Below are 144,179 nucleotides of genomic sequence, written 5' to 3'. Positions count from 1 at the left end.
AGCTGATTAAAAATCATTTGCTTAAAATCTGATCAGAAAATTATAGTTAACTGTATCTAACTATTCAGTGACTGTTAATTGTTTATAAAATTCTGTATCCTTGACCTCTACTGAGTGACAGGGGGCTCATAACTGCTGGTAGGTGTTTTAAGAACATTTACTAAAAAACTGCTGAGTGAATTTTGATAACTATAGTTAATTGTTTTAAAATTCTGTACTTTTTGCGTATAGCTAATGACTGGTGGCTCGTAATTGGTGGCAGCTGTTTAAAAATCATTTTTCTAAAGCCTTCTCAGTCAATTTTGTTGTTGATTGTGTTTTTTAACTTGTTTGACATTAATAAAAGAAAGTTTCGTATGAAAGATGGTCAACGCTGAAGCAGTTATATGGGGACCCCAGTACTTCCATTCCGATGATCCGATCCCAAATCTTCCCAGCCGAATTCCTAGTACAGTCTCAGTCTCAGAAATGCCTTCCCCACAATAACGCTGATGTTTGATGCTAACAGGCTTCTCTTGGACAGGATTACCTTCTTTGCCTGTGCTGGCCTGCTTTTCATGCCATGTTTGCTTCGTCCATTAGGTCTGGTTTTGCTTCCAAGGTAGAAGAAATCCTTAACTTAGTTTACTACGTGGTCCCAATTCTGATGTTAAATTAGTCACTAAACTCATTTCGGACACTGCACATTACTTTCGTCTTTCTTCGTTTCACTCTCAATCTACATTCTGTAATCATTTGACTGTGCCTCAAATTAAACAGATCCCTTAATTCTTTGTCGCTTTCACTAAGTATAACAACGCCATAAGCGAATCTTGCCACTGATATTCTCTCAACCTAAATATTAATCCCACTCTTGAAACTTTCTCTTACTACAGCCATTGCTTCTTCGGTGTATAAATTATCGCCATTAGTGTCTAACTGCGTTAGTGTGTAAGAAGACCTGTAATTTGAATGACTTCCAAATCGACTGTACAAATTCCTAACTATTACACCACATAATTGAATAGAACATCATACCAATTCAGTAACCAGTAAAGCTGAAATTTCTTGCTAGTTGATAACCAAACTAATGTTAGTTATGTATAGCTTGTTTTTAATTTATGTAATCTAGAAAGTGGAAGAGGAATTTTGAAGTGGGCCATGTCCAGTTATTTCTTTTACGTTTCTAACAGCATCCAAGGATGCACAAGCCATCTACAAGATATATAAACACAATTGTGACAAAGAGATACAGTATTCAAGCGCTCTAACGAAACAACTTTCGCTTTCAGAATTCTTAAAAAAAGTGCAAGGGCGTTTCTGTCCGCAGATAGTGCAAGGCACCGTCAGAAAGTGGACCGTCAGCCCATAGAGTAACTATGACACTTGCCGACAACATTTTACTCAAGGAAAATCTGCAAAATTTAACAGCATCTAAGGTTTTCTGTCTACGAGAATTTTTGCAGTGTTCTTTTAAGAAGTCCGTGTGTTGTTTCTTGAAACCATCTGTTACATGGATGATGGATGTTTTTGGTGTCATAAGAAAAGGAAGGAATGTTAGAATTTAACGTCCCGCCAACAGTGAGGTCGCTGAGAAAGGAGCACACGCTTAGGTGCGAAAAGACGGGGAAGGAAATCGGCCGTACCGTTTGCAAAGGATCAGTCCCGGTATTTGTCTGTAGCGATTGTAGAGATTTAGATAAATCCCGAAAAACCTAAACCTGGATGGCGGGACGTGTATTTGAGCTGTCGTTCTTCTGGGTCCAAATCCAGTCCGTTAATAACTGTGCCACCGTGTTCGGTGCTGTCGGACACTTATGGTTTAATAACATGATGCGATAGGAGATACGTACGTACTTTCCCGCTTTGCTGACACAAGTTGCAATCCTCTGTTAACAACATGGTCACTAGGGTGGCTATCTTGACAAACAGGTATGTAGACATGAAGGTAGGGATGTTGAGTGTTAATAAAGCTCGTTTTGTTTAAGAATCTTTAAGAGTTTTCACATAAAATATTCGGAGACATTACGATTCAGAACGAACTCCAGTACATAGGCTACGTCTTGATTGAAAGGGTTGCAAAAGAAACGTAAAAAAAGAATCGGAAGTGTACAAAAAATTATGGTTCGTTCGCTAAGGAGGTGTACCTATTAATCAGCTACTCCGAAGAACGTTACAGAATTCTAGTTCTTCTTATCAGTTTAGGTGGGAGGGCAGGACACATATAAAAATTTAACAGGTTTTGCACATTCAATTCATTGCTTCCCAGAACAGAGGGTAGGGTACTATCAAGACAAATTTGTGCTCTTCTTCTGAATACACAACGGAATCAATCAATCTGTGGCCTACTTTAACTAGTATGTCACAGTCATTACAAACCAGCGAATCCTATCCATAACGAAGATGACCATGCGTTATGGAGCAGGCCTTATTCACAGTCTTGTTAGTTCCATTCCTTTCCCCCAGAGGGACTGGAATGGTGTCAGCTATTTCCTCGTAATAAGGCTTTGCCTGACATAACTCTTTGATTTCTATTCCCGAAGCACTCGTTCACGCCTTGGCATGCAGAAGTTCTTTTAAGAGTGTGAGATGGTAGCATGTAATGTAGTGAAACAGTGCATAACAACATTTCCCTCACAGGTATTCCTGACTGCACTGTCTGGCTACTCAGAAATAACTGACACTTATTTCCAGTGACTCTGGATCCCAAATTGTCTCATTGCCACTCCATAATCCATGAAGACATGTCAATATGATGTTTGGAAACTAGATTAAATACGAATGACTGAAGGAATTTATAAGATAAGTCTGTGAAATGTAATGTGAACAGAATTGTTGTTGTTGTGCTCTTCAGTCCAGAAACTGGTTTGATGCAGCTCTCCACGCTACTCTATCCTGTGCGAGCTTCTTCATCTCCAAGTACCTACTGCAACCTACATTCTTCTGAATCTACTTTTTTTTACCCTCCACGCTTCCCTCCAATACTAAATTGATGATCCCTTGATGCCTCAGAACATGTCCTACCAACCGATCCCTCCTTGTAGTCAAGTTGTGCCCCAAATTTCGCTTCTCCCCAATTTTATTCAGTATCTCCACATTAGTTACGTGATCTATCCATCTAATGCTCAGCATGCTTCATTTACTGCATTTTTATATTTTCTCTTTTCATCAATTAAATTCAATATCTCTTCTGTTACCCAATGAATTCAAGTAGCTCTCGTCCTTTTACCTAGTGTTCTTGTCAATCGTTCCCTAACGCTCTCTCTGAAACTCTCTCCAACCTCTGATTCTTTCAGTTTATCCAGCTCTCATCTCCTTAAACTCCTACCTTTTTGCAGATTCTTCAGTTCCAATCTACAGTTCATAACCAATAAACTGTGGCCAGAATCCACGTCTGCCCCTGCAAATGACTCACAATTTAAAATCTGTTTCCTAAATCTCTGTCTTACCATTATATAACATATTTGAGACCTTTCTGTGCCTCTAGGCCTCTTGCACGTATAGAACCTTCTTTCATGATACTTGAAAGAAGTGTTAGCTATGATTAGGTTATGCTCTCTGCAAAATTATACCAGGCGGCTACCTCTTTCATTCCTTACCTCCATTCCATATTCACCTACTACTTTTCCTTCTCTTCCTATTATCGAATTTCAGTCCCCCAAGACTATTAAATTATCGTCTCCCTTCACTATCGGAATAGTTTGAATGTAGTTAGAAGCAAAAAATAAAAAAATAAAACGTCACGCATGACTCGCCAGTTTTTCGTGCGTCTCAGTATTCGACGTCACATCTCCTGAACTATGTGCTATACAATGACACAATTTTGATGGTACGATCTGTGGTACATGTGGATACAGTTAGTAATAAAGATATGATAAATTAAAATGTAATGCTTCATGCAGCAGTCTTAATCCACGAACAGCGGAAATGTAGTAAGAGACAAACGTTTTTCACTTCATCGTCGGCAAGAAAATATTTCGTATAGATATGAAATTATAATTAAAGTTTGTTGCAAAGTCTGTAAGTGCCCTCATTCTCAAATTCTGGCTGACAAAAGTAACTGGTATTGAGTTGAGATGGGTTCCTCTGGTTTGGCACCCCCACCCCTTTTATAGGTTGGAGGTACTTACCTCCACAGCGAATCTTTCCAGAGATAAAGTGATGTGTGTATCAAGTTTCGTTTTAATCCGACCAGTGGTATAGGAAGAGTATATTGAATATACGTTCGTACACATATACGTGCATCTGTTTTTATAGTAAGTATTGATTGCACCGTCAGGATCTCTCGTAGGTTGTAGAGCGATGGCTCACAAGCGTCGGCAGCTAATGCTGTGTCTGGCTTGTTTTACAGGCGCCTAATGTCTCATAGCGGGGTGTTTATAACACTGTTAGATAAAATATTGCTGGTCGAGAGATCACGTACCGGAGGTCCAGCCGGGACCGAGGAAAGGCTTTGTAAAACGAAAAGAGGGAAGACCTGTCTTATCCGTTGTCCTGTAACGGAGGCACTCCAAAATATTTGGAACCTTCAACGTATTCGTTTTCATGGTTTTTGGTGTGATAACTAATTAGATTTCTCGTCAGATCAGAGACTGAGCAGTCGCAATGATACAGCTGAGAATGGTGTCTCCAAAGTACCAATGCAAGTAAATTAACAAGATGACGCATAAAATTAAAATTAGCACCTACACTCTTCTCACTGGAGAATGAAAGCCGTTTGGCATTCGACGCCAAAGTTTTTCCTCTGTACTCAGTTTCAGATACGTTTTATGGGTAGTGCCCGAGAGACCGGAGCCAGACGAGAAGATCGTGCAGTCGTCCGTGACTATACAGCAATATTCGGAGAACATTAACAGCTTTCTGTTATTTATTGTTTTATAAAGTCTGAAAAAGAGTATGGTGTTAAGACCATCGCCATGTAATGATTTTTGCTACAATTTTTTTTTATCGAATTTCGAAATAACGATTAACACAGTTTTTCTTGCTGCCTACTGATGAAACTTTCGGTGGTCGTTGTGTCATATTATACTCGAGTGTACGCTCACCTCTTTGTGACAGTACCTCAGCAGTAGGTTCTAACATAATGTTCAGTGACCACGATGTTTTATATTTAGTTCCTTTTCGACTATTAAAGATTTGATTCCCAAAATCGTTAGAAGTGAGTACGTTGGTCTCAGTTTATTTTCAAAAGTTAAGGCGAACTGACTAGAAAAAAACACATAAAATGTAGAGTAAAGATCTTAGACATGTCATGTCCTTTTTTTCTGTTATCCCCCATGCACTTTTAGTGTTGATTTTCCCGCAGAAAGTTCTGAATTGTCTGGGCAGTGCGGGCGAACAATGACGAACGAGTTACTTAGGTTCAGCGCTGCCGATCCAAATGTCCACTCCGACTGTTCTGAATTCTGCAGCGTTAGCAAATCGTTTGGCGGTACGATGCAGGTGTCAGAATACATGCTTCTTACACTTCGAAATCTATCGAGAGGCTACCCACGTTCCATCTGAGCTATGATGCGAAAAAATTTCCCTCTCCTGTGCTTGTGATACTTTACACTGACGTGGTGTGAAATAAGTGTGGAATACCTTATTAAGTAAGTTTTTTTGTACGTAGTGTACGACAGCTGCAAATACTGAGCGGATACAGCCTACTGAAACGTTTTATGACTATTCCTCCACGTTCTCCTTTCCGTTTTCTAATCCCCAAGGTCGTTACATTTGTTAGGACAAGTATTTACTTTAATGGCAACTGAAATAGTCTGGAATTAATTTTTATTTCATAAATTCTTCGCTTCAGGGTCTTGTTTTGGAATTATCTGTCTTGATTGTTCCACGTGGCGATTCTGTCATTTCGGTTAATGTGTTTTTCACGGATGTATCGCATTAGAAAATCGAAGATATTTACATCATCATGTCTTATGCTACAGATTAGCGTAATAGTAAGAGTGAAAAATTGGAAAGCAGACGACGTTCTGCCGTCTCTTCCACAGACAGTGGAAACCACTGCCACGAGTGTGAGATACAGTTTTTGATTAATCAAGTCCTTGGTAACATTTCAGTGCAGTTCAACTGTGACAGATTGCTACGTGAGAATATTCACTCTCATGCTCAGCATGTATTATGTCTGATCCCTGAGCATGTCATACGACTAAGTCTTATCATCGTCCATGTCTTCTGTGGATGTACGAAGCCGGCCGAAGTGGCTGTGCGGTTAAAGGCGCTGCAGTCTGGAGCCGCAAGACCGCTACGGTCGCAGGTTCGAATCCTGCCTCGGGCATGGATGTTTGTGATGTCCTTAGGTTAGTTAGGTTTAACTAGTTCTAAGTTCTAGGGGACTAATGACCTCAGCAGTTGAGTCCCATAGTGCTCAGAGCCATTTGAACCATTTGGATGTACGTCGTACAATCTGACAGCCCTGCGTTGTTCTGCGATGTGTATAATATGTTTGAATGTAAACGCAGATGCTAGTAAAGCCTGGAGGTTTGCTTTGTTGTATTTAACCACGAACGGCGCCAGTGCAATTCCCTCAACATTTTTCGTCAATATATCAAACATGGTCAGAACAGTGTTCGATGTAGTTGTGAGTGCATTAGGTAGGCTAAGTGAATGTGAACATGAGCACATTTTTGGTGCTCGAATGGTTTGGGCATTCGTAACCGAAATTTTTGGTGTTTCAAGAGGCGCCGTATCGAAAATTTATACCGCATAAAGGGAAAGCGGAAAACATCAGCCGCTAAGCCATAACGCGGACGAAAGTGTGTGTGTGTGTGTGTGTGTGTGTGTGTGTGTGTGTGTATGTGTGTTGAGTGATGATGAAGAAGGGTCTTTGAAGGTTATTGCGACGAAAATTAAGAGGACGACCGACGCCAAAGTCACTACAGAACTGAATGCCATATTCGCGAACACTGTCAGCAACAAAACATCACGAAGGGAACTCTAAAAGTTCGGAATAGCAGGGCGGGATATAATTCCAAAACCACTCACCAGTGATGCAAATGTCCGTAACAAGTAAATGTGGTGCTAAAGGCATAATACCTGGTGTATAGAGCAAGTGAAGTGTGTCGTTTGGTCGGTTGAGTCTTGTTTCACACTGTTTCCAACTTCTAGTCGAGTTAACATCGCAACGGCAGTTCATGCCCGAGGCTCGGTGGTGGTTTGGACAGACATATCGTGGTATTCCAAGGGCCCAATTGGTACTCTGCGAGATCGTATTACTGCCAGGGATTGTGTGACTACTGTGGCTGATCAGGTCCATCCAGTAGTACGATGTTGGTACCCCAGAGGTGATGTTGCGTTTCAAGAGGACAGGGATCTGTTCACACATCCCGCATCGTCCATGACTAGTTTTGTGAGCACGAGGATGAATTTTCGTATCTCCCCTGGCCACAACAGACATCAGGTCTCAGTATTATTGGGTCTTTGTAGTCTGTTTTGGAGAGAACAGTGCGTGAACGCTAGCCACCTCCATCGTCATTACCTGAAATTGGCACAATTTTCCAGAAAGTATGGTATAACATTTCCTTGCAAACCACGCAGGACCTGTATTTGTCCATTCCGAGACTATTCGAATTTGTTTTGAATGCCAACGGTTTTCTACGCCATAGCTGTCATGGCAATGTGTTGTGTTTATGGTGTTTCCACGTTTTTGTGCGCCCCCTGCATAACAGCAGTAGAGAAAGTTTTGATGTAAGTTTTCTTCACCAAAACAACTGTAAACTATCAAGATCTTTTTATTACAATGTGTTTTTACTTCAACTTGAAAACTGCTCTTCTGCTGATAACATATGTTTCTTCGAATATTAGTGTAGTGGTGCAAGGTTTAAAAACGTAAAAAGTTTTGTAATATAAGGATAAAAGATGATAAAGTGCAATACTATATGATAAAATAAGCACTATTTCAATTGGAACAACAAAGAGTTCTGCAACACTGAATTCGAAGTTTAGTCATGAAGTTAAAATTATCATTTAGAACAAATAAAGTTACGTAACCAGGTTTATGATTATTTGCAACGACTTGTCTGCCATCCTGGTACAAACTGCAGTACCGTAGCACTTGACTAGGACAACCAAAAGAAAATGGCGCTCATTTCCACTTTTATCAGTGGGCTGCGCAATATTAATAGTAAAATCAGGCTTTATGCGTATGATGCAGTTGTCTATGATGAAGTACAATCTGAGAGAATCTGCATAAATTTTAAGTCAGATCTTGATAAGATTCCAACGTGGTGCGCAGATTGGCAACTTGATCTAAATGTTCGGATATATAAGATTTCAACGTTGTGCAGAGATTAACTATGTGCTCTAAATGTACAGAAATGAAAAAGTTTGCTCTTCACAAAACGAAAAAACGTGTTGCCCTATGACTACAGTATCAATGAGTCGCTGTTGGAATCGTCCGACTCATACAAACACCTGGGTGTAACTCTTCTATGGGATATGAAATGGAATGATCACATAGGTTCAGTCGTGGGTAAAGTAGGTCGTGGACCTGGAAGACCCTTGAACACAAACGCAAACTATCCCCAGAAAGTCTATTAACAAAGTTTCAGGAACCAGCTTTAAATGATTACTCTGTGGATGTACTACAACTCCTTACGTATTTTTCGCATGTGGGTAGTGAGGATAAGATTAGAATAATTACTGCACACACAGAGGCATTCAAACAGTCATTTTTTCTTCGCTCCATACGTGAAAAAAAAACAGGAACAACCCGTAATTACAAGTTACAGTGGGACGTACTCTCTGCCATCCACCTCACGGTGGTTTGCAGAGTACAGATGTAGATGTAGATGTTGATTTCGCTCACGTAGCGACGTGACACGGTACTGTGGTGCGTGGCTATCAGTGTCAACCAGACCTGCAGACATACATCGGACACTGTTCTACCCCGGAACACTTTTCTATCACCTACAGCCAGCCCTGTAATATAAGTTTAATGTATTTTCGTACTCATTTTGAAATGTTCGCATTCACCATATGCCTACTGCATTCTTTTTCTGAAGCTACAAAAATTACTCAGGGAAAGTATGTTCTCCAAAAGTGAAAAGCCAAATGTGAAAAACTGTTCCATGGTAAAACATGGTCATCTACATAGGAACAAACATTATAGACAAATTTAAAAGTCTTGCAGTCGAGAAAATCTTGTCAGTACTGTGTGTAATAGTTTATGTTTTCGATTGTTGCTCTTCTACATACCAAGAATCAGTAAGTGATATGAAAAGTGATATCAAAAACTACTTACAAGTGAAAAACAATTTCAAGCAGAACCTGCTGGAAATAGAAACGAATTTCCGTTCTCAAGACAGGGAAAATAGTTAAGACATTAAAGAGACTCAATTACAAATAACACGTGTGTCGTGGTACAAGACTTCCTTCCATTTCGAACTACAAAATGGTGCACGACCGACAAAGTGTGGTTCAATCGTCCATACTTTATGTAACTAATTTTAAAAATATACTAAATTTTACACGCAATAAAATTCTGCAACTAAAGAATTAACAATAGCTTGCATATTGCTTTACAGTGTTACAAAGCACTTAAATATTCTGAACTCATAATACTAACAAAGGCCGCACAACACACAACCTCTTTAACAAAAAACTGCAGAAAATGGAATGGCGGAAATTGCATATGGCGCTTTCTACTGCCTATTTCTTCATGTGATTCTAAAATCACTCGGTAGACTAAAACTCCGACCTGGAAACAATATGTATTCCCAGGTGCTCTATCATCCATATGTATTCCCAGGTGCTCTATCATCCAGACACAACACTCTCCCCTACTTTCGCAGAAACGAAACATTAATTATGTACGCCTACCGTTACTATTTCGAAATGACTATTAAAACTCTATGGCTGCCTGCGACTATCTGGCTTCCCGTGAGAGCAAATTTGATATAGCACTGTATACACTCACTCGATATTCTTTCTAACAAAAGCAAACAAAATCGTCTTTAAAACTCAATGTGCACGAAACTGGAATGTAAACATCGAAGAAAATACTGCAGATATACTCTTCGCATGATGCATTGTGAAGCTGTGATGCAACTAAAATTCTAACCAGATGCGGAAAATACGTTATACGGATTGTATAATGAATAGCATTAAATATGGAAATGTGTGGCTAGAAAACTGCGAGACTTGACTTCTAATTGTCTCGAATCCTTGTTAATTTCGACTCACATACACAAATCATCTTTGAAGTTTCTTACTCGCCCGACTTATTACTACACAAATCATCTTTGAAGTTTCTTACATATTCGATTTATTACAAATTTCACGTATCTAGAAAACCAGGAACGTATCCATGGCTACAACCATCGTTGAGAAATCTACTCCAAAATGTGGAAGATGCTTTGTGGAGCCTACTCCTATTAAACATCTGTCTCTAGTGCCGAAATTGTCAAGTTAAATTTAAGAACTGAGCTAAAGGCGTCTCAAGCATATCGCTAATGCAACTTACCACCCAATCACGTTATACATCACGAAAAGAGCGATCGCGACAGCGCTGGCAATCTCCATCGTGGCGATTCTATACCAACTATGGCGTTTCTTCGGTTACACCTCTTCGAATGAACCTATTGTTGACACTGAATAATAAGCTTACCTATCCGCTACGCACCATGTTAAAATCACATTGTGAGTCGCAGTAGCTCTCAGTAAGTGCAATAGGATGTGTTATTCATTAGGTAGTCCGTTCGAGCACGTTATGGTTATATTGATGAATGCACAAAAGAACGTAACGGAAACTGATACAAAATGGTTGCGACTTCTTCGTTATAATCTTTTCTGCAGCGTCATAAATAAAGGATGACAGCCTGTGAAACTGTTCAAATGGTTCAAATGGCTCTGAGCACTATGGGACTTAACATCTATGGTCATCAGTCCCCTAGAACTTAGAACTACTTAAACCTAACTAACCTAAGGACATCACACAACACCCAGCCATCACGAGGCAGAGAAAATCCCTGACCCCGCCGGGAATCGAACCCGGGAACCCGGGCGTTGGAAGCAAGAACGCTACCGCACGACCACGAGATGCGGGCGTGAAACTGTTCAAACGAAAATTATTAAAATGAGAAATTATACGCGCGGCACTAATACAGTTTCGGATTTTCATTCTAACGCACCCAAATTGTTCAGACACGTGGGAAATGCTCTCATCTTCTGTTGCAAGAAGTTATGTCAGGTGCAGATGCGGACATGGACTCAGCTTTGCAGTATAGCAAAATTTAGCAGGCTCGCTCGCTCGCCTCCTCTGACAATAGATGACTGTACGGAGTTTCCTCCCATCACTGTAAGGTATGATGGAGAGATAAGACACGACATTTCTATGAACCGCATGTTTCACACCCGCGTTTGGGTATCCTCATTCAGATATTTCGTATTTCTGTAATCATGCCTCGTGGGCGATGGAAGTGTACCATAGATATAGTTAATAGATCTCATTATGACATTAAATATAACACAGTATACATATCTACATTTGTTCTGTAAAATGATTTGGCTTTTGACTATTTTCTTGCGTCAGGTCACTCACATTCAGGTCACGAATAGGTAGTCCATTAGACCACTCTGTGATATTACATAAAAATATGAAGTAACATGGATATCTGGAAAATCTGGATAGACTATCAATACGAATCGCTTCTTTATTCGTTGAGCGATCAGAAGAGTAACCTACCCCTACACTTGGCACTACTGAATTGACTGGAGGTAATGCCATATAATGTGCTGACGGGAATGAATCGGGAAATATCCGCTTTTCAGTTAACTTGAAGAAGAAATAATATTACATGAAATATTACGCAGGAAGAGTACTACAATCATTCCAGACCTACAGAAAAAATACATCTAAACTTTTGTATAAATAGAATACGCATTTATTGCAATATACATTTCGCGGACGTGCTTGTTTGGTGGTTGTACTTACTACCCATGTGCATCGCAACAGAGCTGCAGGAGATTATAGAGCCCTGGCAAGTAAAATTATCACAGGAACAAAAGTCGATGCACTGGTCGTATCAATTGATAGAGGAGACACGGGAGCGAAGTTAGCCTTTAGTGCAGCCTTTATGAGGTGCTGAGCCTAGGAAATTCATGAATGGTCATTTTAGAGAGTCAAGATTAAGGACGAGAAAACCTATAGAATTAAGTTGAACATATTCCAGAACTGCATATTTGTAAATACTTATTAGGAGGAGTATCGAAAAAACTCACAGGAAATCACTCACTCTGTAAAAATCGTGACGTGGACGAAACTGTCAGCGATGTGACAGTAGCAGCTTCATATAGGGCATTAAACTCTGAAATCAGTAATGAATCGAAATATTTTTATTGGAATCATTTTGATATAGTAATGATGTAACGAGTGATAAATGGTGTAGATATCTGAAGCGATTGTCAGAATGGAAATTACTTGCTACGTTCCTTCCTACGAAGCCATGCATTGGCACAGGCCTTTCATGACGTCCTGCTGACGGCCACGCACTTGCGCTCTGTGCAGCTCAGCAGAGCTTGAGAACATCAGGTAGATAACTAGTCACTGCAGGAAACGTCACGCTAAAACCGTGTGACTCCGCCTCTGCTCTTAGAAATGCCCTCAAAACAGCGTGGAAGAGGATCAACAAGTGTCCGCAGTTATGTCATGTCTGGCTGAAAACTCTCATTGATCAGATTCCGTACAGGTACCAAAATGCAAGAATGTTGATTAGTACGCTTAATCTGTTGATCCAAATAGTCCCAGACATTTCAATGGTGCTGATATCGCGTTATTTAGCGGACCAGTTGAGGAGTTGTGGGGTGTCTGAGAGTTCATCAAAACAGGGCAGTACACTTTCAGGCCTATGAACGCAGCTGTTGTCGTCTTGGAAGATAATAATGTCGGCAGTACACTCAACACGGTACTTTCCTAGGCTCATGGATCTGTCAGAGATGGTATGTACCATATCGGTGCATGCCGAATTCATTGAACGCAGTAGATGCAATACAACTAAGTACTCGGCTAGTGCCGCCAGGGTAGTGCACGAAATGACAATGTACGGTCGAGAATTCACAATAGAGAACAGACGTCAATGGCTGGGAAAACAAGACGAAACTGCAATCCAAAAGGGAACCATATAATCACTGTGTAGCTACATTCAAGACTGGAGGTTGAAGGCAGGCGACGCTGAAGGCGTACAGGCACGACTAAACCGCCTGCCAAAGGCTGAGGCAGCGCAGATACAGGCGGCTGGTCGCTGGTGGTTGGTCACCGCGAGAGGCGTGGAGCGGCTTGCAGCGTCCCTCTCCAACGGTTCCACACAGCATTCAGCGCTGCTCTGCTGAGCGTGCTAGCCGTATTCCGCTGTCATCGTCTGACCCGCTGGATACAGCAGCACGCCATTGTCTCCCTCTGAGTTTTAACTGGCTCGACTTTTAAATGATTATCGGAGATTGCTGTTGTTGTTGTCCTTGGTGGTGGTGTTTGGGGAGGGGTGAGAGGGGATGTACCTACAACGAGAACTTCGAACGGCAGTGCACCTTGTCATTTTTCACATTAGGAAATAATTGCCAGAGATGAAAGAACGGCAAGTTGCAGAAAAAAGTTCCTAGTACTGATCTAGGGTTAAACTCCTGACATCCGCATTTCATGACTGTTACTCAGCCACTGAAACTACTGATGTAGCACTGGTCCGCATGTTAGTTTTAAACGTATGTGAGATGCACAAAAACACGAAAGAAATGTTTACAACAACACTTAAGCGTGACAGCTGTAAATACAGCGCTACCACAGGAAGTAACATCAGTGTTTAAATGGTTCAAATGGCTCTGAGCACTATGGGACTTAACATCTGTGGCCATCAGTCCCCTAGAACTTAGAACTACTTAAACCTAACTAACCTAAGGACATCACACACATCCATGCCGGAGGCAGGATTCGAACCTGCGACCATGGCGGTCACGCGGTTCCAGACTCAAGCGCCTAGAACCGCACGGCCACAACAGCCGGCTCAGTGTTTAACGTCCTGTTGATGAGGGAGCCATTAGAGATGAAGAACGTGCTCCAGCTTTAGGTTTTTTTATTGGTAATGCCATCTCTGTATGAAAATCACTGGCTGTGCTGTGTGCAGTCTGTGGCTGTTTTGCATTGTTGTAATACTCGCCATTGTAGTGTTAGGCAGCTGGCTGTGAACAGCGCGTAGCGTTGCGCAGTTGGAGGTGAGCCGCCAGCAGTGGTGGATGTGGGGAGAGAGATGGCGGAGTTTTGAAATTTGTCATGAACTGCTATATTTATATATGATGATATCAAGGTAAATATATTGTTTGTTCTCTATTAATATCTTTCATTTGCTAACTATCCCTATCAGTAGTTAGTGCCTTCCATAGTTTGAATCTTTTATTTAGCTGGCAGTAGTGGCGCTCGCTGTATTGCAGTAGCTTGAGCAGCGAAGATTTTTGTGAGGTAAGTGATTTGTGAAAGGTATAGTTTAATGTTAGTCAGGGCCATTCTTTTGTAGGGAATTTTGAAAGTCAGATTGCGTTGCGCTAACAAAATATTGTGTGTCAGTTTAAGCACAGTCGTGTATAATTGTTCAAAGGGGAAGTTTCAATATGTCGACCCTTAGCCAAGGATACCTCACTGGAATCTTCTGATTTTTTGTTGTAGTTTGTGTAATTAGTGTAGCTTTTGTTTATTGCTAGCGCGTAATTATAGAGAGAATTTCCTTTGTAGTTGCAGTTTTTCATTGTTGTACAGTAAAACAGTTGTGGCATGCATGTAGATTTGCACCAAGTATTTCGCAACTGCGCTGGCAATTAAGTAGACATTATTTCCATTGCTATGTTATTTTATTTTGCTCTTCAAATTGTGCTTTTCTGTGTTATCGTCTGAAATACTGTGACAATAATGGCGTGTGAAAAACGTAATACTTGGCTCCAAAGTAAATTGAGAAATGACAGTGAAAATGAAAGCAGTGTGTTAGCGCCACCGAGTAATGAATTAACTGATGTTCAAAGTAGTAATTTGGTAATTGTGCATAGGGAAATGGAGTCGGCGGCAGCGACGGCGGCGGTGGTCTCGGCTCGACGGTGCATTCTGCCCGCAGCAGACTAGAGCCCACGCATTGTGTAAGTAGGCTGTTTATGTTTTCTCTATGTAAGTAGGCTGTTTAGGTTTTTTTATTGGTAATGCCACCTCTGTATGAAAATCACTGGCTGTGCTGTGTGCAGTCTGTGGCTGCTTTGCATTGTTGTAATACTCGCCATTGTAGTGTTAGGCAGCTGGCTGTGAACAGCGCGTAGCGTTGCGCAGTTGGAGGTGAGCCGCCAGCAGTGGTGGATGTGGGGAGAGAGATGGCGGAGTTTTGAAATTTGTCATGAACTGCTATATTTATATGATATCAAGGTAAATATATTGTTTGTTCTCTATTAATATCTTTCATTTGCTAACTATCCCTATCAGTAGTTAGTGCCTTCCATAGTTTGAATCTTTTATTTAGCTGGCAGTAGTGGCGCTCGCTGTATTGCAGTAGCCTGAGCAGCGAAGATTTTTGTGAGGTAAGTGATTTGTGAAAGGTATAGTTTAATGTTAGTCAGGGCCATTCTTTTGTAGGGAATTTTGAAAGTCAGATTGCGTTGCGCTAACAAAATATTGTGTGTCAGTTTAAGCACAGTCGTGTATAATTGTTCAAAGGGGAAGTTTCACAGCTGAGGAAAGTTGAGGGTGGAAACTGGCTGACGTCTTGCTAGAGCAACCATCCCAGAATTTGCATTAAAAGTTTTAAACGTAATCATAAATCTAAATGTGCTTGTGTGAATGGTAAAGCCGCCTTCCCCCCGAATGCCATTACAGTGTATTACGACTACACCCACCTCGTTGTCCGTTACAATACGAGATTTCGTCGCGAGATCTAGATGAGGACGCACTTCTCTATGAGAAGATACAGAACTGTGGTAACAATTTCCAAACAAAGCCACTGCAGTTAAGGCAGAAGAAAGCATTCAACTAAAATACGTTCTGATAGTGATATAGAGCGTACAAAAGGAGATACGAAAATTGTCATCGCCCTTCCACCTGCTGGCAATCTAACATTCAAGACACGAAAACTACTGTACAAAAATGGAATTCTTAACGTGTTAGGAGAGACCTACGTCACTTTTAATTGCCGATCACTTCAACTGCGTTAAATCACCGGCCAAAAAATAATTATGTAGTGAGTACACGACGGAAGATAATACCACCAAGTACACAATGGCCCTTTATCTGATATTTGTATTTCCCCTGAGGGTGGCGGAGGAGGGAGGGAGAGGAAGGGGTTAGTAGCATTGAAGTTCCGACTCTTAATTCTTTGATTAAAACGATTGAAAGCAAAGAAAAGCATTTATAAAAACAAAATCTGTCCTTGGTGAGGGACTGAGACGCAGGTGCACGGCAAGGGAGTGTTATGAGGAAGAATGTGGGATGAATATTGGGAAGGTTCACGACACGAGATGTAGGTTGAAGAGGGCGAGTGGCATTGCAGATATGCAGGGAGAATGTGAATAGAAATGGAAGAGCTTGATTAGGTCATACGAAAGCTCACGTATTGAGTAGATTTTAGTAATGATTTCATGCTCTCGGAGGGAATATTACTCTAAGAAATGATATGGAGTGTGGCTCTCTGCCCCTGTTAATCAAATTAACTGTTACTCAAATGTCTGTTGCTTCTGTTTTTAGTTCTTCGATTTCATCACCTGCACAAGAGCTGGTAACTTAGAATTATGTTCGTTGCGCGTAATGATCATAACTTTGAACTTATCCGCTAATAAGTACCTAATAATCTTACACTACTGACCATTAAAATTGCTGCACCAAGAAGAAGTGCAGATGATAAACGGGTATTCATTGGACAAATATATTATACTAGAAATTACATGTGAGTACATTTTCACCAATTTTGGTGCATAGATCCTGAGAAATCAGTACCCATAACAACAACCTCTGGCCGTAATAACGGCCTTGATACTCCTGGGCATTGAGTCACAGAGCTTGGATCGCGTGTACAGGTACAGCTGGCCATGCAGCTTCAACACGATACCACAGTACATCAAGAGTAGTGACTGGCGTATTGTGACGAGCCAGTTGCTCGGCCACCATTAACCAGAAGTTTTCAGTTGGTGAGAGATCTGGAGAATGTGCTGACCAGTGCAGCAATCGAACATTTTCTGTATCCAGAAACGCCCGTACAGGACCTGCAACATGCGGTCGTGCATTATCCTGCTGAAATGTAGGGTTTCGCAGGGGTCGAATGAAGGGTAGAGCCACGGGTCGTAACACATCTGAAATGTAATGTCCACTGTTAAAAGTGCCGTCAATGCGAACAAGAGGTGACCGAGACGTGTAACCAATGGCACCCCATACCATCACGCCGGGAGATACGCCAGTATGGCGATGACGAATACAGGCTTCCAATGAGCGTTCACCACGATGTCGCCAAACACGGATGCGACTATCATAATGCTGTAAACAGAACCTGGATTCATCCGAAAAAATGACGTTTTGCCATTCGTGCACCCAGGTTCGTCGTTGACTGCACCATTGCAGGTGCTCCTGTCTGTGATGCAGCGTCAAGGGTAACCGCAGCCATGGTCTGCGAGCTGATAGTCCATGCCACTGCAAACGTCGTCGAACTGTTCGTGCAGATTGTTGTTGTCTTGCAAATGTCCCCATCTATTGACTCAGGGATCGAGACGTAGCTGCACGATCCGTTACAGCCATGCGGATAAGATGCCTATCATCTCGACTCCTAGTGATACGAGGCCGTTGGGATCCAGCACGGCGTTCCGTATTACCCTCCTGAAACCACCGATTCCGTATTCCGCTAACAGCCATTGGATCTTGACCGACGCGAGCAGCAATGTCGCGATACGATAAACCGCAATCGCGATAGGCTACAATCCGACCTTTATCAAAGTCGTAAACGTGATGGTACGCATTTCTCCTCCTTACACGAGGCATCACAATAACGTTTCACCAGGCAACGCCGGTCATCTCCTGTTTGTGTATGAGAAATCGGTTGGAAACTTTCCTCATGACAGCACGATGTAGGTGTCGCCACCGGCGCCAACCTTGTGTGAATGCTCTGAAAAGCTAATAATTTGCATATCACAGCATCTTATTTGTTGTGTTGGCAGAAGAGCTAACACCGAGTTACTAGTAGAGGCCGAAATGCACGCGTTTTAGCTCACGCAGGCTGGCGTGAGGTGTGGAACATGACAAGGAATTAGAATTCAGAAAGCGTACGTAATTAGTTTGATACTTAACTTTAATCCATTAATGATGAACATCGCTTTTGACAGTACATGAGTTACAATATTATCTGTTCAGAAGACATAGTAACTGAATCTGGCGGTTTGCTAGGTCGTAGGAAGTGACGTAGCTGAAGGCTATGCTAAACTGTCGTCTCTGCAAATGAGAGCGTCTGTAGTCAGTGAACCATCGCTAGCAAAGTCGGCTGTACAACTGGGTCGAGTGCTAGGGAGTCTCTCTAGACTAGACCTGCCGTGTGGTGACGCTCGGTCTGCAATCACTGATAGTGGCTACACGCAGGTCCGACGTATACTAACGGACCGCGGCCGATTTAAAGGCTACCACCTAGCAAGTGTGTCTGGCGGTGACACCACACTCTTCGTGTCGGTTAAATTTCGCTTCTGTAGCAAATCATCTTCGTGGTGTAGAAATTTTAATGGCCAGTAGTGTATTTTCACGTCTGTGCCTACAATCTATTGTGACGACGTCGGAGCATGAAAGTGCTCCGGCATACTGTTCAGTGTTTGCGTTTGTGGTATTTCCTGGCTTGTCACTAGAGGAGCAGAATACTCTTCGTCAGTGTAAAAACTGGTATTCCGATACACTAAGGAAGCCATCTGTAACTGTGAGGGGGTTTTAGGTCTTACGACTACTGCGTCATGGAAACTGACATTGGAAGACTAGTGCTAAACATAGTTACAGAAGACAATGTGTTATCAGCGATGGGCAACATTATTTCGAACGATATAAATGAGTGTTATGTTCACTAGGACAATACAGGACTGAAAGATGTCAGTGCGGGAACAGATGTGGATGAAGACGGTGAACATTTGCACACTTGTGTGTAATACCGAAGAAACGAGGTGGGCTAGCAGTGGACCCGAAACAGGTGCTTACATATACCGTGCTAAGAAAACTGTAAGCTAAGGACATGGCGTCAGGGTCAACAATAAGTCGCAGCTTTAAGTACAACTCTGTTGTTGCACGTGTACGAGAAACCAACCTTTTTGTCAGTGTAAAAACAACTGTCAACATTGACGACCAAGAACATCGAGACAGTTTGGGGGTTAAGGAAAAAGCCAATGTATCAATCCTAGGAGTTTTGATAACTTGTAGAAGCAACATACCGCAAGAATACACAAAAAGAACGAAATTGGGAATCGACACGACACCCACTAATATGTATTCACTCGAGAGAACTCTCAAGCTCCGAGTAATTCCGAGTGTAACCCGACTGCACCCCATGTCAGTAGGCAAACTAGTCCGAAAGACTATGCCCGGAATACAGGACGCCATTATCAGTATACTGTATTTACGCCAGTCTAATGCACCGTGGAATGTAATGCACCCCCCAAGTTAAAGTTGTAAACAAAGAGTTTGTTGGCTTATCACTAGTAGGCTCCGTTTATTTACACGTCAGTGGATGTATACATGAAGCATCAAAACAACAATTTTAAGCCACCACCCATTCTTAAGTGACACAGTCATTATTAAAAAATATGTCCTAAATTGATTACCTACATGACATACAAACAAATAGATCATAAATCACGGTCGTTACTCATCATTATCCACTAATATCATCATTTCGGAGGAGTCTGCATCAGAAGCAGTTTCATTTACTCTTTCCCCCGTCGTCCTCGTTCCAGAGCACATCATTTTCATGACCGTCCAGAGTATATAAAATGCAGCATTTCTCGAATGAGTTTACTATCATTGGTGCTTGGATTTTTCTCCATGAGGCCGAAATCAAGCGTGCAATAATTTGGGGTGCAGCAATCTTAATTTTCCGTATCGGAGTCAGTTTACAGTTTGGTTTGCAAAACCATGTCTTGCACTCTTCCTGAAAGTAACCTCAGAAAGCTTTACTTACACTATCGTTCAGTGGTTTTAACACAAAAGTCATTCCTCCAGGAATAATAACAGATCACTGCCTAGACTGTGCATCTTCTTTTTTACGTCATCAGCAAGATGACCACGAAATGCGTACAGACATAGCATTAATTGTAGTTTGTAGTTCTCATACGCTTCGCAGCTAGTCATGCGTTAGAATTTGTCACGTGTCCCTTCTCTTTATTTCGAACAATGACGTCAACAGGGAACAGCTTTTCATTTTTAGAAGCCTTGGGACTTGTTTTCCGCTTGTAGATTAAGAGAGGAGGAAGATTTCGCCCATCTGCTGTGACTGTCAGCGTTATAGTTACGTGCTTTTTTTCACACCACGATACTTTGATGGTAACGTCTTTTGTCCCCTTTCATCAGTCGTGTAATCATGTGGCATATTAAACCAAATTGGCGTATCAACTAAGTCGCCTGTTTGGCTCATCGAAACATTCCTTCGTTGCCGAAGTGTGGTGACATAGGGCTGAAATTCTTGATTTTTTTTCCTCAAAATCTTGTTGAAGCTTTTGTTGTACGGCATCGTAGAGATAAGCCCGCCCCTTTCATAAAGCGATCAACCCATCCACGACTAGCCTGAAACTCTCACCTCGGTATATTAGGAACTGCAGCCACCTCCTTTTGCTTTGTTTCTTATGGCGTAATTAGTTTACAGATTGTCCATTTTTCCTCCTTCCACGGTCGAATTCCAAAAATATTGGTTCAACGTCAGGATTTCTTCCACTGTGAGGACCAGTGAATTTCTTTCTAGTGCTGGTAGTTGCAAATAATGCCAATTTCTAATTCTTCCAAAAGCAAACGTTACTCTCAGCTACATCGAATTCTCGTCCCGCCCTCCTGCTACCGTATTTTTAAGCATAAGGAATTACTTTACGCTCTATAGTAGTATCATACGATATCCCTCCGTGCTTGCCTTCCATTTCGTGACTACCTAATGGGAACCCACTACGCAGTAATAGCCCAACAAAAACGTAAGTTGAAAATTACAACAATGCATTGAGATGTAAGGAACCATACGTAAATTTCAATGATCTTGTCCCTGAACGACGGATTCAGGTTGGTACTCGAATGTAATGCACCGACGATTCTTATGCACAACCCAGTTTTGATTACTGCATATGGTAAACAAAAAGGTGTGCATTAGATTCGCGTAAATACAGTATCTGAGAAAGGTAGAAATCACAGTTCGGCGCAGTTGACTAACAGTGTTACAGTTATGGCAAGCCATAAGTCAATGGAAGATACAAGATGGACATAAACAAAAGCAAAACGAGGATAATGGAATATAGTCGAATTAAATCGAGTGATGCTGAAGGTATCAGATTGGGAAATGAGATGCTTAAAGTAGTACACTCATGCTCATAAATTAAGGATAATTGCAGAATCTTGCGTCATACAACGTGGTACTACACAAAACTGACGCTAATAGCATAGGCACATAGGGGACACACAATACACAGATCTGTAAGTCCAAGGTATTGCTGATAAGTTGAGAAAACTATCCCGAATTACATATGCTACACAACGCCACTGTTTCCCGTACATGTACCCCGACATCAATATGAAATATGGTCACCATGCACACGTACACAGGCTGCACAATAGGTTGGCATACTCTGGATCAGGTGGTCGAGCAGCTGCTGGGGTATAGTCTCCCATTCTTGCACCGGTGCCTGTCGGAGTTCCCGAAGTGTCGTAGGAGTTTGAAGACATGCAGCGATACGTCGACTAAGAGAATCCCAGACGTGCTCGATGGGGTTTAGGTCTGGAGAACAGGCACGCCACTCCATTCGCCTGATATCTTCTGTTTCAAGGTACTCCTCCACGATGGCAGCTCGGTGGGTCCGTGCGTTATCATCCATCACGAGGAAGGTGGGACCCACTGCACCCCTGAAAAGGCTGACATACTCACGAAAAAAGATGTCCCGATAAACCTGACTTGTTACAGTTCCTCTGTCAAAGACATGCAGAGGTGTACGTGCACCAATCATAATCCCACCCCACGCCATCAAACGACGACCTCCATACAGGTCCCTTTCAAGGACGTTAAGGGGTTGGTATCTGGTCCCTGGTTCACGCCAGATGAAAACCCGGCGAGAATCACTGTACCTGGACTCGTCTATGAACATAACCTGGGACCACTGTTCCAATGACCACGTACTGTGTTCTTGAAACCAAGTTTTACGGGCTCTCCTGTGACCAGGGGTCAGTGGAATGCACCTTGCAGGTCTCTGGGCGAATAAACCATGTCTGTTCAGTCGTCTGTAGACTGTGTGTCTGGAGACAACTGTTCCAGTGGCTGCAGTAGGGTCCCGAGCATGGCTACCTGCAGTAATCCTTGGCCATCTGCTGGCACTGATGGTGGGATATCGGTCTCCTTGTGGTAGTGTCGTATACTGTGGACGTCCCGTACTGTAGCGCCTGGACACGTTTCCTGTCTGCTTGAATTGTTGCCATAATCTTGATATCACACTTTGTGGCACACGGAGGGCCCATGCTACGACCTGCTGTGTTTGATCAGCCTCCAGTCGCCCTAGTATTCTACCCCTCATAACATCACCAATATCTGTTATTTGAGCTATTTTCAACACACAGTCACCATTAGCACGTCTGAAAACGTCTGCGCACTTATTCGCTGCACCGTAATCTGACATGCACCAACACACCTCTGCTTATGTGGATTGCTGCCAGCGCCATCGTGCAACGACCGCAGGTCAAATGCACCGTATTGTCATACCCCGTGGTGATTTAAACCCGCAAACTGCCCACCAGAGCGTTGTTTCACCACGTATCAGCATTATCCTTTATTTATAAGCATGAATGTAGATGAGTTTTGCTATATGGGGAGTGTAATTATTGATGACGGTCAAGGTACAGAGGATACAAAATGTAGACTGGCTATGGCAAGGAAAGTGTTTCTGAATAAGAGAAATTTGTTAACATCGAGTATAGATTTAACTGTCAGGAAGTCTTTTCCGAAAATATTTGTATGGAGTGTAGCCTAGTATGGTAGTGAAACATGGAGGACAAATAGTTTAGACAAGAAGAGAATAGAAGCTTTCGAAATGTAGTTCTACAGAAGAATGCTGAAGATTAGATGGGTAGATCACGTAACTAATGAGGAGATACTACTGAATAGAACTGGTGAAAAGAGAAATTTATGGCACAACTTGACTAGAAGAAGGGATCAGTTGGTAGGACAAATTCTGAAGCATCAAGAGATCACCAGTTTAATATTGGAGGGAACCGTGGAAGGTAAAAATTGTAGGAGGAGACCAAGAGGAGAATATATTAAGCAGATTCAGAAGGATGTAGATTGCAGTAGTTACTCGGAGATGATGAAGCTTGTACAGGATAGAGTAGCATGGAGAGTTGCGTCAAACCAGTCTCTGGAGTGAAGACCACAACAACAACAATAACTTTCTTATTACCTGTAACTGCCAACAAACCAGCAGAGCTGGAAGAAGCTATTGTTCATACTGACGTGGCAAATGATTCTGATGTAGAGGGTGGAGTTGCCTCCAGTTCCCGTAAGAGACAAGGGATGACAGAAGGGGAGAAACTGTTTCAGGTACTTGCAGCAAACATCAAGAAAAAGAAAATTCATCAAACCGTGAAGGAGATTACCCTGATAATCATTTTCTACTGTCATTATTAGATGATTTGAAATCTGTGGCAAAGCGTTTAAAGATGGACGATAATTTTGAAATAATGTCAGTTTTGTGGTAATACAGCAGGTCTTACAGTTCACCAGAAAACTGTAAGTTTCAGATCACTTCACACATACCAGTACCTATATATTCAAATACACCATAACTGTTCATGCTTCCAATCCATGTCCAAGTACATCAAATCACTTTCACCTATATCACCTGATTCATCAGTGACCACTGATTTATTCTCTGGGTAGCGTAGATTTTAGGAAGCTGTTTTAACGTATTTCATCGAAAAAAATTATTGTCGAATTTATTTTAAAAATAAATTTATATGTAAAAAAGGCATTTTATTTACCTTGAAGTAATCATTCGCCTTTCATCTGATGATATACTATTTCTCATTTACGTACTTTCTTTTATTTTGTTAGCCCTCAGCACAGCACATAACTGATCAAAAGACGTCACAGACATTCTGAAGCAGTTAAAGCATTTTTTAGAGTTTTCTTTCAATTTCTTATAAATTATAAAAAAAGTCCATGTTTTTCTCCAGTACTTTGGATGATGTCGCTGACGCCTGTGTTTTCTTTTCAATAACAAAACGAAAAGCAACACTTTCTCATCAGAGTCCGTTTCGTCGCTAAGTAGCAGAAGCATACAGACAGCTCTTGCCACAGAGCTTCTGCTGCGTGGTACAGATGCGTGTCTGGCAATTCGACCACGCTGCTCAAAAGTGCGGTAGTCGCCCATTGCTGCGATTGAACCGCGTGGCTGAAACGCCACAACGAAGTCGCCAGTGTAAAAGCAGCCTTAGTCTGCGTCACAGTGACACGGACAACGGTCGCCAGATGTTGCCCAATAACATCGGCCGACAGTGTGGTCATAGTGCGTCTTATCTCCTCCGTCTGTTTTTGTCAAGGTCAAGAAGGTTAGGTTAGAATCTATTCTGTGTATGATGTGGGTTAGATTTTAATCTCTTAAGGTGGGGTGGATACAACGACGCCTCTGTGTTGTGGATACAAGGGCTGCGTAGCATCTTCTGCTATTAAAGAGACACCGAATGCATGGGAATGAGCTTTCGTGAATCGTAAAGAACGTGGCAAGTACTATGCTTTCTGTCCTCAGTTATTGGAATAACCAGACAAGTTTTACGAATATATGAGATGACGGGAGAAACGTTGTTCTATAGTCGAGATAATTCGTGGTGACCTTGAAAAGCTAGTTATAAACACACTGTGTCGCTGTATTCATTTGAAGTTGTGCTGACGTACATCAATTAGTGATTGTCGCTTTACACACGAGTGAAAGACAAGTAAAATGTGTAGCATAAAGTACTCTGAAAAACTGAAGCACTTAAAAGTGGAAATACTTACCGTACACTGCATTTTCAAACCACTTCATATTAACAGCATCACTAACCTACTGGCATGAAACGCCAGTAAGCAGTAATAATAATTTGTAGACAACTAATGACATCCTACCACAAGAAAGATCCAGTAGAGTAGCAATGAGCATAAAAGATACGCCACCCTCTTCACGTCAAAAAATAAATTTTTGAGGTTATAATCTATTATTAAAATTTCCAATACCGATTTTGCATATGAGGATTCGAATAAACCTGCGATTTTAGTCCATAGATTCCGAACTATGTGCCGATTCTGATATTTTTATCCTCAGGATGCCACAAAGTCATTCTCTTTTGGCAGTTTCTCATGCTCCATAGCTCGTGTGCGAGGATATCGGCCGATTTGACCAAAGGAAACAAACTAATTTGAATTTCACCGATTGCCATGCGAAATGTGTACATTCAGGAGAAGGGATCAGTTTTAGTGTGATGGTGCACATAGTGCTGGCGTACGTACTGATTTGGAAAGATCGGCCGTCTCCAGACGATGTCGGTCGTCGGCAGAATCCAGCGATATCGGAGCCGCTACGACTGCAGCCTTAATCCAAGTCAACTTCTTCAAACACTGTCCCATATGACCGTGTCTGGCTTGCGTACCAGATGCTACTTTTGCCCCTGCAATGCAGGCACCATAGACTCAGCCAGCCCCACAGTTTGTCCCACTCAACAACAAGTCAGAACCAGAGGACTCAATCAGCGGTCAGTGCTCAGAGGTTTGTACTACAGTGTGCCTGTCCCTATATCCCTGACTGTACATAAACCATTCTGACCCATGTCATCTGTTAGTGCAAACATCATAGATAATTTATATCAAAAGTGTATGTCTATCATTAGCACGGCGCAGTTGGGTGCAGTTCAAAAGGATTCGAAACATCATGTTGCGAGAGTGAGTGAGGCACATTCCGTTAATCTCCTACAAAATAATGGACAGTAATCATTTGGACAGAGTTATGTTATGGAACATTCATTTGGCCTGCTCTAATAGGGAAAATCTGGTTTATTTCCAAATGGAATATAAAATTCATGTTATGGGATTGGCAGAAACTAGGATAAGAACAGTACATAACTTCTACACTGAAGAGGCAAAGAAACTGATACACCTGCCTAATATCGTGTAGGGCCCCCGAGAGCACGCCACAGTAGTGCCATAACACGATGTGGCATGAACTTGACTAATGTCTGAAGTAGTGCTGGAGAGAACTGACACCATGAATCCTGCAGGCCTTGGAGATCTCTTCTGAACAGCATGTTATAAGGCATCCCAGATTTCCTCAATAATGTTCGTGTCTGGGGAGTTTGGCGGCCAGCGGAAGTGTTTAAACTCAGGAGAGCAGCTCTGTAGCGATTCTGGAAGTGTGGGGTGTCACATCGTCCTGCTGAAATCGGCGAAGTGCGTCGGAATGCACAATGGACATGAGTTGATGCAGGTGATCAGACAGGATGCTTACGTATGAGTCACCTATCTGAGTCATATCTAGACATATCAGGGTACATATAACTCCAACTGCACACTCCCCACACCGTTACAGGGTCTCCACCAGCCTCTGCTGACAGGCTGGGTCCATTAATTCATGAGGTTGTCTCCATACCTGTACACGTCCATCCTCTCGATACAATTTCAAACGACACTCGTCCGACCATGCAACATGTTTACAATCATCAACAGTCCAATGTCAGTGTTGACAGGCCAAGACAAGGCGTAAATCTTTGTGTTGTGCGGTCATTAAGGGTGTATGAGTGTGCCTTTGGCTCCAAAAGCCCATATCGATGATGTTTCATTGAATTGTTCACACGCTGACACTTGTTGATGGCCCAACGCTGAAATCTGCAGCAGTTTGCGGAAGGGTTGCACTTCTATCACGTCGAATGATTCTTTTCAGTCATTGATCCTATTCTTGCAGGACCTTTTTGCAGTCGGAGCAATGTTGGAGATTTGATGTTTTCCGAATTCCTGATATTCATGGTACTCTCGTGAAACGGTCATACGGGAAAATTCCCTCTTCATCGCTACCTCGAAGATGGTGTTTCCCATCGCTCGTGCGCCAACTGTAGCACCACATTCAAACTCGATTAACTCTTGATAACCTGCCATTGTAGCAGCAGTAATCGATCTAACAACTGCGCCAGACACTTGTTCTCTTGGATAGGCGCTGCCGACCGCAATGCCGTATTCTGCCTATTTACGTATCTCTGTATTTGAATATGTATACTTATATCAGTTTCTTTGGCACTTTATATAACCGAGATGATGGTGCGTTCGGTAAGTAATTCAACACATTTTTTCGGCCGGTTTTGGTTGAAAAAATGCGGAATGTGTTGTGCAACTTCGTCGAATATTTCCACTTCAGCTCCTATAGTTTCATGAATTTGTGAGTGGTGGCGGCACTATACATAGCCTTCGAAATAGTGTCTGTAATGCATGTGCATTCCAAGCAGAGAGCTGTCACTGATTTCTTTTTGTGGAAAACCAGAGCACTGCAGATATTCATGGTCGCATGCAGAATATCTATGGGGACCTGGAACAAAAGAACAGTGAGTCATTGGGTGTTGAGTCTGTTATCATAACAAGGTTGCGCAAACATGCCCAATCCCCTGCGTGCCGGCCGGCTGCAACTCCTGCAATGTTGGAATGTGCAGACACTCTCATTTGAGGTGATCAATGGATAACAGTCAAACTCTCTGCACAACTGGATGGCTCTGTTGGTAGCCTAGTACTCTCGTCCTCCAGTTGGAGTACATAAAAGTGTGTGCTCTGTGGATTATTTGCTACCTAGCAGAAGACCATAAAGAGCAATGAAGGACGATCTGTGTGAAGTCACTTGCACGTTATGAGGCTGGCCATGACAGTTTTTCTCGAACATCATTGCAAGCGATGAAACATCGGCTCATCAATTTTAACTGGAAACGAAATGGTGACCCGTTGAGTGGTGCTACACCAGCTCTGCTCCGTAGAAAAATTTCAAAGTCTAACTTTCAACTGGTAAAGTCATGGTTACAGTCTTCTGTGCTGAATGAGTTATTCTAATTTATGTCCTCCAGTGCCAGATTAAGGGAAGGGAAAAGGGGGGCTCTAGACCCAGGACTCCATGTGGACGGGGGGCCTCCACTCTGATCTTCCTCATCTGGCTCTCTAATAAGAATCATTCAAGATACAACCATCACCATGGGATAAAATAAGACCCTAAAATATAAAACAAATTTCTTTGTTTGTTACAACCACCATCTTAAAAAACTATCATAAATCAGTTTAAAACAAAAGGTCGAATATAGTACATGATAATTATGATTCATATTTTCTCGTTGAACAGAGATGTTCTGCAGTCTCATGTAGTCACAGAATAACCAGTCCAAATCCAGCGAAAAATTAAGTTACTGCGCAGTTGCGCAACATTCCTTTCATGTCAACAAGTTCCATCTATTTATAAACTCTGTATGCGTGTATTCGAGCAGAATTTTTGACCTTAACAATAGGCGAGTTACTTCAAACACTTTTGTGTTTTGTGTGATGCACTCACCATTCACGTATCGCCCTTTCCTTCTTCTGTTCGTTGCTTATATTCCTCGTCTATTGTTGGAGAGCTGAATTGTTAATTCGAGCAAAAGAAAAGCACAGAAAGAAGGAGCTACATTTATGAAGAAACTGCCACAAGTGACTGCATAGTCATACGAACAAAAAATTGCCCCACTGGTAACGTTAGTGAAGTCTGTACTGAACCGGTACCTTTTACATTGGTATATATTTCTTCTAAGGAGTGTTTTATAGATCCCGGTGAAACTGAAATTGTAGTCGGGCAGTATTTTGTAATTGAGGTGGCAATGAAAGCGAATGTTGAACTAAGCGATCATAAAATCGAAATCGGAGACAGAACTTACAGTGAATTAGTGAAGTGCCCAACATTGGAGAAACATTCGGCGAAATGGAAAAATGTGAAAAATCATTGGTGGAATTGATTTTAGCGAATGGTTTAGACTATGTTAAGAACAATTTAGATGATCTAAGTAAATCCGAACGTGTCTATAAATCACAAAAAATGTACTCACCCAACACCTTGTTCTTTAGAAAACTGCTAAATGGAGAGAAAAATGAAAGGAAATGGCTGTAGTATTCCGAATCTACAAGAAATGTGTTTTGTATTTTCCGTAAATTATTCAGTGACAGCATTGACTTAGATGATATGTGTTCTCCATTTTCAATTTGTGGGCTTTATGTCTGGAAGAAAGAGGTAGAAAAAGTGACATCTCATGAAAACAATGCTATTCATCCCAAAAATTCAGTGACGCGGCTTCTACCATGGAAGAATGAGAGACGTGCCGTATCGACAGTGAACTGCAGCATACGATTTAAACCGAGGAAAATTATTGGCAAGAAGTGCTTCCCTGCGTGATAGAGGTAGTTAAGCATTTGGAAATAAGAGGATTTGCTTTTCATAGTGATAACAAAATTTCTCGGACCAAAAATAATGGTAACTATTTGGGTTTCCTTGAATTAATTGCTCATTTTGACCCGTTTTTGAAACAACACATCCATGAGCGTTGCTCTAAAGGTCATTGCCATCAGACATATTTTTCCAAGGCTACCGGTATTATGAAGAATTCATTGGTCTTGTGGGAGTCAAGGTACTGAGTAAAATAGTTGGCAAAATTCAAACAGCAAAATTCTAAAGATTAGCTGTATATTCAACAGTAGACACAGCACATGAAGATCAGCTAGCCCTTGTAGAAGGTATTGTTTCGAGGGAAGAGTTTATGAGGAAGATTTTTATGTTTTGTTCCCAACACAGACACACAGGAGAAAGTCTTAGAAAAGTTTACCTAGATCTCTTTTGGGAATACAGTACCGTATGAGGACAGAAGATTGTCGTTGCCAGTAACACGAGTGGGAAATATTCAGGTTTAAGTGCAAAGATAAAGGAACTGAATTAATTAGCTTTCTATGTGCCATGTGTTGATACCTGTTAAACCTGGTGTTCCAAACAGTGCTGAGAAATCGTCAGAAACAGCTGTTTTTTTTTTTCCAAGTTATTCAATGACTATATGGCTTTTTTGTAGTTTGTACTCACCATTGGCACATGCTTGTGAGGAAGAATGAGTGACTTAAGATATTGTGTGATACTAGATGGTCGTGCTGTGAGGAAGCAATATCAGCTATTCGACAGAATTTCTATGCCGTTTATGTGTTCTTTAAAGAAATTATTGAGAACAAGAAAATGCAGCGACAAGAAATGAGGCAGAATCGCTTTTGAAAAATCTGAAGACAGCAAGCAGTACTAGCTGTCTTCTGCGATGCCATGTTGTCTTGAGTGGACAAAACTAACAAATATTTGCAATGGCCTGGACTGAATTTAATTAGCGGGTATCATGTGTTGCGATCATTGATTCCATTTTTCAGCCATGTTAGTGAAAATTTTAATGAACATGAAAACCAGGCTAACTCTGCGACTGCCATTCCCATTCTCGAGGCCTCATCTCGCAAGTTATGAGGAAAGAAGAGGGTGAGGAATATACCCCATAAAAAAACTTGAATCCATCTGGCTCTGGATGGTAGTATCCTTTGAGGCCCCTCCCTAGGGTTACAGGTGAAACCGGTCAACAGTCTCAAAGGCAGAAAGGAATCCTAATTCCCAACAGCAGAGAGAGTGGAAGAACCTAATGGAGAAAACCATGAGAAATCATTTTGGACTAACAATCCGTTCTTATCTTGGAATTTATTTCCTGCCATGTACAACATACAATTTCAATTGCAGAATGGAAGGGCTGGTAAAAGTAAGCACTACCCCAGTTGGAAACTCAAAAGAGGTATCCACCATTTGCTTTATGCAGTGCTTAGGGACCTAGAGTTTGGGAAGCCCCAACATGTGCAGTAAGGACGAGATTAAGAAACCTCGGTGTCATTCCAAACTTAAGTTCAAAAGAAAATCTTTACAGCCATCTTGAATGTAAAAACTGGTAAACAATAAGAACTGAAAATTCCCTAAGATAAACATGAAATACAAGTTTCAGCAGTTCGAGAAACGGGAGTTTTGGACAAAACTGCTACACAAACCAAAAATCATAGAATTTTTAAGGGTAAACCAACTACAAAAATTATGAAAGGCATACCAATACTTGGTATCAGCTTCTATACTCATAAAAATTTAGTAGATGACGTTACAGAATTCAAATCCAGTTCAGAAACACTCTCTCTTCTCACAGTGAAATGCAAAAATAAACATTATATCTTTGTTAACGTCCAAGCTGTATTTAATGATGACAGTTAAGATAAATCTGAGTTAAGTAGAAGCATTCTGGCAACTTTTGGCAGACTAAATGTAAAAAATTCCAAAATCAAATATTGTGATTTTACTGGGGTATTTTAACGTACATGTAGGGAAAGCAAAAAGCTATTTTAAAAATCGTAGGAGAGTATCCAACCCATGAATGAGCAAAAAAAAAACGATGCAAGACTAATGAATCTTTGGAAAACATTTTTGTTGAAGTTAATGTCAACTTTCTTAAAAAAATTGCTAAGTAAAGCAAAAACATATATATCTCCAAGTCTAGCACTACAGAAGTTCCAGTTAGATCATGTGGATATTTCTCAAAGTAATGTTAAAGAACTCGTAAATGTAACAAGAAGCAGGGAATTTTACTCTGTTCATTACCTGACTAAAATTAAACTGAAATTTATCCCTAATAAAAAGGGTAAGAGACAGCAAAAATTGATTAAATATAACGCAGACAGGCTCAGCATCACAAACGACACAAATGTGGCAATGAAACATTTTCAAGAAGAAATTAAAATAGCTAAATCAGAGTAATTGGAACAATTATCTAAAGAAATCAACAGGGCAGTGAAGAATGAATTTGAATCAACAAAAATGAGAAGAAAGTCTGCTGGAATGAAATCTGTGAAAAAGGCAGTTGCAGAAAGAATAAAACAGTGGAAGAAATGGAAACATTCTGGGAAGACTGAGTACCTCGATCAACTTAAACTGCAAATTTCAATTTATTGTTCATAACATGTACCGTAGTTTTACATGCATGTGCATTTTCAACTAAGTATAAAGATTTTACAATTACAATTTCTTTTAGTTTACATTATTTCTGAAACTTCCTAGCAGATTAAAACTGTGTCCCAGATCGAGACTCAAACTCAGAGTCTTTGCCTTTAATGGGCAACTGCTCTACCATTTTTTTCCCTGTAATTCTCATTTTGTTTGATATTGTTCACTGCATTTGTTTGGGGTAGGTGTCGTATGTCACCCATCGTTGATCCGTTCACTTTTTTTTTCGTTGCAGAGGGCAGCTAACACTCTGACTGAACATGCTGAGCTACCGTGCTGGCCTATCTGAGCTACCCAAGCATGACTCACAACCAGTCCTCACAGCTTTAATTCCCCCAGTACCTCGTCTCCTACCTTCCAAACTTTACATAAGCTCTCCTGCATCTGTGCTACCCAAGGACAACTCACAACCCATCCTCACAGGGGGTCGTGAGTTGTGCTTGGGCTGCTCAGACGATAGAGCCATTGCCTGCGAAAGGCAAAGATCTCAAGTTCGAGTACTGGACCAGCACACAGTTTTAATCTGCCAGGAAGTTTCATATGAGCGCACACTCCACTACAGAGGAAAAATCTCATTCTGAAAACATCCCCCAGGCTGTGACTAAGCCATGTCTTCGCAGTATCCTTTCTTCCAGGAGTGCTAGTCCTGCAAGGTCTGCAGGAAAGCTTCTGTGAAGTTTGGAAGATAGGAGACGAGGTACTCATAGAATTAAAGCCATGAGGACAGGTCATGAGTCGTGCTTCGATAGTTCAGATGGTACAGCACTTGCCTGCAAAAGGCGAAAGTTCTGAGTTTGAGTCTCGGTCCAGCACACAGTTTTAATTTGCCAGAAAGTTTATATCGGTGCACACTCTGAAAATTTCATTGTGAATAAATTATTTCTTATTACATTATAATTCATGATAAATCCAAGTTATGAGAGAATTTTTGGATAAGCCACTGCTTGACTCGCTTTTTGAAAGTATCCCCTGTCAATATATTAACTTCATTTGGTTACAAATTATGAAAAACATATTTGACATAGGAGCTTTTTGCTGGTAAAGCAAAAAATCTTTTGTTAACCATTCGAAAGTCTTTTCTATGCCGTATTTCACAGTTGGGAATATCTATGTTCCTTTTTGTAATCTTAGTGTCTGCTTTCACTAGGATTAGAGGTTCTAGGTTGTTGTATATAAATGGCACAAACTATGAGACTATCGTGTATAATGAATAGGAATTTGCTAGAAGTTCCTGGTTTTACTTTTGCGATGATCCTCAACGCTCGCTTCTGCAGTATGAAACCCCTTTTCATATTAGTTAGGCCTCTTCCAGCCCACAGTAGTAGTCCATAAAACAAGAAAGGGTACACTAATCCAAAATACACAGTCCTTAGGGTTTGAGAATTAAGATATGGTGATAATCTTCTTAAAAAAAATAAAGACGGTGTTAATTTTTTACAGATGTAATCAGCTTGCTGCTTCCATGAAAGTCAATCATCTATGCATAAACCTGATTATTCACAATGTTGTTGGTAGAATTTCATCAATCACAGTATTTTGTCTGTTTGTACCATTTGGTTTAAAGTGAATAATATTAGATTTTTCTTTTTTACATTTAGGTTGTCTCTTTCAAAGTGAGCACTTGTCATGTATCGTCTGCATGCATAGTGATCAGTTGCTTATTGTCAAGAGAACTTGATAAATCACTTACATAGCATATGAATAGGACTGGACCTAAAATGGAGATCTGTGGAACACAAAAAACATATTTGCTTATACTTGACCTTCTCCTCTCCAGTATTTCTTCATTAGAGTGTATAATCTCCATACACTGCTGTCTACCCTTTGAATATATTTCTAGCAATTGCATGAGTTTTCCAGTGACACCACTCTTCACAGTTTTTGATAAGACCACATCATTATGTGCTCTATCAAAAGCTCTTAAGAGGTCCAGGAATACTCCTGCTGCTTAAGGTTTCTCATTTATTTTTTCAAGTATATTATGGGAAAATAGTACTGCTGCTGATGTGGTAGTTTGACCTCTTCTGAAACCATGCTAGAAATCACCTAATATGTCAGCATTGTTGTAATGTACCAGGACTTTTTTAATATTATTTTCTCTAACAGCCTGCTGAAAGTTGAGATTAGGGCAATGGGTATGTAGTTCTGTAAATGCTTTTTCAACTTGTCAGGGAACACCCCATCCTTTAGAACACAGTTTAGTAGATGAACTAGTGGTTTCATTAGTTCATGTTTCCATTGCTTCAATATATATGGTTAAATTTCATCCAATATTGCTGATTTTTTGTTTGTATCAATAAGCTACAGAATGTCATATGTGCTTACTGAGGGTGATTTACTGCAGTTCTGTTTGTTACAGAACTCAGATGTTTCCTGTATTTCCTGTTTCACAGAGACATCATTTTCAATTTTTGATGAAGGAATTATTAAAAATATTGCTAACTAGTGGGGGATCAGAGATATTTATTATTCATAGTTAACTGCGCATTATTAATTTTAGTTTGCTTCTGATTTTATGTATAACTGACCAGCAAGTCTTTGAACCATTATCTGAACCTCATATCTGTTGGCTGATTCTTTCTGCATTTAAGCTCCAGTCTTCATTGTGGTATTTATATTTGTACTGCTTGTAGAATTCTTTATGTTACTCTGAGTTAGTCACTCTGTGTAAGCTATACATGTTTTCCACTTTTTCATTCAAATCTTTTGTTTTAAAATCCAACAGCACAGGTTTTGATTTTAAAGGTTGACTTTTCTGTTCATTCACTTTTTTTAATGGCATGGCTCTGTTTATGTCCTCAGTCAGAATTTCTGTGGACATGTTCTGTTTGTTGTTGATCCTAATGGTAGTAATAACTGATTCCCATGATTTCTGGCTTAAATTATGTCTTAGTGTAGCAATGTTGTTTGCAGACAGTATTTGCCTGTGCTCATACATTTTTCTTGGTTTGAATTCGGTGTTACATTTTAGGACCATTACTCAGCCTAAATGATCTGGGAGGTGACCATTTATGACATCTGTTGAGATGATGTGGTCATAATTTGTGATAGCATGATCAGTTAAACTACTATGTGTGTTAGCTATCCTGATGGATACTAATCCAAGAAGATCTTTAGCCCTGTAAGACAGGACACAATCTGTAAAACATTTGCTTTCCTGACCATCACATAAATTGTTGATGTTCAGATCTCCCGAAATGACAAGATGTACAGTTCTACTACCTGACATTAATTTACTTAAAACTCCATCAGTTGATTTCAGAAAAAGCATCAATAATTTCTGGATAGGGATGTATATACACCTATGACATAGAAAAGAACAGTGCAAAATGTGAGTTTAAGCATTGTGAAACCTTTGTCAACACAGAAATTGTTCCCCCATAGCACTTTTTCTGTGGTGGTTACAAACTTATAATTTCTTGGGTAGATGGCAACACCACCACTTTTATTATGTGTTCTACTGTAGAACATATCTAGTTTGTAGCCTTCTAAATTGCAATATTGGTTGTTGTCCACTGTTTACCGCTGATCCGTAACTTATACTACATGTGAAGATAGTCCTGTGATAAATGATTCAAAAGCATCTTATTTTGTTTCCTAAACCCAGTACATTATAATGCAAAAGTGCAAAATTAGATTAATAAGATGTTTAAAAATGATCTAAGGGGCTATTGAGCTCCAAGTATTAGCTCGAGATGAAAATGGTAAAATAGCCCTAAGCAATACCCAGAACTGTGAAATACTAAAAAAGCACTTTGAACAGCTCTTGAACTGTGAAGAACTGTACTGTAAACTAGAATTCCTGGATCTTCAAAAAAACACAGAGGCGGATCCCCCACCTACAGCTGAAGAAATAAAAAGAACAATACATATTCCGAAAACTAGCAAAGCCTACGGAGAAAATAATCTCAACCAAAATTTATAACTAATCTTCAGGTCATGTTTGAAGAAATATGGGAAATTGAAAAGATTTCAGAAGACTGGAATGTGGCTCTTATTCATCCTAAGCACGAGAAAGGTGATAAACATAATGTGAATAACTCCATAGGTATATATCTGTAGCCAATGGGTTATAAGATATTTTCAACAATATTACTAAGCCTCTTAGAGAAAATAGTTGTAGAATGGAAACAAAAACTAAAAGAATATAAGATGTCACCAGTAACTCTGGGGACTAAGAACAAAGGTATTAAAATTAACTATCTATCATTTGCAGATGATTTTGCCATTGTTTCTGGAAACCTAACAGATGCAGAAATACCAATCAATCTGTTAGAAGAAATAGCCAACAAAGTAGGTTTAAGAACTTCTCTAGAAATAATAAAATTTATGATAAATGTAAAAACTGCTCCAGAATTCTTTGTAGCAGATTTTGGACAGATAAAGAGGGTTAATAAATGCAAATACTTGGAAAAAATTATTCAATGAAATGGCTTAGAACAATTCGCTGAAAAATAAAGAGCACATAAAATGCAGAGAGAGCATATGGTATAACAAGGAATATTTATGAAAAAGGTATTTGTCTAAGAATTTGAAAATACAACACTACAACACAGTAGTGAAACGAAAATGTATTTATACAAGTGAATGTTTAATACTAAATAACAAATTACACAAACTTGAAGTCCTAGAAAGAAGAATGATTCAAAAAATACTTGGTCTGCTAAGAAATTCAGAGGTATGGAAATGAAGAAGTAATGAAGAAGTGTATCACAACATAGAAAATGTAACTGAAATACTACAGAAGATTCAATTGATATTTTTTGAGCATTTATAAAGAATGAACAACAACAGGTTAACCAAACAGATATTTAAATATATGTGGGACAAGAAGTCAATGATAGGCTGGATTCAAGAAGTTAGGAAAGATATGGAAAGAAACAGCATAAGTGAAAAGGATGCAACAGAAAGAGAGATTTTTAAGATGAAAGGATTCCAAGGCAGTTGGGAGAAGAAGACGGCTGAAAACGGTTTGAGAAGAGAAAAAGATACGTAGTGAGGAGATGAAAGAATACTGTAGGAAGAAGAAAGAAGAACAAATCAGGAAGCATTGAAATTGGTATGTGGTCCATATGTAAGCCAAACAGAAAGAGAAATAAGAACAAGGAAACCAAGCTAGCAGGTCAAGTGAGCTTTTATATCTAGAATATAGTAACAAAAGGAAATTCGAAATACAAAGAGTCCCTGATGGAGAAAAATCAGAATAATTTAGTGACATGATAAATTTTATGTGCCACTTATTGCAGTTGCTGTGAAACTGCAAGCAAAACTTAAAAGTGAAAAGAAATGTATTGCGAAGTAATCAGTCTTTTCCTACCTTCAACAAATACATAGTAAAGCACAAAGCTAAAGAACTCTTAACAGAAAAGTCTAAATTTCAGGCAAAATACTGAGGTAATCTCAATGAAGAAAGTTTTTCTTGCCAAATTCTTTATTTTAGTGAATATTTGAAGAGTCCTCTAAAAGAAAGCTGCTAAACATTTCAGCAGTCAAACTATATGGCATTATGTATTGTGCTATGAGACAAAGAAGCTGCTATGTTCAATTATATATTATTTATTACAATAGGCCTATTTTGACATAACTGCCATTATCAGGTTATTGTACATCAGGTGGTCTTGATGGCCATATGACATTGGTGTCTTATTTGCGGTCACTAATGTATAATTTTGCTCCTTTGACATTGGTGGAGCTATAGTAGGTGTTAAACTGCAACTGGAGCAGTTATTTATGAGGTTTTACAATTATGAAATTTTATTTCATCAGTTAACATCATTATGACATAAACTTCCATAGTTGGAAATTTCAGAAATAACTGCTCCAGCTAGAGTTTAACATCTACTATAGCTCCACCAATGTCAAGGGAGCAAACTTATACAACAGTGACAGCAACCAAGACAGTGATATCACATGGACATCAAGACTATAATCTGATGGTGGCAATCGTGCCAAAATTGGCCTGTTGTAATAAAACAATGTAATCAAACACACAAACATCTTTGTCTCATAATACAATATATAATGTCCTTATATGACATATATGATGCAGAAGGCCCAGATGAACATGAATTATATGAATTAATGGTTGAAAATGATCTTGGGGATGTTTTTCCAAAAGTGATGATTTCTTACCAAATTTACCCTGAGAACCAATTGTGAATTGTGTATCTGAGAGGGGATTCTCCAAATTAGCCCTTATCAAGAACAAATTATGTGTTATAGTGCAACAAGAATGCATTTTCACTCTCCCCTTGTTATCAGTTGAACATGAGGTGTCTAGTTCTCTTGACTTCCAGGATATGATAGAGGACTCTGCCAGGACAAAATATTCAGGAAAAGAAATTTTTCAGATACTCATTTTCTATTTATTGCATTTATATAATAGGGTAATGTTGTGTGATTTTTTTAAAAATGCAATTGCAAAGTTCTGTAAGGCATAATATCATCTCCTGATGGCATGGTTGATGTCATAAAAATATATGTATTCTTTTACTTTTCTTATTGTACTTTCACAGAAAGGAATTAAGCCTACATGAAGTAAGCAGGATCCACACATTTTTTCTAGCCCCAGGCCTCCACATGGGTTAACCCAGTCCTGATGTCCTCCCTCAAGGTGCAACAATCAACTGAAAAGTGTATTTTGCTACCCTCATGAAACTGAAGAAACAACTTCAATGTGTTTGCCACCATTAAAATGCAAATGGACTTCTCCTTCTCTGACAATGTGAGGCCTAACAGAAGTCTGTGAAAGCAAGAGGAGTTCACAAAACTTCATTGGACTCCACAATGGATCTACTTGAGGAGGGATCTGCAGGATTTCAACTACCTTTTACAACTTGGAGGTCATTAAACCGGCTGCGCACTGGAGTAACTGGGTGCAAATCAAACCTATTGAAATGGGGTTACAGTGATGGCGACAGGTGTGAATGCGGAGCAATACAGGATTTGGACCACCTACTGATCTGCCCAGATATGTCTATGACATGCACTAAAGATGATATTTTGAAAGTCAATGACAAAGCAATCTACGTTGCTAATTTCTGGGAAGGGAAGATATAATTGGTGCATCCGGACACGGAAGAAGAATTGGACTGTTCTTCCTCATCCATCCTACAGCCCGGATCTCACACTTTCTGATTTCCATCTGTTTGGCTGAATGAAGGATGCAGTCTGCAGGAAGCAGTATGTGGATGATGGGGAGGTTTTTGATGCAGTAAGACATTGGCTAAGACGGTGACCAGTAGAGTGGTACCATGCAGCCATACAACCTCTCCCATTATGATGGTCTATGGCCATCACATGGAACAGAGACTATATTATAAAATAGGATTTTGTAGTCAAAAGATTGGGGAATAAAATGATGTATTGAAATTGTGAATAAAACAACATGCTTTTAGAAAAAAAGTGTTGCATTATGTATTGAACACTCCTCATAATATGGTATGCAGAAACAGAGAAGACACATTTGGGGGAGATGGTATAAAAAATAAAAAATGATTAGTACTTTAATTAACTTACTATAGACACTGGAAATGACCTCTTTCAGAGATCTGCTATTAGATCACAAGTAAAAAACATTGAAATGTCTATTGTGCTACATACTGAGTCCCACAACTTAGTGACACCAAACATGCCTTCCGTAATTTGATGGCTAATATCTCCTACAAAGTAATTATTATGAGAGACCTCAGTGAGCATAATAAAGCATGGGGAAGCATTATAACAGACCAGGTGGGCATGTTAATGCTTGATACAATTTATGACAATAACTCAGAAGTCCTGAATGATTGTTCTGCCACTGGTATGTCAAGGAGAGGTGAAGCCCATTCAGCAGTAGATGTGGTCCTAGCATCTCCACAGTTGACGCCACCCAACACATGAGAGGTTCTACAAGATACTGGGGATTCAGATCACTTTCCAATAGGCATAGGGTATGGGTATGGTAGAAATTACTGTCGACATTATAGTCCACAAATCTGAAATATAAGAAGCGGCAATTGGGAAAAATACCACAAGCTGGCAGAGAAAGAACTCATGTCATACACTGAATCCAGAGATGTCGAAGGCAACCACAAAGAACTGGTACAAGTCACTGGGATGGCAGTAGTGACACTGATACCATGCATAGCACATGACATGTAAAGTACATGAAAGGTAAGCCCCATTGTGGTTTGAGGAATGTCAAGGAGTCATTTCATAAAGCAAAGAAGTGTTACAAGTGTACAAAAAAGCCAGTGCAGTGGAAAACTTCATTCCCCTTAAAGCATGCCAGGCATGAGTGAAAATATAACTTAAAGAAAAGGAAAGATTCAAGTGGGCAGAATACTGTAATAAGTTAAACCATCAAACCACAATAATGACAATCTGGTAACAAATTCAGTGGATCATAAATGCTATTGATAGACACCCCTTCACACGGGCACATCACCTATTGATGGAGGAAATATTGTCCAGGTTGGAAAGTTTGGTTAAAAAGCATTTATAATGGTACATAGAGCATTTTAAATCGTACCCAACTTTCAACTAGGTTTTTGGCATGGGCAGGGCACATCTGTTAGTGGACATACAGTTGTGTCATTCCATAACTAAATATTTAACGGTGTTTTATATAAACATAAATCATGTGTGCAACAAAGTCTTGTTATCTGTTTTTGCTCAAACCCCAAGAAACTTGCAGAGACCATGAAGTTTACTCATCTGCAGCCATCTGTCCCTGGAGGAGGTTAATAACATTTTCTGATAAGGGCACTATCAAACTGAGGACAACCAGCATGGCGTTGGCACAAGGATCAGTTCTGTCTCTATTGTGTTTAATATTTATACCAGTGAACTCTTTTAGTACTTGGTTGTTGAATGTTAGACAATTAGGTACTGAAAGAGTGTTGGATGTGATCTGATGTTCCACTACTCCAAGTTGTAGCATGAGCAATAACTATATTCATCATTGCCTCTGAATCAAATGGTCTGGTCTTAGTTATTATTTCCAGGAATGGTTATGAGTAGACAAAAGAAACGTCTGTATAATACGAGCATTTAGTTCCATTTTCAGTGGTTTTAGAGTATTCATCTAGTTAATTCTGCTCTATAGCATCACACGTTCATAACAGTTTGTAATAATGCACCCGTTTTAATGTAGTTTTGTGTAATAAAAGTGGAACAGCTTTCGGAAAAAATATATAAATAGTAACTCAGGTTGAATGAGCTTAAATTAAAAAAGAGGATCAAATGAGGAGCACTGGTCTTGCAAGAGTTGCAAGAGAACTTCTATGAATTTGGATGGTCCAAGCTTACCCATCCAGTGTGGAAGTTAAGGCTGAATTGCAGGATGTGAATCAAGTGGTAAACCTGAAGATGCATCTATAGTGATGGGAAACTGGTAGTTAAGAATGCAGCTTTTGGAAACATCCCACAATTCTTGACTTTTTAATTGTTGTAATTAGGCTCAGTCCAACTCTCTCTTGGAAATTAATCCAACTTAGAGTTCACAAACTCATTGCCATTGTCAAATCTAACAGCTTTGATGTTTGCATCAATCCTATTTTCTGTCAAAGTTTTAAACTAAAAAAAATAAAATTAAAACCTAATGCTTGATCTTCACTTTTGAGAAACTGGCACAATGTCCTGGAATAATCGCTCACTAGTACCTGTATGTACTCAGCCCTAGTATGTGATGTTTGCTCCATGGGACCACATAAATCCATATGCATCAAGCCAAGCACCTCAAATGCACATTCCCCTCCAGTCTCAGGAAATAAGAATTTAGACTTTTTACCAAGCACACATGATTTAATTTATGTTTGTCAACAAGTTCAAAATCACAACACTCCAACCTAGTGCCTACACCCTCTAAACATGACTTATGTCTAGCATGAACTGTAGCATGGCCATGTCTAGAATTCTGTAAGTCTTCCATGTTATTAATTTTACTAACAGACTGTAATGGGCCATCCTCCTCTAGCATTACTTTTCTTCAACAGTAATAGTTGATACCAGTAATATTTTTCAAATTTTGGACGTGTCAATATTATCTCAGCTGTTTTCCTGAAAAATTTCATATACTTCTGTACACAATATGTTATATTTCAGAATAAAATCTGTGGAAAGGAATTATTTTACTTTTGATGTTACAATCAATATCTACTAACTCTGAAGGTACAGTTAAAATTATTTTCTTTTAGAAACATTTGAAAATTATGAATTATTTGGCACACTTAAAATTTTTATTATTAATTTTGCAATCTAGTGCTGTTTATTATGTTTATTTCTGAATTCATTTATAAAATAGTAATTGTACTTAATAGACATTAATTTGTCAAGAAAAATAGTAAACCCTTTCGAATATTGTTACGACTGCAGAGTGAAGTAGCAGTAAGCATGCCTCTGATGTGAACAGACTGTTTTTGTATTTTGGATGAACAATGTAAAATTGGTTTTGTTGATGTGAAAATTCAAAACACTGTGTTATATACAAAAATGTGACAAAGTACATTAACATAAAAACAAAAATTCTGTAACAACAATCTTCAAAATTATTTAGATCAATTGAACCATGAGAACCTAAAATGTGAGAATTTCAGCTTCAAGAATCAGACCCCTAGACAAGACCAACTGGAGTCAACTCTACAAGAAAAGATAAGTAAACTAAAAAGTTTATTTTGATCTTACGCCTGTCAAATCTTCAGAGAAGACTTTGCACATTGGTGAACAATAGCAACAGCTAGGGAGGATGGGGTAGATTACAAAGAAGAGCATGCTTATCTGAAACCAGTTCAACATGTTTTAATTTATAAATGTGATTTGTTTCTGAACCACAAACAGTAGCTCGTACCTTTTGAATCTCTTATATACACCTTCATGAAAACAACATTTATGCCTTTCTTAATCAAAGTAGAAACTGGCAACAAATTAGTGGCTAAGCTACAGATTGGAATATCATTGCTGATTGAAGATATACCTGATGAATTGGCACTAGCATTTCACTTCTCTTCACAATTTTTTATTTGAAATTTTCTGGTACAAAATCTTTGAAACCATCCCTTTCTTGAAGTTGTGTCTGACGATGCTCTGAAATTGATGATCCACTCACTCCTGTTAACTCTGACACATCAAGTAAAAAAAACAATGACTTTTCTTCTCATCTGGAATTGACCTTTGATGATTCTTGTCTGTGGGAACAATCAGACTTGAAGTGACCATACCTCCAGCAATTAAAGCATTTTATTTTTTTTTATTTTCTTGTTTTTCGTTGTAAAGCTGCTTTTATGATATGAAATTTTCATCTGTTGTACTGGACTCTATAATTGCCCCTCTGGTAATGTAGATAAACTTCTGGTAAGCTTCACAGCATACTGAATGGAATTAGTTCATTGTAAATTTGTTTGTCTATGCTCTTAACTTTTGTTGGTTATATACAAAATAAGAATTACATAACCTTGAAGACTTTCTTCAGATCTGGATAATGTAGTGTGCAACAAAGCATTCCAAAGATTCATCCATTTAGTTTTGTTTTTATCAGCAAGCAGGTTTTTGAGGACATACCAAGCTTTGTTTGCCTTTGTTATGTTTCCCACATGTAATAAATGTAATAGCTTCATAGTTAAGTAACAGAAAATAATATGTCTCAGTGAGACACAGACATTGTGTGGTGAAAATTGTTGAGACTGAGCTAGCATAGGGATCAGTTCTAGGACCATTCTTTTTCATAATTGCAATCAATGCTTTGCCACATCATATTTCCTAATCTATTAGCTGCCATACTGATGACACAATGATAATTGCAACTCATCAAGAAATATCAGTATTACAACAAATGTTATTGACAGGGGATCTCAAACTGATTCGATATTTCTAGATATCCAGAAGGCTTTTGACACCATTTCTTACAAGTGACATCTAATCAGATTGTGTGCGTATGGAGTACCAGATTATCACTTCAGTTGTGTAACTGCATTCATGATTTCTTGTCAGAAACATCACAGTACACAGTAATTGCTGGAAAATCAACTTTCAGAGGGAGAAATGATCATCATAGTAAAATAAAAGAAATCAGAGCTCATACAGGCAGATTTATGTGTTAATTTTTCCCATCCACTGTTCAAGAGTGGAATGGTAGGGACATAGTCTGAAGATGGCTTGAAGAATCCTCTGTGAGGCATTTAATTGTGAACTGCAGAGTAATCATGTAGATGTAGGTACAAATATATATGTCACTTGAATAATTAGACACTGTAGGGAAATGGTTCTCCTCTACCAAACTTCTGTGTAACACTGCAGGGCCTTTAATTTTCCATCATCTAACAGAATAGAAAATAGAATGGTTAAAATTTTGGAATTCCATATTGACTCCAAGCTGATCTGCGGAGAACATATCAATTACATCCACAGGAGAATATCTAGGGTAACATACCTAATGAGCATACTGAGAGATTTAGTTTAGAATATTTAACATTAATCTATTTTGAACTGTTTCATTCTCACATTTCATATGGACTGCTGGTATGGGGGGGGGACTCTTTATATACAAGTGATATACTGAAGATATAAAAAAGTCCTAAGTGAAATGTGCAGGGCTGCACCAAGAGATCACTGTTTATTCTGTTAATTTGTATATACACTCCTGGAAATGGAAAAAAGAACACATTGACACCGGTGTGTCAGACCCACCATACTTGCTCCGGACACTGCGAGAGGGCTGTACAAGCAATGATCACACGCACGGCACAGCGGACACACCAGGAACCGCGGTGTTGGCCGTCGAATGGCGCTAGCTGCGCAGCATTTGTGCACCGCCGCCTTCAGTGTCAGCCAGTTTGCTGTGGCATACGGAGCTCCATCGCAGTCTTTAACACTGGTAGCATGCCGCGACAGCGTGGACGTGAACCGTATGTGCAGTTGACAGACTTTGAGCGAGGGCGTATAGTGGGCATGCGGGAGGCAGGGTGGATGTACCGCCGAATTGCTCAACACGTGGGGCGTGAGGTCTCCACAGTACATCGATGTTGGCCCCAGTGATCTTCGGAAGGTGCACGTGCCCGTCGACCTGGGACCGGACCGCAGCGACGCACGGATGCACGCCAAGACCGTAGGATCCTACACAGTGCCGTAGGGGACCGCACCGCCACTTCCCAGCAAATTAGGGACACTGTTGCTCCTGGGGTATCGGCGAGGACCATTCGCAACCGTCTCCATGAAGCTGGGCTACGGTCCCACACACCGTTAGGCCGTCTTCCGCTCACACCCCAACATCGTGCAGCCCGCCTCCGGTGGTGTCACGACAGGCGTGAATGGAGGGACGAATGGAGACGTGTCGTCTTCAGCGATGAGAGTCGCTTCTGCCTTGGTGCCAATGATGGTCGTATGCGTGTTTGGCGCCGTGCAGGTGAGCGCCACAATCAGGACTGCATACGACCGAGGCACACAGGGCCAACACCCGGCATCATGGTGTGGGGAGCAATCTCCTACACTGGCCGTACACCACTGGTGATCGTCGAGGGGACACTGAGTAGTGCACGGTACATCCAAACCGTCATCGAACCCATCGTTCTACCATTCCTAGACCGGCAAGGGAACTTGCTGTTCCAACAGGACAATGCACGTCCGCATGTATCCCGAGCCACCCAACGTGCTCTAGAAGGTGTAAGTCAACTACCCTGGCCAGCAATATCTCCGGATCTGTCCCCCATTGAGCATGTTTGGGACTGGATGAAGCGTCGTCTCACGCGGTCTGCACGTCCAGCACGAACGCTGGTCCAACTGAGGCGCCAGGTGGAAATGGCATGGCAAGCCGTTCCACAGGACTACATCCAGCATCTCTATGATCATCTCCATGGGAGAATAGCAGCCTGCATTGCTGCAAAAGGTGGATATACACTGTACTAGTGCCGACATTGTGCATGCTCTGTTGCCTGTGGCTATGTGCCTGTGGTTCTGTCAGTGTGATCATGTGATGTATCTGACCCCAGGAATGTGTCAATAAAGTTTCCCCTTCCTGGGACAATGAATTCACGGTGTTCTTATTTCAATTTCCAGGAGTGTATATTGTTCATCACTATACATTAAACTAAATGTAGAATAATGTCAAATAACTGGAGATATAGACTAACACAACACTTGGAGAAAAATTAAAATGGATATTCCAAGACACAGATTGGTAAAAACACCTTATTTGCCCAGAGCCAGGTCCACAGAAATCCTTAACAAAGTACCACACTCAGCATAGTCCATGTCTTGTAAAGTATTTCAAAGGAAATTGTAGAAATGGTTGGCTGAAAATCAATTTTGTAATGTGAAGGAATTTTTTGATTTACAGATTGTGAGCATATGTTAAAATTTAAAATGCATCTCTAAATGTCTATAATTGTGTGTGTAATTAAGTGCATTTATATTATGTATGAGAAATCAAGAACATTGTATATATGGTCAATTATTAATAAAGAATGAAGATGAAGGCATGTGTTGCAGCACTTGCCCCAGGACATAGGTCCAAAATTTTTCATTCACTAGAATTAGTTTCATCTCAAACTTACATGCATTGTAATTATCTTTTTATTTTAGTTTCCCTAGCACTGGAGTCATGGTTTTTGTCAAACTGACATCTGAAGACATTTTTGGAAACCTGAACCATAACAAATAACACAAGTAACATGGACATATAAGGTAATACACTTATTCAATTTTTATATTCCTACCAGCATGACATACATAGTTCACTGCAGAGATTAAGCCCACAACCTATCACAATTTGCTATTGTTTATGATATTATGGATAAATCATTCATAATTATTATATTCATGCATCAGCATTGCATCACACATACAGACGACAAAAGCAACAACAACACAGAGATAATCCATTGACTTGTAGATGGTTACAGCAAAGATTAAATCATGTGCTGGGTCACCAGGATAACCACAGAAGTGCTTTCATTTGCTTGATGTTCCCACAGCATGTGATAGGATATTGAAAACACAAATGCAAACTATACTTCTAATGATACATAGAAATTTATTAATATTCAGCTTACAGGCACACATGGTCACAACTGAAGTACAAACAAAAGTGGTCACATTAGTTGACGAAGTCAACCAGAGTTCCTAGTTTTGCTCTGAATTCGAATTACTCATTGTGGGACTATTGGACCTCTGTTTGCCATCTGTATTGTTGCCAGAGATGTATCGAGAAGACATTGGCAATAATTGCTACTTATTTTTGTCTGTGCTATGTTTGGTCTATGAAGTCAATCACAGGATTGGTAATATAAGTAATTTTTTTTCGTATTAATTATTTGTACCACGATTTTTATGGGTTGAAATCTTTCCATATAAAATGAGTTTCATTTTTGCTTGTACTTTTAGGGCTCCATTCAAAAAAGGATTATCAGAAGAGGAAATTGAAAAGGTTCTAAATGAATGTTCCAATGACCGCAAGCATTCTTAATTTGACTGGTCCATCAGGCAGGAAGAACAAATATGAGTTAGTGATCACAAAAGTGAATTAGAAATAGAAGCAGATCCTTTGGAGGGAAATGAACATATTCATCTTGAAGAAGATAAAATGCAACATCATGAAGAAGACAATGTTGGTGATGACAATGTAGATTTTATTTGTGCGTCTTTTGTTAGTAAAGATGATAAAACTAAACAGTCCAAGGAAAGTGTTATAGCCAGAACAGCAACATTGACCTCAAGAAATACAATAAAAATCCTTCCTTTTCCAAACAGGCTGGCTAAGGATATTACACAGGAACTGACAGTATTCAGCAAGATTACTAGTGCATAAATGATTGATTTACTTGTGGAATACACCAACTTCCATATTAGAAACCTGGTATCACAAATCAACTATTCTAAAGAGAGCTGTGTAAAAGGGACTTCAAAGAAAGAGATCTGTGCTCTTGTTGGACCCCTTACTTTTATTGGCTTGAAGGGTTGAAATGAAACAAATGATGAAGAACTTTGGAATAATGATGGCAATGGAATGATAATTCTCGGAGCTTGTATGTTATACAGATGGTTCTTATTTCTCCTCAGAAGTGATAAGAACATAAAAATCTGAGAAAGATAAATTATCAGTGATCAGGTCATATTTGGATAAATTTGTTACAAGTTGTAAGGAAATCTATAGTTTGGGAGAGTTTGCAGCTGTAGTTGAGATGCTGACACCTTTTCGAGGAAGATGTTCATTTGTTCAATACATGTATAACAAACCAGTGAAGTACAACTTGACATTCTATTTTCGATGCCAAAACATTCTGCGCAGCACCAGTTGAGTTATATTGTGCAACACAAGCAGATGGCCCTTACAAGGTGTCAAACAAATCATATGATATTGGGCATTGACTTGTAGAAAATGTGAATGGAACCAATTGGAATATTCAGAATATTATTTTTGATATTTAATATACTAGTTATTCACTGACAGTTTCACTTTTGTACAAAAACATCACTTGTGTTGGAACTCTGGGAGAGAGAGAGAGAGAGGGAGGGAGAGAGAGAGAGAGAGAGAGAGAGACAAAAGGAAATTCCTACTGCTGAAATTTAGGAGTGTAGGGTCTTCACTGTTTGGATACCAAAAGGATATCACAATTATGTCAGATGTTCCAGAAATAAATAAATAAATATGTCGTTCTACCTAGCTCCAAGCACAGTGAAGGTGCAATTGATGAAGGAACCAATAAACTACACATTATCATGTACTACAACACTATAAAGGGATGGGCTGACACAGTTAACCAGATGTGTAGTAAATACTCTGTAATTTATGTAACTAGAAAATGGACAATGCCTTTATGGTTTGCTTCACTAAATATTGCTGGCACCCATGTCCATATATTGGTTCAGTTCAATGCAGGAAACCCAAGAGAACCAAGGAGGATATTTTTGAAACAGCTATCTTAACAACTTATGGAAGCTCATTTAGTTACACCAGCCTACACTCCTACGCTTCCAGATGACCTCAAAATATTTTTGGCACCTTATAAATTGGAAGAACCTTGAGAGCTGGAAGAGTCTCCAAACAAAAAAAAGAGTTGCTGCATTATGTGTTGTAGAAAAGAGAATGTTGTTATCATAATTCATTGTTGTGAGTGTAATATGGTTGTGTGCAGAAAGTATTCTTCCACTGTGTGTGAAAAGTGTGCATGTAACACAGTGGATGATCTGGAAGAACAGGATGAGTAAAATTTGTGTATATAATAACAAACAACAACAAATCTAATAAATAACCCGAATATAGTACAATTAGTGTTGTAGCAGTAGTATGCACTGCGAAACCAATGTAGGCCAAGTGTGATGTGAGATTATGATGTGTGTTAGAAATTAAATGATTAAAATTTATGTATGTAAAAATCAAAATAACATTAATTTTTTGCAGTAGCAAGCAGTATGTTTTGTGCCTCTAGAGAACGTGTGACAGTGTCAATCATGTGACCACTGATGTTAACAAAAACTGACACCACTGCTTGAGGGTTAAGGAACACGTGGTGTTCATGGATGGCACCAACCTCTCTTGAATTCACAATTCCATTCATTTTTTAAAAGTCCTGTCATACTGAATATGCCATAAACACCATTCTCTAACATATCAGTTCAAATACATACTGTTCAAGACAAGAAATTATATCAGTGTACCCCTGCTTTGTCCGCCCCTCGTGGTCTCGCGGTAGCATTCTCGCTTCCCGAGCACGGGGTCCCGGGTTCGATTCCCAGCGGGGTCAGGGATTTTTCCTGACTCGAGATGACTGGATGTTGTTGTGTCGTTTTCATCATCATCATTCATCCCTATTACGGTCGGAGGAAGGCAACGGCAAACCACCTCCAGTAGGACCTTGCCTAGTAAGGCGGTGCGGGTCTCCCGCATCGTTCCCCTACGCTCTGTAAAGAAGCATGGGACTTGATTTCATTTCACCCCTGCTTTGTTTAATTATTCCAGTATCTTTATGGGACTCCTAGAGAAATCCTTCCTAACCAGGACGCACTTTAAATCTCTCATCTCTTTAAGATGGACTTTGTTGATAATCTGGATCTTTGAGAAGGATAGCCTCTGCTCTTTCTTCCTGAACTGAACACCTACTTCCAAATCTGCATCATCTATATACTTTTCAACTCATTCTTGAGTATTGATCTCCACCTTTCTCATGATTCAATAATATTCTTTGTTGATGTATAAAGCAATAACCACCAACAGAATATCTTCATTTTACAGTTGTCAACATTTTCCTATATAAAAAAATCACCTTGTTTACGGGCTTTGCACTTGTGGGTGTCACAGTCACAGTGGAATGCAGTAATTATCTCCAAATGTGTATCCTGCCCAGAAGATTCAGAAATTGATTTTTTGTGAGATTTCTTCTCATGCCAGCAACAGCTGAACAAGTTCCACCAATAACTGCCACAGTTTCTTCAGTATCCGCACCTTTTGTATAAAGGATGAACTCTTTCAAATTTGATAGGTGTGTGTGTGTGTCTGTGTGTGTGTGTGTGTGTGTGTGTGTGTGTGTGTGTGTGTGTGTGTATGTGTGTAAGAGCAGAAGCTCAAAAGCTACTGTGATTTTCCCATGTTCTAAATGTGCCTGTGCACCACTGTAATGTTAAAAGGCTCTGGTATGTGTTGTAACTGAATCAATAACTTCACTAATAATCTGTCATCTTTATGTTGTTCACGAGCTTTTACCTTGACTGTTTTTGTATGGTCATCTTCTTGTAGTTTCTTGGTGCTCACAGTGGAGATTTTCTAGATACTTAAACAAAGTTTTTACATGAATGTTTTTCATCTTGTTGTGCCAAAGAGGTGAAACATGTTTTTCTAATGAATAGCATGTTCCATCACATATCCCCCCATAGAGATGAAAGATATCATTTAAAGTAACTTAATAAATGAATTAGAAATTTGCTATAACGTTGTGCTTTTTACTAAATTATTAACATTATTAAAATAAATGTCTTGTAAGACTGAAATCAATTCCTCCTCTCGACATGGCATCAGCACCAGCACCTGCATGTGATGCATCACTGTCATCAGTGGCATTATCAGTAGCAGCATTAGAAAATGAAGCAACTGTAGATTAAAATTGAGCTGTTGGTTTGAAAAAGTGATGTATTTTTAATGACAAATTTCATTAAGGAATAAATATATTGGGAAGCAGTAGTTAGTATCCCTAGTTCCTTAAACAGGCTTCTGCATGATGTTCTTGAGTTCAAGCCACATATGACTCTTGTTGCATGGTTTTGTGCCTGGAAAACTTTAGCTTGGCTTGATGAATTACCTCAAAAATAATCCCATATGACGTTATGGAATGAAAGTAAGCATAGTGTGCCAGCTTTTTCATTTTTATATCTCCTATGTCTGACACAATTCGCATTGCAAATAGAGATTTCTTAAGACGCTTCAGCAGTTCTGTGGTGTGCTCCTCCTACTTGAATTTATTACCAAGCTGTAATCCCAAGAACTCAACACTGTCCATTTCTTCTATCTGCTTGTCATCGTATGTTAGGCATATACTTGTGGGACTTCCTTTACAAGTTCTGAATTGCATGTAATGTGTTTTTTTCAAAGTTTAGTAACAAGCAATTGGCTGGGAACCAGTGATTAATGTCCACAAATATGTTATTAGCTGATTTTTCTAAGGCTACACTTGATTTGCTATTTATTGCAATGTTCGTATCATCAGCAAACATAACAAACTTGGCATCTGGTAATGTTACTGATGAAAGGTCATTGATATACACAAGAAAAAGTAAGGGCTCTAAGATGAAACCTTGTGGGACACCACATGTTATTAGTTCCCAATTGGATGATGCCTGGTATCTTAATACATGTCTCTTTGCTGATAACACCCTTTGTTTCCTGCCAGATATATAAGATTTGAACCATTTGCAGCATTTCCTGTTACAGCATAATATTCTGATTTACTAGAGAGGATATTGTGATTTACACAATCAAATGCCTCTGACAGATCACAAAATATACCATGTGCCTGTAATTTTTTGTCTAATGAATTAAGTACATTTTCTCTGTAAGTGGTAGATAGCCTTCTCAATATCAGATCCCTTTAGAAATCCAAATTGTGACCTTGACAGTATGTTAATTGTGGTAAAATGGTTATCTAGCCAATTGTACATTAGCTTTTCTAAAATTTTTGAGAATGCTGGCAAAAGTGAAATTGAACGGAAATTAGATGATATTTCTTTAGCTCCCTTCTTAAACAGAGGCTTAACTTCAGCATATTTCAACCATTTAGGAAATATTCCGTTGATAAACAACTGGTTACACAGATAGCTTAATATGTTACTTAACTCAAAATCACATTCTTTGATTAACTTTGTTGATATCATCACACCCACTAGAAGTTTTTGATTTTAAAGACTTTATGATGGACATTACTTCTGCTGGGGTAGTGAGGGTCCAATTCATATTATGTAAGTTATTTGAAATGTCTGGTCTGAAGTATTCCATAGCAGCATCTACAGAACCTGACAACCCCATCTTGTCAGTAATAGTTATAAAATGTTTGTTAAAAAGTTCTGCAACACTATACACATCTGTCACCAACGTATCATTTACTCTTAATGCTATTTGTCCCTCTTCATGTCTGATTCTACCAGTCTCCTCCTTCACTATATCCCATATTGTCTTTATTTTGTTATCTGATATGACTATCTTTTCCTTGTAATATATTTGCTTTGATGTCCATATTACAGTCTTTAATATTTATCAGTAGTTCTTGTAATGTGCTATAGCATCAACATCAGAACTATTTTGGATTGACAGATACAGTTTTCTTTTTGTTTTACAAGATACCTCTATTCCTTGAGTAATGAATGGCTTCTCTGTAGCCTTTGCTCTAACCTCGATTAGTTTTGGGGGAAAACAGTGTTCAAATAATGTAAGCACTTTATTAGCAAATGTGTTATATTTTTCATTTCTAAAGTAATCAATTTTTGGCTTATTGATTACCATCTTGAGCTCAGATTTAACACTTTTATATCCTGTGCAGTATTAACATTTAGCAGAAGGAACTGCATGTCATGGTCTGAGAGGCCATTGACTATTGGTTTTTAATATAATTTTGTTCATTGGACTTTTCTATAAAGATGTTATCAATGGCTGTTTGTGAGTAATTGGCTACCCTAGTGGGGAACTTTACAGCGGGAATGAAGTTGAATGGTAGTGTTACTAACTCAAATAAGTTCTTATTGGAAGAGGTTGTAAGGAAATCTACATTGAAGCCACCAGCAACCACTATTTCTTTGTTTTTGGTTCTTAAATGGGTCAGTACGGTGTCAAGGTGGTTTATGAACAGATTAAAGTTAGCTGCAGAGGCTTGATATACACGTAATATTATGAAGGATTTTTGAGCAAAATTCTACTTCTCTTGCACATGTTTCCATATGCTGTTCTAGGCAAAATTTATGAATGTATATGGTCTTAAATTTATGACAGTTCCTGATGAATGTGGCAACTCCCCCTTTCTCCATTTCTGCTCTACAAAAGTCAGATGCTAACCTAAATCCTGTAACACTTAAAAGTACTATACTAGTGGTCACATGATGTTCAGAGGGGCAGATTATGTAAGCTGAGTTTGAGGACTCTAATTCATTTATGCAGAGAATTAATTTATTAATTTTATTTCTCAGTCCTCAAATATTTTGATGCAATAAAGATAGCTGACATTTCACATTGACTGAGTTGAAATTTCTGCTGATTGTTGAAAATTCTTAACCAATAGCTGTTTGTGCTGATGTAATAAGCTACAATTATGTCTTTCGGTTTCTTTCTGAAACTGAAGGTTTTTCTCAGTCCTAACCTCTCTTAAAACTTGGTTTCTTTCTGTCCTCCCTATCCTAAAAAGGGTCTTTTATGAATCCTATAACCACTGGTATTATATCACTCATGGCAATGCTTCCCCCCTTTAACTTTCCTGCTTTTTTCCCAGCCAGTTTACCCTTCCTTACACAAGCCATAAAAAAAGTTTCTCCAGTAACAGTACCATCAGGAGAAGGGAACAGAAATGCAGTTGAAGAAAATGTGTCAGCTGTTATGGGTAAGCAGAAAACAGTGCCTCCTCTCTGTCTAAACGATTTTTTAGTGGAACGCAACAAGATGAAGAGGCTCAGTAGATAAGTAGTGCAACAGATACTGTAGTTTCTCACCAAAGAGGTTCAGTCTGAAGGGAATAACAATTTTGAGATTAAAATTTGCTACCTAAAAATTCAAGGAATAAAAGATAAAGAATTTTTTGGGAGTAGCCTACTTTTGGCCTGGATAATAAATTTGATTTTTTTGTTTGAGTGAACATTGGGCTACTGTTGGTGAACTCACAGTTGTGAAACTTGATAACTATAATACAGCAAATAGTTACTGTAGAAAATTGCATAGAAGAGGTCGTATAACAATCTATTTTAACCAGTCACTCAGTTGCTCCATTAGTAGGGTGGATGGAGAGTATTTCTGTGATGATCAGAATTTTGAAGCTACTGGTATAGTCGTTGATAGTTTTAAGTTAGTAGTAATATCCCTATACAAGACACCTAAGGGTACCACCAGCGTATTTCTAGAAAAACTGGACATGTTGTTGCATGTATTTAGAAAGCCAAAATAGTTCCATTGTGATGTTGTAATGGGTGGAGATCTGAATACAGATTTTGATGTAACAACACACAAATGTAGTGTCACTGAGCTGAAAAACATTATAAGACAATGCAATTTATACCTTATCAATAATGAACCCACAAGAGAAGCATGACTTGACAACATTTTTGTCAGTTTTGAAACTACAGAAGACTCATGTGATGTGACAGTATTTCTATTCTTGGCCCATGATTCTGTATCCTTAAATTGTAAAATTAAATTTTCTGCTGATAAGAGTAATATTGCAAGGCATATCCCAATAGCTGTAATCACCAGACCAGTCACAAATTATAAAATTGTCGGGTTTTGTGAGTCCCTTGCAGACAGAGACTGGTTTGGCCAGTGTTGCAGTGATACACATTATAGCTTATATAATGATTTATCAACAAAGTTAACATTTGAAAAGTTCTTTACAACATTTTTGACACAATTTAATGACAGCTTTCTCTTAAAGAAATGCAAAATAATTGACAAAGGCTTCAAATTGAGGGCACAACTAAATAAAATCCATGGTATAGTGAACAAATAACAAATTTGAAAAACCAAGTGATGCTGTTGCAAATGTATATAAAAGTCTGAAGAATGACCATACCAGATCAGTCTATCTTACATATAGGAATGAGTATAAAAATGCCATTGTGGAAGCCAAAAATGCACACAATTCCAGCAGTATTGAGAACTCCACCAATAAGTGCTATGCTGTGTGGAAAGTAATAAATGGTATTGCTAAAAATGAAAGAAACAAGAAAATTAATGTGTCCCCAAAAATTCAATGATTTTGTTAAATCAGTTGAGAAAGAAGGAAATTCTATTATGAAACACGATATTAGTTTATAATTTTGTAGGCTTCCGCGGCCAGAGTCAGTCGACATAAAAGTTTTCTGGGTTTGGTACCGCGTCATAATGTAAAACTACTGCTGCTATAGAAAAGCCAACGTTTAGGCCACGATTGCAGCGGCCTTCTTCTGGGTCTAATGGTGCATTCTAGCTATACAGTGTCCTTTATAAGGATTCAGCGAAGCGTGTGTGTTGGCCAAGCAGCCAATCATGATGAAACGCAAAATCAGAGAGGCCATCAAAATACTCAAACACTGTGACAACATGAACAGGGAGGATGGACTCGGGCTTGCCCCATCCTGGCTGCCAGCAATCAGAGCCCAACTGACCCCACTGTCAACACGAGGCAAGAGCACTACCGGCGAGTAACTGCCGCCGCGCGGCCGACGTCCACCAGTTGGTAAACAGCAGCCAACTTCTCATTGAACGGTGGCCACCAATCATGGTACATAACACAAGAGCCAATAGACAACAGAGTTCATTTTCTCCCTCCACCGCAATAACCTATTAAAATAAAGTTCCCTCTTCTTCTTCCTTAAGTGACCAATAAACTAACTACCTTTTAAAATTATGACGTAATGGCATGCACAGTGAACACTAACAACAAAATATAAAGGACACTGCATAGCTAGAACGCACCATTAGACCCAGAAGAAGGCCGCTGCAATCGTGGCCAAAACGTTGGCTTTTCTATAGCAGCAGTAGTTTTACATTATGACGCGGTACCAAACCCAGAAAACTTTTATGTCGACTGATTCTGGCCGCGGAAGCCTACGACATTATATTAGCAACCTGTATGGGCAGGAAACACACAGCAACATCCGCAAACTGGAAACACTCAGGAAGAAGAAAGGGAAACTTCTCAACGATCTTATCTACTTGAAGATGTGTCGGGATCAGGACACTGTACGTAAATTTCTTCAGTTCAAATTTAACATCGACACTCACAAAGCAAGAAGCATCTACAGGCGAGCCAGTAAATCTCTTCCGAAGGAGCGTATTCAGCAGGTGCGGAGAGAACTTGACTTCAACAACAAACAGTTGCTGCAAATACATCTTCTGCTATCATCTACGTTATCACCCACTGACTGGAATAACGTCAACAGAATCACTCACCTGCAAGCGTATGCAGCCAGTGAAACTGCCGCCATTCGCCAGAAGAAGAAATTTGAGCAGCTAGTAGAGATGACACGGAACACTACGCCTCGACAGGATACATTTCGAACAGTGGTGAACCTTTCTCCTCATCCCATCAGCACCGCAGCTCCAGAAGCACTAGCTAAAGGACTAAACTTTGCCGTCACACATGAGCGGATTCCCACGGAAGAAATTATCGAATCCGTGGAAACAGCACTCCAGCACACATCTGCGATTGAAGCCGAGAAAATTAGACAGGAAACCGTTCGAGTTCTACTACGTGCCAAGCCACAGAAACACAACCTTAACAGAGAGGAAAGAGCAGCTATCAGGGAGCTGAAGAACAACGACGAAATTGTGATATTTACAGCAGACAAAGGCAATGCTACTGTCATCTTAGACACCATGCAGTATGAATACAAGAAGAAAGAATTATTAAATGATCCCATCTACAAAGAACTAAGAATGGACCCTACGGCAAAGATAATTCGAAAGACGCAGGCCACGATTAAGGACTCGAGAATTGACGCTGACACAGCCAAGAGTCTTATTCCCAGAGTACCAGTCTCTCCTAGAATTTACGGTGTTCCAAAGATACACAAGGAAAGTTGTCCTTTGAGGCCAATAGTGAATGGGATCAATTCGCCTACTTACAATTTGGCAAAGTACCTAGCCTGCAAACTAAGACGTCTAGTTGGTAAGACGGACTCTTATGTGAAGAACTCGACACACTTTATAGAACGCCTAAAGGGAGAAACAATTTTACCTACGGACATCATGGTCAGCTTTGACGTGAAATCACTATTTATGAACGTGCCAGTAGATGAAACTATCCACATCCCTCAGGAGCATGTCCCGCCAGACATATGCAACCTGGTTGAGTTGTGCCTGACTTCAACGTACTTCATATGGCAAGGAAAATACTACGAGCAGACAGATGGTGTAGCAATGAGGTCTCCCCTATCTCCGCTGGCAGCCGACATATTCATGGAAGCCTCTGAAGCAACGGCCCTCGGTTCAGCTCCTTTACAACCACGTTGCTGGTTTAGATACGTGGACGACACGTTCGCTATATGGCCTCATGGTGAAACGGAGCTACACAAGTTCCACGAATATCTGAACAGTATGCACGGGAAGATACAGTTCACACTGGAAGTAGAAAAGAATGGTGCTATCCCATTTCTAGATGTCGAAGTGTACAGGAGAACGGAGGGCACACTGGGGCACAGAGTATATCGTAAGCCTACGCATACTGACAGGTATCTGCACGCCCAATCCTACCACCACCCAGTACAGAAGAATTCTGTCATCTGCTCTTTGGCAATCCGTGCGCAGTGCCTTAGTGATGCTCAAAACATCACACCTAAGCTTAAAAGGTTACGCACAACGTCTTTGGCCAATGGCTACAGCCACAAGTCGATAAACACAGCCTTGTTGACGAACACAAGCAAGAAAGATAAGCAGGAAATGGACAAACAGCAGCCATCAGTACGCTTACCCTATGTGAAAAACGTTACTGACCGAATAGGCAAACACCTCCGCCGCGTTGGGGTGCAGCCTGTCTTCTATAGTGGTCGTAGGATCCAGGACGTGCTCGGCTCCACCACGGACAAGGTGGATGCATTACACACTGCAGACGTTTACAAGGTGGAATGCGAATGTGGAGAGGCACACATCCACGAGACTAGTAGGCCAATAGCAACGCGCATTTGGGAGCACGAGCGTTATATTCGTCTAGGGCAACACAACAAATCCACAGTGGCAGAACACTACCATGACTGCGGAAAAGAAATAAAATTCAGCGAAGCGTGTGTGTTGGCCAAGCAGCCAATTATGACGAAACGCAATATCTGAGAGGCCATCGAAATACTCAAACACCGTAACAACATGAACAGGGAGGATGGACTCAGGCTTGCCCCATCCTGGCTGCCAGCAATCACAGGCCAACAGACCACACTGTCAACACGAGGCACAAGCACTAGCGGCGAGTAACTGCCGCCGCGCGGCCGACGTCCACCAGTTGGTAAACAGCAGCCAACTTCTCATTCGGCGGTGACCACCAATCATGGTACATAACACAAGAGCCAATGGACAACAGAGGTCACTTTCTCCCTCCACCGCAATAACCTATTAAAATAAAGTTCCCTCTCCTTCTTCCTTAATTGATCATTAAACTAACTACCTTTTAAAATTATGACGTAATGGCATGTGCAGTGAACACTAACAACAAAATATAAAGGACACTGCATAGCTATAACGCACCATTAGACCCAGAAGAAGGCCGCTGCAATTGTGGCCGAAACGTTGGCTTTTCTATAGCAGCAGTAGTTTTACATTATGACCCGGTACCAAACCCAGAAAACTTTTATGTCGATGATATTAGTTCATCAGAAATTTTTTCAAAAATGTCTGTAAACCACTGCCTATTACACACATCTGTGCCTTCACCTAGGTCTCTTCTAGTCTCATCCTAAGAATAGTAAAACAGCTAAAACCATCAGACAGTGTAGATGGCATATTGTGTAATGTTCTAAAGAAAGTAATATACTGTGTTGTGTATCCCTTAACATATTTTATAAACAATATATTATCTTAATGAGCTAAAATTGCCTTACCGGATCTAACTCCCTCCCCCCCCCCTCCCCACTACCCTCTCCTTCATGGTAACCAACCCTTCCCTGACAACCTTAGTAAGGCCAATCACTTTGCCTCCTACCTCTCTGATATCTTTACCATCCCAGACGATCCCCAGTTTGATTACTTCCTCTTCCCAGATGTCCACGATTGAACTGACACCTCTGTCCCTCCCCTCGCTCCTGGTTTCCAGTACTTGGACAACATTGCACACAACAAACTCAATGCCCCCATCACTACTCAGGATATCATCACTACGCTCCGTGCGAAATGCAACACCGCTCCCGGTCACGATCGTATCACCTATCGCCACCTTCGTGAAGCTCCTGCCTCCTTCCTCTCCACCCTGGCCAGGCATTATAATGCGGTCATGTCCACTGGCTACCACCCCAACCTGTGGAAAACCTCCCATATCCTGATGTTCCTTAAACCCAACAAACCGCCATCCGCTGTCTCCTCCTACTGTCCCATCAGCCTTACCTCGGTCTTCAGCAAGGTCCTGGAATCCATCCTTACCCGATGCATCCACCAGCATCTCCGCCACCACCGCCTCCTTCCCATTACCCAGTGTGGCTTTCGGCCGTCCTTCTCTACCGATGACCTTCTCCTTCACCTCACTCATCTCCTCTATGAACAGCTCAACTCCCGTCACTCCACTATCTTCCTCTCCCTTGACCTTGAACGCACCTATGACTGGGTTTGTCATTCCAGTCTCCTCTTCAAGCTCCAACCCTTCACCCTTCCTATCAACTACGTCTGTCCTTTCTTTCCCAACGTCCTACCTACGTCACCATCCATAACACGGATTCTTACACCTATTTCCCCTCGGCCGGTGTGCCCCAAGGTTCCGTCCTTTCCCCTCTTCTATACCTTTTGTATACAGCGGACATGCCGCTGTCTACACCCCCCATCCACCTTCTCCAATACACCGATGACACCGCCTTCCTTGCCCTCGCCCCCACCCTGAAATTGCTTGGTGCAACCAGTGGTTGCTGAAGGACAATCCTTCTAAGACCTAGGCAATCACTGTAGGCAAAACCACACCTTTCTTCCGTCTCCTCGACTTCTATGTCAACATTTATGGCCATACTATCGCCCTCACCCCCACCCTTAAGTACCTTGGCGTCACCCTTGACCATCGCCTCTCCTGGACCCCCCATCTCTGGACAGTCCAAGCCAAGACACGCTCACGAGACTGTCTTCTCAAGCTCCTCTCTGGCTGCACATGCGGTCTGGGCCCCTCCACCATCCTCCACACATGTAAGTCCCTCATCCGCCCTATCCTCTGCTACGCCAGTGTCGGTTGGTCACAGCCAGTGTGATCCCTGCCACCATTGGACAAGCAGCTGCCAGCAGCAAGTCGTATACTCTAAGCTCACTTATTTGTTACATAGTTTAATTCTTAATTTCTTTGCGTGTTTTTGGGTACTTGCATTGTTTAATTCATAAATTTTGGGTGTATTATAGTATTTGAGAGTTGTAGCACCACGCTTTAGTAGCTGAATAGTGTAAATTCGCGTAGTCGTCTGTCTTCTGTTTTTGTTTTGAACGGCCAGTGTCGGTTGGTCACAGCCAGTGTGCTCCCTGCCACCGTTGGATAAGCAGCTGCCAGCAGCAAGTCGTATACTCTTAGCTCACTTACTTGTTACATAGTTTAATTCTTAATTTCTTTGCGAGTTTTTGGGCACTTGCTTTGTTTAATTCATAAATTTCGGGCGTATTATAGTATTTGAGAGTTGTAGCATCGCATTTTAGTTCCTGAATAGTGTAAAATCTCCTTCTGCCGCCAAGCAGTATGTCAGCAGTGCGCAAGTAGCAGCATTACTGCATTTGCTAGGCAGTCTTGTATTTTAAAAACTGTTTAAATTTTGTGTCGAACTGTTTGTGCTCTCTGTAGAATAGTTCAGACGTTCTTTGCACAACAGTATTTAGCATGGATAGGGACTGTGACTGCTGTGTTCATATGTGGGCTGAGTTGGCATCCCTTCGCCCCCAGCTTCAGGCAGTGTTGGCTTTGGTCACACAGCTTGAGGCTGTTGCCAATGGTCATCACTGTGGGGGTCCGGATGGGGGTTTGTCAGGGATGGCCAGCACGCCCCACGCATCCCCTGATCAGACTATGGCTGTGGCTGCCCGTGATACTGCCCACATTGAGACTGACCCCTCACCCGTGGTAGAGTGGGAGGTCGTCTCGAGGTGTGGCAAGGGGCGAAAGACATTCCGAAGGGCTGAACGGAAGGCCTCTCCAGTTTGTCTGACGAACCAGTTTCAGGCTCTGTCTCAGGCTGATACTGATCTCCGGCCAGACATGGCTGCTTGACCTGTTCCAGAGGTTGCCCCTCAGTCTGCAAGATCCAGGCGGTCGCAGAGGGTGGGGTTACTGGTAGTTGGGAGCTCCAACGTCAGGCACGTAATGGGGCCCCTTCGGGATATGGCAGCAAGACAGGGGAAGGAAACCATTGTGCACTGCGTGTGCATACCGGGGGAGTCACTCCAGATGTGGAAAGGGTCCTTCCGGATGCCATGAAGGGTACAGGGTGCACCCATCTGCAAGTGGTCGCTCATGTCAGCACCAATGATGTGTGTCACTACGGATCAGAGGAAATCCTCTCTGGCTTCCGGTGGCTATCTGATTTGGTGAAGACTGCCAGTCTCACTAGCGGGATGAAAGCAGAGCTCACCATCTGCAGCATCATTGACAGGACTGACTGCGGACCGTTGGTACAGAGCCAAGTGGAGGGTCTGAATCAGAGGCTGAGACGGTTCTGCGACTGTGTGGGCTGCAGATTCCTCGACTTGCGCCATAGGGTGGTGGGGTTTCAGGTTCCGTTGGATAGGTCAGGAGTCCACTACACACAGCAGGCGGCTACACAGGTAGCAGGGGTTGTGTGGCATGGACTGGGCGGTTTTTTAGATTAGATGGCCTTGGGCAAGTACAGAAAGGACAACAGCCTCAAAGGGTGCGAGGCAAAGTCAGGACATGCAAGGACCAAGCAGCAGTCGGTATTGCAACTGTAAACTGTCGAAGCTGCATTGGTAAAATACCAAAACTTCAAGCTCTGATAGAAAGCACTGAAGCTGAAATCGTTATAGGTACGGAAAGCTGGCTGAAGCCAGAGATAAATTCTGCCGAAATTTTTACAAAGGCACAGACAGTGCATGCAACTGGTGGTGGAGTGTTTGTCGCTGTTAGTAGTAGTTTATCCTGTAGTGAAGTAGAAGTGGATAGTTCCTGTGAATTATTATGGGTGGAGGTTACACTCAATAACTGAGCTAGGTTAATAATTGGATCCTTTTACCGACCTCCCGACTCAAGCATTAATGGCAGAACAACTGAGAGAAAATCTGGAATACATTTCACATAAATTTTCTCAGCATGTTATAGTCTTAGGTGGAGATTTCAATTTACCAGATATAGACTGGGACACTCAGATGTTTAGGACGGGTGGTAGGGACAGTGCATCAAGTGACATTATACTGAGTGCACTATCCGAAAATTACCTCGAGCAATTAAACAGAGAACCGACTCATGTAGATAACATCTTGGACTTACTGATAACAAACAGACCTGATCTTTTCGACTCTGTAAACACAGAACAGGGAATCAGTGATCATAAGGCCGTTGCAGCATTCCTGAATATGGAAGTAAATAGGAATATAAACAAAGGGAGGAAGGTTTATCTGTTTAGCAAGAGTAATAGAAGGCAGATTTCAGACTACCTAACAGATCAAAATGAAAATTTCTCTTCCAACACTGACAATGTTGAGTGTTTATGGAAAAAGTTCAAGGCAATTATAAAATGCGTTTTAGACAGGTATGTGCCGAGTAAAACTGTGAGGGATGGGAAAAATCCATTGTGGTTCAACAACAAAGTTAGGAAACTACTGCGAAAGCAAAGAGAGCTTCACTGCAAGTTTAAACACAGCCAAAACCTCTCAGACAAACAGAAGCTAAACGATGTCAAAGTTAGTGTAAGGAGGGCTATGAGTGAAGCATTCAGTGGATTCGAAAGTAAAATTCTATGTACCGACTTGACAGAAAATCCTAGGAAGTTCTGGTCTTGCGTTGAATCAGTAAGTGGCTTGAAACAGCATATCCAGACACTCTGGGATGATGATGGCATTGAAACAGAGGATGACACGCGTAAAGCTGAAATACTAAACACCTTTCTCCAAAGCTGTTTCACAGAGGAAGACCGCACTTCAGTTCCCTCTCTAAATCCTCGTACAAACGAAAAAATGGTTGACATCGAAATAAGTGTCCAAGGAACAGAAAATCAACTAAAATCACTCAACAGAGGAAAGTCTACTGGACCTCATGGGATACCAATTCGATTCTACACCGAGTACGCGAAAGAACTTGCCCCCCTTCTAACAGCCGTGTACCACAAGTCTCTAGAGGAACTGAAGGTTCCAAATGATTGGAAAAGAGCATAGGTAGTCCCAGTCTTCAAGAAGGGTCATCGAGCAGATGCGCAAAACTATAGACCTATATCTCTGACATCGATCTGTTGTAGCATATTAGAACAATGTTTTTTGCTCGTGTATCAAGTCATTTCTGGAAACCCAGAATCTACTCTGTAGGAATCAACATGGATTCCCGAAACAGCGATCGTGTGAGACCCAACTTGCTTTATTTGTTCATGAGACCCAGAAAATATCAGATACAGACTCCCAGGTAGATGCCATTTTCCTTGACTTCCGGAAGGCATTCGATACAGTTCTGCACTGTCGCCTGATAAACAAAGTAAGAGCCTACAGAATATCAGACCAGCTGTGTGGCTGGACTGAAGAGTTTTTAGCAAACAGAACTCAACATGTTGTTCTCAATGGAGAGACGTCTACAGACATTAAAGTAACATCTGGTGTGCCACCGGGTAGTGTTATGGGACCATTGCTTTTCACAATATATATAAATGACCTAGTAGATAGTGTTGGAAGTTCCATACGGCTTTTCGCGGATGATGCTGTAGTATACAGAGAAGTTGCAACATTAGAAAATTGCAGTGAAATGTAGGAAGCTCTGTAGCGGATAGTCACTTGGTGCAGGGAGTGGCAACTGACCCTTAACATAGACAAATGTAATGTACTGTGAATTCATAGAAAGAAGGATCCTTTATTGTATGATAGCAGCTACTTCTGTAAAATATCTGGGAGTATGTGTGCGGAACGATTTGAAGTGGAATGATCAAATAAAATTAATTGTTGGTAAGGCGGCTGCCAGGTTGAGATTCAGTGGGAGAGTCCTTAGAAAATGTAGTCCATCAACAAAGGAGGTGGCTTAAAAGACACTCGTGCGACCTATACTTGAGTATTTCTCATCAGTGTGGGATCCGTACCAGGTCAGGTTGACAGAAGAGAGAGAGAAGATCCAAAGAAGAGTGGCGTGTTTCGTCACAGGGTTATTTTCTAAGCCTGATAGCATTACGGAGATGATCAGCAAACTGAAGCGGCAGACTCTGCAAGAGAGGCGCTCTGCATCACAGTGTAGCTTGCTGTCCAGGTTTTGAGAGGGTGCATTTCTGGATGAGGTATCGAATATATTGCTCCCCCCTACTTATACCTCCCGAGGAGATCACAAATGTAAAATTAGAGAGATTTGAGCGCACACGGAGGCTTTCCGGCAGTCGTTCTTCCTGCAAACAATATGCGACTGGAACAGGAAAGGGAGGTAATGACAGTGGCACGTAAAGTGCCCTCTGCCACACACCGTTGAGTGGCTTGCGGAGTATAAACGTAGATGTAGATGTAGATGTATGCCCACCCTGCCTGGATCTCCGCCTTTCCTACCTTTTACAATTCCCTTCAAATCCTTGAACGTCCTGCTCTCTGCCTCACCTATCGCATCCGTCTCCCCTCCCCACGCAGATCCTGTACGGCCTTATTCTGTTCCCACACCTCCTCCTTTTCCTCAAATGGATGCGGATCCTCTACGCCTCCCGTAAACTTGATCCCCCTCACCCGCTTTTCTCTCCCATCCTCTCCCACCCCCTCCACTGCCGCGCCTGTATTCCCACATCCCACCTGCTCTCCATCTCTCCAGTCTCGTTACCCTCTCCCTAGGTGGCTTCTACCCGCTCCCCGTCCCTGATGATGCCTTCATCCCCTCCATCTACCCCTCCTATCAACTTTGATCCTCCCCTTCCACTTCCTGTGTTTTTTTCCTTAGGACACCCTCTCTCTCTTCTCTCCCTCCTCCCTTCCTCCCCCAGGCTTCCCCTACCCCCTATACCTTCTTTCCTCCCCCCCATCTCCTCTGCCACTGGTATCTCCACTCTCCCCCCTCCCCTCCCTTTGTCGCCTTTTGGCAGGTCCCCGAACTCGCAGATGTCACGTCAACATTAGTGCGCTTGAAGGTCATCTCCATCAGTTGTGTGTGTGTACTGTCGTGTTTGTGCTTCAGTGTTTTTCACCACCTACGCTCCATCATTCACGTGTGTTGTCTTAATCATCAGTGTTTGTGTACAGTGCTAACAGTTTCTTTGTTTTTCTTTGCGTGTGAACGGCTTCGTGTTTTTTCGTTACTGCATCTACTGTTATTTGTCCACCGTTACGTTATGTGAACCATGGACCTCGCCGTTGGTGGGGAGGCTTGCGTGCCTCAGCGATACAGATAGCTGTACCGTAGGTGCAGCCACAATGGAGGGGTACCTGTTGAGAGGCCAGACAAATGCATGGTTCCTGAAGAGGGGCAGCAGCCTTTTCAGTAGTTGCAAGTGCAACAGTCTGGATGATTGACTGATCTGGCCTTGTAACACTAACCAAAATGGCCTTGCTTTGCTGTACTGTAAACGGCTGAAAGCAAGGGGAAACTACAGCCGTAATTTTTCCCGAGGGCATGCAGCTTTACTGTATAGTTAAATGATGATGGCGTCCTCTTGGGTAAAATATTCCGGAGGTAAAATAGTCCCCCATTCGGATCTCCGGGCGGGGACTACTCTGGAGGACGTCATTATCAGGAGAAAGAAAACTGGCACTCTACGGATCGGAGCGTGAAATGTCAGTTCCCTTAATCGGGCAGGTAGGTTAGAAAATTTAAAAAGGGAAATGGATAGGTTAAAGTTAGATACAGTGGGAATTAGTGAAGTTCGGTGGCAGGAGGAACAAGATTTTTGGTCAGGTGAATACAGGGTTATAAATACAAAATCAAATAGGGTAATGCAGGAGTAGGTTTAATAATGAATAAAAAAATAGGAGTGTGGGTAAGCTACTACAAACAGCATAGTGAATGCATTATTGTGGCCAAGATAGACATGAAGCCCACACCTACTACACTAGTACAAGTTTATATGCCAACTAGCTCTGCAGATGATGAAGAAATTGATGAAATGTATGATGAGAAAAAAGAAATTATTCAGGTAGTGAAGGGAGACGAAAATTTAATAGTCATGGGCGACTGGAATTCGATAGTAGGAAAAGGGAGAGAAGGAAACATAGTAGGTGAATATGGATTGGGGGAAATAAATGAAAGAGGAAGCCGTCTGGTAGAATTTTGCACAGAGCATAACTTAATCATAGCTAACACTTGGTTCAGGAATCATAAAAGAAGGCTGCACACATGGAAGAATCCTGGAAATACTAGAAGGTATCAGATAGATTATATAGTGGTAAGACAGAGATTTAGGAACCAGGTATTAAATTGTAAGACATTTCCAGGGGCAGATGTGGACTCTGACCACAATCTATTGGTTATGAACTGTAGATTAAAACTGAAGAAACTGCAGAAAGGTGGGAATTTAAGGAGATGGGACCTGGACAGACTGATTAAACCAGAGGTTGTACAGAGTTTCAGGGAGAGCATAAGGGAACAATTGTCACAAATGGTGGAAAGAAATACAGTAGAAGAAGAATGGGTGGCTCTGAGGGATGAAGTAGTGAAGGCAGCAGAGGATCAAGTAGGTAAAAAGACGAGGGCTAGTAGAAATCCTTGAATAACAGAAGAAATATTGAATTTAATTGATGAAAGGAGAAAATATAAAAATGCAGTAAATGAAGCAGGCAAAAAGGAATGCAAACGTCACAAAAATGAGATCGACAGGAAGTGCAAAATGGCTAAGCAGGGATGGATGGCTAGAGAACAAATGTAAGGATGTAGAGGCTTATCTCACTAGGGGTAAGATAGATACTGTTTACAGGAAAATTAAAGAGACCTTTGAAGAAAAGAGAACCACTTGTATGAATATCAATAGCTCAGGTGGAAACCCAGTTCTAAACAAAGAAGGGAAAACAGAAAGGTGGAAGGAGTATATAGAGGGTCTATACAAGGGCGACGTACTTGAGGACAATATTCTGGAAATGGAAGGGAATTTAGATGAAGACAAATACTGCATGAAGAGTTTGACAGAGCACTGAAAGACCTGAGTTGAAACAAAGCCCCGGGAGTAGACAACATTCCATTAGAACTACTGATGGCCTTGGGAGATCCAGTCCTGACAAAACTCTACCATCTGGTGAGCAAGATGTATGAGACAGGCGAAATACCCTCAGACTTCAAGAAGAATGTAATAATTCCAATCCCAAAGAGAGCAGGTGTTGACAGATGTGAAAATTACCGAACTATCAGTTTAATAAGTCACAGCTGCGGAATACTAATGCGTATTCTTTACAGACGAATGGAAAAACTGGTAGAAGCCGACCTTGAGGAAGATCAGTTTGCATTTCGTAGAAATATTGGAACATGTGAGGCAATACTGACCTTACGACTTATCTTAGAAGAAAGATTAAGGAAAGGCAAACCTATGTTTCTAGCATTTGTAGACTTAGAGAAAGCTTTTGACAAAGTTGACTGGAATACTCTCTTTCAAATTCTGAAGGTGGCAGGGGTAAAATACAGGGAGCGAAAGGCTATTTACAATTTGTACAGAAACCAGATGGCAGTTATAAGAGTCCAGGGACACGAAAGGGAAGCAGTGGTAGGGAAGGGAGTGAGACAGGGTTGTAGCCTCTCCCTGATGTTATTCAATCTGTATATTGAGCAAGCAGTAAAGGAAACAAAAGAAAAATTCGGAGTTGGTATTAAAATCCATGGAGAAGAATTAAAAACTTTGAGGTTCGCCGATGACATTGTAATTCTGTCAGAGACAACAAAGGACTTGGAAGAGCAGTTGAACGGAATGGACAGTGTCTTGAAAGGAGGATATAAGATGAACATCAACAAAAGCAAAACGAGGATAATGGAATGTAGTCGATTTAAGTCGGGTGATACTGAGGGAATTAGATTAGGAAATGAGACACTTAAAGAAGTAAAGGAGTTTTACTATGTGAGGAGCAAAATAACTGATGATGGTCAAAGTAGAGAGGATATAAAATGTAGACTGGCAATGGCAAGGAAAGCGTTTCTGAAGAAGAGAAATTTGTTAATATCGAGTATAGATTTAAGTGTCAGGAAGTCGTTTCTGAAAGTATTTGTATGGAGTGTGACCTTGTATGGAAGTGAAACATGGACGATAAATAGTTTGGACAGGAAGAGAATAGAAGCTTTCGAAATGTGGTGCTACAGAAGAATGCTGAAGATTAGATGGGTAGATCACATAACTAACGAGGAGGCATTGCATATAATTGGAGAGAGGAGGAGTTTATGGCACAACTTGACAAGAAGAAGGGACCGATTGGTAGGACATGTTCTGAGGCATCAAGGGATCACAAATTTAGCATTGGAGGGCAGCGTGGAGGGTAAAATCGTAGAGGGAGACCAAGAGATGAATACACTAAGCAGATTCAGAGGGATGTAGGTTGCAGTAAGTACTGAGAGATGAAGAAGCTTGCACAGGATAGAGTAGCATGGAGAGCTGCATCAAACCAGTCTCAGGACTGAAGACCACAACAACAACAACGTTATGTTCATTCTGTGTCTCCATTGTTTTCTCTTGTACTGCCTGTGGCTGAAGAGCGGCGTACTGTTTTGCTGCCAGCCCACCTTGTATAAGGTGTAAAATTTCAATAAAGAAAAAAAAAAAAAAAATAAGCTCAGCCTGCCAGTCTAACAATGCATACGTCTCAGGATATATCGCCTCGCATTAGACAGCGTATTTACTTTCGTGTTTTCTTTACGAGTGGACGTGGTTGTCTTTTTGGTTTTCTTGACTCTGTTGTTCATTCTTGTTGTTGTCGTGAGGTCCTTCATTGGTCGTGTCTGTTCTCTCCCGTTGTGTTGTTATTCGCGGGCTGCTCCGCGGGTCCCACTGCGTTTACGTCACTTCAACCCTGTGACTGTTCCAGTTGCCGTTACAACAAAGTCACTGAAAAAAGTTCTTAGTTCTGCCCAAGAGTCGATACCATGACGTCTGTACCTGTAGTGTGCTATTTAGCTACTGAAACTACAAATATAACAGTCCTGCATATTACTTTTGAACATATGTGGGATGCTACACTAATATGAAAGAAAAGTGTACAACACTTAAGCATGATAGCTGTAAACACACCGCTACTACAGGAAGAAATATTGGTGTTTAATGTCCCTTTGATGAGAGATGAAGAACCAGTTCCAGCTGAGGAAAGTTGAGGTTGGAAACTAGCAGAGGTCTTACTAGAGCAACAACACCAGAAAGTGTCTTAAAAGTTTAAATGTGGTTATGTGACGGGAAATTTAGCCACCTCGCCCCCCAAATGCAATAATAGTTTGCTACCACTTCACCAGTAGTGGAACAAGGGCGGCGTCACCCCCCTCTGCATTGTTGCCAAATTTATTCAAAATGGCGGCGATAGATATGGCAACATTGTAATGACATCATGGTGGGAAGTTCAAATTTTTGTGGGAAAAGTACGTCAATTGAGCTACCTCCGTTAACCTAACCTTTTTCCCCTTCTCCCCCATAAAATGCTGTACCTAAGAAAATTGCTGGAAAAGTTTGGCAGGAAAATAGGCCACTTGGGCTACCTCCACTAACCTAAGTCATTGGACCACCACCTCTTCCTTGGAATTGCCGGGAAAAGGACTCATCCTGCACTGGGCTGCTGGAGAGGAAAGACTGTACTTTATTTATTTTCGGTGGGAAGTTGGAACAATTTATTTAGGGATGGATTACACGGAGTTTATTTATTACACTGATGTGTTTGGGGTCACAATACACAGCATACAGAGCTGCAAAATACATATAAATCATGGAAATAATGCAGTATATTGATGTACAGACACACAACTCATAGATTGTCAAAGTAATGCATGTAAAACGCTCTGCAGACATGCTCACTAATTATAAACAGTTGAAATAATGCATTGCCCAGCCTACAGACCTGTTCACAAAATAATACAACAGACACATTCACTACACGTAAAATTGTCAATGCGTATATAGAACTCAGCCCACATGCTCACAACACTTAAACAGCTGAAAATAATGCAGTGCGCAACCACTCACTGCACGTGAAATCACTTTCAAACTATTGTTAAGAAATTCGCCTGCAGTATATCAGTGAATTGTTCCCTACAGAGGTCCAATGCGCTTGTGCACCAGTATGGCCTGACCTGCAAAGTGACGATGTAACCATCAGCTGATGGGCCAATTGGTGTCCATTCGGGTCCTGCAAGCATTAGGTTCTGGCATCCCTTTCATAAATGACACTTGCAAAATTCCTGTCAAAACACATATTTACCTGGCCACTGTGGCTGATGCATAGCTGCAGGTCCAGTGCCGAGCAAGAGATGTTTGCATAGCAGTTCATGTTCGCAGGTGCAGCTAGAAGATTGTCAGGGTTACACTGACAGTCTATGTAAATAACAGCCAAATCTCCCTCTGGATGCACTATAGAAATCTGTTGCAGTGCTTTCAGTAACTGTTTATGAAAATATCCCACAATAGCACAGGGTGCATTCTTCCTAGTGATCCTAACGGGACATCTGTCCCACATACAAGACACCTCCGGCTACATACGTGTTTACCCAGCCACCGTGACTGAGGCATCACTGTGAGATGTTTCTCTAGCAGTTCACCCGTGCAGGCGCAGCTAAAAGATTGTCTGTGTCATACTGACATCTAATGTCTATGTAAATAACAGCCAACTCTCCCTCTTGACGTGCTATAGAAACTTTTTGAAGTGCTTCCCAGAATAACACAGGATACATTCTTCCTAGCAATTCTAACAGGGCAGCTGATCCATTACATATCAGTCCCTGCACGTAAATCGTAAAGTGTCACAGAAACAGTTAACAGTCGCTATTGTTGTAAGAGCTTTCGTGATGTCTGAGCTTGCTTGCATGGAAATTCTTGTTCTAACAGGACCTGGTTACAAAAATAGCTCGGAATAATACCAACTGCATTCTCACTGATGGTCCTAATGGCACATCACGTGTTCCCTTCCTGGAAATCGTGACGTCCTGATTTCAACATGTCTCAGAGAAAGTAAACATTCTCACTGTTAAAAGCATTCATCATGCCCGTGCATGCTTTTGAAAACACTGTTAATCATAAAAGCATTCTTGTTATTTGGAAAGAGAGACAATGGTCGCATCAATCCCTTCCAGGAAATAGTGATGTTCCATAAAAGCTTCTCATTATCTACCCATCCAAATGAGGCTCTCTCACTGGTCACCTCAGTCTATATATAAATCCACAACCAACCACACACCTCTGTGTGTGCGTGTGTTTTATTCTCCAAGATGAAGAGTGTAGCGGCAAGAGGCATAGAGTTCTAGAGACAGGATTACCAACTGAATAAATAAGTGGTATTTTGAGTGTAAATTTTTGTGTGTATGTTAAATTTGCTTTATTAATTCCGGCTCCTTGTTATAGTACAGCTCCAGGAATTTATCTTGGAGTGTGAGGAGAGACAGGAGGGGGCTGGACCTTGGCAGACTCTCAACGTCCAGCCATCCATGGTGGGTTCACAGCTAGCATTGCCATATGAGTATAATTTTCCTTGTAATTTGTTCTTGTATAGTAGTGATTCAAAATCTTCTTATTTCATACTTTTTTTTCAATTTATGCATTTTGCTTTTTGTTGTTGTGAGCAAGACAAACCAATTGCCTGATGCCGATTCTGACAAGGACAGTGATATGCCTGAATGGGACAGACAAAGGGTCATTGAACCAGAGGAGGATGTAATCTGGCCCTGCTAAATGATGATGATGATGATGATGATGATGACTTCTTTGAGGGTGTGGTGGAGATTTCTGATGAGGTGTTAATGCCTTGCAGCCAGAGCGAAAAATGTAATCACTCACTCTGCTTATAACCTTGAGATCGTCAGTATTCTTTCTTTCACTGTGCCAGCAGCGGTAAGCAATGTACTTAATTATTATTTTTTTATTTCTTCTTTTACAGCAGTCCCGTCTTCGCAGCCACAACACAGTGTGGCGCACATACCAATGGTGGCTAAATCTTCTTCATCCCCAAAGCGGCGCCCCGTAAGGCACGCATCACCTATAAGGATGCCGCTAGTTGCCGCGAGGGAACTGCAGCCACCGCTGCCCAAAACACCACCGCTCTGGCGTCCATGAGCCAAGCAACGAGCCACCACCTCTCAAGTTATTGGGTCAGTTCTGCAGCAGCAGCAGTAACAACAGCATTGAGAACCATCACCGCAGCCTGGCTGTTCCCATCAGTCTGACCTGGTAACACTGCAGCATCCTCCTGCATCATCATCATCATCATCATCATCATCATCATCATATGAGCCTTGTCAGAATCGGCGCAAAGGCCAATGGATTGGTGAATACCGACTGGCCCCTCCCTAACACCATCATCAACAGGGTGGACTCAGAATGAAAATGCGGGGCATGTCAATTGCCGGGTGGTTTCGTAAATCCACCTTGAGTGCTATACTGGCCCGGTTTTCCGAGATGGAGGTCGGAGGGTCAGCTAAAGCACTCAGCTGAATACTACACCTGGACATCCATATAGATGTCTATGATCTGGTAAATGGAGAATCAAGCTATATCAAGCTCCCTAAAGATATAGCTAACAAGAGAGCATGCAATAATGTTGAAAATAAAATCAACCAGGTTTGTTTCGCATGATCAGTCCTGGCTTGTGAGAGAAATTACAATTACATAGATCATCCTCAGTATCCCAGTACACACCATGTAGGTGATAATATTCGTGGGTGTTATAACTTTGATGGTATCGATTTCCCCATCAAGATGCAGGACATACATAAATTTGAGGCACAAAATACTGGAATATTGGTTCATGTTTATGGCCTGGAGAAGAAAACCAAGTCAGATGAGCGAGACAAGCACATTGTTGCCAGGCTCTTCCATTTCTCAAAATTTGCAGGTGAGCGTGAGCTGCATGTGAACATGCTGATCTTCTCTGAAGGTGATAATTATCACTACGTTTGGATCAAAGACATGTCTCAACCCCTTTACAGCCAGTTGTCGAAAAAGTAACATAAAAAGCGTATTTTCTTAAGGTGTCTGAATTATTTCTCCTCAGACAAGTTATTAGTGGCGTACCTAGCAGACTGCATTTCCAATGGACCGGTAGGTGCTATCACACCTACTGAGGAAAACAAATTCAAAAAGTTTAAGAATGCTCACCGCCAGGAGCAATGCCTGTTTGTAGTGTATGTCAACTTTGAATGCCTCCTCGCTCCTGTGACACACTGTGGAGGTAACCCTACAGCCTCACACGTCACATTTACAGAAAAACACGTACCATATTTGGCAGTGTATCAAACTGTATCGTCATATGATTCCAGTCTTAACTGCTACAAATGTTATGTCAGGGATAATCCTGAAGTTTGGCTGCTCACTGAGCTCAAAAAACTTTCAAGGGAAGTTGATAACCTTTACAGCGACAACATACCCATGACCAAATCGAAGGAGAATGAAAATTTGTATAATAATGAGGAGGGAAATGTCTACTTTGAAAAAAAAAAAAAAAAAAGAAGAAAAGGGAACTGCTTCTTCCATACATTAATTAGCTAGTGTTTTAATTTAACTCTTCAAACAGAGTGTTTCAGCAACTTTATACAGACCACAACCAGCTGCCTACATACTTGCAAACATAAACACAATATTTATTCTTGAGTACCCTTGAGTACACTGCACATAGAATGGCTACTACAATCTTTTATTTCAACTTTAAATATTTGGATATTTTCAGTTTCTTGTCATAAGCCAATATATAACCAATTATAACGTTTTGCACCAGAATAAATAAGCTCCATTCTGAAAACTAGAGATTTATATTTAATCTACATCAAAATTATATTTAATTCTAATATTGTGTTAGTGAATTTATGAATTCACCCTAAATTCACTTTTATCATCAACCAGAAATACCAGAATGGAGCATATGACTGACATGTAAGTATATGAAATCTTAGCTCCCTGAAGAGGCTTCTTCAAGATATTTACTTGTCAACTTGACAAAATGTTCTTATTTCAACTTCTGTAGCAATCATTTTTTTTTATTTAAACTTCAACAAGTTGCAGATTATACCATAGGACAGAACTGAGTCAGACAAGTGCGTGCAATGTAGTTGTAGTTGCAAATATGGAAAAACATTAGCTGTATAATGGAGTGACAACAAAAATTTTTTTGTGCTGGACCTAGAATTGTGACAGATTTCTGACTTATTGATAGCTGTCAGTTTACCATTAGCTACCTGTGTATTCTCCATGTATGTCGCCAACCTGCACTTGTACATCTGTTATGTATATTCCCGTACAGGAGAGATATTTTAATTGAGAGTCACTAGCCCAGTATTGGTGGATAAATAAAATACTGCAGTGGCTTTGTTGTTCTGAAGTACAATGCAATGTTCCTTTAGATGTGCATCCATGTGGAAAGGAACAGGCACACATTGGACAACCGTCAACTGTATAACTGAATGACAATAATGAAAATTTGTGCTGGACCAGGACTCAAATGCGGATTTCCCACTTATCGCGAGTGGTCACCTTACCATTAGGCTATCTGAGCCAGACCCAAATTTCCCTATATTGTCAATCATGCGTCTGTAACCAGCATTCATATGTTAATTATGTATATTGCCATACAAGAGTGACATTTTTAATTGAAAGACACTTGCTAATTGTTGGTGGATAGTTATAGTATTGCAGTGCCTGTGTTGTTCATAATTATGATGCAATGTTCCTGAAATTGGAATGATCACATAGATAATATTTTTAGGGAGGCAAACCAAAGACTTCATTTTACTGGCAGAGAACTCAGAAGATGCTACAGGTCTACTAAGGAGATTGCCTACATTATAATTGTCCATCCTGTGCTAGGGTATGACTGTGCAGTGTGGTACCCTTACCAGATGGGATTGACAGAGGACATTGAGAAAGCTCAGAGAGGGGCAGCTCATTTGGTATTATCAAAAAATAGAGGAGAGAGAGATGGACATGTTATGTGACTAATGATGCCAGCCATTAAAACAATACTGTTTTCCAGAGCAGTGATATCTTTTAAGCAAAGTCTGTTTTTCCCATTCACTGTTACAGAGTGAAACGGTAGAGGAATAGTAAAAGTGTTTTGATGAACCCTCTGCCAGGCACTTAAAGGTGACTTACAGAGTATTCGTGCAGGTGTAGCTCAAGGTGACACTACCTCAGAGGTGCAATGAGATTTATTGTTACTTCAACTGATGTTGCTAAATAAAATGATGTACTATCGTGTAGGAGATGTGATGAGATGAACAAAAATTTTGTCATACTCCTGTGTCATCTCTCACTACAGGACCGGTACGTAGAGCTATCATCACTATCTGACTGCGTATGGGCTATTCTGATGTTGTGGTAGATAATTGCAGGTGGCCTTGTGATTGCGATTGAGTATGGAAACATAATAGCAGTGTAGAGTCTTACTGTGAATGGTGTTTTGACTATCGTCAATATCTTGGCTATTTGTGTGTCAAGTCATGGCAATACAACTGTTGTGCAAATCTTATGGACAAAAAGTTCATAATTTTCACAAGGTGTGTCTCTGCCAAGTAACATGGTTCAATGAAATGTGGGCCATTCATAGAAAGAATTGCTACAGTGTATTAGAGAAGGTTACTGAAAGAAGTGCACAATGAGAACAGAAATAACTTCATTCAAAGTCGAATTACACTAAAGTGTCCGCATTTCATGATGGTCCCCTGGTATTACAAATGGCGGGACATGGGTCTTAACGGAATGTGTGATCACCACTGATGACAGTGCATGCTCTATTGCGTCCTCCTATGCTGACCATACGTTTGGTAAAAAGTTCTTGTGGCAGTGCGTTTGATTCATCTACCAGCAGGACTGACAGCTGTTGGATGGTCATTGGTGAATATGGATATGCTGAAACACGTTTTCCTACTGGATCTCACACGTGCTCAATGAAATTTACGTCACGGGACAGGCCAGCCCATTTGCCAAATATCCTCCTACTCCAAGAGCACCTCCAACAGAGCTGTTCAATGCGGCTGGACATTATTACTCATCAGGAGCCCTGTACGAAACTTAAGTGCTTTCATAGTTTTAAATAATGACAGTATTTGGGATAAGAATGTAGTTGGGATACAGATGGTTTGTGAACTGATAAAAATTCTTTAAAAATAAACCAAAAAAGTGAAATAATAATCATAAATTTATGACACACACTTTTCTATATATTTCCACACAGAAAATTTGAACGAAATTGTTTCCAGAGCTTTAGTATATCTAATTGTAAATGATATATTGTATAAGAATTTGAGCTTCATGAACTTTTTATTTTTCATTTTCCTTAAGGGATAAGAAAATGTTGGTTGATTTATTTTGTCCTGAAATAGCTACATGCGACTGCCTGTAAGTAAAGAATGGATATGGTAAATACGATTTGAAACTTTGTCCCCATAACTTGCTTATAGTGACAGCAAATGCAATTTTAATTCGCTTCTTACCTGGTATTCACTAAGACCTCAATAAATTCTAACTGTATTTCAGGATTCTGATTGCATTTCGTACTTCATGTAAGCACGTTAGGCCATAGCAGCAATACGTAAGTCATAATTTATGTTGGCAGTGACTAATATTTTTGTCATTTCGAAAGGCATATTCGTATAGGAATGCCAACCTGTACAACGGGCAGAGATAATGGACTACTGCAGTGGTCACCGTTATAGTCTATGACACTGATGTATACAAATTATCCAGTTAATAAGACGTAATTTGTAATAAGATAGGGCATGGGTGTGTGTGATGTCCTTAGATTAGTTAGGTTTAAGTAGTTCTAAGTTCTAGGGGACTTATGACCTAAGATGCTGAGTCCCATAGTGCTCAGTGCCATTTGAACCTTTTTTTTTTTTTTTTTTTTTTTTTTTGTAATAAGATAAAATGAAAAGTGAGTCTCTTGTTTGTGAGTAAGAGGTTAGCTTCACAAACTACAGGTATGATGCCGGACATCTATGATGCCCTTTTGCCTACGATAGTTCAAAATTTTTGACAAATAGTAAGTCTTAGCACAAAACCGGTATGCAGTATGAGAAACGATTAAAAATTTTCTAATGATGCCTCATTCATCTCTGTACGATTAGCATGTCTTGAAGAAAAGGGATGTTGACTTGAGAAGTAATATATATGAATAAAACTGAAGCCAGTGCCGAATGCACCTCTGGAAAGACAAATGTGGGGAACAAGTATAATGTCGCAATAACATTATGCCTTTGCCCACCATTAACACCTGCATCATGAAAACAGTCATGTTAGACAATGTTCTAGGATGCATTAGCTATTACCACCTCTCACCACTTGGGGGAAGATTCAACTTCCCAGAAATAGTGTTTTGGTACAGCAGTGGATTTCTACTATGTGATGTGCAATACCTGACATGTATTTACATTTCCCTAAAAGCTAAAAGTATCATTTTGCTACGATGGAAGAGTAAAAATAATGTGTTTCACTTTCTGACTTTCAGTAATAGAAAAAGATTAAAAAATGTTGTGTGAAAGAGCTGTTGGCTGTGGTCCAGCTCAAAACACTGTGATCTAGAGTTTGCCTATGTCACACCAGACTCTGGCCACCAATTGTGGAAGTCGGCTGATAGGGACCGATGGCCAGTCATGTGACTGTGACACGTCATTTACTGAACCAATGATGTATGCTGGTGCACTCGCTCTGCCAAGCATGAAATTATTTACTTTTTATTTTGACTTTTCATGTGAAATATCTGTGATGAAGTGAATGAATACAGTGTGGTAAGTTAACTGGTGTGGCCTTTCTCAGGCAGAATATGTCAAGAGGGATGTTTAAGTGTTAAGATTTCCATGGGAAAAAAGTCAGGATTATTAGTTTGTAGCTGTGTCTGTGATGACCACAGATAAATTCTTCTCTATTATAAGTTTCTTTTCTCAGGCATTATCTCTCAATCTAGGACTGTTATACTCTGAAGATGGCTTCGAAAACATGAAGCTCTGGAAACTTTGTCTGTATTGAGAGTTCTGCCATGAAGAAATTGTGAGGCTGATGACGCATAACATACATTGCTACAGATAGGCTAAGTGGTTGGCAGTGAACGCCTTCAAGAATGCTGTTAAATTTCTGATGGAACAAGATGCTGAATGAAAGTGAATAAGCCAATGCATGTATCGTCGTGTAACTAATGTTATGTTATGTGTTATGTGGTTTATTCATCTCATTACATACAGTTTTCAAATCATTTGATTTGATGTACAGGAGACATGTCAAGGTTTACAAAAGAAACTTTTTTCACTTTTTTAAGAGAACTACAAAAGTTTACATTATATTTTACATTTCTAAGTTACAGCTACACATGTACATAAAATAATAAATGTATTACAATCCCTGTGTTCAGATTGTGAAGCTGTCCTCAATGAATTCATCGACAGAATAATAACACTTTTCCACCAGGAGAGTAAAGAGCAATCTTTTCAGTGAACCAATCTCCATTTTAAATATATTACTGCCTTTTATTTTATTGAAAATTTTTAACCCCATATACTCTGGCGTTTGGGCATAAAGTTTTAAACGATGTGTTGGAAGTTTGAAGTTATCTCTGTGGTGAGTGCTGTAGTTGTGGTCAAAACGGAAATTGTCTAGTGTATGTTGATTTCTATATAGGAACACCACCATCTCATATATGTAAAGTGAGGGGATAGATAGTACTTTTAAATTTTTTAACAGTGGTCGACAGGATTCCCGTTTTTTTGCAACACACATGTTTCTAATTACTTTCTTTTGTAATACTAGGAGCCTAGTGACATTTGCTGAATTTCCCCAGAAGATTATGCCATAATGAATAACTGACTCAAAGTAGCAGTGATAAACTATCTTTCTGGTATCTATGTTTGTGGCACCTGACAAAATACACATTGCAAATGCTAAGTTGTTCAGTTGATTTGCTAAGTAATCTATGTGTACCTTCCAATTTAAATTTTTGTCAAGATTTAGGCCTAAGAACTTCACGTGGTTTGCTTCTGTGATATCCTGATCATTGCAAGTTATCTTTATTTCACTCCTTTCTACTGATTTAGCTTCAAATTGCATCATTTTGGTTTTAGTTACATTTAGTTTTAGTCCATTTTGATAGAACCAAGATTCAAGTTTTTCTAAAGTGTTTTTGGCTTTTTCTGGAATATTTTCAGATACCTCATTTTCAATTAGAACTGATGTATCATCAGCAAATAAGACTGAATGAACATCAATAGCAAGTGGTAGGTCATTTATGTAAAAAAGAAACAGATAGGGACCCAATATCGAACCTTGTGGGACTCCTTGGGGAACTGTTTTCCAGTCTGATGAATAATTGGTTCCATTTGAAGTTAAAATTACTCTTTGTTTCCTACCTGACAGGTAAGAGCTAAACCATTTTAAAGCAGTGTCTCTGATTCCATACATCTGTAATTTGTGGAGGAGTAATGCATGGTTCACTGAATCAAAAGCTTTAGTCAGATCACAGAATATACCTGTGACCTTTCTACCTTTATCTAACGTGGAGCATATTTTTTGGATAAACTCATTTATAGCATTCGCAGTGCTTTTACCCTGTTGGAATCCGAACTGGTTTTTAAAAATTATATCATTTACAGTAAGAAAGTTATTAATTTGTTTTGCTGCAATCTTTTCAAACACTTTAGAGAAGACCGGCAAGAGAGAGATAGGGCGGTAATTCCCCATATCTTCTGTCGATCCTTTCTTGAATAGAGGTTTGATCTCACCATATTTTAATACCTCTGGAAAGCATCCCTGTTCGTAAGATTGATTTATAATAGTTGACAGTGGTTGGGAAATAATATCATACACATACTTGATTACAGATGTTGTTATTTCATCCCACCCATGTGAGGTTTTGTTTTTTAGAGACAATATTTCCTTTTCCACATCCCTTTGGGTTATTTTTTCAAATTGTTTAAAAGATGTGTTCTGGCTGTTTTCCAAATTTGTGATGCCCTGATAGAATGTAATATCCACATCCGATCTTACTACGTTTAGGAAGAATTCATTGAAACAACTTGACATCTGAACAGGGTTTACTATAATTTCATTTTCATGTCTAATTTTCAAAATCTCATGAATTTTTACTTTGGCTCCTAGTTCAGACTGAACAACTGACCACACTGCTTTTGTCTTATTTCTGTGTTCTCGTATGAATTTATTATTTGCCATTTTTTTAGCTGCCGCTACAACTTTCCTAAATACAGCTTTATACTGTTTGACATAAATGACAAAATCTGGATTTCTGTTTGATTTTAACTCATTGTGGAGCTCTCTCTTTCTGGCACTAGAGATCTTTATTCCTGTTGTAATCCATTTGAGTTTACCATTAACCTTCTTTTGCTTATATCTACGAGGAAATGATTCATTAAATACCTCTAGGAAACAATTTAAGAATTTGTCATAGTTAATCGAGCTTGAACTATTGTAGTCTACAGGCCAGCTTATTATACTTAATTTACTGCGGAATAAATCCATTTTACTTTTACTGAGATCCCTTTTTATACACACTTCTGGAGACTTTAGGTTATTTGCTTTTGGGAGCTCAATAAACAGAGCTGAGTGATCTGAAATACCCAAGTCTAAGCAGTATTTGTGCTTATTTCCACTGTCAAATATGTAGTTAGTAATAATATTATCAATGCAGGTCACTGATCTGCTGTTTTCCCTAGTGCCTTCAGAAAAATTTAGCTTGAAACCAGATTTCTGAATTAAGTCACGAAATTTTGTGGAATCATTGCTTTCAACTAAGACATTTAAGTTGAAGTCTGCTGCTATAACAACTTTTTTCTTACTTTCTTTCTGGAGTTTTTCCAGGAGGCATTCGAATTTGGTTAAAAACACTTTTGTTACCGCACATCCAGGAATTCTGTAGATTGCTATAACCAATGTATTCAGATCACTCAGCTCTACAGAGCAACTTTCAAACACGCTCTCTTCATTTAAATAATTAAAACTATCTCTTACTGTATAACTTATGGAAGAATTGACAAGAATGCAGGAGCCTCCACGAGATTTGCTTATTCTACAAAAGCTAGCAGCTACCTTAAAATTATTAATACTATTTAGTACTTTTATACTATCTTCTGTTAACCAGTGTTCATTTAGGCAGATTATTTTAATATTTACGGATTCTGAAAGCAGAATGTTTAGTTCGTCGATTTTTGAGAATTTACGATTTGGTAGTTCTGCCCCTAAGCCATTTATATTCAAGTGCATCAATAGATCATTTTTTCTTTTAGTTATTTCGTGTGCATCCTTTGTTTGGTACCTAAACTTTTTATTTTCAGTTTGAATTTTTTCTTTGTCACCCCTATCACAATGAATTAGTTTCCCTTGCTTCTTAGGACTTTACACACGTCTATGAACATTTTACTAAGGTTCACAGAGCCTAATCTATTCAAGTGCAGGCCGTCTTTTCCCAGACACTTGCAGTTTAAGAATTTGTTTGGGTCAATGAATACTGCACCGAGTCTGTTGCACTGTTCCCTAATGCCGGTATTTATTCTGTTGATGTAAGTATCACTTACCGATCTTCGATGAATGATTCCACTAATTACCAGCCTGGCTGTTGGGTATACAGTTTTCGCCGATCTAATCAGATTCCGCGTTTCATTCACGATTTCTTCCTCACTGTTACTGCGGATGGAGTTTGTGCCCACGTGGATTAAGACACCTCTGTAATCGTCGGTACTTAAAGTTTTGTTACCAGTTTCGCCCGTGTTTCTTTTCGTGGACAATACATTCTTAAAGTGTTTGTTGAGCTGATGCGATCGGATTCCAGGTCGAACATCGACCTTGCAGTCCGGCACAATAACATTTTTTAATATAGAATCACCTATTAACAGAAAATCGTTTTTGTCATCTTCTTTGTTCGTTGCACTTTTACGTTTGCCCTTCTTATTATAGGAAACTGTTTTCCATTTATACTTATCACTTGTTTCACTGACAGAGTTCTCTGTTGTATTATTTGCCGTATTACACAAATGCGGATGTTTGCCACTTTGTTCAGTAATGGGTTGATTTCTACACACGCAGGATTTTCTTTCAATAACCAGTTCAGAATTTTCTTGTTTCAATGCTAAAATTTCCGCCTTCAGCGCTTCAATGTCACTTTGAAGCAATTTAATAATTTCTTCTTTTGAGTTCACGGTACTTACGAGTTCGGCCGTCTCCATACGCAAACAATGTGGACACGACCATGGAAACTCGTCTTTTATGAGTTTTAAATTCACTTTCGCGCATTTTTCATGAAACCAGTAGTTACACTTCACACAAAAGATGCCTTTCATGACGCGTTTCGAACATTCCCTACACGATGAACTATTTAATTTAACCTTTTTTGAGGACTGAGATGTGTCACAACACTCTTCTATCGGCGCCATCTTACCACTTTTACTTCTATGCTTTTACTTCTTGCATGACAATCTGTTCACTTAACTTGATCACTTAAATCATACAATCAGAACAACAGCCTCTCAGTAATGGTTTTATAACACATTTTATTAATGGTCCTTTGGTCATTTTTCATCACTGTTTGCCATTCCTGTTTGCTATCTCTGTAAATGCTGTTCAATTGGAAGCTAAAACAGATGCCCTACACTGATCTCAGTGAAGGTTGTTACGCGAACTATTAAACAATGATAAGTTACTCTCAATGAGTATTCTCATGTTGCTCAAATAATTTGTTTATTGTAAACAAAAATCAGTTTTAAATGCCAGGTAAACATTTCTGACTGTACTGATGTTAGCCTCACAATGATGTAATGTTTCTGTTGTGGTAACAGCAGAGCCACAGCGTCTCCAGCCAATAGGTGATGTCTTCTCTGTGCCCGTGACGTCAGCACGTGGTGCTCATAGTGTGTTGGCTGCGCTTATAGCATGCGGATGCCCACCACAATAGAAAAAGAAAACATCGTCGATGATGAGCTGCTGGTCTCGTTGCCTGGAAGGTGGGTGTGCACCCTGATACTAATGACTTTGTCGCTGCAGGCTGACCTGTCACAGGGGACATTAGGAGTGTCCAAGACAACCGAGCACACCTGTGGACAACAAAGACACTGATTTAAGTGCTGGTGCCTATGCCACATAAGAGAAATGTCAAATTTCAAGTTTTATGCCAAAACACATAGACCTTACACATAAAGAGTAGAGGGAGGTGCATATCACAAGGAACAGTTCATCAAAAGGAGTCAGTTTCCAAGTATGAAACAAATTTTATACTGGAAACAATTATAACATTTTAGAAGTTTCGTCTCTTTATCTGTTACCACAGATTTCAAACGTATAAGCTACAGTTTCTACATTTTATAGTTATATTAGGGGCATCCTCACATTTTAATCTTGTCATGTGGCTTTATGGTTAATGATACTTTGACATAGGTAATGATATAAATTAATTTTTGCCTAGTGAAGTTACTAGTGACTATATTTTGTTAATTTTTGTTTGTTTCATTGTGCTCATAATGTTTGTTACTGTTTATACCATTAAGTTGCACCATAATATCAAAGAGTGTGACACTAGCTATGGATGAAACTGGCTAATCGCCTAACATCTTTCAGTACAATCTTCTCGTACTTCCAGCCATGTCAAGAAGTCATACTTCCATGTGTTTCTGGACAAGTTGCTATTAGCCCACTGTGAAGCAGTAACTGACTGTTGCCTGGTTGCTGTCCTCATCTTTACTTAGCCATGGAACCAGCTGCGGCTAAGGCCATCCACATAAGACTTTGAGGATATAGCCTTGGATACAACTCGCAGAAAGTCAAGTTGCTCTTACTACCTTTTCTACAACTCATTTGCTGTCTGTTTCTTTTACAGCAGAGCAATTCAAAGATGATGTCTTTAGACAGATGAATGATGTAACTAAGTACTGTAATAATTTACAAATTATCAAGGTCCAATTTTTGAAAGAATATTGGTCTACAGCAATTCAGTGATAACTGCTCATACACTTCTGGATCGAAGACTAGTTCAACCTGTCCAGGGCACAATGAAGGCAATCTGTAAGTACTGATGTGGGGTGGCTGTACAGTTGTTGTTGTGGGTATAAAACTTTTGTTACCATCCTGTGTTTGGTGAGAACTTGTAGCACCACTCCATGATAATTACGAGAATTATGAACGTTTTCTTGAAAGAGTCTAATATTCTCATGGCCCTTACAGTACAGTGCAAAATATAACACAGGAGCTGTGGGAAGGTGGAAGACTCGTGCCACTTATGATGATGTGCACGGCAGGCAATAGAATTTCAATCATTCTGATGACCAATTTTAAGTAGAAAACTGGCAAATAATAGTGAGGAACATAAATAAAGTGTATATAGCAGCTGCCACAGGTGACCTTGGTGGAGAGGAGGTGCACTCAGTGGGGGAACAAGATTGCTGAATAGCTTGGTTGGGCAGCTGATGGGAAGTTCTATTGAACTTTGTAAGAATGGAGACACTAATGAGTGGGGGAGACATTCCTGCACCACTGAGTGTATGTGAAGAGTCACCTGACTTGCACCCCAGTTATTATTATGACATAACTGACGGATTAAATGCTACTGGTACTATTGGGATAGTGTGACAGTTTGACAAAAAGCAACTAACTGGAACAGGAACAATAAGAAGTAAAAATTCGTTGATGTGGCAAGTGTGAGGACTTCAGGCTCCAGAACAGTATATGAAAGACTGCAAGGAAGCAAGCACTTCTGAACTGCAAGGGAGAGAATTCAAACAAGAATGTTCATTAAAAAACACAATAGTGCCTCTGGACAGCACTAATATGATTTACAAATTCGTATTTGATGGAGATGCCAAATATGACTGCCATCAAGGTTGGACAGCACTCATGCAGTGTGCTTTTAGACTCCCACACTCAATGGTGAATAGGAAGAGCAAAGATAGAAATTCGATGCCTGTGACTGAGTTGGGTAAAAAAAAGCCAAAATAAAAGAGTTGTTTTGTGGGGGAGAGCTGGTGCCCATTTCAGCTGATGTCAATCCGATTGTAAAAGTAGCAGTAGGTGGCTTAGAAAGTGAGGTACTGTTTGACAGCTGTTCACAGATTTCAGTGACTTCACCTAGCAAAATGAACACAGTACTACTGCTGACCTATAACGTTAAAATTTTTGGTGCTACAGAGATGGTGTCCAAAACAATCCAACATGAAGTCAAACTACTCTTGCAGTTCAAAGTTGTGGTCACAGAATTGCACACGTTAGAGAATTCAGAAACTGTGTTAACATGATCATAGGTATCAATTCTTTAATATAAATTGTTGTGATGTAAATGTCGAGCGGTGTTGTATAATAATGTACATGCAGTGCTAATGTTAGTAATACGCACCTGTGTGTGGTTTTTCTGTATATTGTTGTTCTTGTTGTACGTACTTTGTGTTGAACCGGTAACTAAAAAACCATGTGTATTTCCAAATATGGAAAAATTTATTTTTCTAAGAAAATCTCAGCAGGTTATGGGCCCAGGTGTGTGTTAAAAGGACACTTGTACAAAAATAATAACGTAGCTCTGTGCAAAAGGTTTTTAAAGTTATCTCCAAGAAGACGTTTTTGAAGTTGTTAATTCCATGCAACCACAATGGATTCAAGGAGAATTATCAACATCGGAGTTGTGGAAGACAAAACAAATTGGAACATTTGGAAATACAAAATAAGTATTTGTCTATGAGGAATTCCTGGTGCACTTGATGTTGTGGAAGGCAGGACAGTGAAACCTAGTATTATTTCTGAAAGTGCTACCGTTGAACAAAGGGCGATCTATAAAAGTGCTTTAGAAGCTTTTAACAAAGCAGACAGCAACGCTCTACTTGTTTTGACTACAAATATGTTGGAAAAAACTTAGCAGAAAATAATGCATCTAAATACAGTGTATGAATTGTGGACAGAATCACACAAAATATTTGATGGTGTCTCTGAAGACAAAGTTTACAACGTTTGTTTGGAGTTCTTTAGTTACAAAAAGGCTCCTGAAGATGATATTGTGACACATATTTCCTAACAGAAATATTTGTGGAGTGAATTGAAACCAGAAATGACCAAAGACATCGTAAATAATTCAGAAATGCCTGATTTGTTTTTGATTTGTAAAATATAAGGTACACTACCAGAAGACTATTTTTTGTTTAAATCTAGTTGGATGCTAACATCTAGAGATGACAGAACAATTGATAATTTAACAAATAAATTGTGTGCATATGAAAAAGCTCTTAGTACAAAGGAGGGTGATTTTAGTAAACAAGAAGCCTTCACTACAGACTCATCAAGGCTGTCATTTCAGCAAGTAAATCCAACAGAGAAAAAGAAGAAAAAGAAATTAATATGTAATTAATGCAAGAAACTTAACCATACAATTAAAGTGTGCAGAAAGTGGGCAGCGGATGGCAAACCTCCAAAACCAGCTACCACAGATACAAATATGCTACTTCTTGCTATGACATCTTCTGTGATGAACTCTGAATGTAGAAATGATGACTGGTATATAGACAATGGTGCAACAAGTCATATTACAAATGACAGGAATTGTTTCAAAACATTTCAGCGTTTTCTAACAAAACAGTCAGTTACTACAGCTAATGGTGACATAATTGAAGCAATTGGAAAAAGGTTCAATAGACATTGAAGCAGCAGTTGGAGGAAAATGGAACAGAATTACCTTGACAGATGTATGGTATGTACCTCAGATTCACAACAATCTATTCTCTGTTCTTGCAGTAAAGGATAAACATCCAGAAAGTAAATTCACATCAACTGCAGAAATTTGTCATCTTAAGATTGATAATGTTACTAGATTGGCAGTTGTCTGTGATTGCTTTGTAGGCCTTTTTAAACTTGCTGTAAGAAATGTGAAACCTAGCTCCCTCAGTGCAGTTAATACCACTAGCAGAGACAATACGTTGCAGCTTTATCATGAAACATTTGGAAACCAGAACATGCCGCCATGTGAAGTCTGTACTTTGTAGCGAGTTAAATAATGAGGTGGAAATGGATAGTGAACTTTGTGAAGGCTGTATTTATGTCAAGGCTCTTCGTTTACCATTTGGTAACAGAAAGAGGACAGCAGAACCAGGTGAACTTATTCACGCTGATGTATGTGGTCCGTTTCAAGTACCTTCTGTGTCAGGGCACTGGTATTTTGTTCTTTTCAAAGATGATCGTACAAAGTTTACGGCAACATATTTCATACAAGAAAAGTCTGGAGTTGCAGAAAAGTTAAGGCAGTTCATAGCTGAAGCAAAAGCTGCTGGACATACCATCAAGGAACTTCTGAATGATAATGGGAAAGAATTTGACAACAAACAAGCAAAAGAGATTCTTCACAAAGAGGGTGTAATTCAACGCCTCACAATGCCTTACACTCCAGAACAAAATGGGTGCAGTGAAAGAGAGAACTGCACAGTTGTGGAAACTGCCAGGGCCATAATGCATGCACATGCAAACATTCCACAGAAACTTTGGGCAGAGATGGTGAACACCACAACCTACATTCCAAACCGAAAAGGGCCTTCCAGTATTCCAGGAACATATTCATATGAATTGTGGTATGGAAGGAAGCCTAGCCTGAAACATCCGCAGGTGATAGGCTCCACTTGCTATGCTCATATTCCAAAACAACAGAGGAGGAACATGGACCGAAAAGCACTGAAATGTGTCCTTATTCGATATGATCACAATGAGGGTTACAGAATTTATTGTGGAGAGGTCTGCAAACTCATTAGGTCACGAGATGTCATCTTCGAGGAGAGGCCACTGAAGAGTGAGAAAAGTTCAACTCTTCCAGTGAATGTTTTCAGTCATCAGGATCCAGTACCTCAGACTGAAGACCAATGGTATTGATAGTGAGAGTGAAGAGGATGGCAGTTCCTTGGATGTAGATGAAGACCCTCAGGAGGAAGATCAGGAAGACACAAGTGCAGAAGCTTTACCATGTCTGTGTGATCGGTTAACCCTCAGACCTCCACAAAAGTTTAATGATTATGTAATGAACCTCTCAATATCTTTCCAAGAACCAGAAACATACAGCGATGCCATGAAGTCTGTTCAAAACGATTTCTGGAAGGAAGTTATGGATTCTGAAATAAAAGCTCTTCAAGAAAATGGAACGAGGGATGTGGTTGACCTACCATATGCAAAGATGTCCATTCCTAATAGATCGGTGTATAAAGTCAAACAAATGCTGATGGCTCAGTCAATAAATTCAAGACAAGATTGGTGATTAAGGGTTATTCGCAGCAGAGAGGAGTTGACTATGAGCAGACATTCAGAGCACATTCAGAGCACTGCTAAGTGTTGCTGCAAGGGAGAGCATTTATATTGATTTAAAAGAAACCATTTATATGCAACAACCTCAAGGATGTGATGATGGGTCTGGGAGAGTATGTTGCTTGAAGAAAAGTCCATACAGACTGAAACAGGCTCTGCATTGCTGGAATTAGAAGTACAGTAATCATCTCACTAAACTGGGCTTTCTGAGGAGTGAAGCTGATCCATGTCTTTTTATGAGACAGTAAGGCTGTAAGAAAATATTCCTTGTGCTTTATGTTGATGATGGTCTGATTGCAGCTCACAGTGAACAGGAATTTGAAGACATTGTCAGTGATTTAAGAGAAGAGTTTAAAATTACTTCAGTGCCTGCATCATTTTTCTTAGGTCTGGAAATTGACCAACAAGAACGTGGAACTGTATGTGCAAGTCAGACTCATTACACAGGAAAACACCAGAGTGTTTCAACATGAAGAACTGCAAGGCTGTACCTACACCCATTATAAATGACAATGATACAGAAGAAAGTCCTTGCAACTCTGAATTTCCATACAGCCAAGCTGTTGGAGTACTGATGTTTCTGATGTGTGGGAGACGTCCTGACATTGCATATGCTGTCAGTGTTGTATCATGAAATCAACAGATTGTGATGTAGTGAAAGTTAAAAGAATCTTACAATACCTGAGAGGCACAACAAATTATGGACTTTTATATAAAAGCAATTCTAGGAAGCAGGTTTTAGAGTGTTCTAGTGATGCTGACCACATTGGTGGTGACCTTGGCTCTGGGCTCTCAACATCTGGTGTCCTTTGTCTGTACTCTGGGGTACCCATCACCTGGATTAGTCAAAGGCAATCTTCTGCTGCCATATCCGCAACTGAAGCTGAGGTTGTGGCTGCCAGTGAAGCTGCTCAGGAAATTGTCTGGATCAAGAAGCTTCTGACAGAATTGGACCAATTGGAGGCAACACCAGTTCTGGAGGTTGACAATGAAGCTGCTATCTGGCTTGCCCAGAATCCCAAGTTTCACTGAAGAACAAAGCATATTCATATAAGGCATTTCTTTGTTTGTGAACTATTTAATGCTTATGAAATCATAGTTGCAAAAGTAGATACTGTAGAACAACTTGCTGATATACTAAAAAAGCCTCTGTTTTCGATTAGATATCAGTATTTATGTAATAAGATTAGACTTTGCAAGTTATTAAATAAGGGAGAGTGTTAATGTATTTTACATCTTTGGTGTTCTTTAATAACTAAAGTCAGTATTTCATGTTCAGTGGTTAGTAATATGCACCTGTGTGTGGTTTCTCTGTATGTTGTTGTTGTTGTTGTTGTTGTTGTACGTGCTTTGTGTTGAACCAGTACCTAATAAACCATGTGTATTTCCAAGTATGCAAATATTCGTTTTCTAACAAAATATCAGCATGCAGGAAAAGGCAGTCATCACATCAGCGTAGTTAAACACTGTCAGAGTGAGCTAGAACTTGGACAGTCTGTTGAGCTCTGTTGGTAAGTGGAGTGTACTCAGCCCTTTTGAGGCAAACTGAGGAGCTACTTGTTGGAGAAGTAGCAGCTCCGGTCATGTAAACTGACTAACGGTCAGGAGTGCGATGTGCTGACCACATGCTCCTCCACATCCATATTCATTGATGCCTGTGGGCTGAGGATGACAAGGCGCCCATTTTGGTACCACTAGAACTTCATAGCACCTGTTCATGCTGAGTTTACTTAGGAAAAGGCAGTAGTAACACAATTTTTTTAGTAAAAGGAGCCATTTCTGGGAAATTTTGAACTCCCAAGTAGGACCAAAGGTTGTACCGAAAAAGAAGTATGAAATATAAGTTATATAAGTTTATATTGTTTTGGAGTTCAAAGGGAAGCAGAAAAAGGATGTAAGAGTTATCCTCTGGAAGGAGGACCAGAAACAGATCCGTGGAAAGTTGATGAAGGGATGGTGGATGAGGCACATTAAAAAGGGTATGAGGTTTCCTACTCTATGGGAAACTTCACAGTGAGGCGACTGTGCGTACTTGAGCTGGGTAGAACAATGCATTCTTTCCTTCTTCTATTCTCTTCCTCTTTTGTTTAATATATTGTTGATAATCTTCAGTATGTGCATATAGACAATTGAAGTGGGGAAGTCATTAAAATGGCAAGAGAATATGTGAAGTAAGTCAATGGTTGGATACAGGATGTCATGAAGATATGATAAATGTAAAATCCCAAAAGTAGAACAGTGTGAATAGAGTTTTGAAATACAGAGAAAATAACAAGGGGGACATGAAGTGAAAACAAGACAAAATTCTGGGTAAATCACAACATTGGAAGTAACACTCTGATATACAAGTATGAACAGTGTTTTTATGGTTTAAGTAAAATAGGTTACAAGAGGAATAAATATAATACAAATGTTACTTGGAACTAAAGTAACAGAGCGGAATGTATAATACATATGATTGCAAGGATCTGATGGTAAGAAGATGAGTGATTTGTGTCACAGACAGGTGTGTGACCTGTATATTTTATGTGATTGGCTAAGGAAATAAGAGACTGAGCAGTGTGGAGCACCAGAATAGGTGGACTCAGGAGTGTAAATATAAAAAGATCTAGTGATTGAGTAAATGTAGCAAATGCAATCAAGAAAGTATCATTTTCAGTCTATGAAAAACAAAAAAGTACATTAATGGACAGGGAAAAAAGTCTATGGAGTCATGAGTGGTATTCCTTGGACAGAGTAAATCATAATGAGCAATAATGGTAAGCTTCCATCACTAAAGTCATGACTAAAATTATTCTGAAAGTATTTGGAAAAAGCAGCATAACAAATTAATCTGTGTGTAGTTAGAAAACAACCTTTGTTACATGGTGTGGAAAATGGTACCATTCAGGTGTCATTGTGAGGCTTATATTCTGAGATATATGAACCTAGCTCACATCTTGAGAAAGAGGGCTCTGGAGTAGCAATTGAAGTGGACCATGGTGTTGATGAGAAAGAAGGTGTCATGGCAGACATGGCGGACAGCAATACTCTCTTTTGTCCCATGCCTAGGGTTACATCTCAAGGTGGAGGATCATAATCACTTACCTCATATCCTATAGGTTAACACACCAGCACTAGCATGTGAAACTGGGTGGTGAAGTTAGATGCGAAGTGTTAAGTGGTACGACAAAGTAACTGTGATAACACTACATACATAGCATAAAGAGATACTCTTACTGAAATATGTTGTATTGGAATTAACTGGTGTTACTATCAGTGCATGTTTTCTTAAAATATATAGTGTTAAATGTTGGGGGGTGTTCTAAAAACTGGTAAGACTTGGTAAAGGAAATGAAAATGCCAGAATTGAAGGCTGTGAACAGTTGGGGCCAGGAGAAAATGTGAGAAAGTAAAATATACCTACATGATGTAGAAATAAAGGAAAGAGAAGTTTATCATGTACCGATATTCAGAGCTCATGGAAGTTTCAAAAACAATGTGAGAAGATTGAGACATGGCAGTGGTAGATTCTTCCACTTTGCATGCTCAGCAAACTCATAGCTAATCTCTCGATAAATTAAAATAATGAAGGAAAGTGATAAGTATATGCAGTCACAGGATGATGGACATACAATTTGATTACAGTAAGTTTTGTGAAAACATGCTTTGTGATTTGAGAGTTAGATCTCAAGATATATCAGTTTCAACTAAGCACTGACATTAGAATTTGTAGGACCACCTGAAGGCAAGAAGCTATCATTGTTGCATAGGGAGGAAAGGGAGGGGGAAGGGGGGACAAGGGCACCACGTCATTAGGGCTGGCAGGAGAGCATAGTTGCTGAAAGTTTCTGGAGAGCTGACATAAGGTTTCGCTAAGGCACAAACAATTAGTAAGACTGAATTTCTGAGGACAGATATCCCTTGGAAATTAGTGAACAGATGAGTCCAAGGAAAGGACAATCAAGGAAAGAAAAATAGTACATCCGAAAAATGCATTTTACGACAGTAAAAATGAAACGAAAATTTTTCAGAGAGTTTTGCTAAAGAGTATCCACTGGAGAAAACAATATAGGACACTGCAGTTTTCATAGACAAATAACTGATAAAGTAGCTTGTCTGCTGTCACAGCAGCCTCATATGTTCTAAGTAAGACAGACAGGCCATTGAATGGAAGAAAATGTCTTGGAGCTTGGCTGATATCGGACCTACTTCAGACTGTAATCTGCCTTGGTTACATCATCCACATAGGCAGTCTTTTAAGTTGCTGTTTCAATATTTATTTTTCCTGGTGGCAATATCTACAGACTTAGATGGAGGTAGTTTAAGTGAACAAAGCATATGGGAGGCCATACATCATGACTCAACCAACTGTCGGTCAGTGGGTTGAGACCTTCATTGGTATACTGGCTCATTGTTGTAACAGGATGTTGACGATGGCCGTGTCGTTGAGTCCAGGTTGTTAGTGTGATTTTTGTTCTGAAGAAATCATGTGATTTTATTAAAGGCAGAGTCCAAAACTTTCCTAAGAGCCACATGGCACAACATCAAAGGGATTTTAAGGTTATCTATGAGTATCTAAATACGACACAATGGGATTGTTTTGTATCCACATTAGTTTGTCTCCCAAACTCCCTGAATTCAGATAAGTACTGTTCTCAATTTTGCATAAATGTTGTGCATTCTTAATGTCAACGTCATTGGCAAGTAAGGGGCCTCAACAAAATAGTTGATTTTATCAGATAGTCTGTTCTTTCTGTGTTGGTACACTGACCCTTTTCCGAGTGTTATTGTAGTCATGCAAGATTCAGTGATGTGTGCAGACTGGAGTGCAGCATAAAAAGAACTGCCTCATAGGTACGGATTGTGTTGCTGGACTTAAGGCATGCAGTCTCTTAATGTAGGTCTATGATAAAATGAAATTCTGCACTCCTGTTAGATTGTCAATTACCGTCACATGCAAGTTGTTCCATATTATGTTACCGTACTGTGTATTGTCTTGGTTGTTTCTCTCTGTGCAGTCCAGTGTACTTATTTATATTAACATCAAATTGATAAAATATGTTCACAAAATAACCAAGAGAAGGTCAGTTTTTAGTTCTTAACAAGCATGAAACAAAAATTTGTTTAATTCACATACTGTGTAAATTCTCTTATGTCTGTAAATAAGTAAAAATCTGTTCTTATTTTTAAACACACCCAGTGTTACATTAAACTTGTTGAAACTGCTGAAATTTTCCTGTTTGTAAAAGTTAACTTCTTGAAAACTAGCAGTCATAAAGCTTTGGGCAGCGGAAATGATAACAATGGGATATGACAATGCCAAGCTCCAAATGGTGCGCTGGAGGCGATACCAGTGGAGCATGCTAGTTGTCAGCAGCCAACTGCTTTAAACTTGACCATATATGTCTTCTTGCCTCTATACACCCAAGATCCATATAGCATGTAGGAAGGTAGGAGATGAGGTACTGTTGGAAATGGACCTATGAGGGGCCATCATGAGTTGTGCTTGCATAGCTGAGTCAGTAGAGCACTTGCCCACAAATGGCAAAAGTTCCAGGTTCACGTACTGGTCTGGCACACAGCCTTACTCCACAGGAACTCTCAGATCAGTTCTTGCTCTCCTGCACAGTGAGAATTCATTATGTCCTCTCCAAGGCAGGCCATTCTCACATGTGTCATAAGGCCTATAACATCTATCCCTCAAATAATAGTTACCAACAGGTGCTGACATAAAGAAGAAATTGGTGCAGGAACAGCTCTTCATTGTGTCATTGTGCCCCTCATCAATAGTACTCCATGTCCCAATATATGAGGTATATATTATTCAACTGTATGTTTTAAATGTAATCTCACTGTGTCACTACATTTACACAATTAAGGTTGCTGGGAACAAAACATGAGACAAACCTGAGCAGTATACAATAAAAGCATATGGGTGATACAGCAAGAATGCATTTATGCATGTTGACATCAGCAAATACTACAGGACAACTTTGGCAGTTTCTTTACAAGCCTTTAAGATTTTCCACAGTAGATGCATTAGCTTTGCTGTGAATGTATTTATTGTAGAACATTTGACAAAGGCAACTGGAACAGCATGCAAAAGAAAATACTCTGTAATGAGTCACTAGATACCAATGATTGCTTATATCAAAACCTTCACTGGATAAAACTCACTGATCTTTGGAAACTTGTCAGCATAGACAGGATTCAAACCACCTAATTGTGTTTCATTGGAGAGCTGGTCACAGAGGCCATGATAATAATTAAGAATCTATTCTCTGCAAAATGGGTTTTTATTATTTCAGAGCCTCATTGCTCACTATTTTTTTAATGAGACAGAAATTAGCATCATCAACAATTTTACAAACATTGATTGTTTGATTTTTATTAATGCACACCACTGCTGCATCTCTGAGGCTTTGCAGAAATGCAGTGTCTGCCATAGACAGAGGTCATATTGGATGTGGTATACAATGAAATTAGTTAAGGCTTTCACTTCTCTGAGAGACAGATGTGCTTGTCTTGCACTGAATGACTTTTGAAATTTCTTACATGGTTATGCATTCAGAGTTAATGCCCTACACCGTTGCTAACAGCATGCATCCAAGTAACAGCAATGCATTCATGTGTGAAGTCACATACAGTTGATAACCTATTAGTGTCATTTTGATCAGGGGCATGGAATTTGGGATTCTGGTCTGCTTCTCATTTTGTTTACTTAGTAGCATTTCACTTGCAAGTGCTGGAATTTCCAACACTTAATGCAACATACAGAGCTGAGAGTGATCACGGAAAAACAATGTAGGATACACTAGATGCTGAAGAAAGATACCTTGAAACAAAGGCAAATGCTTTTACTTGAGGTTGACAGATGAAGTGAATGTGTCATTGCTTACTAGGCCATTCATTCTTTTCATTGTGTTTATACATGCTGTACTGAAATAAAACTTTCACAGTTGTGAAACAACTTGAGGTGCTCATAAACAACAAAAGTAGATGAGAAATTGACACTGCACACTTATTGAAAATTACCTATCAAACTATTAAGTTCTATTTGTGCTTGCACAGGTTAAGATGAACATTAAAGATTAGCTGGAAAGCTTCTACTTTATGGGAAGAAACCATTGTTAATACCACAGTTCTCTTATTACTGCTTCTTGCTTTGAATTTACAGAATTCTAGTTATAATTATCACAGAACAAGTCTGCTTTCAAGTAACACTTTTAATCACTTTTTCGCAGAAGAAGCTGACTTGCACTGTGGTGTAGTGGTTATTATACTAAACTATTGAATGGGGGGTGCTGAGTTCAAAACTCACCTGCAGTATACCATTTTAATTTCTATATTCAGCTTGAGTACATTCTAGAAGTATCCACAAATGTCAAGAATCATCGTACTGGAATGTTCTATATATGTGTGTGTGTGCGAGTGTATACCTGTCCCTTTTTACCCCCTAAGGTAAGTCTTTCCGCTCCCGGGATTGGAATGACTCCTTACCCTCTTCCTTAAAACCCACATCCTTTTGTCTTTCCCTCTCCTTCCCTCTTTCCTGATGAAGCAACCATGGGTTGCGAAAGCTTGAATTTTGTGTGTGTGTTTGTGTTTGTTAGTGTCTCTATCAACATACCAATGCTTTCATTTGGTAAGTTACATCGTATGTGTTTTGGCCAAAGGCTCTGAGCTCTTGTACGTGCAAGTGCTGAGTAAATCTTCTTTAAGTGAAGTAAGTGTCCATCATTCATCTAAGTACACCTTCTTCTACATGACATTATTCTGGTGGAGATGCTGGGTATTGGAACTTGTGACGACACAGTTGCTCCCATCAGGCCACAACAGAGCCACCGTTAATGTGGCGAGAAACCTGAGTTTGGGCCATATTCAACAGAAGAAGAAGAGGATATTACAATGACAGTGACTGTGTGCCACCACATGAGACATCCTTCTGGGTTCTCTGGTGATGATGGCCAAGATCCAAACAAGTGGCTGAAGGTATATGAGCGTTTGGCCAAATTTAACAAATGGGATAACATTGTGTGTTTGGCTAACGTATTTTTCTACTTGGAGGGTACTGCCAAGCAGTGGTATGAGAACAACGAGGAGAAGTTAACAAGCTGCGAAGTATTCCGGGTGGAACTGCGCAAGTATTTCAGTGACACACAGTGACAGAAAGGCAAGGCTGATGATAAATTAAAGTGCAGGGCACAGCATCCACAAGAAACTACTGCATCCTACATTCAAGACAGCTTCGAGCTGTGTAAAATAGTGGATCCTAGAATGAAGGAGGAAGATGAGGTTGCACATATCATGAAGGGTGTTGCTGAGGACATGTATCAAGCCCTACTCCTGAAGGAGGTTTCGACAGCAGATGACTTTATAAAATGGTGCCAGTATATTGAGACAATGCATCAAAAAAGAATTACATGCAAGAAGTTTGAACGGCCAGATTAGCACTGTAGACTATCAACCAATAAGCCAGAGAGCATACCATGTGTCAGCAACTGAACGTCAAATAATTTGCGATGAGATAGAGAAAATGATGAAAAATGACTTCATTCAACCTTCGCAGAGCCCATGGTCATCACCAGTGGCCCTTGTCAGGAAGAAGGATGGCAGTTGGTGCTTTTGTGTTGATTACAGGAAGCTTAATAAGATAACTAAAAAGAACGTTTACCCTCTTCCAAAAATTGATGATACACTAGATGGTCTGAAGGAGGCTAAGTTTTTCTCAACCATGGACATGTACCCGGGATACTGGCATATTGAAGTAGATGCGGCTGATCATCAGAAAACTGCATTCATCACCCCTGAGGGCCTGTATGGGTTTAAGGTAATGCCATTTGGTTTGTGTAATGCACCAGCAACTTTTGAATGGATGATGGATAACCTTCTACGTTACCTGAAGTGGACGATTTGTCTTTGTTATTTAGATGACATTATAGTGTACTCAGAGACATGTGATGAACATATCAAAAGACTGAGGGCTGTTCGTAAGTGTCTCCAACAAGGCAGACTGAAAGTCTGTCTTTGGAGCAAAATAAATCAAAATACTTGGACACCTAGTGTCAAACTACGGTGTGTGGCCAGACCCAGAAAAGGTGAAATCTATAATGGAATTTCCTATTCCTAAAAGTATTAGAAATGTGGGAAGCTTCCTCATATTATATTCTTATTACCATTGTTTTATCAAAGACTTTTGTATCAAAGCCAGGCCACTCCATGAGTTGTTAAAAGCTGATGCTAAATTTATCTGGGGTGGTGCTCAACAAGATTCTTTCAATGTGCTGTGAAAAGCTCTGAAGACTGACCCTGTAATTTGTCTGTATGATGAGAGAGCACCTACAGAACTACACACAGATGCCAGCGGTTATGGGCTTGGTGTTGTTCTGGTGCAAATTTCGGATGGAAAAGAAAAGGTTATAGCCTATACTTCTAGGGCACTTACAAAAACTGAGAGAAACTACTCAACTACAGAAAGAGAATGACTTGCTGTGATCTGGGGCATGTGCAAATTTTGACAGTATCCCTATGGAAGGCCATTCACAGTTGTTACACACCATCATTCATTTTGTTGGTTGACAGAATCGAACAGGACGACTCGCCAGGTGGGCACCATGTTTTCAAGAGTATGACATTACCGTAGTGTACAAAAGTGGAAGAAAACACCAAGATGCAGACTGCCTCTCAAGAAACCCTGTGCAAGACCATCAAGGCTTGGTGAAGATAGTGACTGTCTCACTACACTTCAGGATCTCTCTGCTTAGCAGAAGGAGGACGCCAATATATCTCAAATTATGCTTGCCCTAAATCAGTCAGAGGATGTGAAAGGACAATTTAAGGTAGTTAATGGATTACTTTGCAAGAAAAACTTTGATCTGTTTGGAAAGAGGTGGCTACCAGTGATTCCTGAACACATGTGCTCAGATGTTCTACAGAAATTCCATGACACACCTGAGGCTGGACATTTAGGATTTGTTAAGACATACGATAGAATCCGCAAGAGATTTTTCTGGCCAGGTTTATTTAGGAGTGTCCGTCACTATGTATCGTATTGCAGAGAGTGCCAGAGGAGAAAGGAAGTTCCTCAGAAACCATCTGGCCAACTCATACCAATTCCACCAGCCGAAACACCTTACCAGCATGTTGGGATTGACCTCCTTGGATGATTTCCAACGTCTGCTAGTGGAAATAGATGGATTATTGTTTGCACTGATTATCTGACACACTATAACATTACAAAAGCTGTGAAAAAAGCTGAAGCATCCGAGGTAGCCAAATTCGTTGTGGAAGACACTTTATTAAAACATGGTAACCCAAGGTCGTTAATTACAGATCGAGGGAAAGTTTTTCAATCGAATCTTGTGACAGAGATAAGCCGTCAGTAACATTAATCATCACATGATGACTGCCTACCATCCGCAAACTAATAGGCTTACTGAATGCCTTAATAAGACCTTGGACAACATGCTATCAATGTTTGTTAATGTTGAGCAGAGCAGCTGGGAGGGGGTGCTACCTTTCGTGATGTTTGCCTACAACACCGCAAAACAAGACACCACAGGATTTACGCCATTTTTCCTGGTACATGGGCGTGAGGCGACTATGACAATGGACATTGTGTTTCCATTACATCTTATGGTGTGGACGATGACCACATCAGCCAGGTGTTAACCAGAGCTGAGGAAGCTTGGCAGTTAGCTCAACTCTGCATGTTGCAGGCTCAAGAAAATGATCGCTGAAGGTATGATGTGAGCTACCGCCCTGTTGTCTACCAGCCTGGTGACCTCGTTTGGATCTTCACTCCGGTTCAGAAGATTGGTCTCTCTGAGAAGCTCCTCAGGCCCTAATTTGGACCTTATAATGTTGTAAGACAGTTGTCTGATGTTACTTATGAAGTTGAAGATTTTGACCCCGACGCAAGATTAAGAAAGATCAGAGATACGGTCCAGGCCCTTCAAATTCCTACAAGGATCATGCTACCCAGGGTAAATTCAAAGTTCTGGTGACAGGCAACAAGCAGAAACATGATGAACAGCAGAGTGGCAAAAGAAGTTCTAAGAAGATCACCGCCAGGGTAAGCATCAGTCATCGAGGGTCAGGGTGTGCAGTATCGACGACTCGTTCCCGGACTAGGACAATGTAACACAGAGATGCAGTTCTCTTAAGGAGGGAGCAATATCACAGAACAAGCTGAGTAGTACTGTGGTGTAGTGGTTATGATACTAAACTGTTGAAAGGAGGGTGCTGAGTTCATAACTCATCTGGATTGTACCATTTTAATTTCTATATTCGGTTAGAGTACATTCTAGAAGTATCCACAAATGTCAAGTATCACTGTACTGGAATGTTCTGTAGTTGTACATATACTGTATGTGTTCTAGCTGGAGTCAGTCCTCTCCCCACTCTTATATGTAGAAGTGCTGAATAAACCTTCATTAAGTGAAGTTAGAGTTCATCATTCATCTAAGTATACCTTCTTCTATATGACAGTATTGTTCTGAACAGAAGTTTTTAATCTACACAGTGGCAATGACTCACTCAGTGATTTGCACCCCATAAAATTACCAAATGTTAATTATGTGATATGTGAAGATAACCAGAAAGTCAAAACTGATAGTAAATAATGAATTATTTATCAGCAGCTCTCAGCAGTTTTGTGAGTATAATTTTTTTCAAAGGCAGTGCAAAAGTTACAGTACAGCTGGTGTATGACTGCCACACTAGTGGCTCTGCCTCAGGTAGGATAAGGTATGCCTGGGAAGATAATGGGAAGTTATGTGCTAGGTAAGAACTTAGAACTGATCTTGCTCCTGGGTTTTCTGAAGGAACAGAATCCATTTGGAGATGGGTTGTATTTAAAGTAGAATAATGATGGAGCAAGATATTTTTTAGCTGTGGTGGATGGTGGAATACCACTTTGGGAGGAGTGGGAAAGAATACAGGTAGAATGTATATCAATCCCGAAACCAAAGATGCACTTTTAATAATGTTAATCAACAACATATTTATATTTCAACAGTGCCAATGTCAGTTCCATGTTAAAATTAGGACGCAAAATAGAAATCTCACATTCAGTCTGTGTTGGGAAAAACCAAGTTACATCAACTGAATATTACAGCACCACACATTAGCATACGACCTGATACCAAATGCCTCACATCACTGTATACTTTACGTAAGTGTATTACAACAAATTATATCCATCATTGCAACAATAATGACACCTGTAAAGCTTTGATTAGCTAATTAAGTAACAGAGTGGTACTTCGAAAGTAATTTCTTGAACAAATTTTAAACAAACAACATAGTTTCATATTTTGATACAACCTATTTATTTAATAAAGAAACAACTTAACGATAATACCAAGTAATGTATTTGAATCTTAAGGAAATGTTAACTACAACATCTGAACTTTAATTAAAAAGGAAATCATCATTATATATTTTCAGTTATCGTATCCAACATAAAACACTATTTTGTACAGAAAATCACAAAATCCAAGACAATCATTACTATTTATAGACATCAAGCAACACATTGGAGTTCATGAAAACACTATCAACAAAAGCCAATTTGTAATTAAGAATAAGATCAATATTTTATATTTTGCATTATTGGGTCAGAAATAAAAGATTATTTTACACTCTAAAATACAAAATTCACAATTTCAACCACAGAATATCTATCTGGCAATTTGTTTGATGTATAACTGTTGCAGCAAGAACTATTGTAATTAATTTTTTTTAACTTTAAGTATTGTATTTGACTGTTTCAATAATTACTATTTTGTTTACTTGATTATTAAGAATATGTTTATATCTGTCAGCTGCAGAGGCAGGAGGTGAGAGATATTAGTTGTTGAGAGTTTTGTTATTTACTGTTGTGGAGTGGAGGAAATTCACAATAAATACCAAGGAGATGTAAAATGGTGTTAATTTTTAGAAAGCCTGGATTACAAAAATTATGATTATTCAGGCTGCAAAGAGAGATTTACACCCTGCATTCTACATGGAGGGTTGCTAAACATGGGATGAGTATTCCATTCTACTAAATTACTCATAGCAACAAATACTTGTTTGAAAGTTCATTGCTGGCCATATTTAGAGTGTAAAGATTCATGCTTGATTAGTAGATGGTATGCTATAAGTCCTAGATAAAGTCCTTGCAGTGGTGGTTCACTCTTGTCTCCCATTGGCTTGAAAAGGAGGCTCAAAGTTAGCATCTGCATCATATGAGTTACTATCACAAATCCTAAAACATTACAGAATTGGGTTTTTGTTGTTATGAAGGAGTATGTTTGAGTTTAGAAGCCTGATTGCCTCCTGGCTTGGTGTGGAAGACCAACACAGGAACAAGGTGGAGTTCCATACACTTGATCACTATAGGATGCTGAGTACGAAGCTAGGCTACTACAGGAAGTGGACTGAAATTCCTGAAAGGATTGTGGTGTTTGAGCCAGCTATAGATATGTGGCTGACTGGTGAAATGTCACTTTCCAGTGACAATATATTATTTATGAAAATTACATACAGAAGTGGTAAAAGTAAAGTACATGATGAAATCAAACTGTGCATCTTGATGACTTGAGTTCAGTGGAGTACTGCATGATATGGCGAAAACTTTAATTTTTAATGGACTTAGATCTTTATAGGTAATGATTACAAAACTTTTTAAATTATACTACTGGTAAACCAAAAATACTACTATCATAAACAATATGTCATATAAGGGCTGAACTGCAAATTGAACATGTATTGATATTGTTTGTCTGAAACTTATCTGGGTCTAGAGTATCAATGATTTGATTAAAACCACTTAAATTGAACAGAATCTTATAATGTCAACATGTGTTACTCTGTGCCCTAACCCTTCATGTAAGTGTATTTGCAATCAGATATGCAACACATTTCTGTGCCAAATTAAGTTTATATTGTTTGATTAGGTTAGGCCTCTAATTAAATCAGCTATGATTCACATGCGGTGTGCTGTGAGAAAACCAAGAGCACCATATAAATGAGCAAGAAACTGTGCTAAGTTTTCATACGCAGTGCTTATGTATGTAGAAACATTTTCTTGTGTTTGCTTGTTTTAAAAGTTTTTCATGATAGCACCATATCATTTTTTTTTTTTTTTTTCATTTCCAGTCTCGAGTCCATATGGATGAGCCTTATTCATCTTCTCCAGAGCTAAGTTATTTTTAATGAATTTTTGTCAAGAACCTCTGAGGAAATAGTTTGAGGAAAGGTTTGATGTGGCAGACAGATTCTTTAAAAAAGTAACAATGCTAGTCGCAGCAGTCAACCTGCTGTAAATCTAAATGTATTTAATTATTCAGTTTCAGAGTCTGATACTTGCCCACAGGTAAAATGAATGCCATTCAATATCTCCTTTTGAGCTGAATAGAAACTGATGGGGAGGCTGAGATTTGGAATACAATGCTCCTACTGTTTCAGTGATGCAAAATATCAACCATCATTCCACTATTGCATCAAGAAAGACTTTCAGTCTTCAATGAACAGAAAAAAGGAAGTAACTGACCAGGGTGTCTGCTAAAAACCCAACCCTCCATTCACCCCAAATGATATTCTGCATATGCATGACTACTCTGGAATTCACACTTCAGTACTGGCTCAAAGTGTTCAGTTTACAACTTTCACACGCCATCTCTAATGTTTCACTATATAACAGTGCACGGGAAAATCGAACACTTAAATCTTTTCATGCGAGCTCTATTTTTATTATTTTGGTACAATGACCATTTCTCCCTCTGTTGGTGGGTGTCATCTAAATATTTTCACACATTGGAGAGAATGTTGTAGATTGAAATTTTGTCAAAAGATCTCAAATCAGTGAAAAATGCCTTTGTTTTAATGATTGCCAAGCCAACTCGCATATTATATCCATGACACTCTTTCCCTATTTTGCAATAATACAAAAGGAGCCACTCTTCTTTGAACTTCCTTGATGTCCTCCGTCAATACCATCTGGTAAGGATCCTATACTGCACAGCAATACTCTTAGCAGAGGATGAACAAGCGTAGTTAGGCAGTCTCCTTAGCAGAGCTGTTGCATCCTCTAAGTGCTCTGCAGAAAAAATGCAGTCTTTGGTTTGTTCCTCACAACATTATCTATGTGATTATTACAATTTAAGTCATTTGTAAGTACTTAGTTAAATTGACAGCCTTCAATTTTGTCTCTTTTATAGTGTAACCGAAATTTAACTGATTCCTTTTAGTAATCATGTCAATACTTTTTATTACTTAGGGCCAATTGCTAGTTTTTGCACTGTAGAGATATTTTGTCTCAACCATTCTGCACTTGATTTTGGTCTTCTGATGACTTTACTAGACACTAAATGACTCTATCATCTGCAAACAGCCCAAGAGGGCTACTCGGATTGTCTCCTAAACTGCTTGTAAAAATTGGGAACAGCAGAGGGCCTATGAGACTTCCTTGGAGAACACCAGAAATCACCACTGTTTCACACTATGACCTGCCATCAGTTAATCTGAACTACAATCTTTCTGACAGGAATTCACAAATCCAGTCACACAACAGAGACGATACTCCATAGGGACACAATTTGTTTAGACGCCACCTGTGAGGAACAGTATCAAAAGTCTATTGGAAATCTAGATATATGGAAACAACACTTGAGATTCCCTGTTGGTAGCATTCATTACTTTGTGAGAATAAAGACATAGTTGTGTTTATCAAGAACGGTATTTTCTGAATCTGTGCTCACTGTGTGTCAGCAGATTGTTTTCCTCACAGTAACCTTCAAATCCAGTATATGTTACAGAGTCCTACTGTAAATCTATGTCTGTGATATGGACCTGTAAGCCATTGGATTACTCCTTCCTTTCTTCAGTAATTGTGTGACCTACACAGCTTTCCAATTTTTAAAATGTATCTTTCGCGTTGTGAGCTATTTTACATGGTTGTTAAGTAAGGAGCTATTATATCAGCATACTCTGAAAGGAATCTTATTGCGATACAGTCTGGACCAGAAAACTTATTAAATGATTTAAGTTGTTTCGTTACACCGAGGATATCTACTACTAAGACACTCATGTTGGCAGCAGTTCTTAATTCGAATTCTAGAATATTAACCTCATCTTCTTTGGCAAAGAAATTTTGGAAAACTGTATTTAGTAACTTAGCTTTAGTGGTGCTTTCATCGGTAACATTACCATTGTTATCACAAAGTGAAAATATTGATTGTATATTGTCATTGGTGAACTTAAAATGCGACTAGAATCTCTTTGGATTTTCTACCAGATTTTAAAACTGAGTTTTGTTGTGGGAACTATTAAAAGCATCTGCTGCTGAAGTCTGGATGAAATTCAAAGAGTTTGTAAAAGTTGGCCTAACTTGTGGGTTTTATGATTAAGGAAACTGATGTCTACATAGCAAGACATGGGTTCCAACAGCCCGTGCCCCTAATATGAATGACATAAGTTACATTGGTTGACCTCTGTCTTTGTGTAAAACTGAGACTTTAGACATGAATCAGCATCATTAGTTGCTTATCTGATTCAGCAGACTATATGATTACAATTAATTATAGGTCTCATGACATATGAGCAGAAAATTAACCGGCAAATGAAGGAAATGAAAAAATACAACCATGTAGAAATATTTGACAACTTCTAAAATGAGAATGTGTATTTTGGAGAAAACAGCTGTATATTGAAGTTAAATGACCCTACTCAACACTGGAAATAAGTCAAATCGATGAACAAAATGGTTAAGGGGTTGACACAACCAGCGTGCTCAGTTAATAAAAAGGGCATACCCAAAGCTGAGTTATGAACATCCCTGTCATTATCAAATCGGATTTTTTTCTTCCAAAGTGTGGCCTACTGAGGGCTATAAACCACAAGCACCTCATACTGATGGGCCTTCTTGCCCAAAAATGGTCCCATGCTCAAACACAGTTGAGTGCCCATACATGGTTTACCAGTGCATGGGAGCAGCCGCACTGATGGCTGATTGCAGTCCCCCACTGGAATCCCCTCCTGTTGCCAGAGAGGCAGGACTCTGTGTCTCTGCAGGGAGATCAGTGCATACATGGCAAATTCACATTGCGCCACAATAGTTAAACAGTAATGAAATCCTAAACTCAGATTGGAATGTATACCGCAGAGACAGGCTGGACAGTGAAGGGGGAGGCGTGTTTATAGTCATTAGAAGTGCAATAGTATCGAAGGAAATTGACGGAGATCCGAAATGTGAAATGATTTGGGTGAAGGTCACGGTTAGAGCAGGCTCAGACATGGTAATTGGATGCCTCTATAGGCCCCCTGGCTCAGCAGTTGTTGTGGCTGAGCACCTGAAGGATAATTTGGAAAATATTTTGAGTAGATTTCCCCACCATGTTATTGTTCTGGGTGGAGATTTTAATTTGCGGGATATAGACTGGGAGGCTCAAATGTTCATAACGGGTGGCAGGGACAAAGAATCCAGTGAAATTTCTTTAAGTGCTATATCTGAAAACTACCTTGAGCAGTTAAACAGAGAACTGACTTGTGGTGATAACATATTAGACCTTCTGGTGACAAACAGACCCAAACTATTTGAAACAATTAACGCAGAACAGGGAATCAGCGATCATAAAGCGGTTACGGCATCAATGATTTCAGCCGTAAACAGAAATATTAAAAAAGGTAGGAAGATTTTTCTGTTTAGCAAAAGTGACAAAAAGCAGATTAAATTGTACCTGATGGCTCAACACAAAAGTTTTGTCTCAAGTACAGATAGTGTTGAGGATCAGCGGACAAAGTTCAAAACCATCGTACAATATGCATTAGATGAGTATGTGCCAAGCAAGATCATAAGAGATGGAAAAGAGCCACCGTGGTACAACAACCGAGTTAGAAAACTGCTGTGGAAGCAAAGGGAACTTCACAGCAAACATAAACATAGCCAAAGCCTTGCAGACAAACAAAAATTACGCGAAGCGAATTGTAGTGTGAGGTGGGCTATGGCGAGAGGTGTTCAATGAATTCGAAAGTAAAGTTCTATGTACTGACATGGCACAAAATCCTAAGAAATTTTGGTCTTATGTCAAAGTAGTAGGTGGATCAAAACAAAATGTCCAGACACTCTGTGACCAAAATGGTATTGAAACAGAGGATGACAGACTAAAGGCCGAAATACTAAATGTCTTTTTCCAAAGCTGTTTCACAGAGGAAGACTGCACTGTAGTTCCTTCTCTAGATTGTTGTACAGATGACAAAATGGTAGATACAGAAATAGACGACAGAGGGATAGAGAAACAATTAGAATCGCTCAAAAGAGGAAAGGCCGCTGGACCTAATGGGATACCAGTTCGATTTTACACAGAGGACGTGAAGGAACTTGCCCCCCTTCTTGCAGCGGTGTACCGTAGGTCTCTAGAAGAGTGTAGCGTTCCAAAGGATTGGAAAAGGGTGCAGGTCATCCCCGTTTTCAAGAAGGGACATCAAACAGATGTGCAGAACTATAGACCTATATCTCCAACGTCGATCAGTTGTGGAATTTTGGAACACATATTATGTTCGAGTATAATGACTTTTCTGGAGACTAGAAATCTACTCTGTAGGAATCAGCATGGGTTTCAAAAAAGACGGTCGTGTGAAACCCAGCTCACGCTATTCGTCCACGAGACTCAGAGGGCCATAGGCATGGGTTCACAGGTAGATGCCGTGTTTCTTGACTTCCACAAGGCATTCGATACAGTTCCCTCCAGTCATTTAATGAACAAAGTAAGAGCATATGGACTATCAGACCAATTGTGTGATTCGATTGAAGAGTTCCTAGATAACAGAACGCAGCATGTCATTCTCAATGGAGAGAAGTCTTCCGAAGTGAGAGTGATTTCAGGTGTGCCGCAGGGGAGTGTCATAGGACCGTTGCTATTCACAATATACAAAAATGACCATATGGATGGCATCGGAAGTTCACTGAGGTTTTTTGCCGATGATGCTGTGGTGTATCGAGAGGTTGTAACAAAGGAAAATTGTACTGAAATACAGGAGGATCTGCAGCGAATTGACGCATGGTGCAGGGAATGGCAATTGAATCTCTCAATGTAGACAAGTGTAATGTCCTGCGAATACATAGAAAGATAGATCCCTTATCATTTAGCTATAAAATAGCAGGTCAGCAACTGGAAGCAGTTAATTCCATAAATTATCTGGGAGTACCCATTAGGAGTGATTTAAAATGGAATGATCATATAAAATTGATTGTCGGTAAAGCAGATGCCAGACTGAGATTCATTGGAAGAATCCTAAGGAAATGCAATCCGAAAACAAAGGAAGTAGGTTACAGTACGCTTGTTCGCCCACTGCTTGAATACTGCTCAGCAGTGTGGGATCCATACCAGATAGGGTTGATAGAAGAGATAGAGAAGATCCAAGCTATTTCAAAGACTTATCAACACAGTAATGGCAAAAAGGCGCAACAATCAAATGATCTTACAAAACATAGAGGAGCAGGTATTAACTGCCAAAGTTTTACGTGTAGTCCATAGAGTTTCTACAACACTAGCATACTAGATTACACTCAAGACAAGTCTGTGAAATTTAGCAGCATTTACAGTTTTCTATGTGCGAAAATATTTGTAAGGTTCTTGTAAGAAGTCTGTATGTTGTTTCTTGAAACCAGCTGCCACATGCATGGACAGATGACGGATTTTAATTTAGGATGCATGAGAGTGTATCATTCCCATCCCAATGTTTTTGTTGTAATCCAATGGAAAGGAAGGCAGATCAGAGTTTAACGGCCTGTCAACAGTGAGGTCATTGGAGAAGGAGCACAAGCTTGGACCACGAAATGATGGGAAGGAAATTAGACATGGCCATTTCAAAGGAACCATCTTGGCATTTTCTGGAGTGATTTAGGGAAATGACAGAGAGCCTATACCTGGATGGCCGAAGGGAATTTGGACTGTCATTCTCCAGAATGCAAGTCCAGTATGCTAATCATGGAATCACCTCGTTTGGTGCTGCCAACATTTATAGTTTAATATATGATATGATACAAGATACATGTATACAGTATGACCTGCAGATGCTAAATTGTGTATGAAGTATTTTGATTAAAGGATTTACAAAAGAAACGTAAAACAAGAATAGGGATTGTAAAAAAAGCTAAGACATGTAGTTCGCTCACAAAGGCGTCAGGCCCTCTCATGAAAAAAGGATCCCATGTGCATTGGCAAGTGAGTGCACTATACAGAGGTGACAGGCAAGACTGTGGTTTAGCCAGTGCCTGGGAGCAGCCGTACTGGGAAGATGATGTCACTAATGGCTCGATGTAGTCCCCAGTGCCAACTACTCCTCTTGCCAGACAGAGAGGACTGTACGTTTCTGTAAAGAGATCAGTGCACGTAGTGGGACTTCACTCTGTGCCTAGTAGCTATCCTGGGAAAGCTAGTGTCTAAGCTGTGTTGACCAGAAGTTTCAATAATCACCTACTCCATAAAACATTGCAGCTATCTCGTTGTATTTAACAGTTTACGTCGAACACTAGATAAGATGCAAAACTTGAAAGAGTTTTTGGACACTCAGTTCATTGCTTCCCAAACAGATGGTAGGATAGCATTGAGACAAATTTGTGTTCTTGTTCTGAATACAGAATGGAATCTGTCAAAATGTTGCTCACAGCAACAGGTATCTCCCAGACACCACAAACCAGCATATCTCATTCATGCTGGAAAGGGTCATGTGTTATGGGACATTGCATAATGTTAGTTCCATTCCATTCTCTTAGACAGATTGGAAAGATGTCCACTATTTCCTAGTAATAAGTCTTCCCCTGGCGCATCTCGCTGGTTTGTATGCCCAATCATTCGTTCTCATGCTAGCATAAAAGTGTTCTTCTGAGGTGCAAAGTGGTAGCACGTAATCTGTCTGGTTGCTGAAAAATAACTAAAATACATAATGTGGAACATCATATTTGTTGTACTCTGTCAAATTCAAATACAATCTTAATTATTTTAAAAGCTGTGAGAGAATAGCCATGGGGGATACTAATGCCATCTATGGATTTGGACATTCATCTCAGTCATGGCTAAGTTTGTGTGGTGTTTGTTTGTCTGAATTCGAAAGGGTCTAGTTCCTGCTCCATAATCTATGAAGACATGTCCAGTTGATATTCGAGGAACTAGATTAAATACAAATAACTTTTGGATCATCTTCATATTATAAGCGTGTTGGAACTTTCATAGAGGGAAGAGTGATGGCTCGCCAGCTCTGGCACTTAATGCTAAATGTATGGCTCGTTCTACAAGTGCATGTATCTTGCCTAATCCCCCGTCACAGACTCTGTGTAACATTGTTAGATAAGGTCTTTGTTGATCCAGAGTCACACAGTGGTGGTGCACCTGGGGTTGAAGAAAGGCTTTACAAAGCAATAAGAGGGAAAACATGACTGTACCTCTTGTCTTGCCACAGAGGAATTCAAAACACTCAGAACCTTAAATTTTTTTAAATGAGAATTTTATGTTTATTAACTAGCTTTGTTTCTCATAAAATGTGGGTCTGAGGAATAGCACCATTACTTTGAAACTGAGAATGGTGTCTCCCAGACTCATATTCTGTACATTAAAAAGACGACGCATATGGTTAAAATTCATACACACCTATTCTTAGTGGAGAACTAAAGCCCTGTGGCTTCCATCACCAAAGTCTTTCATCTCCTCAGCTTGAATTATATTTGATAGGCAGTGCCTAAAAGATAGGAGCCAGGTGAGAGGATTGTTCAGTTTTCTACAACTATATGGCAATATCTGCAAAACAGAAACCAGAGTTTTGTGCTACATATTGTTTTATAAAATCCGGGAAAATTCATGGTGTTAAAGCCATCACCATCTAATGGTTTCTGCGGCAGTCTTTTATTGAATTTCACAACACTGATGAACACAATTGTTCTTACCGATGAAATTTCCAACGCTATGTCATTTTAATCTCAAGTGTACTCTCACAATGACGACTTTGTGATGGTACATCAGTAGCAAATTCTAAGTGTTCAGTTAGCATGATATTTTAAACTATAGATCAATTTCATATGACCAGCAAAAAAGTTTATTTTTGTTATAGTTAGAAGTGACTACGTTTGTTTGAGTCTAGTCTCAAACTTGAGAGCCAATTGTCTAGATAATGTCATGAAAAATCCAGAATAAAGATTTAATATGATATTCTCTCACATACATTTTATGTTCTGTTATTACTTTTGCATGAATATCAGAAACACAGATGGAAACCCAGTCCTAAGCAAAGAAGGGAAAGCAGAAAGGTGAAAGGAGTATACAGAGGGTCTATGCAAGGGCAATGTTCATGAGGACAAAATTATGGAAATGGAAGAGGATGTAGATGAAGATGAAATGGGAGATATGATACTGTGTGAACAGTTTGACAGAGCACTGAAAGACCTAAGTCAAAACAAGGCCCCGGGAGTAGACAGCATTCCATTAGAACTACTGATAACCTTGGGAGACCCACCCCTGACAAAACTCTACCATCTGGTGAGCAACATGTATGAGACAGGTGAAATACCCTCAGACTTCAAGAAGAATACAATAATTCCAATCCCAAAGAAAGCAGGTGTTGACAGATGTCAAAATTACCGAACTATCAGTTTGATAAGCCACGGCTACAAAATACTAACACAAATTCTTTACAGATGAATGGAAAAACTGGTAGAAGCCGACCTCGGGGAAGATCAGTTCGGATTCCATAGAAATGTTGGAACACATGAGGCAATACTGACCCTATGACTTATCTTAGAAAATAGATTAAGGAGAGGCAAACCTATGTCTCTGACATTTGTTGACTTAGAGAAATCTTTTGACAATATGATGAAATACTCCCTTTCTAATTCTGAAGGTGGCAGAGGTAAAATACAGGGATCAGATGGCTATTTACAATTTGTTCAGAAACCAGATGGCAGTTATAACAGTCGAGGGGCATGAAAGGGAAGCAGTGGTTGGGAAGGGAGTGAGACAGAGTTGTAGACTATCCCCAAAGTTATTCAATCTATATATTGAGCAAGCAGTAAAGGAAACAAAAGAAAAATTTGGAGTAGGAATTAAAATCTATGGAGAAGAAATAAAAACTCTGAGTTTCACCGATGACATTGTAATTCTGTCAGAGACAGGAAAGGACCTGGAAGAGCAGCTGAACAAAATGGTCTTGAAAGGGGGATATAAAATGAGCATCAACAAAAGCAAAATGAGGATATTGGAATGTAGTCAAATTAAATCGGGTGCTGCTGAGGGAAATATATTAGGTAATGAGACCCTTAAAGTAGTAAATGAGTTTTGCTATTTGGGGAGCAAAATAACTGATGAGGTCGAAGTGGAGAGGATATAAAATGTAGACTGGCAATGGAAAGGAAAGCGTTTCTGAAGAAGAGAAATTTGTTAAGATCGAGTATAGATTTAAGTGTCAGGAAGTCTTATCTGAAAGTATTTGTATGGACTGTAGCCATGTATGGAAGTGAAATGTTGACGATAAATAGTTTAGACAAGAAGAGAATAGAAACTTTCGAAATGTGGTGCCACAGAAGAATGCTGAAGATTAGATGGGTAGATCACATAACTAATGAGGAGTTATTCGATAGAATTTGAGAGAAGAGAAATTTGTGGCAGAACTAGACTAGAAGAAGAGATCGGCTGGTAGAAAATATTCTGAGGCATCTAGGGATCACCAGTTTAGTTTTGGAGGACAGCCTGGAAGGTAAAAATCATAGAGCGAGACCAAGAGATGAATACACTAAACAGATTCAGAAGGATGTAGGTTGCAGTAGGTACTGGGAGATGAAGAAGCTTGCATAGGATAGAGTAGCATGGAGAGCTGCATCTAGCCAGTCTCTGGACTGAAGACCACAACAACAACATTACTCTTGTTCCCCATGTAATTAAAATGAACTGACGGCTGGTTTTCCTGCAGAAGATCTGAATTATGTGGGCAGTGTGAGCAGACAATGAGGAACATGTGTTGCCGTCATTCAGCACTGCCACAGATCCGGATGTGCATGTCGTCTGACTGGTTCAGTCACGTTAGGAAAATGTTCGGCAGTATGATGCAGATAGTATAATAGAATGCTTCTTCAGTGTACAAAATTCATTGTGCCTATACCTATGTTTCATCTCAGCTACGATGTGAAGACAATTCTCTCTCTTGTGTTTATTATGTAATTTTACACCATATCTTCATGAATGAAGGGTCGAAAACTTCATTAAGTGAGAGTTTTTTTGTACCTAGCAGACAACAGCTATGAATACTAAGTGGATACACCATACAGAAACTTTTTTTGTTTACTGCTGTGCTTTCTCCACTCCCAGTTTAATCCCACAGGATGCTACATTTCTGAGTAACCAGGATTTACTGTGAAGGCAATGAAAATTATCTGGATTAGAGTCTGGATTAAAATATATTTTGTAACTTCTTTGCTTCTGCATCTTTTTGAAATTATCTTTCATGTGTGTGACTTCTGTTAAAGTGTTTAGTTTCACTGATGTAACACATCAGAAAATTGGAGGCATCCACATCATGTCTTATGGTACATGTCCGCAAGTCCTTAGCATGTTGGTATCAGTGGGAAAAACTGCAAACACACACATCATTCTTTCACCTATTTGAAAGTCTGTGAAAATTATTCCACTTGTGTGAGAAACAGTTTCAGATGAATCAAGTCCTCGGTAAGATTTCAATATGGCTTAAGTGAAATAGTTCAACAGTTTGACAGATGATTATGTGATGGTCTTACGTTGGTATTCACTCTCATGCCCAGCATGTATTATGTCTGATCACTGGGACTGTCATAAGTCTTCTAATCATCCATGTCTCCTATTGATGTATGTCATACAACTGTGACAGACCTTTGATGCTATGTGAAGTGTAGAATGTACAGAGCTTAATATGGAAACACTCCAAGGTATGCATATTTGAACACAAATGCAGATTGTAGTAAAGCCTGCAGACTACAATACTGTATTTGATCACGAACTGCACCTGTGCAATATCCTCAATTCATTACAAGATTCACAGCCTGGTGCATTATGTCAGAGCTAAATGAATTCAAATAGTGGAACATTGTTGGTGCTATTATTGTGGGTACTTGCACCTGTGCAATATCCTGAATTCATTACAAGATTCACAGCCTGGTGCATTATGTCAGAGCTAAATGAATTCAAATGGTGGAACATTGTTGGTGCTATTATGGTGGGTACTTCCGTAAACCAAAAGAGGTGATGTGTTTGGTGTTTCAAGAGGCACCATATTGAAGATATTTTGCACCGAATACAGGGAAAGTGGAAAAACGCCTTCTGCTAAGTCACAACGTGGACAAAAGTGTGTGTTGAGTGATCGTGATGTATGGTGTTTGAAGAGGATTTTGAAGAAATATAAGAGCATGCGAATTAGTGGGCAAGCTAGAATTTCAAAACCACTCATCAGTGATGCAAATGCCCGTAGCAGGAACACGTGGTGCCAAAGACATAATACCTGGATTATGGAGGAACGGATAAATGTCATTTTGTCTGGTGGCTCTCATTTCACGTTCTTTCCAACTTATCTGAGGAGCAAACATGATTGGCATTCGGTGATGATATGAGCAGCCGTATCATGGTATTTTAAGAGCCCTATGATTACTTTGCAAGGCCTCATTAATGCCACGGATTATGTGACCAGTATAGCTGATCAAGTACATCACACGGCTAATGCCCTCAATAAAGCTACTTGTACTTTCCCGTCTATTCAGCTCAATCTCGCCTGTATAGCCTCTATATCCCCATTCAACACTTTCCTGGTATTTGCTGCATACTGCTCCAGGTCTGATGTCAACTCCCGCACTGTTCTAGTGACATTCAATATCCCCTGCTCCACGTTATCTATACGTGTCGTGTGCCAATCCACTTTCGATTTTGTCTCCTCCGCCAACTCCTGCACCTCCCTCACCGTACTATTTAAGCTCCTTATATCTTCCTCGTCCACGGTTCCAAACACTGTTTTCAGCAATTTTCCCCCTGCATCGTTCGCAGGAAACGAGGGTTTGCGGGACCACTTCCATTACTTGTTGCAGCTGCCTTCTCAGCTTTTTGTATGAGAGCCTCAATTCCTGATACTCGTTCCATATGTCTTGAAACAACCCCTCCTTCTCCGTAGCCGCCTGTAGCACCGTAAACCTATCCTGTAGTGTCCGTACATCATTCCTCACTCCCCATATATTATACGTGAACACAATTGTCCACCTGCGGCTTGACAATACCACATCTAATTGTCTTGCAAACAAAATTCCCTTATCTAGTAGTGCTGTGTTGCAAGACACCAGGTCCCCTGTTCTCACTATTCGTGTAGTCCAGGACTGGTTTTATGAGCATGAGAATGAAACTTCCCTTGTCACCAAAGTCACTATATCTCAGTATTGTAGGTGCCCCGGTGGTCCCGGTCACCTAGGGTGGACTGGAGGCCAAGTGGTGACCTCCCCACTTGTCAGGATTCTAGGAAATGACTGTGGACGCGTCAGAAACGCCAAAGAAACATTATTAATTCATGACACCTTTATTGCTGCCGAGTACAATGTGGCCCATGTAACACAGGCTGTCTGAGCTTGGTGATATCAACGACCTTCCCCGAGCCCTCGGAGCGATGACACCAGCTCCGGGCCACACCAGCCTGGCTAGGACAGCGCCGCGTTCTGTGACGTAGCTATGGAATGCCCTTACTTCGGCCGTGCGTGGCTGGCAGCGCCTGGCTGGCCGGCCGGCTCGGCGGCAGACAGCAGGCCGCTGCACATAGTAGGCTCCGGGTTGGAGTCCCGGTGCTGTCGGCACAAGAGGCATTCTCGTAGTGCAGAGTGCACTCTATCCCACCCCGTCTTCTTCCCTGCTCCTCCTGGTGGCTCGTCTGCGGTGGACGGGCGGAATGGGCTGCAATCCCCCAGTGTCATCGGCTCACCCGGTTGTGACGGCCTAGGCCCCGCACAATTTCGACGATGGCTCACTGATGTGGTCAGCATTGGCAGCGAGAGAGTCTGCCGCGATGTCTGCTAATCCTGGGTTGATGATTGACAGTGGCAACCTGTCCCCTCACGTCTGCTGCTGGATGGGCCACCCTTACTGCAACATCTCCTTAATAAAGATTAACATGTTGATCACCGAGCTGAGCGCTATGCAGCAACACAGTGCACATCTAATGGCAAGTCTAACTGCTATCATAGCTGGCGTATTTAAAGGAAGCACGAGCGATGTACTGACGTCATGCTCGTTTGTAGTGAACGCATTCGTTCCACTTATACTGCTGATTCATCTGTTGTACTGGCCCCTTAGGTGTTCTTGCGACAGAGTTACGTGTTTTCATGGCAGACTTACGCAAAGTTATGAAATGCAGTACAGCTGATGCTATACCTCTGTCTTACACTCTACGAAAATCTCTGTCTAACACAAACCCGCGTGCTAAGCAATTCTCTCTCGCCTGTTGTGTGTAACCCGGCCACTGCCCCTGCGTGACGACACATTCCGATACATGTGCAATCCTCTTACCTCTTGGCTAACCTACTGCCTCTGGCTCTCGGCATAGGCAACGAAACTTTGACAATGTTCCACGTTTCCAACTCTTTACTATTCCGCAACACTACACATCCCCCTCCTTTAAGAAAATTGGTCCCGAATTTTACAGTTCTGGACTTACTGGTTGTGGACACCATACTTCCTTATTCTCAACAGGTATCTTACAACTACTCCTTCCACACTGTCAAACTTTTCTTATTCGCTAATAATTTATTTACACTTATACTGATTCCAATCTTATCATTGGTTATCTATTTACATTATGTTCCACTATTCCCAATCCATCCCATAGGTATTTGATGTACGGTTGTTATTTCAGAATGAGACATCTTTTTCCATATATAAAAGTAAGTTGCACAAATAAACACTAAAACTAATATTATGCTTGTCGTTGACACACCAAATATAATTGTGTTTTGCTTACGTTTCTCTCGATATTGCTGCACGTGTGCAGTAGTTGATTAACTGAGATCTGCTCTTTTTCTGAGATAATCAGGCTATCTAAAGGTTGTAGCATTGTGGGATCCAAGGACTCATTAATAAATGTTAGGTTCTGGCAAGGCAATATGTGTGGTGGTTCCTCTGGATAATACAAGGTAGGCTGTGTCACGTTAATCATTGTTGTACCCATGAAAGTAGCTGGTAGGTGAAAATGCTTCCCCACAATTTCACATCCAGTGCCATTAATCAATAACCCACTGCCCTGAAATTCAAGCTTTGATATATCAGTCACTCTACCATTTCTGTAACAAGTGGCAACTACGGTCTCTAGTTCGAACACAGAGTAAATCCAATGTTCCCCAACTTTCTGAAATTTCGATCTCGGAAGTAACATCATCTTTTCGCATTCTAAGGTTCCCATATTCCCCAAGAACAACTGCATCTCACATGAATGATTGTGGGATGCCACCTCCTTTGCTGGACAAATAAAAACACTTCCCCTGAAACAGTCTGTCAAATCTTCCGTAGACATTACCACATGAGCACTCCTCCGTCTTGACACTAGCAACACTTCCCGAGTTTGCACTTGCACCCACTTTCCAAGTGCACCCCATCTAATTGGATACAGGTGTACAGTATAACACTGGTACTGAGAATTGATACCCATCACTGGTATTTGCACTTCTACATGTATACTCGCCTGATCTGTAATTACTCTCACTTTAGACATGAGATACAATAACAGTAAATTCCGCTTCGCCGGAGGCACAACATGACGCACTCCTTCTGAGAATTCTTTCTGCGCTTTCAGCAACGCCTTCAGCAGCTGATCTGGACCTAACAAAGGGGCACTCAATTGCCCATGCACTGCGTGATGCATAGCTTCATATAACGCTTCCAATTCGACACGCGCATCATCCACCCTGTCTGCTAATGCCCTCAGTAAAGCTACTTATACTTTTCTGTCTATTCAGCTCAATCTCGCCTGTATAGCCTCTATATCCCCATTCAACACTTTCCTGATATTTGCTGCATACCGTTCCAGGTCTGACGTCAACTCCTGCACTGTTCTAGTGACATTCAATATCCCCTGCTCCATGTTACCTATACGTGTCGTGTGCCAATCCACTTTCGACTTTGTCTCCTCCGCCAACTCCTGCACCTCCCTCACCGTACTATTTAAGCTCCTTATATCTTCCTCGTCCACGGTTCCAAACACTGTTTTCAGCAATTTTCCCCCTGCATCCAACCACCCTCGTTTCCTGCGAACAAGGGTTTGCAGGACCACTTCCATTACTTGTTGCAGCTGCCTTCTCAGCTTTTTGTATGAGAGCCTCAATTCCTGATACTCGTTCCATATGTCTTGAAACAACCCCTCCTTCTTAGTGGCCGCCTGTAGCACCGTAAACCTATCCTGTAGTGTCCGTACATCATTCCTCACTCCCCATATATTATATGTGAACACAATTGTCCACCTGCGGCTTGACAATACCACATCTAATTGTCTTGCAAACAAAATTCCCTTATCTAGTGGTTGCACCTGCTCCACCTCTCGTCTGCAACAGTGCAGCAATACCAGACTGACGAAAAGTTTTCCAGGCCACATCCTGGCATGGCACCTAAAGGAAAAGGAAGCCATGTCAATCGCTCCCTTCCTTACTACATCTAAAACACACAAATGACAAGTAAAAACAACACATACCCTATTACCTAATAACAATAAATAAGACATGTTCCTCCCCAAGGACACTTAATCTACGTATCTCTAGACCTAAGTGTGTAAGGAACATTCCTCTGCTGTTCTTTTAGCTTCGGTAACCTCACACTCTTTGTTACTACTAGAGAAATCTGCGATAACGCATCCACTGTGCCCTTAAACAGCTTAATCCTACTCACATGAACTACTGACAACTTGGTTGGTAACTGCATCTTTACGTTCACTGGAGACACTATTTCATTTACCTGATACGGTCCAGAATATTTTGTCAAAAACTTCTTTGTTTTACCCTTCGGAACATAAGGATTAGCCAACAGTACCCACTGACCAATTCTGTATTGCAGCAGTTTACCTGTTCTTTGCCCAATACTCTCTTGTTTCTCCAAAGCTTTAGTATTAGCACGCCGTACCCTTTGCCAAATCTCTCTCAATTTCTTGGCGAAATTCTTCACTGACTCATCCTGTAAACCCACCTGCAGGTTGAGCACATCAAATGGTGATGGCATTTTCCGACCATAAATTACCTCATACGGAGAGAGCCCCATTCCTGTATGAACTTTCACATTATATGCGCTTGTCAAAAGATTTAAATATACATCCCAATCCATGTGTTCTGAATTTACGTAATGACTAATCATCTTAACTAACATCCTATGAACCCGTTCTGTTCGTCCATTCGACCGAGGATGAAATGGGCTTGTCCGCAATTCCTTAACTTTCAATAAACAGAATAACTGCTTCATCAGCTCCGACATAAAGTTACTACCCTGATCTGTAACTATAGTATCAGGCACACAATACTTCGGCAACCAGTTATTTACTAAGGCTTGCACAACAGCTCTTGCCTTCTGATATGGAATAGCTACCATTACCAGGTATCGGGAAAAATGATACGTATCAATTACCCGCTTGGGTCTTGTTAAATCCTCCGATTATGTCTAATCCGATGAATGCGAACGGACGATCCGCTTCAGGTAGTCTCTGTAACTGAATTTTCTGGACTTAAATGTGCTCTCTGCCCACACAGTATACAATTTTGCACATACTGCTCTACATCATTGCGACGTGTCTTCCACCAAAACCTTTCAGCTACCAGTCTATCAGTCATTCTTTTAACACCATGACCCAACAATACATGGTTGTGCGCTTGTTTCAACACTTCTTTCCTCAGTCACTCCGGTACTACGACACGTAGTCCGCACTTCGTCCTCCTGCAAAGCAACCCATCCTGCATTTCAAACTGCGGTCTTGTTAATGGATGTGCAATTTCCGCAAACCCCTTTACGTATCATCTGTAGTAATTACATAAACCGACATATTGCTGAACTTGTTTAGTGGTATGTGGTACTGTAAAACCACGCACAGCCAACATTAGATGAGGATCTGTTCTTATCCCATCCTGACTGATAATATGCTCAAGATAAGTCACTTGTGTCTGAGCAAACTGACATTTCTCAACATTAAGCGTAAAATGTGCCGCTCTTAGCCTACTAAATACTTCGTTCAGTCATTCCACATGCTCTTCTATATTTCGTGAAAAAGTAACAATATCATCGAGGTATACCATAGCAATCTTCGGTTTCAGTCCCCGAAGCACACCATCTAACAGACGCTGGAAAGTAGGCAGGAGCGTTTTTCAGCCCAAATGGCATTCTACGATACTGAAAGTGACCAAGGCTTGTTGTAAAGGCCATCTTCGGTCTATCCTTGGGACTTACTTCTATCTGATGGTACCCACTCTTTAGATCTAGTGTCGAAAAATATTTACACCGACCTAGGTTATCCAATGTTTCCGTGATGTTCGGTATTGGATACGCATCTGTTACAGTTCGTGCGTTCAAAAAACGATAGTCACAACAAAACCTATACTTTTTAGTACCATCCAATGACTTCTTAGGAACTACCACTATGTTGGCAGACCACGGGCTTTCACTGTTCTTTATAATACCATCCCTTAGCTGTTGATTAATAAATTCTTCCACTAGTGGTTGTAGGTGTTTTGCTATCCTGTACGGTTTTCTATAGACCGGCAGACTATCACCAGTCAGTATATGGTGCTGTGTAACAGGAGTTGCTAGTAATGGGCCATCTGAATTAAACAAATCTAATTACTCTAATAACAAAGCTTCCATAGCTTTCCGATCACCATTCTCCAAATGACGAATTTTATCACGTAGTACAGATGCCTTGATGGTATGCTTAACGTTATAATCACCTTGGGATTCACCTATATCGTCATTGTTGAGTATTTCCATACTTGCTACCACTAAACCCTTTGGGAGATCCATTTCATCTGCCCCAAAATTATCTACACTGACCGGGATCATCAGTTCCCCATTTATATCCGTTATGCGCGCAACGGTCCTCCTAATAAAACAATGCATTTCATCCAATGCTTCATCGCTCTGCAGTGGCTCCACCACACATAGTCTCTGCTGTGGTACATTGGTACCTACTGACAACCAAACTAACTTACCTGTATCTGAAGGCTATTTGACTTGCGTAATCATCTTTAATGCCCTTGTACGCGGTTCAATTGGTGACATCTTAGCAACGGATGCACCTCGCGATGTAGAAACAATTATAGCTGTTGTACCCATTGAAAACAAGTTCCCACTAAGTTCAACTGTACACTGTGAAAGACTAATTTTGGCATGGTGTTTATCAAGGAAGTCCAGTCCAAGAATCACAGAATAACCTTGTCCCACAGTTGGCAACACCTCCATTTGCTCTCCGAACTCTACAGTTCCAATCTTAAAAACGAGCAGTGTTGTACCCAATGATTGCAACTCATTATTCGCTACACTCCACGTAGTTTATACCTAGGAGTACCTAGACTTCTCCTACACATGAGGTCTAGAATAGTAACAGATACATGTGCCCCTGTATCAATCAAACACTTACATCTGTTATTCCTTACAACACCCATCAAGCAACAACCCATCTCTGTACTAGTTTTCACCATACTTCAGCTTACCAGGAATGTCTTTCGACGGACAAAATACTCCCGTTCTCGTTTAACGCTTTTTCCTGTTTATTCCTGTTACCATTCTGCTTACTACGACACTCATTCGCCTTGTGACCGTAGCGTTTACAAGCATAGCACTGCGGCTGTCTGCATTGAGCCTTCATGTGACCTTTCCTGCCACAACAGTAACAATTCCTCTCCGACACAAAGATGCATTTATCATTTCGAACCCTTGTTGCAATGTCTATCTCCTGCAAATGCATTGCAATACGCAGTGCTGCAGCTAAATACCCAGAATTCTCCGTCCTAACCCTATGAGAAAATTCTGCAGGAATTCCCCTGAGGAATACATTGAGGGCTCTGTTTTCCGCCTCTTGTAGTAATACACGATCCACATCAGGATTACCCAATAATTCATAGGTCTGCAAATTAATTTTCCGTATCCTATCTGAAAAAGACTCCACTGTCTCATTGACCTTCTGTGTCAAATTAGCTAACTTCTCCCAAAAAAATCATGCACTATTCTGCTTATGATATCTTAGTCGTAACCCATCAGCCAACTCTTCAAACATGCTCACCTTACTAAGCGTCTCATGGTACATCACGAACGTCTTGGCTTCCCCTGCAAGTCGCAAATTTGCCATACATAACGTAATTACGTCCGACCAATTGCTCATTGCAGTTGTTGCCAAAACATCGTTAATGAATGCTGTGACATTGTCTGTTGTTTTACCCGAGAAAGGTGTGATCAGGCTAGCTACTGAAGGATATATTGCAAGGTTGGACATTGCTACTGACTTGCAATCACTTGAACCCGTTTGCGACTCTTATGCCAAATGCAAGGTCTCCATTTGCGTCATTAATTCTACATGACGTAGCTTATGCTGCGCATTCTCTTCTAACAATTTTGAGACTTGCTCCGTAAGCTATACTCACTTCAGTACTAACAGATCTTGTTTCCGGCATGATCTGTGCAAATTACCAACAAGTTACTCTATACTGAATTTACTGCTCAAAACAACAACTACACTAGCTACTCAACTCCTTGTCACAGTTGAGCACTACACACAAGAAGACAAACAAGACTCACAATACAAAACTAAATAAAATTAATCCTTCCACCTTGTTATTGCCCAGCGACACTCTCTACAATTGTGTGCTGCATGACCAAACCCTCTAGAAATTGAACATTCTACTGGTACAAACTTTGTGCATGGCACCCCATGCCCCATTCAACTACACACAGTACATCTGACTGGTACCAAGTACGTTTCCCAACTGTTTCCCTTAAACTCAGATAAATTTGCTGTTTCTGCAGATCTCACAAGTGCACTCCCAACAAAGAACGTGCATCCACAGTTATTAACAAAAATCGCCTCATGCACTTACCACAGCTGCAAAGTACTAACGCGAATTCTTTACAGATGAATCGAAAAACTGGTAGAAGCCGACCTCGGGGAAGATCAGTTTGGATTCCGTAGAAATGGTGGAACACGTGAGGCAATTCTGACCTTACGACTTACCTTAGAAGAAAGGTTAAGAAAAGGCAAACCTACGTTTCTAGCATTTGTAGACTTAGAGAAAGCTTTTGACAATGTTAACTGGAATACTCTCTTTCAAATTCTGAAGGTGGCAGGGGTAAAATACAGGGAGCGAAAGGCTATTTACAATTTGTACAGAAACCAGATGGTAGTTATAAGAGTCGAAGGGCATGAAAGGGAAGCAGTGGTTGGGAAAGGAGTGAGACAGGGTTGTAGCCTCTCCCCGATGTTATTCAATCTGTATATTGAGCAAGCAGTAAAGGAAACAAAAGAAAAATTTGGAGTAGGTATTAAAATTCATGAAGAAGAAGTAAAAACTTTGAGGTTCACCGATGACATTGTAATTCTGTCAGAGACAGCAAAGGACTTGGAAGAGCAGTTGAACGGAATGGACAGTGTCTTGAAAGGAGGATATAAGATGAACATCAACAAAAGCAAAATGAGGATAATGGAACGTAGTCAAATTAAATCGGGTGATGCTGAGGGAATTAGATTAGGAAATGAGACACTTAAAGTAGTAAAGGAGTTTTGCTATTTGGGGAGCAAAATAACTGATGATGGTCGAAGTAGAGAGGATATAAAATGTAGACTAGCAATGGCAAGGAAATCGTTTCTGAAAAAGAGAAATTTGTTAACATTGAGTATAGATTTAAGTGTCAGGAAGTCGTTTCTGAAAGTATTTGTATGGAGTGTAGCCATATATGGAAGTGAAACATGGACAATAACTAGTTTGGACAAGAAGAGAATAGAAGCTTTCGAAATGTGGTGCTACAGAAGAATGCTGAAGATAAGGTGGGTAGATCACGTAACTAATGAGGAGGTATTGAATAGGATTGGGGAGAAGAGAAGTTTGTGGCACAACTTGACTAGAAGAAGGGATCGGTTGGTAGGACATGTTTTGAGGCATCAAGGGATCACAAATTTAGCATTGGAGGGCAGCGTGGAGAGTAAAAATCGTAGAGGGAGACCAAGAGATGAATACACTAAGCAGAATCAGAAGGATGTAGGTTGCAGTAGGTACTGGGAGCTGAAGGAGCTTGCACAGGATAGAGTAGCATGGAGAGCTGCATTAAACCAGTCCCAGGACTGAAGACCACAACAACAACAACAGGACTTACCACAAGTCTGCATAGAGTCGACAGTTCTGACCGCAACTCTGTGGTGTCAGTCCTGCAGCGGCGGTGTCGACGACTCCAGATACCTGATCTGTAGGCCAGTGCTGTAATGGATGGTTCGAACACTTCTGATACCAAATCTGTAGGCGGTGGGCGCAAGGACTTCTGACACCAAATCTGTAGGTGCCCAGGTGGTCCCGGTCGCCTACGGTGGACTGGAGGCCGAGCGGTGACCTCTCCACTTGTCAGGATGCTAGGAAATGACTGTGGACACGTCAGAAATGCGAAAGAAACATTATTAATTCATGACACCTTTATTCCTGCCAAGTACAATGTGGCCCATGTAACACAGGCTGGCTGAGCTTGGTGATATCAATGACCTTCCCCGAGTCCTCGGAGCGATGACACCAGCTCCGGGCTGCACCAGTCTTTCTAGCACAGCGCCGCGTGCTGTGACGTAGCGATGGAATGCCCTTACTTTGGCCGTGCGTGGCTGGCGGCGCCCGGCTGGCACAAGAGGCATTCTCGCAGTGTGCAGTGCACTCTGTCCCACCCCATCTCCTTCCCTGCTCCTCCTGGTGGTTCGTCCACGGTGGATGGGTGGAATGGGCTGCATTCCCCCAGCGTCATCGGCTCACCCGGTTGTACCAGATGGCGGATGTGCAGGGCCTAGGCCCTGCACAATCTTGATGACGGCTCACTGATGTGGTCAGCATTGGCAGCGAGAGAGTCTGCCGCGATGTCTGCTAATTCTGGGTTGATGATTGACAGCAGCAGTAGAGAGGACCAGAGCTGGTACTGTACCCTCACGTCTGCTGCTGGATGGGCTGCCCTTACTGCAACATCTCCTTAATAAAGATCACATGTCGATCATCGAGCTGAGCACTATGCAGCGACCCAGTATACATCTAACTGCAAGTCTAACTGCGAGTGCCTTGTTGCTATCAAAGCTGGCGTATTTAAAGGAAGCACGAGCGACGTCCTGATGTCATGCTCATTTGTAATGAACGCATTCGTTCCACTTATACTGCTGATTCATCTGTCGTACTGGCCCCTTAGGTGTTTTTGCGGCAGAGTTATGTGTTGTCACGGCAGACTTACGCAAAGCTATGAAATGCAGTACAGCTGACGCTATACCTCTGTCTTACACTCTACGAAAATCTCCGTCTAACACAAACCCGCGTGCTAAGCAATTCTCTCTCGCCTGTTGTGTGTAACCCGGCCACTGCCCCTGCATGACGACAAATTCCGATACATGTGCAATCCTCTTACCTCCTGGCTAACCTACTGCCTCTGGCTCTCGGCATAAGCAACGAAACTTTGACAATATTCCACGTATCCATCTCTTTACTATTCTGCAACACTACAGTGTTATTGAGACTTTGGGGTCTATTTTGGAGAGAAGGAAGTTTGATTGCTATCCACAGCTATACTAATGTCCTGAATTTGCCACAGTTTTGCAGGAAGGATATTATAATATTTCCTTGATAACCATGCAGGACCTGTGTTTGTCCATTCTGAGATGAATGGAAGTTTCTCTCAAATGCCACTGGTTTTCTGACACTGGTCTGGTAATGTGTTGTATTTTCAGTGTTTTCGTATTTTTGTTCACCCCTGTATTATGGAAGTAGAGAAAGTTTTGATGTAAGTTTTCTTTAACGAAATAAATGTTAATTACCATGATTTTTTGTTACAATGTATTCATACGTTGACTTGAAAATGGTACTTCCTGCCGAAAGTAGTCGACAAAAAAGCATTGTTCAATGAAAGCAACTTCTGGTGGTAACAGATTAGTACAGTGGAGAACGCTTTATGAAAATAAATAAAAGGTTTTGTATTAAAAGGTGATGACTGATCCTGTCCACTACTGATATTCAAAGATATCGGGACCGCGTCTCTTGGTAATGCTTACCCCAGCGGCCTTCCAGGCGGTGGCGGCATTATGCAATGAGGCTTTAAAGTCCTGTATGTGCATTGGTTCATGGTCTTGGCACTTCCACCGTATGCAAGAGTGAGTGAGTCTTGTGGGACAGCGGGGGAACTGTTCACATGTGAAGATGACACACGGTGATACCTCTAACGAAAGCTCTGCAGCAGAATTGATGGTAGATGTTCACAAGGTCATCTGCATGTGATGTGGAGTTCAAGCAGTACTTTGGAGTTTAAACTAAGCATTGTCTGGAAGGTGTTATGCTTGCCAGCTCAACTAATTCACCATCGAGATAATGAGCAGGTGTGTGTGCACACACTCAAATGAGCTGCCTGTTTCAGTTACAGGACAATGGGCGCAACGAGTGTGGCTAGTATCATCTGATAAATTGACACAATGTCATCATATTACCTGCGGGATTTCACAGTGGGAAGACAGAAGGATCATGCAGATGAATGATCAGTGAGTGTTACTGTTTGATACACAAATATTTGTAAGCCTTGTTATGAAAGTAAGCAACTGATTCATTTCACTTAAGGGGGTACACAAGAGTAGAAATTTTCTTTTTAGCCTAATTTCAATTTGCTTAAAAAGTTCCCCAGAGAGTCTGTTTTTAAGATTCATTCGTATAAAATGTATCATAAATGTCAACATACGTTAAAACAGTGATTTATTGCATGGCCGTCTTGCACATCTGAGTGCTCATGTGCAACTGATGTAACACAGCAATAGTTACTGACGGAACAGGGGTCATGGTATTTGTAGATAGTGCCACATATGGCATTACTATCGACTAAAATACTGTTCTCAGTGTGATTTCTCTTTGTAACATGGTTCATTTTGGTAAACAGTCTGAGAGCACGTAATTGTCCGTTGTCTGCTTAACTTGTCATTTTGCTCGTTTTTCTATACAAAGTAAAATGTGTGTGCCGGGAAATGACAAACAAAGTTAATTATACAGATAACAAAGGTTCTAAAAGTAATACCAATGATGCAAAAAAAAGATATGATTTTTGTAAGTGGATGCCAGTTAATTGATATAATGTGACAAAATGAGATTGTTTCTACATCAGTGGAAAAAAACCAACTTGTACAATGCTAGCATTGTCAATTAAAGTTTTGTTCAGTTTCATTATTAAAAAAGATATGTTGAAACTTTAAACACTTGTTTTTTTTAAAACAACATTTTCCACATTGGTTGGAGCTATAACTAGTGGAATATACATGCAATTACACCATACCTTTTTGTAACTTGTCAGTAGTTTTTTCTACTGTAGAGCATAGGATATTTGCAATATTTTTAATTTTTAATTTGGGTTTTTTTCCAGAGTGCCGTCATTTAGTTTAAAACCATTTTCAAAAAGATACCCCTATGTATTGTGTACTATGTCAGTTTCAAAGTAGCTTTTGAAATTTTGTTCTAGGTTGGAATTTGTGGCATTCAGAGATCCTATCATCGATGTTGTGCAGTGTCCTCTGGGTGCAAGTTTTTTCTTTAAAAATTCATTATACAATTTTAAGTCTGTACAAGAAAGGTCCAAAGAAAGTTTTATAATCTGTTTGTTATTTTATTAAAAAAAAAAAAAAAAAAAAAAAAAAAAAAAAAAAAAAAAAAAAAAAAAAAAAAAAAAAAAAGACATGAATATAGGTTCCAAAATAGAGTGTCACCCTGCTCTAACCCCTTAGGAGTCTCAAGGTGTTTGTGAGCATTCATTTTTGTTGTATATTGTGAGTGGTATATTCTATATCCAAGCAATTCCGTGATTTCTGCATTTTGGTTTTGGCTGAGTGGCGTTACGTTTTGGGTACTAATGTTGATGTTTATTGGTCTACTCTTTGTAACAAAATATTTCTCCTTTAAATTGTTTTGAAAGTTGATACAGATGACAGTTATGCTCTTCATTAGGATTAGTGATTTGTTGCCTTTAGAGAGAGAGAGACAGAAAGAAAGAGATTATGGCTAACCTGTGATTCATGTCAAGCAAGGTGCTTCTGAAACGATGTTGTGACAAAGTTGTTTTAATCTTTTAATGCCTGGTAAAATCTTGTTGTTTAAGTCATAGTTAAGATTACCATTTTAATCAATGGGGCATCTGATTTAAGAGATATTTTGGTTCTGATACTTGGTTTTCAGATCACATTACTTAGAAAGTGTTCTCCTTTCCTTAGAGTGTAAAGCATTTACTGACTTCTTTCATTTTAAGACGTATCTTGTAACTGTTTTTTACATGTGTTTTAGATTACTGAAGAATGAGATTCTGTGTGTATCATAATTAACCTGTTTGAGACAGCCCACTGTGATTTTGGGAGGCTGGAATCTGAGGTTATTTGGAAGCTGTTATGAGCAGTTAGATTTTACAAGGGAATTTTTTTTATTTCAATGTTTATGTTGTGCACGTATTAAAAGGCAATTATTGTTATAAATTTGATTTTTGGGACATCCACAAGTGTTCTGAAACCTGTTCATGACAAATAAATCTGTCAAAGTTGTAAAATATTTTTATTGATCGAAGTCTTGCACGACAGAAGTCACTATACACTACCATGGTTTTGGGCACTTAGCTTCATCAGCAGCCATATCTGAAATACAGCAGTAGTAGGACACATCCACATCCATACAAAAAGTAGACAAATATCTACCATAGGTGAACCATCAAATAACATCCCAAACTGTGGCTGCAAAGAACCCCAAATTTTCATCATGGCCTTGGAAAATGCCTCTTGCAGGAAGATTGGGACCAGGAATGCAGGAAGTCAGAAGCAGGTACAGTACGCTTGTATGACCCATGCGCCTACGGGAAGCAGACTACATTGACATAAGGTTTCTTCTTGTATAATTAATTGATTTCATTACATAAACATCACAACTTCAGACTCTTAGCATATACGGGTTGTTGTTTCTTCGAATGTCTGAACATCGCATCTACATACTTTGGGATGACCTTAAATTCCAAACATTTGTTTTTAATCTTTGTTTCCATACATTTAACTAATTTATGACATAGATTGAGATACTCTTCCATAGCCCCATGGGTCGCACAGGTGCGCTGTTGTCAGCATTTGGCTGCATGCATTCCTGGTGACAATTTTGTGATAAGAGGAATTTTCTCAGGCCACAGTTGAAAGTTGGGGTTCTTCGAAGACACAATTTGGGATGTTATTTGATGGTCCACCTATGGTAGTTGTTTGTATACTAGTTCTTTGAGCATGGTCATGATGTTGCTCTACTGATAGATTTTCAGATACATCTGATGGTACGGCTAAGATCCTGAATCCATGGCAGTGTATAGTGTCTTCTGTCATGCAAGACGTTGATCAATAAAAATATTTTACAGGTACAGATGAATTGCTTATCATGAACATGAAATAATTGTTATCCTTCATTATTTTTTAAAGATGGCCATTTTAATTAGAGCTATCTGATGAAATAAAATTTTGTAAAATATTGTACATGTTATTTCTTGGTGAGTGCATCTGGCTCCTTCCATAACCAAGTTAAATGTTCTGTCTTGGAATAATTTGGAGGTAGCTAAAAGTAAGAAACCTTATATAAGAAAGAGGTGACCTGCAGTTGTAGGTAATAAATGAAATACAGTTTCAATCAGAACCACAAAAAATTCAGCCACTCTTAATACAAACGGTAGTTGCAATGTGAAAATTATCAGCTAAAACAAATAAAATTAAGCAAGTATTTGATTGTTTGCAAGGACTTGTCAGCATCTCCTTGATGCAGTATCATGGCAATACTCTAGTGCAACCAAAAGAAAATAGCACCCATCTCCACTTTTATCACTGGGCTGCACCATGTTGGCTTGGCTCACCTAGCTGAATGACAAGATAGTGTGGCGCGTGGCTATCAGTATGGACCAGATCTGCAGACATCCAGGGGACAGTGTTGTACCTTGGCACTCTTTATAGATTTTCCCATCTATACAGCAATGTAATAGAAGTTCAATGTATTTCCTTATTCCATTTTGGTATGTTGGCATTCACCCTGTGCCTGTTGCAGTCTTTTTCCTGAAATTACAAAAATCACTCCAGAGAATAAGGTGACTCCAGTTGTGAAAATCTGTTCCCAGGTACTACGTGGTCATGTACCTAGGAATAAATAATCTACTCAAATTTAATAGTCTTGCAGTCAAGAAAATCTTGTCTGTACTAATTTAATACATCGCAACCTGGCACCGGTTCCGTACCTTTCTTAGTGCAATCAGAATGTTAATATCATTGTGGGTTTGTTTGCTATACTATGAATCTTTATAGCATAGATGAGAGGGAGAAAATCTACTTGGTTGGAGGGGGCTAGGTTACAGAAGACTGATAATTCTCTTGGATTTGGTAGGAATTTTTGCTGATGAGGCAAGATATTACGCTTTTTTTAACAAATTTATTGATATAATGAACACATTTGCTCAGTGAGGTGTTGGACCAAAACCACTTATCAGAATGTCAGATGCTTTCAATAAGTACTAGAAAAGATCTCTCTCAGAGACAAGTGTTTGGCTGTCAGTCAGTCTGCTATCTGCTGGCCACTCGGTCTAACTAATCAATCAACACTGGGAACTGCATCACTGGTACTCACAGGCCATTTCACCCACTGTACAAGTGACAGGTACCAAGCAATAACTAGGTCCTGGTATTTGATGAAATTCCACTAGTCTAACTTTTTGAGAAAGCGAGAGACAGTCTCTGTTCAGCATTATTCCAATGAATGTTGTAAAGTGCTACTTAGCTTACATTTGCTGTGTGTCCACCATAGTCTGTCACCATCTTCTCTACACTAGATGAACTGTTTACAGCTCCATTGGGTGCTGGTGCAGAGCATCCCTGCCCCCTGGATGCTCTGTACTGACACTGAGAACCTCCCCACTCACAGCTACATGACTCTTTTATAACATTATTAATAGACTCTGATTGCACAAAGCCCTCTTTAATTTCTTTCTGGATCATTCCTTTGAAACCTTCCCATCACACGTGATCACCTTAGTGCTTGACTATCTCTCTACATCGTACTCGAGGTTCTTACATTATGTGTTGTGGAAAGTTCTGTATGATTCCATTAAGAATGACCCTCCACACCATTGGTAACATGTCAAGTGTTCTGCTTGCTCATGTGTTTGACCAGCCTCGAAAATGGAAATAGTGTGCAGCTCCTTTGAGGAGTATTATTTGCTCTCGATACACCGTTCAGCTCTCCTCTATGATGCACACACGCTGTCTTGCATACGGTACCCAGCTCACTTCTGTTGTCATGATCTGACATGTAATAAAATTTATTAAATTTTTCCGAGGACACCGCAAATAGCTTGTATTACATTATTATTACAGTGTACACCAATAACCACTAAGTGATACCAAATTAAGAAGTATTACCAGAAACCATTTTTGAGTCAAAAACTGTTTTAAATAGTCTATTGGCAATTAAAACAAATTTCCATTTTCAAGACAGGGAAAATTGTTATGAAATCAGAGGGACTCAGCTAGTTTACAGATATTTTGTGTTTCATTGTTGAAGACCTTCTGTTTCAGTTTACTATATAGTGTACGACTGACCAAGTATGGCTTCATTGCCCACACGTTATGTAAATAGTTTCAAAATTACACTGAATTTTACGAGCAATGAAAGTACGTAACTGAATAATTAAAATATGCTCCAAATAGCTTGAATGTATTTCACAGCCCTTAATGTGCAGATCTTGTAATACTGGCAAACGCTGCCCAACACATAGCCTCATGTCTCACTCCAACAGAAACTGTAGAAAATGATGGAAACTGCTGATAGTGCTTTCTACTGCGTATACCTTCACATGATTCTAAAATCAGTCACAGTCACCAACCAGTCAGGTGCACTATCATCCAACTACAACTCTCTTCCCTCCTTGTATTGTCTATAATGTTGATACAGTAAGTGTTAAAAGGTGAAGATATTTGTGATACAAATTGCACCATGGCATCAGGATTGCCAGAACAAAAATTGCTAGGCACATTGCTTCCTATGTAGCTGTGTAGTGGCACAGGCCTTTCATGATATAAGAGAGATAGCACACACTTATGTGGAGTGCAGCTCGTCTGAACTTCAGAGCACCAGACAGATAACTAGTTCCAGGAGACATTATGTTAACACTGTGTGATACTTCCTCTAGACTTGATAATGTCCTCAATTCAGCACAGAAGAGAGTCAACAAGTTTTCTCAGTTATGCCGTGTCCATGTGAAACCCCTGATGGATTAGGTTCCGTAGAGCCAAGGGAATGGAGGAATATTGATCCCTACATTTCACCTTTTGATCCAGGCAGCCCCAGGCATTTTCAGTGGTACTAAGATCGAGTTATTTAGCTTCCCCCTCCCCCCGCCACCGCCCCCTCCCCCTCCATGTGTGATTTCATACTACATCTGCACCTGTGGTCCGGGGGTAGAGTCTTTGGTTAGTGAAAACGAATTCTCTCCCAGGTTTGAATCCCACCACTTCTTAAATTTTGATTAATAATAAGCATTGAACAATGAATCTTGTTCACATGAGTCCCTCACAAACTGACCGTGATCCAAGACACCATTTACTCTGCAAATGTTGATATTGCACTCCTACTGGATCAATTGCCTGCAACTCGTTAACACCTGCACAGAGATAATGTCCTCAATTCGGCACAGAAGAGAGTCCCATTTGACAGTTCTCATTCGTAAATCAACACAGACTGCAGGCAATCAATGACAACTGAGAGAGTCGCACAAGTTGAATGCCATTGGAGTTGGTCGGCAGACCCTTGTGTTCACTTGAAGTCCCCACCAAGCATCACATCATCTTGTGAACCTGTGAAGAACAGTGTGATCTTCTCTGCGAAGCATGTTATGTCGGTCATGATGGCAACTAGAGTCAGGTGGTGCATAGATATTAATGATACACATGCCAAATAGAGTGAGGGTCATCCCCCATGTGGAGGGGAGGTATATGACGTCCTGTGCAGGGAGCCCATCATGTAAGAGGATGGCGACACCGCTGCCAGTGTTGGAGGCATGAGCAACATGGGTGGCATACCCGGTGGGCACTTGGAAGTCGGTGACTGACACCTCCAGCAGGAATGCAATATCGACATTCACAGAGTAAATGGTGTCTCGAAACATGGTCAGTTTGTGAGGGGCTCATATGCAGAAGATTCATTGTTCAATGATGATTATTAATCAAAATTTAAGCAGTGGTGGGATTTGAACCTGGGAGAGAAATCATTTTTACTAACCAAAGACGCTAGCCCTGGACCACAAGTGCAGATGTAGTACACTGAAATCACACTTTGGGGTGGTGGAGGGGGGGGGAAGCTAAATAACTTGATCTTAGTACCACTGAAAATGTGCCTGGGGCTGGCTGGATCAAAAGATAAAATGTAGGGATCAACATCCCTGCATTCCTTTGGCTCTAATGAACCTAATCCGTCAGGGGTTTCACCTGGACACAGCGTAAGTGAGAAAACTTGTTGACTTTCTTCCGTACTGAATTGAGGACATTATCAAGTCTAGAGGTGGTATCACACAGTGCAACAGTGCAACTGTTGATTGAGGCTAGATGCTTCCTCTAATTATTTTTTATATATTATTGAACTTATTGATAAATGATTATGAACTTTATTCGTTTTGCAGTGTTGTAACATTTCTGCTGGTGTGTACCCGGTTTGATTTGGACTCATTGGTCAGTCCACATATCGCAAGCATAGGTCCTAATATTTTTCATTATTTTCTCTTTTCGTGAACCATCATACCCTTACATTCTCTGGTTTATGTAGCTGATTAATTTTGTGCTATACTCATACTTGTGATAGAGTATGTTCTTCTGGGCAGTGTCCATTATTGTGAGTTTTTCGAGTTGGCTCACTCATCATAGACTTAGACTCTGAAATTTTTTCTTCTCTTTTGATTATTTTGAGGGTGTAACTTTATAGATGTAAACTTGCAATTTTTAATTCTAGTACTTCAAGTTGCCTCTGCACTTATTTCTAGTTTGGTGTTGTAATGTTGTAGTTTTGACTTTGTATCATTTGTTTTGGGACAGAATGTTCCATAGATCTGGAAATCTGAATGCTTTGTCCTCATATATGTATAGATTGTGACGTGTATAGTAGATATTTTTCTTATGTTTTGAGCAACTTCATGTGAATTTTGTCCACAATTTTGGAAATTGTTGCCATATGTTAATTTTACCATTTCACTACTCTGGTTTCACACTTATTTGGACTATAGACAAATTGTATGCAACAAGAACTCTGTTTATGGTAAGCAGAAATTTGTCAGATGCTATGTATTTCCTTATATACCTTTTGCAGTTTTTTGTAAGCTAACCTATACTTACGTTCATAGGGAACTGACGATCATTCAACCTTAAATTTTCTTGTAATTTTGGAATTTAACTTTGAGAATCTGTATTCTACCTTTTGGCATCATTTTGTATACCATTTGGCAAACCTTACAGTAGGTCACAAAATATTGTAAACACATTGTTCCCATATCATATGAGGGGCATGTTGTAATGGCACCTACTGCTGTAGATATACTTTTTCTCAACAGTAGTTGTTGATATCAGTATTATTTTTTGAATTTTGGACGGGCCAATAATATCTCAGCTGCTTTTCTGAAAACTTCCATATAATTTTATACACAGTACCACACCGTATTATAGTTCAAGCTAAAATTTATGAAAAGGAATTACTTTATAAAATATTTCAGTTTTGATGATATAACTTGTAAGTACTAGTCCCGAATGTACAGTTAAAATTATTATTATTATCTTCCTTCACTTTCTCAGACGTTAAGTCCGGTTAAAAATGGAGTGACGCGGACCTTGATCAAGCATCACTTCCTTTTAACTGTACGGTATGTGTTATATTGCATTTAGGAACTTTCGGGTAATTGAACATGTATCAATAATTACGGATTTCTGTAGTTGTATATATATGTTTGGATGTAGCTGTATTGCATTGATGTACTGGTGGATATTGTGTGGTATGACTCCTGTAGTTGATAGTATAATTGGTATGATGTCAACTTTATCCTGATGCCACATGTCTTTGACTTCCTCAGCCAGTTGGATGTATTTTTCAATTTTTTCTCCTGTTTTCTTTTGTATATTTGTTGTATTGGGTATGGATATTTCGATTAGTTGTGTTAATTTCTTCTTTTTATTGGTGAGTATGATGTCAGGTTTGTTATGTGGCGTTGTTTCATCTGTTATAATGGTTCTGTTCCAGTATAATTTGTATTCATCATTCTCCAGTACATTTTGTGGTGTATACTTGTATGTAGGAACGTGTTGTTTTAAAAGTTTATGTTGTAAGGCAAGCTGTTGATGTATTATTTTTGCGACATTGTCATGTCTTCTGGGGTATTCTGTATTTGCTAGTATTGTACATCCGCTTGTGATGTGATCTACTGTTTCTATTTGTTGTTTACAAAGTCTGCATTTATCTGTTGTGGTATTGGGATCTTTAATAATATGCTTGCTGTAATACCTGGTGTTTATTGTTTGATCCTGTATTGCAATCATGAATCCTTCTGTCTCACTGTATATATTGCCTTTTCTTAGCCATGGGTTGGATGCGTCTTGATCGATGTGTGGCTGTGTCAAATGATACGGGTGCTTGTCATGAAGTGTTTTCTTTTTCCAATTTACTTTCTTCGTATCTGTTGATGTTATGTGATCTAAAGGGTTGTAGAAGTGGTTATGAAATTGCAGTGGTGTAGCTGATGTATTTATATGAGTGATTGCCTGGTGTATTTTGCTAGTTTCTGCTTGTTCTAGAAAGAATTTTCTTAAATTGTCTACCTGTCCATAATGTAGGTTTTTTATGTCAATAAATCCCCTTCCTCCTTCCTTTCTGCTTAATGTGAATCTTTCTGTTGCTGAATGTATGTGATGTATTCTATATTTGTGGCATTGTGATCGTGTAAGTGTATTGAGTGCTTCTAGGTCTGTGTTACTCCATTTCACTACTCCAAATGAGTAGGTCAATATTGGTATGGCATAAGTATTTATAGCTTTTGTCTTGTTTCTTGCTGTCAATTCTGTTTTCAGTATTTTTGTTAGTCTTTGTCTATATTTTTCTTTTAGTTCTTCTTTAATATTTGTATTACCTATTCCTATTTTCTGTCTGTATCCTAGATATTTATAGGCATCCGTTTTTTCCATCGCTTCAATGCAGTCGCTGTGGTTATCCAATATGTAATCTTCTTGTTTAGTGTGTTTTCCCTTGACTATGCTATTTTTCTTACATTTGTCTGTTCCAAAAGCCATACTTATATCATTGCTGAATCCTTCTGTTATCTTTAGTAATTGGTTGAGTTGTTGATTTGTTGCTGCCAGTAGTTTTAGATCATCCATGTATAGCAAATGTGTGATTTAGTGTGGGTATGTTCCAGTAATATTGTATCCATAATTTGTATTATTTAGCATGTTGGATAGTGGTTTCAGAGCAAGGCAGAACCAGAAAGGACTTAATGAGTCTCCTTGGTATATTCCACGCTTAATCTGTATTGGCTGTGATGTGATATTATTTGAATTTGTTTGGATATTATGTGTGGTTTTCCAATTTTTCCTTACTATGTTTAGGAACTGTATCAATTTAGGATCTACTTTGTATATTTCCAATATTTGTAGTAACCATGAGTGGGGTACACTATCAAAAGCTTTTTGGTAATCAATGTATGCATAGTGTAGCGACCTTTGTTTAGTTTTAGCTTGATATGTCACCTCTGCATCTATTATCAGTTGCTCTTTACATCCTCGTGCTCCTTTGCAACAGCCTTTTTGTTCTTCATTTATAATTTTGTTCTGTGTTGTCATCATCATCATCTTGGACAGTTTCCAGCCACTGGCTGGGTCTGTCGGGAACACAAGCCTCTCCATCGTGTTCTGTCTTTCCACCATTCCCCCTCTTCCACCTTCGTCCAGTTCTCTCCTCTTCTCGTCACACATTCCTTCACTCCCTTCACCCATCTATCTCTTGGTCTTCCTCTGGGCCTCTTCCCCTCCAGTTGCAGATCAAACATCCTCTTTGGAATTCTTCCCTCATCCATTCTCTTCATGTGTCCATACCACTGCAGTCTTGATTTTTCTATCCTGTCCTGTACTGGTTCCTCCTTTAGTCTTTCCCTCACATACACATTTCGCAATCTGTCTCGTCTTGTTACACCCAACCTGCTCCTCTGGAACTTCATTTCACTAGCTTGTATTCTACTTTTGTCGCTTTTGTGCATTACCCATGTCTCACTTCCGTATGCCAATATGGGGACAAAGTAGGTTCGGTATATAATTCCCTTGGATTTCTGTGGCACCTTCTTGCTCCAAATAAGCCCCCTAATGCATTTGTAGAACTGCCCTGCTTTTCTGCACCTTTCATTTATTTCCATTGCGTTTCCCCCCTTACTTTCAATCACGCTTCCCAGGTACTTGAAGTTCTCTACCACTTGTAGTTTTTCCCCTCCACAAGTTATATCCACATTTGGCCTATTCGTCTTCCTTGTTGTGACAATTATTTCACTTTTCTTTGCAGAGAAATGCATTCCATATTGTGCTGCCATTGCCTCCCATGCATCTAACTGCTCTTGCACCTCCTTCTCGCAATTTCCCCATATCAGGTCATCGGCAAAAAGCACTGCTTTCATTTTATGATCTCCAATTGCATCTGACACTTGCTGTAGGATTTCATCCATAACAATAATAAACAATAAAGGCGAAAGTGCACTTCCCTGTCGCAGCCCATTTTCCAGCTTGAACCATGCAGTACGTTCCCTCCCCACTTTCACACAACTCTCACTTCCCTCATACATTTTTCTGACTTTTCATGTTATCTCTTTATCTATCCCTTTTGCGTTCAGCACATCCCAGAGCTTGTCCCTACAGATACTGTCATACGCCTTCTCAATATCTAAAAAGGCCATGATTAAGTCCTTCCCGTACTCATAGTGCCTTTCCTGCAGTTGCCTTACCGCAAATATGAGGTCCGTTGTTGATCTTCCTGGTCTGAAACCGTACTGCTCCTCTTGCAGTCTACTTTCAATACTGCTTCTTATTCTCTTCTCCAAGATCTTTTCATAGATTTTTCCACAGTGGCATAGCAGGGTGATTCCTCTGTAGTTCTCACATCTCCTTTTATCCCCTTTCTTGAAGATCGGGACTATAATTCCTTTCTTCCAATCCTCAGGAATTCTGTTCTCCTTCCACACCACCCTCAGCACTCTGTATAGCCACTGGGTTCCTACTTCTCCTGCTGCTCGTATCATATCCACTGTTACTTCGTCCCAACCTGGTGCCTTGCCCCCTTTCATCCTCTTTATGGCTTCTTCCACTTCATTCCAAGTTAGATCATCAATTTCCCCACTATTATCATCGTCTGCTGCCTTAGGCTCTCCATCGCTGTTAGTTACCCGCTTGGCGGCATTCAACAGATTTTCAAAGTACTCCTTCCAAATCTTTTTGAGCTCATGCATTTCCTCCACAACTCTTCCATTATTATCCATGATCCTCAGGCACTCGCTTCTGTCGTTCCTCTTATTTCTTACCATGGTGTAAAGTACTTTTTTGTTCCCTTCACTGTCCTCTTCTAACATTCTTGTCCATTTTTCCATCCACTTCTTCTTCTCCGCACTTACTATGGTCTGTGCCGCTTTCTTGCTTCCCTTATATTTTACCCTAGCTTCCTCTGTTCGGGTCTGGAACCATTCTCTGAAGGCTTTGTTCTTTCGAAGTACTGCCTCTTTACATATGTTGTTCCACCATGGGGTTTCCTTACTTCTCCTCTTTGTGCTAGTTCTTCCGCACACAATCTCAGCTGCCTCAACTAGGGCCCTCTTAAAATCTCCCCATTCTTCTTCCACTGTTCTCTGATCTTCCTTTGGCAGCTTCTTCCTGATCAGTGTCTGGTACTGGGTCCTCCGTTCATCCTCTTTCAGCATCCATGTCTTCAACCTTTTCTCCTGTATATCTGTTGCCCTCCTATCTTTTTTCTCTCTCAGGGTGGCTACCAACAGCCGATGGTCACTGTCTAAGGCCTCAGATGGAACGACCTTAACATCTGTGAGGCTGCTCATCATCTGCCTATCCACTAGTACATAGTCTACTACTGAAGTTTGGGACCAGTCCCCACTGTACCAAGTTATTTTGTGACTACTTCTCTTCTTGTACCAGGAATTTGCGATCGCCAGCCCATTCCTCTTGCAGAATTCCAGCAACAATTTTCCTTCTCTATTTCGGTTCCCCCAGCCCTCTGGTCCCATTATCTCCTCGAATCCTTTCCTGTCTGTGCCAACATGTGCATTGAGGTCCCCTATTATAATCTGATTACCTCCATTTAGCTGCTTTTGCATGTCATCTTCAAATTCCTCCTTCTCCTTTTTTGTACACCCCACCTGTGGGGCATATGCTTGGATGATTTCAATGCTTTTTCCTTTCACTCGTACTCTGGCTTTTATCATTCGATCATTGATACCTTCCACCTCCTCCTGCAGACCCTCTCTGACCACTATTGCCACTCCATTTCTTCCCCTCTCATTCCCTATCCAGTACAGTTTACATCCTTTACTTAGTGGTTTTTCACCAACTCCTCTCCACCTAGTCTCAGCAAGTCCCAAGATGTCCAATTTCCTCCTTTCCATCATTTCTACAATTTCTTCTAACTTCCCAGTTAGAGTCCTTACGTTTAAGGTGCCCAGTCGTAAACCATCTCGTAATCCTTTCCCCTTGCTTGGTCGGTTTCCTTTAAATCCGTTCCGTGATCCGAGGCATGTTCCCTTTTTAAAAGCAGTTGATTTATCCACTACTGGCTTGCTAGGCCTATCGCAGCTTCACCAGAGCCCCGTTAGCCGTCACGTTTCTGTGTTGTATGTGTCATTAATTTCTGTTTAATGACTGAAGTTAATATTTTGTATATTGTTGGTAGGCATGTTATGGGGCGATATTTAGCTGGGTTCGCTGTGTCTGCTTGATCTTTAGATTTCAGATATGTTATTCCGTGTGTAAGTGTATCAGGGAATGTGTATGGGTCTGCAATGTAACTGTTAAATAATTTAGTTAGATGTGAATGTGTTGAGGTGAACTTCTTTAACCAGAAATTTGCTATTTTATCATTTCCAGGGGCTTTCCAATTGTGAATAGAATTAATTGCTTGGGTGACTTCATGTTGCAAAATTATCACTTCAGGCATTTGTGGTATCATCTTGTATGTGTCTGTTTCTGCTTGTATCCATCGTGCATGCCTGTTATGTGGTACCGGGTTTGACCATATGTTGCTCCAGAAGTGTCCCATGTCTGTTATGTTTGGTGGATTGTTTATTTTAATGTGTGTGTTATCTATTGTCTGGTAAAATGTCTTTTGGTTTGTGTTGAATGTTTGGTTTTGTTTCCTTCTATTTTCACTTTCTTTGTATCTTCTGAGTCGTTTGGCTAATGCTTGTAATTTCTTTTTCTTTTCGTCTAATTGCTCTGTCGCTTCTTGTTGTGAGAATTTACCTAACCTTTTTCGTTTTTTTCCAAGATTTCATTTCTTATAAATTGTGTTAGCTGTCCGATGTCTTTTCTCAGTTTTTCTATTTTGATCTGTAGCCTGTGTTGCCATGCTGGTTTTGTGGGTTTCTTCTGTGTGTTGGTTGGTTCTGATCTCTGCCTAGTGTGTATATTTAGTGTAGTGAGTGCTCCTATATAAACCAGTAGTTGTAACTCTTCCATAGTTGTGTTTTCATTTATTTTGTTGTGTATGATTGTGTTGATAGTTTTTATTGTTGTTTCGACTTGTGGGTTATTTGGTGGTCTATGCAAGAATGGTCTAATGTCTGTATTTGTGTCTTTGTATTCTATATATGTTAGCTGAAATTTTTCTTCTATATCTAACATCTGTGTCACTTCGTGTTCTATTTGTGCTTGTTCTGGTGGCTGTCTTAAGATTTCGTTTTCCTCTGATTGTTTAATTGGTGCATGTTATTATTATTATTATTATTATTATTATTATTATTTTAAACATTTGAAATTAGAAATTATTGGCACACTTAAAATTTCTATTATTAATTACACAATCCTGTACTATTTACTATGTTTATTTCTGGATTCATTTATGAAATAATAATTGAAATTAATAATGTAACAGAAACTAATAGAAACTCATTTGATAAGAAAAACTGTAAGCCCTTTGGAATATTTTTATTTCCACTCAGTGTGAGAGTCCTAAACATGTCTCTGAGGTGTGATCAGAAGTATTTTTGTATATTTGCGTGAACAATGTAATTTTAGCATTGTTAACATGAAAAATCAAAATAATGTATGATATACTAAAATATGAGAAAATATACTTCCATAAAAATGCAGCAACAATAATCCTAAGATTTATTTAGTTCAAACAAACTATGAGGACCTGTTGTGAAATATTCAGCTTCAAGAATCAGACCCCCAGACAAGAAGAATGGGAGCCAACTCAATATTACACACTAAGTACACTATAAAGTTTATTGTAAGCTTTGCTCCTTTCAAACCTTCATAAAAGACTTTGCTGGACATTGTTTAAAGTGGACAATAAATTGGAATCAGGAAGGAGGGGGGAGATTACAGGCTCCTCATGCTACTCTATCCTGTGCAAGTATCTTGATCTCTAAGGCCGGTATTACACTATCAAATTTCTTTGTCCAATATCTTTGTCAAAGATATTTGATGGTGTAATAGGGACTTTGTCAAATGTTGTCCAATATTTGATCAAATCTAGGGCCTTGCTGTAGATCTGATCAAAGAAATCGCTTGTCTTGTGTTCACTGCAATGTGGCATGTTACCACATGGAGCACTAGCATCGCTGCACCGTTCTGTCGTCTGTACTGTTTTTATAAACATTGACGGTAAATACAATTGGTGTATGCTGACAACTATAAAATTAATAGAGATGTATGAAGCTGATGAGGCGATTTACAATGTGAGGCACCCTCAATACAAAAATAGATTAAGAAGATTGGAGACCTGACCTGACCTGACCTGACCTAACCTAACCAAACATAACCCTCTCCTGTAGCAAGGAATCGGAGTGTTACAGTGAGCCTGTCTTCTGAAGATGTAGCAGTTCTTAAGTGAATATTGTGCTTTGTGATATGAGGATACACTTCACTGAGCACATACAGAAATGTATGCTCATCCATTCTTAAGTAATTGATGTATGACTTGACGTCTTCCACTGTAAGCTCACGTAGCAAGTTTTGTTGAATGCTTTTATCGTGTAGTCATAAAACCCACGGCTTCACCCAGATTAGATTAGTTTTTCGTTTCATAGATCTGTGCTGAGGAGATCCTCGTGGATGTGGAACAAGTCAATTTTTTTAAAACCTGAAATAACGATACTAATAGTATGAATAAATACGTCATTTGTTTCTATTAAAAATTTCGTCAATGGAGTAGGAGTTGGCCACTAGTAAGTCTTTCAGGCTCCTTTAAAAATGATCTTTATTTGTAACTAAATTTTTTATGTTTGCCAAATTATTGAAGATGAGTGTTCCGCAGTAGTGGACCCCTTTTTGAACTAAAGTAAGTCCTTTTAAGTCCTTGTGCAGATCATTTTTGTTCCTGGTATTGTATGTATGAACTGAGTTGTTTGTTGGAAAAAGACATATATTATTTACGACAAATTTCATTAAGGAGTAAATATACTGCGAGGCAGTAGTTAGTATACCCAGTTCTTTGAAGAGGTTTCTGCAGGATGTCCGTGAATTTACTCCACAATTAATACATATTACACGCTTTTGGACTCTGAAAACTTTTGTTTGACTTGAGGATTTACCCCAAAATATTATCCCATATGACATTATGGGATGAAAGTAGGCAAAGTATGCAAGCTTTTTCATTTTTATGTTGCCTATGTCTGCTAACACTCGAATTGCAAATACAGATTTGTTAAGGCGGTTCTGCAGTTCTGTGGTGTGCTCCTCCCAACTGAATTTATTATCAAGTTGTAATCCCAGGAATTTAAGACTGTCAACCTCGTATGTATGGTTCCTTCCCCCCCCCCCCCCCCCCCACTTCTTTTCCGTATGTGCACACAATGCAATCGCTGTACGTGCAACTGTTGCGGTTAATAACAGGTTGTTGTCAGCCATCTTGAACTTTGACGAAAAATTTGATGACAGTGTAATACCCCTTCTAGCGCTACGTCAAAGATCTTTGTCAAATATATGTGATGGAATATTTGATCACATCTTTGATCAAATCTTTAACAAAGAAATTTGATAGTGTAATACCGGCCTAAGTAACCGCTGCAACCTACATCCTTCTGAATCTGCTTAGTATATTCATCTGTTGGTCTCCCTATATGATTTTTACCCTCCACAATTCCCTTCCATACTAAATTGAGGAGCCCTTGATTCCTCAGAACAAGTCGTACCAACTGATCCCTTCTCCTAGTCAAGTTGTTCCACAAATTCCTCTTCTCCTCAATTCTATTAGTACCTCTTCATTAGTTACATGATCTACCCATCTAATCTTCAGAATTTTTCTGTAGCACCACATTTTGAAAGCTTCTATTCTCATCTTGTATAAACTATTTATGGTGCATGTTTTACTTCCATACATGGCTACACTCCATACAAATACTTTCAGAAAGGACTTCCTCACACTTACATCTATACCAAATTTCTCTTCTTCAGAATCGCTTTCCTTGCCATATCCAGTCTACACTTTATATCCTCTCGACTCTGATTGTCCTCAGTTATTTTGCTTCTCAAATAGCAAAACTCATCTACTACTTTAATTGTCTCATTTCCAAATCTAATTCCCTCAGCATCACCTGATTTAATTCAACTACATTCCATTATCCTCATTTTGCTATTGTTGATGT

This window comes from Schistocerca americana, chromosome 8 (assembly GCF_021461395.2).
Source record: "Schistocerca americana isolate TAMUIC-IGC-003095 chromosome 8, iqSchAmer2.1, whole genome shotgun sequence".
In the NCBI taxonomy this organism is placed as follows: Eukaryota; Metazoa; Arthropoda; class Insecta; order Orthoptera; family Acrididae; genus Schistocerca; species Schistocerca americana.
Note: the sequence above shows the minus strand (reverse complement) of the source record.